Raw genomic sequence first — 144,179 nt, 5'->3', positions numbered from 1 at the left:
GTTCTAATTTTCTCATTTATATCTAGACAATAATTGGATAAATAGCAAAAATTCTGTGAATTCGAGTAGTTTTTTTTCTTTGCATCGAAGAGACCCAGCTGTTCACAAAAGTTATCAGAAGAAACTGAAAATGCTTGAAAAATGTTTCATCGCGCAGAAACTCCAACAAATATTTCGCTGGAATTTCTTGAACAATTCTGCAAGAAAAATGTTTCAAAAAATCGTCATAATCACAGCAATTTGTCCCAGAACATATACAGGCTTGGCCGTAAATATATTTAAGAAACCTTTTAATGATTAATTCAGAAATGCTATAGAGGATTGCTCCATTTGTTTTTCTAATGGGTAAAGAAGTTTCTTGTAGCAATTATTGCAGATAGTTTCCCATGATTTTCATTACAGATATTCGCAATCGTTCTTCTCAAGAGCCAGATTTTTTAAGGGTCATGTACAAACCACGTCATACTTTACCGGGCATGAGAATACAATGAAAAACCTTACGATGTTGATCGTGTTCCTTTTGGTCTAGTGTTTTGTTTAGTTGAATTGTGGGTGGGACAATCCTTTGACTGTCCTACCCAGATGTTTTCGTGCGTAGTAGCCTTGGCGACATCTCTACGAGTGCTGAGGGTGTCCATACTGATTAAACGGTACCGGTTCTCATAAGGAGGAAGACAAAGCGGGTCATGCCAAGGCAACAGACGAAGAGAAAAACGAACAAACCGTCCTTGAATTGACTCGATTCTCAAGACTCCATTTTGGTAGTAAGGACTCCATACGGTTGAACAGTACTCCAAAGTGGACCGAACTAATGCACAGTATAGCGTCTTTAAGTAGTAAAGATCCGTAAATGATTTAGTGAGACGTAACATTAAACCAAGTGATTTGGAAGCTTTGTCCACTATATATGATACGTGTTGTTTAAATGTCAATTTAGAATCGAGATCACACCTAAATCTTTGATTTGATCTACTCTACTCAAAAGCACGCCATTGAGGGCATAACTATAGGCCATAGGGTTCTTCGAACGAGAAAACGTTATTATAGAACATTTTTCAGGATTCACAGTCATGCGATTCACATTGCACCAATTGGCAAAGGCAGTCAGCTGTTGTTGCAGAAACTTAGCATCAGCGTCAGAGTGGATTTTATAATAAAGCTTAAAATCATTCGCAAAAGAAAGTCTTGGTCCTTCGAGCACATTGTTGACATCATTAAAATACCGTCGATGGGGGTGACAATGGGTCTAGGGGGTGAGTTTGGTTCAAAACGGAAAAATATGTTTTGTGAAATATTTCAGCTAATAACGCTGATATTACTAAAATAATAAGTCATATGTTAGGGAACATATTATTACACATAATTCATAACAATATGCATTTTTAGAAATAGTAGTTTTTGTTTACTACATCAATAAACTTGCATGTTGATACTAGATAAAATTTACAACATTAAATTTCTCCTGTACAAAGTATCACGCATGTACTCTAGCCTCTATCGTTGTATTAGTAGAATGTTGAAAGTATTTTCATTACACATCACAGGTATTTTCCGGAATTTGTTTGATTTTCCCACAAAAAAAATCATTTTTTTCGGTACGATGTCTAAAACATTGAAAATGGGGGTGAGATTGGGTCAAGCAAGAACGATAGTAAATGAAATCCCAAGTCCACTTTTTTGACATTTTACGGTGCCGGGTGTTCTCTTTTTTCATTAAGATGTGTTTATTCTTTCTAAATACATCATCTCTGATACATCAAACAAGTCTACTTCAGTATTCCGTGCATTGAATAACAATACAACGCATTTTGACAACTTCTCAAACCAGCAACTGTGTTTCGTTTCGTGCAGCAACATCGTAATTTTTTATCAAAAGGGTGTTTTTTTCTAAATTTGATTATTTATCAGTGTTCCCATATTATAGAAACATCTCACGGAAGTACAAATGAGTTGGATCGCTGAAATACTGGGATTATGACGTCAACTTCTGCCTGAAATTTATTGACCGTGGAATGTCGCACCGAAATTTAACTATTTGCGAAGGTTTAAAATACAGTTGACAGCCTTTGCTCTTAGCCTACGGACGTGTTTGCTATTCGCTCTTGTGCTTCGTACGTTTTGCTCCGGCGGTAAAATGAATTGTGTTCGAAAAAACACTCTAGTAGTAGATTTTAGCGTTCTACCAGTGCGACCTGATGTCGCAAAAGTCGAGCAATTTCTGGAGAACGCAATCAAGCTTAATCTCGCGGATGTTAAGTGTATTCAATTACACAATACCCGCAATTGTGTTTACATCCAGATGAAGGATCACGACACTGCATTGCAATATGAAAACACACACAACATTAAACGTGTTTTTATGTGCAATGATAAGCCGTTCAAGATCCCCGTTTATGTAGATAGTGAGGCGGTAACAGTTCGTGTGTGTGATTTACCTCCTTCCATGCTCCACGCAACAGTCGGGGAACACATGATGAGGTATGGCGATGTCATCTCCATCCAGAACGAGCGATGGAAGAACTACTTTCCTGGCATTTACAACGGTGTGCGAGTGCTACAGATGAGGCTGAAGCAATCCATTCCGTCGTTCATAACGATCAACAACGAAATTGCTACTGTTCGCCATCCTAACCAAATTATGACGTGTAGGTGGTGCTCCAAACCTGCGCATCCTGGACAAAAATGTTTAGAAGAAAATGCTTCTAAAAACATAAGCATTTCATTAACCCCAACCACATCATCGTCAAACGAACATAAATTCAGCGACGCTGATTTTCCCCCAATCAACAACAAACAATCGACCGAGCCATCTACCAAATCAGTACCACCTAGAGACAAACGAGCGCCTGTTGAAAACGAACCTTGCACAAAAATCGTACCTACGGACCAAGAACAGCAGTTGAACTCGATCAACAATGACGACGACGACGACGATGATGTGAACGACGACAGTTCATCCTCTCCATACGAGTGCGGCGATAGTACCTACAAGCGGAGGCTGTCAACTAAGCGAGGGAAGGAGAAGAAAAAACTTTGTGCTATTCAGGGATTGCAGGGTGACTGCGATTCCAATACCTCTGTAAATATTAACAAAAAAATAAGCCCTAAAGCCTACGTGCGTTTGGGCCTGCCAAATAAATAGAATTGAAAAAAAAAAGGTTTAAAATAATCACTGTTTCAGTACACCTTTTGGGGAAACTGAATGGGTTTTATAGCAATGGGGATGAGACTTTTAAGACAATTTGGGGGAAACACCAAGAAAATTTATGTAAACTTGACGATAAATGTTGGGTTTACATATTTTTTCTCATAGCTCTTCAATTTTCAGTATAATATTTCTTTTAAGTGGGTTTATCATACTTGTGAAACATCTTAGATATCTTTTTGTCTTGTTTGCATCGTTTTTTATCAATATTTTTCAGTTGTGAATGGTTTTGAAATCATATTCTCAAAAACAAAAAATTTCAATTACAGTGACCCAATGTCACCCCCTCTATGGGGTGAGATTGGGTCATTTTTCATTCACTTGTGGTGCCGCTGTGAATAAATATTTGTCATTAATTTTTTGAACAGTTGTTAATGTACCATCAAAGTACATACACACCAAATTTGAAGTTTATTGGAGTTAAATTGCGATAGTTATTCAAAAAAAAAAATTGCACATATCCCTTTTTGACCCATTGTCACCCATTGTTGAACGTCCTGGAATAAAGCCATGCTGTCAGTGTGCATCGTACCTTCGTGCTGTGCGTACACGAATTCTATCTGCTCTTGGAAGTTTTCTTAAAAACTACCTAAAGCAATAAAACAGTACTTTTCAGTGCTACATAAACAGTACTTTTCAGTGCTAAAATTAAAAACCGTACTTTTCAGTGCTACTAAAACAGTACTTTTCAGTACTATTTTCTACTATTGATCCCTTTACGATCCTTGTTTGGACCCGTGCCTTCGATTTTTCGTTGGACCCGTTGGCGAAAGCTAGCGGTGGTGATCCTTCTTGGACACCGTCTTGGGAAAAAAACCTCTCGAAGGTCACGTCTTCTTTCGTTTATTAATTAAACATGGTATCAACAACAAACAAAAGGAAGGGTGAATCTCTGAATTCACTACTTCCTTCCAAAAAAGAGGGTTTTAAAACTGTCACTACACGTTGCAAGAATGGAAGAAAGGACGTTTCCCCGGAATGCGAACTTTCTTCCAAGGGTGAAATGAATAATTGTATCGAAATGAGCAATCAGTTCGATGCTCTAGACAAATTTTCCGAACACCAAATCGAAGCAGCCTCTAGCCCAGGCTCTTCGTTTCAAGTGAGGAAGCAAAGAGTGCCGCCTATCGTGGTCAGTTGTTCCGAATTTGGGGGATTTAGGCAGGAGATCTTGAACTCCATTAGGGGAATCAAGGTTTCCTTCCAAATCGCAAAGAAAGGAGACTGTCGCGTTTTGACGGAAACTCTTAAAGATCGCGAACTTCTTCTCAGACATCTTGAAGAGAAGAAGCACAAATTTTTTACTTATGACGACAAAACTGAACGTTTGTTCAAAGTCGTCTTGAAAGGTCTCTCAAGTGACTATAAGTCACCTGAAGAGATCAAAAATGGAATTAATGATTTACTTGGACTTTCCCCAGTCCAAGTAATCATTTTGAAAAAGAGAACTCAATCTGGCATTGGTCGGAAAGGGCTTTCTCAAGAATTTTATTTAGTTCACTTTAACAAAAAAGAACTAAATAATATTAAAGCTTTAGAAAAAGCAAAACTTTTGTTTGATGTCCGTGTGACATGGGAACATTTCCAGAAACCTGGAGGAAATTACCAGAACCCCACTCAGTGCCGTCGGTGCCAAAAGTGGGGTCATGGTACAAAAAATTGTTACATGGATTCTAAATGCATGATTTGCGGAGATTCTTATCACGCCAAGGACGTCTGTCCAGTGAAGGAAGATACCGATAAATTCTTTTGCGTCAATTGGAAATCATAAGTCCAATTATTGGTCTTGCCCTTCGCGCAATAGAGTCATTGAGGCTCGTGCCAGGCAGATGAAAGATAATATCCGTTACGATAACGGTCGTTTCCGGAATTTCCCTGGTAGAGTATCGAACAATACTCATTTTTCAGTTAACTATCGCTTGATCATAAATCATACCCATCAGGAAGATCATAATCATGCTCATTCACAAACTAATTTTAATCCGTCGGGTAGCCGTTCGAATCTTTCAATTTCGAATGTTTCTACCCACGGAAAATCCTTTGCCGTTATCGTAGCAGGAAATTTGAACTCCTCCCCTGTTCGTTCCATGAGTACCCATTCTACTTGTTTCAAATCAAATGGAAAAAACCCTACCGCCACAGGTAACTCCGCTTCTTCGTCTACCGGAAATTCTAATGGGAAATCACATGACATGTCTGCCTCTGATTTTAATTTTCTAACTGAACAATTGAAGCAGTCCAAGTTGGTGTAAAATTTACAAATCAAATTGTTATTGGATTACGTTTTTCTAATGGATCCAAATAATAATTTAAATATTTTAAATTGGAATGCTCGTTCTCTGAATGGTAAAGAGGATGAGCTGTTTAATTTTCTTACAGTTAATAACGTGTATATAGCAATTATTACCGAAACGTATTTAAAACCTGGATCTAAACTCAAAAGAGATCCTAACTTTTTTGTTTATCGTAATGATCGACTTGATGGTGCTTGAGGGGGAGTTGCAATCATCATTCATAGGCGTATAAAACATCAACTGTTTTCGTCATTTGAAACTAAAGTTTTTGAAACTTTAGGTGTTTCTGTTGAAACACAGTTTGGTAAATATACTTTCATAGCTGCCTATTTGCCTTTTCAATGCTCTGGACAGCAAGTTAATTTGCTCAAAACTGACTTGCGAAAATTGACTCGCAATAAGTCAAAATTTTTTGTCATTGGTGACTTTAATGCCAAACATCGGTCATGGAATAATTCTCAAAGTAATTCCAACGGCAGAATTTTATTTGATGAGTTCTCTTCAGGATATTTCTCAATTCAATACCCTGATAGCCCACATGTTTTTCCTCTTCTAGAAATCCATCTACGATTGATTTGGTCTTAACTGACTCTAGTCATCTTTGTAGCCAACTGATTACTCATGCTGATTTTGATTCTGATCATGTCCCTGTTACATTTCAAATATCCCAAGAAGCGATTCTCAATCCTATCAGCTCCACTTTCAATTATTTTCGAGCCGACTGGAATATATATGAAACATTTATTGACTCTAATCTTGATGTTAATATTCCCTTACAAACAAAACTTGATATTGACAATGCTCTTGAAACTTTAACAAATTCCATTGTTGAAGCCAGGAGCATTGCAATTCCAAAATGTGAAGTAAAATTTGAATCCGTGATTATAGACGATGATCTTAAACTCTTGATCCGTCTTAAAAACGTGAGGAGAAGGCAATTTCAACGCACTCGCGATCCTGCTATGAAAATTATATGGCAGGATTTGCAGAAAGAAATCAAGAAACGTTTTGCGCAATTAAGAAACAAAAATTTCGAAAATAACATTTCTCAATTGGACCCTGGCTCTAAGCCCTTTTGGAAATTATCTAAAATTTTGAAAAAACCTCAGAAGCCAATACCGGCATTGAAAGAGGAAATTATTACTAACTATTTGCGAAAACGCTCAAAAACTTGCTATGCACTTTGAAAGTGCGCTTAATTTTAATTTAGGACTTACTAGTCCAATTGAAAATCAAGTTACTCAGGACTTAGAAAATATTCTCAATCAAGAGAACGTTTTCGAAAATGCCTGGGAGACTGATTTGGAAGAAGTGAGAACTATTATTAAAAAAAATCAAAAATATGAAAGCTCCTGGCGATGAGGGAATTTTCTACATCCTCATCAAGAAACTTCCAGAAAGTAGCTTATCGTTTCTAGTTGATATATTTAACAAATGTTTTCAATTAGCATATTTTCCTGACAAATGGAAAAATGCTAAGGTTGTTCCAATTTTAAAACCAGACAAAAATCCAGCAGAAGCTTCTAGCTATCGTCCAATCAGTTTGCTATCCTCCATCAGTAAACTTTTTGAAAATGTTATTTTGAACAGAATGATGGCCACATCAACGAAAATTCAATTTTTGCCAATGAACAGTTCGGATTCCGCCATGGACATTCGACCACTCATCAACTTTTACGTGTAACAAATTTGATCCGTTTCAACAAATCTGAAGGCTCTTCTACTGGTCTTGCTCTTCTTGACATAGAAAAAGCATTCGACAGTGTTTGGCATGAAGGTTGGATGTAAAATTAAAAAACTTTAATTTTCCAACATACATTGTTAGAATAATTCAAAGTTATCTGTCCAATCGTACACTTCAGGTTAATTATCAGAACTCCAGATCTGAAAGACTTCCTGTAAGACCTGGTGTTCCCCAAGGCAGCATTTTGGGACCAATATTATACAATATATTCACATCTGACTTACCTGAGTTACCTCAGGGATGTCAAAAATCTTTGTTGCGGATGACACAGGCCTCTCCGCCAAAGGACGAAGCCTGCGTGTCATCTGTAGTCGATTGCAAAAAAGTTTGGATATTTTTTGTTCATACTTGCAAAAATGGAAGATTTCTCCTAATGCTTCTAAAACTCAACTAATAATATTCCCACATAAACCAAAAGCTCTTTATTTGAAACCTTCAAGTAGACATGTTGTCACGATAAGAGGGGTTCCAACAAATTGGTCAGATGAAGTTAAGTATCTAGGGCTCATGCTAGATAAGAATTTAACTTTCAAAAATCACATTGAGGGCATTCAAGCCAAATGTAATAAATATGTAAAATGTCTCTATCCCCTTATTAATAGAAAATCAAAGCTTTGTCTTAAGAACAAGCTTTTGATATTCAAGAAATTTTTCAGGCCAGCCATGTTGTATGCTGTACCAATATGGACTAGCTGTTGCAATACCAGGAAGAAAGCTCTGCAGAGAATTCAAAATAAAATTTTGAAAATGATTCTGATGCTTCCTCCCTGGTATAGTAGCAATGAGTTACATAGAATATCCAATGTTGAAACATTGGAACAAATGTCAAATAAAATAATCAATAACTTCAGGCAAAAATCGTTACAATCTTCTATTGCCACGATTAATGCGTTATATGTTTAGGTTAAGTTAGGTTAGGTATATTAAAACCTTTTTTTTTCTTTTATAAGCAGGTGAAATCAACTCACCTGTAAAAAATCTGAACTGCGACGGCAAATGAAATGTAATATGTTGTTAACAAAATGTTAATTAAATCTTAAATTTGTTTTACCTAATTAGGATGATAGTGTTGTCTAATAACACAGAACACCTAGATATAAGAAATGAATGTAATGTTTGGAATGATACTAATAAAGAATTAAAAAAAAAACCCATGCTGGTGTGCAATGGAAATAGACCCGATCCGTAACGACAAGCTAAAAGAGTTTAGGGACTGCACATAACGCAGAAATTCCGCGGTAGTTATCGATGTCCTTCCTATCACCTTTTTTGTTTACAGGAAACATATAGGCGCTCTTCCAGCAGGATGGAAATACTCCGGTCGAAAGTGACAGATTGAAAATCCTTTGCAGGGGTACAAGCAAGCTGTCTATGCAGTTTTTCAAAAAGACCGACGGAATTCCATAAGGTCCTGATTTTAACTATGCTTTCAAACATTCAGGTTCTCTCACTGGCCGCCGAGCGGCGACACTGATGTTTGTATTCTACTCACTGATCGCGCTAGGCTGGATTCTCAAATTTTTCATACTTCCAACACAATCTTATTGCAGAATGGTAGTCGAGAGCTGTCAAAACGTATGGAAAATAATGAAAAACGTAAATTACAAGCAATTAGGAAACTGGATCGAAAAAGTAGTGATTAGAATCAAGCGTAATGTGAATAGATAATTTTTTGTGTTTAGTTCATCTGCCATGGTGCTTTCTTTGCTTCAGAATTTCGTTTTTGCTACCACTGAAAAAAAAAACATCTATTGCCTTTTCAGTTTTGAATATCGCCCTATTCTGAAAGTGACGATGGATTCAGTAACCCCGAATTTATTGGAGACACATACATTGATCTTTATGACAGACACGCGAAAAGGTTAATTTGGTTCCGCTGTGTAATCATCAGCAACTTATCAGAGTTTAAGTTTATAAAACACAATTGTGTTAGCCAGCGTGAGTACATACCTTAACCTTTGAGTTAATGATTGTTTGTTTGACGTAAAAATTTGAGTGGTACCGTAAATATACTGCTGCAATATGCTGCAGGTCGAAAATTAGCAAAAGTATGGGTCAAAAAATGAAACAATGGGTCGAAATATAGCACAAAAAGATAAAGCCAGCCATTTATCCCGAAAAATACAAAATATATAATGAAATATCACCTGAAAGAAGCTATACATGAACAAACAATATGTGTTTTTATTCAGCTGTCAAATTTAAATATTAATAAAGGCATTTTTGCAGGTTTCATAGGAGTTTTCATCACATTTGCTGGTTTCATGGGTCGAAATATAGTGCTTTTACCCTAGTATGATCCACATTATAAGGCTATTCGAAGTCTTAACAGTAACTTTACAAAATTTCCCAAATTTGTACTTTTTTGTGGTTTTAAATCGTGTCGAAAAGTTAATTAGAAAATGGGGGTGGTTCAAAATGACCGAATGGATGGGGTAGACTGTCATTTAGTATGGGGAACGAAGGATCAGCAACCAGGCTTCTCCATGAGGTTGGTCTATGGCATGGAAACAGTTATTCATTTATAAAATCATTGGACAACCTTACGGCATAGGCAAAAAAGTGATAAATTGTTGAATTTCAGCAGGAAATTAAAGGAACATCTATAATTTTATGTCTATGGGTTGTAGCGTATATTCAGTGATCCAAGATCTGTACTACGTAAGTATTCCATCAGACAATAAAATCTGTTATTACCATTTTCTTTGATCGTATTTTAATATTAGCAAAGTATATCTTTTCCTTTCAAATGCCTCAGATTACCAAACAAAATTCAAAAATAATCCAATCAACAGTTATTGGCTCACGACAGTCAGTTGTCACAATTAGTTTGTGCAATTGCCCATAATATTAAAATGGGAAAGAAAAGCATCAACTACGGTAGCAAAACACTGATGAGAAAAATAAATAAATTCATCATTATCACTAAAGAAAGAACCCACCGCAAACCACTTTCAACTTTTGTTGTCAGCCAGCTCTAGGCAGAAAGCCTACCGTCTGTGGATTAACGGTGAAACGTTTGCTGCAATATTTCCTCCACTGAAGCATGCCGGGACTAATTATCCTGTTGATGAAAAGGCGATTTTAAACTCGCAAGGCTTTTCGTCGTTGATAGGCAAAAACCAGTGCTATCTATCCTTTCACAGGATGGGGAAAGGAGTTTTGCTGCTTCCGCTAAAGCTAAACGAGCGACGGGTTGAAGGGTTATTGGATAATCAAAACTGGAGAACGAGTTTTTTGAGGGTTCAGTGGGAGGGAGGTTGCTTGGCGTTTATTATGGATAATGGTAGATCTGATGGGAAAAGATTGCCAAAATGATACTAGATTTCCAAAATGGCGAAATGATCCAAGTTTTTTTTTTGCTTCTTTGTCTTCTTCTTGGCATGACGTCCTCATTGGGACAGAGCCTGATTCTCAGCTTAGTGTTCTTATGAACACTTCCACAGCTATTAACCGAGAGCTTTCTTTGCCAAAGTTGCCTTTTTCGCATTCGTATATCGTGTGGCAGGTACGATGATACTCTATACCCAGGGAAGTCAAGGAAGTTTCCATTACGAAAGGATCTTGGGCTGACCGGGAATCGAACCCAGACACCTTCAGCATGGCTAAGGAAAATCATTTTTTTGGCTACATCGAATATTCTAATTGTAACTTCTCGAATAGCACATTTTCCCCAAAAAGTTATTCTGAACGTGCGTTCTAAATTCAAAATTTTGATGCATCGGTATATTGTACAGATGGAATGTTTAATCAATCCGGATTAAAAAAATCTTATTTGCATTTCAAAACACAAAACATGAACTGAAAGCAGAGCTACGAGTTCAATTTTCAAATGATAGTTTAACTAAAATTTTAGCAGAATAGCTGATATCGGCATCCAGTATTGTAAAGGTAAACTTTCATAAACTGAAACCTGAAATACAAAACTGCAAGCGGCGTACAGAGGAAACAGCCCGACGATAAGAATATAACTAACAATGGAACAACAAAGTTCCATTCGATTCATCGGCCCGCCAAACAAGTATAAACTTTGTATAGTAATTGTGTTAACTTCCCTCATTGAAACACTACGATACAATGCATCAACGAAGTCAACACGCCGCCGTCGTCACGTGCCCATCGCTGGGGAAATAAAAACATTGCCACCGCAATTGAAAGGATTTTTCTCGGGTTGGATTTTTAAATTACTTGTCGTACACAATGGAATGGATGGAGAGCGCGCGTTTCCGCGACCCAGGCGTCAATTTTCCGGTTGTTTTTCACCTCGACGCCCGCACCAGTTCGTATGTTCCTAGGGAAAGAGTACCAGCTATGGCCAAAGTGGTTCTCTATTTAGTCATAGGTAGGGCAAACGCTCCCTTAGTGGAGGTAGCTCCAATAGTGGAGGTAGTGTGTTTTGGCATGTTTCGCGCTAATAAATGATTATGTGATATTTTTGTATTATGTACGATGCCAAAATGATACAAGTAATCGAATAATATTCATGAAATTTAACCGTAAAACTATTTAAAACAATTATTTTGCTTAATTTTTTTGCTCCTTTGCACCTATAGTGGTGCATCAGTACCCATAGTGGAGGGTCCCATAAGAAATCAATGGATTGCGCCACTAAAGGAACCATCCTTAAAATATACCTCCACTAAAGGAACAGTGTTCCTATTATTGGTGCAAGGCTTTTTGCAGGGAAATTTCAAATAAATCGTGATTTTTATACATTTGAATGATAGAAGGATTTGAGATCTATCGAATGATACGTTAAAATCATATATTTCATGATCTCAACACCGTGTTTTAGCAGTTTTCCCTTAGGTGCACCACTAATGGTACACTTGCCCTAATATTTCGATAACTCTCATATTTTTTTTGAAAGTTTTAACATCTACTAAAACATTCCAAACCTTTCGAAATGTGGAAACATTCAAATGATTACGATGCATGCCTTTTTAAAAAAGTACAAAAGATTGAAAATTTCAAAAAAATTGACGTATTGCCTTAATTTTGAGTCTATTTAGTAATTATTTTGAATATGAAAAAATACTTTGGATCACGCAAGCATATTCGAACATAATCCTAATTTGATAGTATGAATGTATTTTGTACCATAATTGGACTAAATGTGGACAAATTACAATTTTGTTTAAGCACCTCCTGTCCCCCAGTTTCGGACAGCCTGATTTGTTATATGATATTTTTGTAATTATTGCACGAGTGTCTCAAAATACATTCATTTTTCATGGATTCCGTCGATCATGGTATCAAACATGCTATAAAATTAAGAAAAATGAACATTCAGAACAAAATCGTAAAATGTGCTATTTTTCATCATATAAGAAAGAGGTTTTTGATGGACATCTTGCAAACTATGATATACTCAAATTGTTCTTGTAAATGTTGCAAATGCATTGAAATGGCAATTATATACTATTCCTAAAGTAAACACATTCAATGATGTTCACATTTACAGTATTCGAGGCATTTCCAGATTGTGTCCGGTATTGAGTGCCACCTTTCAAGATCGATCAATTTGGTACTAAAATACATCATCCAAATGCAATGTCAAAATTCATACTTATATTTTCAAATTTATTTTTGTACACTATAAAAATGATAATATTTATCATAAATGGGTAACACGAGCACATAAAACCAATATTTTCGAATCATGAATTTAGTGGCTTAAGTGTCCGGTACTGGGGATCTCCCCCTATAGTGCAATAGAGGACCATAATGGTTATATCTAGATGTATCAGATATAACCATTATGGTGTCTACCCGCCGACACGACCGTTTTTGACGAGGGGGTGCTGCAGCAGACAACGAGGTGACACAGTCATCAGCATGATTACTCGTGTTGGTCTGTTCGGTCAGTAGCAGCTCTCACAAAGTCAAAGTTTTGATTGCGTGAGATATGACTTTTCGGCTTCGGAATTGCCGGTATTGGGGATGTGAAGGGTATGGTAGTCTTCCAGAAAAAGAATTTCACGTGTAAGAAAGTATAATCTCCTTTAGGAATTGGAAATGCAGCAACACTACTTGTGTAGTACTCAATCAGTGGAGTACAACAAAATAATATCTTAATTATATCAAAATTTGTTACTAACAACAATTATAACATGTTTGAGACAATATTTCTCATGACAACAAAAGCTGTTCCATTTTTTTTAATAAACAACAAGAGTTGATCATTTTTGAGGTTCGTTCAATCGACAAAACACCACAGGGGTTATATTTTTTAACATTGGAATTGTTCCAATCTAAAATTAAAGAAGGGACAGAGAAAACAAAATTCATCCAACATTTGAGTTTAAGCCAGGGGTCTGACAAAATCTCAAAATAGGCTTATCAATCTGAATAAGCTTTTATACAGCTACTAATGCATCAAATTTTCAAGAACACAAATCTAGGGAACCAGACAAACGTTTGTGCTGAAAATTTAACTCAATGGTCATTCGCTGGTGATCAATCGATCAAATTTTTAATTCGAACGGTTGTCAGATTTTCTGGATTTGTGCTCTTGAACATTCGAAGTTTGGCTTCGGTGCATCTTCACCTTAAAATGGGTATTGTATGTCATACAGTTCACAGATACACAAATGTCCATGTATCTGACAATACTGTTCCACGAAATTGGAAAAAAAAAACTAATATACCAAATGCTTGACAAATTTAAAATTTTATTCTATTTTTCGTGTACAATTCTTCATAGTTTAGTAGTTGGCAATCCTGTTCAATAAAAACCGACAATGTTACGGATCCTCAGCAAGATGCTCAAGTCGAAGTTGGCGTTAAATTTCAGTCATAGTATTATAAACAATTGTTTTTGGCGTATCGACATTTTTTGGTAGCACTGCTTATGATCTGTCCATTAATTACGTAAGACAATTTTCGGGACTTTTCAACCCCTCCTGGTAAGACTATGACGCGTAAGAAATATCAAACCCTCCTATATAAAACTCTAGTGGAATTAAATGGTATAGTACTAAATTCGGGTTTTTAATCTGCTTAGGGATCATGCACAAATTACGTCACGCTCCAAGGGGGGGGGGTCGAGCCAAGCGTGACATGCCTTACAAAATTTTCGCAGGACTCATACAAAAAGTGTTGCAAAGGGGGGGGGGGGGGGTTCGAAAAAGTTGAAATTTAGCGTGACATAATTTGTGTACCATCCCTTATAGGTATTCTACTAAACAGCTCGAAGATTTATTATCAGTCCCAATATGTTTTCAAAACTTTCTTTGTGGTTGCTTACAGCATTTGCTTTCGTCTTCGTTTAAGCGTGTAATCAGTGATATTTCAGAGGTTCATGAACAAGGATGACTCATAACCTCATTCAACTATATTGTACTAAATAAATGAAAAGCCGAGTTTAGTACTATACCATTTAACTCCACTAGATTTTGTATTCTGTGACAGATACGCGTATTTCGACCGCGTATTTCAGTGCAAAGTTATTTAAAAAAAATGAAATACAGGTTATCAGATCTACAAACATAACAAATGATCTTTCAGAACTTTTTTGACAGAGGGTAATATTCATACAGATTCATTTGTTGACCTCTACGATGTTTTGAGTTAAACATCCAATTAATGTTATCCAATAACTCCTTTGAGTAGAGGAGATCTGAAGTACAAACGTAGCCAGTAATTTATTAGTGATTTATGATATACATATAAAGATAAATTGAAGAGCTAATACTAATACTAAAAAATAGAGACCAATACTGAACCTTCAATACTTGTTGTACTTATGGGTATCAACCTTGTTCACAATCCTCCGAAAGATAACCGTTTGCGCTTGTAGATCCAAAGTCCAGTACTCAATGGAGTTCTTGTGTAACCCTAGTCCACCGTTGGAGTCAAGACGCCGTGTTCATAGGCGTAGGATCAGGGGGAGTCAGGGGGCCAGCCCCCAGAATGATCCAGCTCCCTCACCAGAATTCTGAATGATAGTAAATATAATTCTAAATCAATTAACATGACTCTTATAATTGACGAAAATACTCTACAGTATTTGTGTTCTTTTATTTTGTACAACAATAGTGGGGAAATCTCGCTGGTCGTACACAGCATCAGCGTGGCGATTTTGAAAGTGGATTGCTCGACAGCCGAAAGATTAACCGTCCGGATGCCGCTCGATTGATTACAGCTAGAATCATCTTGTTGTGTGCGATTAGCGCAATTTTTCAATATCTCTGTTGTAAAATATACCATGATACGAAAAACGTTAATTTCCGGGAAATTTGACTACCAGATTCGTATTTTTTGAACAATGCAACCAATGCTGTTTTAAATGTTTTAACATAAAGCAGCATATTCACTGATGATTTTCCATGTATATTAAGGATGATGATTATATCACTTATGATAATTCACTACAGTGCGAGTTTTAGTTGATGTATTCAATCATCAACTAAAACTCGCACGATGAACGACATTTTTTTTTTTTGAAACGATAGACCAAATTACTAAAGAAATTTCTCAGATTTAACGATAGCGGTAATTTTTGGCGAAAAAAATAAGGCTAAATAACAGATCTTTTCTATGAGTTTCAACTTCTTCTTCTTCTTCTTTCTGGCGCTACGTCCCCACTGGGACTGAGCCTGCTACTTAGCTTAGTGTTCTTATGAGCACTTCCACAGTTATTAACTGAGAGCTTACTATGTCAATGACCATTTTTGCATGCGTATATCGTGTGGCAGGTACGAAGATACTCTATGCTCTGGGAAGTCGAGAAAATTTCCAACCCGAAAAGATCCTCGAACGGTGGGATTCGAACCCACGACCCTCAGCTTGGTCTTGCTGAATGGCTGCGCGTTTACTGCTACGGTTATCTGGGCTCCCAAACCTGGCTAAGTTTTCTTTAGAAAATTTAACCTGGTGTGAAAATCTCCAGCAAAACTGACCGTAGTTCATTATTTCAGCAATAAATTTTTCTTTGATATTGTTTTTTTTAAATAAATTTCGCGAGAAGAAAATGATTGCTTAGGCTCTAAACTACATTTTTCCTAGAAAATTCATTATGTTTAAAATTCTTAAGAATTCCTAGAATATATGGACTTATTTATAACAACTTTGTAGCAAAATTCGATATTACTTGAAGAATTCTAGTATAACCAACATGTTATTAATTTTGTCTTATTTTATACTAAGATATTTCTACTAGAAATTCCTCTGCGAATTGTTTAAAATAATGTTCTCAAAAATAATCTTACATTTTTTCACGTAGTTCATCAAAAGTCCTCCAGAGAATGAGTTACAAATTCTTCTATTTTTGTCTTGAAATTCTGTTTCAAATCTTCGAATTATATAAGAATATTACCGAAAAGGTTTTTTTCCTCGAATCTTCAGAAGAAATTTGTTAATTACATTATTTAATTAATTAATTACACCCCTAAGAATACTTTTGCTTCCGAAATAAGCATAGCGTAGTAACATTTAAAAAAATGGCTGGTTAAGAGGAAAGGATTTTTTAAGGATATTTATTAAGAAATTGACAAGGAACTTCCTTACAACATTTTTTTGGAAATACTTTCGTCAATTATTGGCACTTATCTTTCGTAGTTTCATTGTCCAACTTTTGATTCTATCTGCTTCAACATATTGTTGTTTTTCCTTCCTTCGCATGACGCTTTCTTGAGGAATTTCGTACACATTTTGTTTTCATTTTCCAAAAAGCAACATAATAATAATCCATAATTCCACAACAAAGTAATTCAAAAATTTCCTCTGAATTTTAAATTAAGTTTAATTTTATACTACGCCAATATATTCACATCAATCTTTTACAGTTCTATCGCAATAATTGAAAATAATCCCTTCAAATACGATTGTTTGAAATTTCTGCAAGTAGGGAGAAATTTGTTTCTACATCAATTCGTTCGCCATAGAATAATGGAACTTCGGAGCTCATGCTAAACATTTTCTTATATGTTAGATACAAACACCTTCAGTAAAAATTCCATCCGCTTCAAAATCAACCTTTGTTCATTATAGAAAACGAAGAAAAAGGAACAAGATTTTTTTTAACAAAAAAACAGCTTTTCTGTGAAGTATATTGTTAGGAATTTTAACAAAAGTATTCCAAAATCATGCGGTGCTTTCTTGAATCTAGAAATCTGGAGTGACTCGTGGAGTAATTTTTGAAGAAACTTCTTGAAAAATATTTATGTAAAATAGTTTTTCAACTAAAAATGGAGAGTGGATAGATTTTTAGATGTAATTTATGAAAAAAAATCCAGATTTACATTCGGAAAATATTATGGAGAAGCTTCTCGGAACCTAAATGGAACGCGGAATTGCTTCGATTTTTTTTGAATATTTTAACCCTTCAGTCGTCGCGCGGTTTTCCACCGTCAGAACCACCACGCTAATGCTGTGCACGATAAGCGAGGTTTTTTCACCACTGTTGTACAAAATACAACAGCGCGACGACTGAAGTGTTAAAATCTTCTTTGCTCTGCATTTCTGAAGATATTTTCAAACATAATTTTCGAAAGAATTTTGGAGAAATGCGGTAAGCTACATCACATTGTTTTTTTTAGAGAAATACTTAAAGAATTTTCTATGAATAAAGCAGATAGATCTGCGGAAAACTTCTCTGAGAACTTGCTGATTTTTTTCCCAATTGAATCCTGTTTGATTGATTCTGACAATCTTGTAAAATATAAGAAGGAATTCTTAAAGTAACACCCGGAAGAATCATTTAATGTTTTTTTTTTCTTGCAGGAAGTCCTGGAAAATTATTACTTTGAATTTTTCAAACAATATTTATGGAGTTTTTGAAAGTTTTTCGAAAGATTTGTTGAAGGAATCTTAAAAAAACTTCAGGAAGAAGTTCAAAGTTGAAAAATCTGTTGGTGCGCTCTTTGAAGAACTTGAGGAATGAATCTTGATGGTCTTGAATACAATTCTGGTGAAACTCGTATTTTTTTACTGCTTCTTGGTGAAGTCCCTAATAATTTCAGGCGGATAAGTTCGATAAGTTTTCCGGTGAGATCAGAAAGCATAAAGAAAATTTAAGGAATAATCTGTTGAATAATAACTACAAATAACTGATTTTCCGTTGGAATCCCTGGAGAAATTCATTGAATACCGTCAAACGGGGTAACTTGCAACATGTAACCTAATTGACGTTTATTGACTATAGGTATAAAACATAAGACGGCGTGGATTTGGGTATTGTTTCTTTTTTGGTTGGATTGCTGGAGGTGAAAATCAAAGCACACATTTGATACACATAAAAAAATCGGAAACGTGTTTGACTTCCCTTGTGGGGTAACTTGCAACATGAAATCCCAAAATTGAACATATAATATTGAACATACATATTTGTACCTCAACCAATTAATTACACGTTTGGTACAATATAGAATCTTCATAGACCCTGTACTTAATTTTGAAAATCTGTAAAAAAATACACTCAATAGACCAAAACAGATCATTTCAGCATGCATATCAATATGTGATAAGTTGCTTTGATTGTAATATGTATGAAAAATAAGTTGTGTGAAGCGTAACCGAAAATAACATTGTATTTGTAGACAAAGTTGCACTGTTGGTTTTCAATAACTGTTAAAACTTATTATTTGTTACCATTTATCCGTTTTCAGCAATTTATTTCTCAATCATATAGCTTAAATACTCATTATTCAATCAATAATAGTTAGTTTTCAAAGATTATGGCAAAAAAACACGGTATTGGTTCAATTTTTGATAGTCATTTAACATAGCATGCGTGACCACGTGTCTCCTGATTCCAGATAACCAAATATTGATAACATAAATACCGCGTGGTATTTTTTACATGACGATTATGATAGTTTTTGGCTCAATATCCTTAAATTTTTCATCCATATAGCTTTGAAGTTGAAAAGTAAGTAATTGAATTAGTAATTGAAATCTACAAATATCACTCAAGTACCATGAGTGCGCCAGTATCCGCTCATGTTCCAGTAGCCCGCTCACGTGTTTGAAAAGTAAGGTAATTTGAGTAAATACACAAAAAATGTCCCCAGTATGATCCAATTTGTCGATTTGAACCGTGTAGCGGCTATAGTTTAAAATTTACTTTGTGCAAACTTATCTTTTTTCAGTGTGAGCGGGCTACTGGAACATGAGCGGGTACTGGTGCACTGATGGTACAGTAATATGAGACAAAACACAAACAAACAATGCAAGTCTATGCAAAATACGAAATTTGTGAAAAACGTGATTATTACAACCGATATTACTTCTATATAATTATAATTGGCTAGGCCTCTCCTAGGCCCCTCCAGAAAAAAATCCTTGCTGCGCCAATGGGCCTGTAAAGATGCCAACCTTACTCATTAAAGTAATTTAGGTTTACTTGTAATTACTGTAAATATGAAAGCCTATTTTCAATACAATTCTTTGATAACCTTATATGGGCGTTGGACTCAAAGCTTCATAGATCACAGATTTTTGATTCTTCGTGAGTTACAATTCCCGAGCAGAAGAAAATAACTTATGAATACCAAATTAAGGTATTCCATAACAGATAATTTCCAATACTTACAACCTGAATGATGTATGAATGAGCCCTGCATAAGAGGTAAAATACCTTAAATAATATCTCAAGCATATTCTACGAACACCGAACTGATAACTAGATCAGATATTGTAATACCTCAATAATACTTGGTGGATTTTCATATAAAAGTTAAATTTTTCAATAGTAGTTCAATACCTTCAGTAGCTGTCTAATACCTCAATGAAGTATTTTTAATTGTTCTAAATATTTTTTTCAATACCATTATAATACCAAATTGAGGTATTGACAACTGAATAATACCTAATTACGGTATGATACCAAAATATGGTATGCATAAGTTATTGGGAGTTATTTGTTCCTCCTCGGGTTGCAATGATAATGCTTCCGGTTATAACTGGTTATCCTTATAAATTGGAAGACCTAGCCTCCAAAGAGTTCGTGAGTTTTAAGACTCATATAGATAGATATATTTATTTATGAGATTTGCAGCCTGCGGCTGGCTCATCACTTTAGAGAACACAGATCGTCATGAAGGTCACATCAATAAGCAAGTTTCAATATTCCAATTTAATGAGCAAGAATTGATACAGAGCAACCGAAGGGTGGATTAATCATCTGATTTCATTTTTTTTCTTCGTTTCGTGGTGGGCGGAATCGTGAGTCATTGGTCTAATAATCCAACCTGTCATTGCAGGAAACGAGGCATTTTTTGGCCACCGTGGTTTTCGTTTAGGAGAGGGTCGTTGGAGAACTGGGGGCGGCTACAATGTTGTTGTTTGGTGTCTGAATCAATTATGAACTTGGAAGCAGAGGGTAAAACGTTTCTGAAATGACCTCATTGCGTGTTGGGGTTCGCCGGAATGTCGATTGAACCCTCCCTCGCCAACAGCAGTCCACGAGTAACATCGCATGACAGTCAGTGGTTCAACGATCGGATTCACACAATTACGCAATCGGTTGCTTGACGTAACGGACCGACTTCAAATGTCAACCGAAAGCCTTCCCGCTCACGGTGTTCACGGCATTTCTCTACTAATGTATCGTAATGGCTCTGGCAGTTTCTAGTGTTGAAAGGCTTTTAATTGCATCGATCTTGATGAATGAAGCTTAACCCATTCTCGCCGCTCGTACACAGTAGTTCTACTTTGCGCACAATAGCCAGTTTGAAGCGTCTTCGACAATTGATGTGAATGTGAAATTCGATTAAGAAACTAACGATGGAAATTTCGCTACAAAACATCTTCTGACCAATTCTAATTACTAAATTATTGCTGTATATTTTTTTTGTTTTCATTTTCTTTTTCGATCATCTAAACTATGTCTTTCCGATTTTGAATTGAGGAAAAATTCGATTGCTTGCCTAATTGTTTCACTGAAATGTGTTTTGTGTAAAAAGTTTAATTTTCCGACTTACGCTTGCATAAGGCGCTATCACTAAAGGGAACTTAAAACGAATGGGGTTTTCTGTTGTTCTTTTTTTTTTAGATTATGCCTATGAATCTCTTGATGTTTACGTTTTGGTTTTTTACTACTGTTGGGCTGCTGGGCGACGACACTACACTAGTTTGGCGATTGGGATTATGTGCTGTTTTCATGTCGATCCATTTCGGTTAAAAAACAAATGAGCGAAATTATCGAAAGCTAATGGTGGTAATCCTTCTTAGACACCATCTTGGGAAAAATCCTCTTAGAAGATCACTTCTTTATTTTCACTGAATACGGTTGCATCCACCAAAAATAAAGAAAGGTGCATCTATGAATTCACAACTGTCACTAGGGTAAATGTTCCAATAGTGGAGGTACTAAGCACGATTCAACTTCGTTTAACCGCTTAAAACCCAAGAAGCTCAATGATTGTATATATTTTTGTTGAAACGGGAAGCAAAGGGCATATCGAGCAAAATCATTTCATCATAGTAACCAAAGGCATTTGGTGAAATATATGGTATATTTTTAATTTGTGTTCCTATAGTTGCGGTATCGGTTCTTTTCAGATTCTCCATTATAGGAACACTTTATTGCAACTATTGGTACAAGCGAAAATAGGGTAAGTACATTTGCTGGTATTTCATCAATTTTGAAGGAATTTCAACGGTATTTTCAACTGTTTCAGGTATTAACAAGCCAACATATCGATTGACAGTGCACATGCAGCACCGGATATTTATCAAATTTAATGAAACCAGCTTTAAAGTCATTACCGCAACTATAGCAACACCCACAGCTATTGGATCACTTACCCTAAACGTGGCAAATGTGGAAGAAAGGACGTATGCGCGCTTCCAATGGTGAAATGGTTAATGTTGATAATTGGGTTAGGTGACAAAATGTCGAAAGACAAAATGTCGAATGCCAAAACGTCGAATGCCAAAACGTCGAAAGGACAAAACGCCGAAGGGACAAAACGTCGAAGAGAATAAAAAAGCGATAATATATGACAAAACGTCGACAATAAGGAATACGAAGAAATCGATAAAATGTAACGTCAAATTAAACAATGGTTTGAACAGTTAAAATTGTCATGATGGTACCGTAATTTTAAGCTGGTCTTGAAGATAATAAAAAATCATATTGAAAATACTTTGAACTTGTCGGAATTGCTTAAGATTTTGTCTCTCACCAATTTCACAAAATCGCATCAAGTTTAAGTCAAACATTCAAAAAAGAGATGGGAGGGTTGTGCTTTGACATAAAACTTTCAGTTGATAGTATCAACTTGATACTTGTATTGTTTTAACTATTTAGTGTTTAAACGATAAAACTGTATACATTTTCAACACACACAAAAAATCAATGTTTAGAAGACTATTCGAAAGTACGTATTAAAAACATTGTAAATATATTTATTCCAAAAAGCAAATCAAAAAATCAATTTATTTGTACGTATTTAATAAAAGAATAGGTAAGTTTTTTAAGAATAAAAAATATACTAGTTGCCAAAATTTGATTGAATTGTTATCACTATTTTGTTTAAAGAATGAGTGTATTTTATAAGAATAAATAATACACTATTTTTCAACAGTAAATTCAATTCACCTATACAAAATTTTTACATCGATTTTCGAGAAGTAGCTAATTGAGGTAAATAGATCTTATTTTAAATAAGGAAAAATGTCGATGATCGATTTCTCTCATTCTGATACGTATTGCTTCGGTGCATAAGAAATTTTGTTGAACCACGAGTACCTAGTAGAAAAAGAGTTATTGAGCACTGTTATTTGGGCCCATTCTACGAGTTGCGTGAGGTGAGGATATTCGGTCTCGTAATGTGAGGTGACAATTTTCGATTCGAGTGAAGTGACTCGCCGTGTAAATCAAATGGAGATTCACTTCATTCATGTCGGTAATTGTCACCTCGCTATACGTGTCGATCTCGTATTCTCACCTCACACTACTAGCGTTGGGCAAATATGGCCATAACATCGATGTTAATGAATCGATTCAAATTTAATATGTCGAATCGATTCACCGATTTAATCGAATCATTTGAATCGATGTTTTTGAATCGATTCAAATATCAAGCTCATATGAAAATTTACAAAAAAAAGTTTTAAAAATAAGACCAAACGAAATTGCATATGATTGTTAAATTTCTCGGATTGAATAACGTTTGAAATTAAAAATTATATATTAAACTCTTCAAGGTTGATTCAAAACTATGTCAACTCATTAAAAAATTCTAATCAATTACATCATTCTGAATCGAAACAAAAAATCGAATGGAGAAAATCGATTCATTCGATTGTGAATGCTCCTAACATCGATTTAAAAAATCGATTAATCGGAACAAAAAAATCGATTTTCGGAACATCGATTCAAAATCGCCCATCGCTACACACTACTAGTAGAAAAAAAACAATTGATATTCCCTTCATCTGCTGTTGCGTGACTCCAGAGGCTTCTTGTCTTCATAACATCTGATGCAGTCATCACAGTTCAGGCTTCAGTTTCAATTTGCTTCTTGAAGTGCTGCACTGCTGCTTCTCCAATCAGGAAAGGATGTTAGATTAACATTTTTCTGAAAATTTGTTCGATGCTTAGGGTAGATGTACCAATAGTGGAGGTACTAAGCGCGATTGAACTTCATTTAACCGCCTTAATTCAAGAAGCGCAATTAATGCACATGTTGATGTTGTAACGGGAAGTAACGGCCATTCACTTAATGAGAAAAATGATTTCATCGTAGTAATCCAAGGCATGTCAGTGAAAAATAATACCTCCACTATTGGTACACTGTTCCTTTGGTTGCGGTATATTTTTAATTTGCGTTCCTATAGTTGTGGTATCCGTTGTTTTCTTATGGGATCCGCCACTATAGGAACACTTTACCGCAACTATTTGTACAAGCAAGAACAGTTTTAGCAAACTTAGTGAGTTTTCATCAGTTTTCAAGCAATTTGGGCGCTCTTTTCAACTATTCCGTGTATCAACAAGCCAATACGTCGATTGGCAGTGTAGGTTCTGTGGCTAATGGAATAAAATCAGTGAAAACGGCACTACCGCAACTATAGGAACACCCACAACTAAGGGAACACTTACCCTACTTCGATGAAAATTGAAAATTTTGCCACGCCTTTCGCATCGCAACCATTTATTACTTAGTAACGCTAGTTATCTTCAATAACAAAAAACCTCCGCTAGAAAAATAAAAAAATCATTGCTTTTGACGTTTTGTCTTTCGACATTTTGTCCCTGAACCTGATAATTGCAACGGAATGAGAAATTAATACGGTGCGTCAGACAAATTTTCCGTTTGATGTTCGAGGCAGCCTGAAGTTCTCAAGGGAGGAAACAAAGGGTGCCGCCAATCGTGGTCAGTTGTTCCGAATTTGGAGGATTTAGGCAGTAAATCTTTAACTCCATTAGGGGAATCAAGGTTTCCTTCAAAATCGCTAACAAGGGAAGGTCACGATGGTGTTACACGGGGTTTTCAACCGGACTATTTTTCTTAGATTCTACATGTCGAAATATGAAAAACCCCAAAGCCTTTCGGGTGATGGACCAGTGGTCTAGCCAGGAGGGGCTCTAAAAGGGGCAATTTTGTACATACATTGTATTATTAAGCTAATTGTAAATTTGACAACAATATTTTTTTAGTAATTATTGTGATGGTAGATAGCAGAATTGACATTAATGGACGTTTAAAATGTATTTTTTTCCATGATCTGGATGGGTTTCTTCTTGGTTTACTATTCTAATAAAACCAAATTTGTTTTGGTGTTCATATTCCATGTTAGTTATGACAATGGCATAAAAATTCATTATAAACATATATAAATGTCAATTCTGTTCATTGCTATCGTAATAAATACTAACAAAAATCTTTTTGACAAATTTTCAATTGGCTCAATAATATAATATTCGTTCAAAATAGACCCTTTCAGACCCCTCCTGGCTACACCACTGGTCCATCACTCGAAAAGCTTTGGAGTTTTTCATATTTCGACAATTTGAATCTAACTAAAAAAGTCCGGTTAAAAACCCCTTGTAACACCATCGTGACCTTCCCTTGTAAGAAAGGAGACTGCTGCGTTTTGCTGGAAACTCTTAAAGATTATAAACTTCTTCTCGAATATATTGTAGAGAAGAAGCACTTTAACAAAAATGATCTAAACAATAAAAAGCTTTAAAAAGAACAAGACTTGTGTTCAATGCTCGAATGACATGGGAATATTTTCAGAAAACTTGTGGAAATTTCCAGAACCCCACTTGGTGCCATCGGTTCCAAAAGTGGGGTCATGGTACCAAACATTGTCACATGGATACTAAATATATGATTTGCGTAGGTTCGTCTTATGCAAAGGACGTATGTCATGTGAAGGAAGATGTCAAGAAGTTTGTATGAGCTGATTGCGAGGGTAACCATTGTGTTTCGCGCTAACGAATCGTTGAGGCTCGCATTAGGTAGAAGAACGGCAATTTTTTTCGTAGCAAGAATCTCTCGAATAATTCTCAGTTTTCAGTTAACGATCGCTTGCTTGCGAATCATACCCATCAGATATCAGAAGGCCGGCTCCAAAGGCACGTTCCCCGCCAGTTGGGAGATTTGTGCCATCGCCATATTTGAGCCTATTTCATCATCTACCCGATGGGAGAGAAAGGGAAGGGAAAGATGGGAGGAAATAGGAGTGGGGTCCCTTGAAGAGGGAAGATCGCATAAGCGAAATGAGAGCATGTAGCTCCATACCACAATGGGTCCGAAGAGCGCACTAAAAAGGGCACTGCAAAACGCATGAGCGTAAAGAGAGCCTATAGCTCATTATCACAGCGGGTCCTGAAAATTCAGGCTTCAGAATTCAGTTTCACTTAATAAGTGTTTACCAAGTAATTGGAATCGCATTTGCGCGAAAACTGGACAGTTACATATCAGGTGATACGAAGTTCCATAATCGGAGTCACAACTATCACACATACACGAGTCAGCACGCTGAATATTTGCCTTGTGATAGTTGAGTCGGCACTGACCTGTCAACACTCTGACCAAGAGACTGCAATTCTGCTCTGACAGATTTGTTAAATACTTCGCCACCCTTGGAGATGGCTCAGTAATGTACAATTCTGTTTGACGACACGACTTCAAACTATTCTAACTAGGTGGAATGCCAAGCGATGGAGTTGCTGTACCGTTCTCAAGAAACGCGGAAGTTCTATCAGATGCTCAACACATCAAGGCTTCGTGCCGCGAGTTTAGATGTACCGGGATAAGCATGGGAGCATATTGACGGACGGACGCGAGGTGATCGAAAGGTGGAGGCAGCACTACGATGAACACCTGAATGGCGCAGAGAACATAGGCACAGTCTATCAGGACAGCAAAAGCGATGGCTACGTCAGCACAGCGGACAATGCACAGTGGTCCAGGAATCAGTTTTACGCGGAAAGATGCATTTTGAGCTTTAGAATGAAATATTAGACAAAAAATGTCTTCTACAAAGTTGTTTGTATTAGTTAAGCCCTTTGTTTGGATTTATTGAAAATTGGGGTGGACCACATTTTCATAGAAATTGTGTAACTAACTTTCTTATGTGTAGAAATTATATTATACATGCTTCAGCAAAGTTATAGACCATTCAATTTCAAGCAACTTTGCCAAAAAAGTTTTTTTGTACCTCTTAAATTGACCGATTTAGAGCTTTTTTCCTGCAGTGACATAGGGTGGTCCGAACAAAACTGGTTTTCTGGCTCTAAAGTTTTCAATTCAAATTTCTCATCAAAGTAGTCTATGTAACACTTTTAGAGCTTTGAAAAATGCGTAATTTGGTGAGTGAAGAAACTCGCTATTTCCTTCCGTTTAGGAGTTATTGTTGTTTTTCTCTCAAAAACATGCCTATTTTGATTGTGAATATCTCTGATTGGGGCAAACACAAAAAATATTTTTTGACGGCATTCAAAAGACAAAATAAAATTGTATATTATATCAAAAAATTACAGATGTGTTATTTTTGTACCTCTAATAAAATGCCTTAAAAAACAAAGGATTTTAAGCAGAAAAACTTTAATAACTTTTGAACTAAAATAGATATCATCAATATTTTTGCACGAAAATTTGCGTTTTGTTAAGTTCTTAAAGTCGCTCATAAACCGCTTTGACGAGAAATCTGAAATAAGAAAGATAGGGCTCTAAAACTGTTTTGAAGATTTTCATAGTATGTATTTCTTTATTATTTTGCATTTTGAGCATGAAAATGAAATTTTAGACAAAAATGATCTTCTACAAAATTGTTTCTAAAAATGTAAGCTTTCATACTGTGTCATTTGAAACTAGGGTGGTCCATAATATCACACATATCATGTAATCAACTTTTTTATTTGCAAAAATACTGGTATATGCTCTTCGGAAAAGCGGTAGAACTTGAAATTTTGATCAATTTTGCCAAAAAAAGTTTTTCTGTAGCTTAAAATTTGACCAATCTAGGGCATTTTTTCCTAGTCATCGCAGGGTGGTCCAACAAAAAATAAGTTTTTCAACTCTAGTTTTTTTAATATTATTTTCTCGTCAAAGTCGTCTATGAACGACTTTTAGAACTTAACAAAACGCCAATTTTCATGCAAAAAGATTGTTGATATCTATTTTAGTTCAAAAGTTATTAAAGTTTTTGTGATAAAAAATATTTGATTTTCAAGACGTTTTATTAGAGTTACAAAAATAACACATCTGTAATTTTTTGATATAATATACAATTTTATTTTGTCTTTCTAATGCTGTCAAAAGATATATTTTATGTTTGCCCCAATCAGAACCAGACAACCAGATTGTACGTATATTGAAATCACCTTTTGCGTTATGTGATGCTTATATGCGCAAAGTTTCACGTATAAGATGATGCGAAAAGGCCTTATACGTACAAAAGTGGAGGCGCTATACGTGCATATTTTGTATGATGAAAAATAACATGCTTATGCGATTTAATTTATCACAACAAAATTGATTTGACAGCTGCTACGGATCCATCCGACTTACTTTGTACGAGTATACGGGGCGAAACGAAATGTTCATATGAACTCAGAAAAAAGCGTTTTATGCGAGGAAACTCATCGATCAAACGATATCATCCACCATGTAGTACGGGAGTGATGAAATTTGTGCAAATAAACGACTTTGTTCGTAAACTGTTATGCGACTTCTGGTTGTCTGGGAAAGGACGATTATCTGTAGTAGATTGCAAAAAAGTTTGGATATTTTTTCTCCATATTTGCAAAAAATGGAAGATTTCTCCTAATGCTTTTAAAACTCAATTTTTAATATTCCCACATAAACCAAAAGCTCTTCATTTGAAACCTTCAAGTAGACATGTTGCCACGACGAGAGTAGAATATCTCTATCCACTTATTAAATTTAAAAAATTGGAATTGTTAACGCTTGGAAGAATTGTTACAATACTGTGTCAGTGCTACTGATGATTACTGATTACCTGGAAGGTTTTCTTTATCTTTAGTCGTTTCCCAATTAGATTGACCAGAAAAGACATCAATCTCAGTTGTCAAATCTGTGCGAAGAATAGATATGCAGTAAGAGAAATCGATTGCTAAAATGATTAATTACATCGAGACTGTCAGACTAATTGATCTGATCAGGAAAAGCCGTACATTTACTAAGCCGTAAACATTTTTTGACCAGTGATAACACGACCTATGTGCGTGATAGTCCTTGATAATACCAATTAAATGGGTTCGAACTGCAAAAACAACATTTTTTTCAGAAACAAGAAACTTCTCATATTGAAAGAAATCTTATTTTGCGCCATTCTACTTAGGTACTGCACGACAAACGATTCAACACCCAAAACTGTTCACACATCATCCCATTCGCCGTTCCTAGCACTCCTAGTGTGTGTCCAACGCCACAGCCAGCCTAATCAATTTGTGTAATCTCTAATCCTACGGTTTACCTTGTTTAATCCTACTTAAGACTAAATTCCTCTCCTCGGTTAAACTGCTATTTGCTACGGAATTATGCTGCTTCTTGCTTCAGTTCACACACATCATTCCCAAACTCGTCTCGGTGCAAGTCTGGCTTTGTTGTATGTATGTGAGATTGGTTTCTCCGTATGTGTGTTTACGGTACGTGTGTGGGTGTATGTATATGTATAGCGTTACCTTACATGTGATTTCACTTAGTGTTGCTACTTAAATTATAGCTCTGTTTATGTCTTCCTATATATCCTTTTTTTGTTTAGTCAATTGGTTTTAATCCTATTAGATCGATTTGCTGCTTAATTTGACACCCAGAAGAGACAGTTTCTTTTTGGTTTTGTAGAATTGCTACTGCTGCTGTTACACATTTTGCTATGTTCGACGCCCGTGAATCTCGGATACTTCAAGCTAACATCGGTTGTGAGCTGTTTTGGGTCATGCTGCCACAGTGGTAGAGGGTCCTCGATGACGGTTTTCGTTTATATAACTTTTTTGAGCAACTGGCTGTTTTAGTGTTCATTCCTTATCTAAAAATCTTCCTGTTTCTCATACCCCCGGCGAAATGAAAATGGCATCATCTTGCTTTCTACTGTTACATAAAAAAACTATTTGACTGTAGAATTAGCGCATATTAGGTTCACATATACTAGATGATATATTTAATTGTACTATAAACATTTCAGCAAAGATTCATAAAAATTCAGTTCTATTTTATTATTTTCGCCAAATATTCTATTTTTTCGTATCAATGTATTAGATTGCGTCAACATTGAAAGAATTTTATGCTGAATAGGGCAAATAGGATTTTTGTTATGAATTTTTTTTCTTATGCTAATGAAGTCATTTTTTGTGTAAATTGTAGTCTGTCATCCATATTAGATATGTAAGCCAGTCGATTTAAGCCAAATTTTGTACCAAGAAATATGTTGAAAATTAAAAATGTCAGTCATTTTACTCAAAACTAGCAAAACAATACTTTTTCGATTCAAATAGGTTAGTCTTTAGCCTTAGGTTAGTCTTTGGCCTTGGTTTGTCTTCAAATTTGGTTGTTGTATGTACGAATAATAACATGAAACCCTATTAAATTATACCAAGAAGTTTTTTTTTATTGAATAATAGGGAAGTAAGAATTTGAAATTCAAATGTAATCAAAATTTCAATTTCACATAAGTCACACATCTGTTTAAGGATGTATAGATAAAAAATGTTAAAATTAACTTGAGTTTGTATTGCATTCATTTTTTCATGAATCTTCGCTGAAATGTACATGGTCTTCAAAAGAAACCTCACATACGCTCAAATCCAAGTATGCTTTATGTACGCTCACACCATAGTTGGCGTCAGAGAAATAGGTTAAATATATTATAAAGCAGCAGATAATCAAGGTGGTACTATTTTGATTTCGCTGAGTACAGCCCAAGGACATGCCCTCAGTGCAAACCTATATCAACAGAAAACCGTCACTGCCATTACCGACACCACTCATATTGTTGCTCTCCTCGCCGGAGCAACATCAACAATTATTTATAACAACAACACCGAGAAAGGATACTCTTAGGTCAGAAAGAACGGAACTATCATCGTCCTGCGATGACATCCGTCGTGCCGGGGCTCCCAACCAGTAGCAGCATGATCCCTACGAGTGAGCACTAGGGTGGTTCAAATAACGAGGAAGTTTGAAAATACCATCTTCATATCTCCCTTACAGTGCTTATGGTAAATAAATATAGAGTTTGGTTCAATTTCCAGCCATTCCGGTGGTTATTTAAAGTTGAGATTTTCAAACTTTTGTTGTACGAATCACCCTAATGAGTACTCTGCTTCTAATTTATGACCCTAACGTATGTCTAGTTGTAGGTATACCCCTTTAGGCTAGTGGCACATAAATGATTTTACCACCCTTTTTGTGTCGGGAAAACTTACCACCGATGCTGCCGATTGATTCACCTGATGAAGCACAGACTGGTCCATCCATCGGAAACGTTACGTTCGATGTTACGGTACGCGCACATGTTGACGATGCTTCTTTTTTTTTGGGGCGGTGCTGTATGTAAGGGGTGGGGAAGAACCTCGCTAGACTAGTTCAGGCAACAGTGGCGTACCGCCAGCAACAGTGCACCTCGTCATAGATCGCTACTGGTCGATGGATTGCCGAGGTTGCTCTCCAGGGTGTCGTCCTTGTGTCAGAGGGGTGGCTTGTAGACTTCGATCGCGGGCGTTAGCATATCCACCCGGGTCGATATCGATGAATCACTACAAGTGAGAGATAAGGAATTTTCATTAGAATCTTAAGATTTTATTATGCAGCTATGTTTTTATTATAATATATTCATATTAACTTCATAATTGAATGTACAAACTATAGGTAGTGTCTCTAAAATCTGTCTCACATATTTTTTTTTAGGTGTTGACCATAAATTGGGAATAATTAATAAAAACTGTTAATCCTTAAATTGGTGGTGAAAAGTTTGAAGTGGTGGAAGAATTTGTGTATCTTGGAACACTAGTGACATGCGATAATGATGTTACCCGCGAGGTGAAAAGACGTATTGCAGCTGCGAGTCGGGCTTTCTACGGGCTCCGTAACCAGCTGAAGGCCCGTAGCCTGCAAACGAGAGCAAAACTCGCGTTATACAAGACACTGATCCTTCCGGTTGCCCTTTATGGCCATGAATCATGGACATTGAAGGAAGTCGATCGGAGAGCTTTCGGAGTGTTTGAACGTAAAGTGCTGCGAACAATACTCGGCGGTAAACTAGAAAACGGCATCTGGCGGCGTCGCATGAATCACGAGATGTACCAAGTGTATAAAGAGGTGGATATTGTCAAGCGCATAAAACACAGCAGGCTGCGTTGTGCTGGTCACGTTGCCCGTAAGCCGGAAGAACGACAAACAAAGATAATATTCAACAGAGAACCCGGACGAGGCCGCCGACTTCGTGGTAGGCCGCGCACACGATGGCTTTTTGCAGTTGAGGAGGACTTAAGGGCACTTAACGTTCAGGGCGACTGGAAGCGATTGGCCCAGGACCGAGCCCAGTGGAGAAGACTCATCTATTCGGCGCAGATTCATCGTAGCGAATTGTAGCCCATCAAGTATAAGTAAGAAATCCTTAAATTTGTTGAAAAATGTGACTCTAATTCGTCTCACTACAGTAGTTATCATGGGCGTAAATCACCATCAGACTTGAGGGGGGCCACGGCTCCTTCTAATGAGAGATAAAAGTCGTAAAGGATTTAGATAACTTAACAATGCTTGTTTCGATAATATTTGTGAACCGATTATAGTTGCGCACTTTCATACAGAGGTAGATCAAAACCTAAAAATCGTCCAAAACCGACTGATCAACTTTCTTAGATACCAAATGTTAAAAATTTATTTAAAAATTTATGTTTTAGTTTTATATTGTCAAGTTGACGTATTCAACCCAATCATATTCCGAACACCTTGATTCAAATTCCGAACAGCACGAATAAATAGTATTAAAATGAATAATTTCCCAAATAAATTTATCTGAGCTTGCTCTACTGGTGTCAAACTAGAGAATCAGCACTTCTCCCGCGGTATAAATTATATTGGAGACGTTCAAATTGAATTGCAATTGACTACCATTTCCTTATTATTCGGTGACATATTTCAGCGAAACATTTCAATTAAATCGCCATACAAAAACTGAGTGTTCGGAATATGAGTCTGTTCGGAATTTGAGATAGAACGGTAGATCTCGAATAGAATACAAGGATTTAAAAGCAGATTATAATTAGGATCTACCTTTCCAATTCGATTTGAACTAGATGTTTGCAAAATTATAAAACAAGATAAAGATTTAAATGTATCACCCAAGCCTTCGAAGAAAAAAATGCTTGCTAGTTTGAAAATATGAATTATTGTTGCTCAGCATTTCTGTAGCAAACAATTCATTTCTCTAAACCTCTCGAAACCAAGATTTGTACATAGGTTTGAATAATACCTTTTTTGTTAGAGTTAAAAACTTTAAATCTTAAAGCTGCTTGGCTAACATCATATTGAAGGATTGAAGTTTTATTGTACACTCTCCGAAAAAATCATGTGATTTTATGTCTTTTGGATGCACATAAAAGAAGCGAAACGAATGACGTGAATTTATGTCACATTTCAAATACCATAACGTCTGATTCGGGAAATGCCGACCATAGTGTCATCGTTTTCCTGTCCATTAACATGTAAAGTTACATGTTTTGTTCAATACATCTACAAGAACACATTTTTGTGTCGTTTTATCATTTACATCATGTGTCATTCAGTCATACTGCGGTCATACTATGAATTACGTCCACAGTAATTTCCATTATCTTTAAGAGTGTATTCAAATAAAGCTGTTGTCAGCAAATTCGTAAGATAACAGTTGTTTGAAGAAAACAGGATGGAAGGTATTTTGCTCATGGATATTTTAATATCCAATCATGGTAAGGCAGAGCAAAAGTTCGACCTTAGTGGTATAATCAAATTTTTTATAAAAACAATAGCAGTTGAAAATAAATACCATACAGTGAACCTTTAACATATTAGCTTTCTTCACTTTTACGACAGACATACTTTATATAAACTTATGTTTACAGATAAATACACTCTAATTTGCCCAGATAGCCGTAGCGGTAAACGCGCAGCTATTCAGCAAGACCAAGCTGAGGTTCGTGGGTTCGAATCCCACCGGTCGAGGATCTTTTCGGGTTGGAAATTTTCTCGACATCCCAGGGCATAAAGTATCATTGTACCTGCCACACGATATACGCATGCAAAAATGGTCATTGGCATAGTAAGATCTCAGTTAATAACTGCAGAAGTGCTCATAAGAACACTAAGCTGAGAAGCAGGCTCTGTCCCAGTAGAGAAGTAACGCCATAAAGAAGAAGAACACTCTAATTTTTCATCAAAAATTGCCTAAAGCCCCAAAAAACGTTTTTCGCAAAACTAGGTGAACATGTGAAATGTTGGTGACTTTTTTCGCACGATCAGGCAAATTTCGCTAAACTTGGGTACCCCCGTTGGTTTGACCACTTTTCAATCTGTACCCCACTAATTTGCACATCGTTCCGATTAAAAATAGTTCAAACGTTGTTCAGCTCATGGAACGGAGTTAAGTGAAATGGAACGCTGTTGAACGGAACGCAGAATCAAAACAAAACAGTGAAATATGTAGGTAACCAGAAACACGTTTTTAGGGTGACTAGATGTTCAAATTAAAAATGAACCCCGATGGTTTGTATGAGGTACCGTTCAAATTAGCGGGGATGCACGGTATGTGAATTTGGAGTAATTTGTAAATTTCTCTGCTAGATTATATGGGTCGAACTTTTAATCCGCTGATTTGAACTTTTGCCACCCTATGGGCCAAAAATTGATTCCAAGCAATAATGTAGTAACTAATACACCTCAAAGCATCCTTATGATGCATAAAAACGCCCTTACATAAAAAACAAAGAAGATTTTATCCTTATTTATTTCCATGCAATGAAAGTTTGATAAAAAGTTATAATGTTTACGTCAAAAAACAACAAATAGCCATTATTTTTCCAAATCTCAATCCATTCTTATGATATTTGTAGTAAAAGTGTCTTACTTGAACACTATGACCTTTATTAGCTTTGATTTGATTTGAGCTAGAAATCCTAAACATTCGATATCATATCATCAATATAGAAATAAGTTTTATCTATTTTTCTTACAAATAACGCAACGTCTCTGAACCGAATTGATGTGGTGACGGATTTGGTGTAGAACACACGTCGAAGACCTGCGATCGAATCCCATTCTGGAGGTAGTCACTTATGACTCAAAAAGTTTTAGTGTTGACTTCATTTGGAAGGGAAGTGAAGCTGTTGGTCTCGAAATGAACTAGCACAGCGTTAAAAATCTCGTTAACAAAGACAAACAAAAATTTGATGCGTCTAGTATCATAAGTGTTTGATACTTAAAACTAGTTTTTACTGTATTTTTATTTCTTCTTCATTTTGGGGGAGGGGGGCAAGCCCATGGTTCGGGGGGGCCAGGCCCTGGCCCCTCCCTATTTACGCCAATGGTAGTTATTCAGTCGGATTAATGGCAATGCTCTCCAAAACGTTTTTCAATGGTCGTATTTAAAATTTCCATGTATTAGCACAAATCTGGTCATAAAATCTTCATAATGAAAGCAAAACAAGATTTGACCTTCAGTTTCGATTTTCGGGATAGTCAGTAACTGTGCTACAACCGGTGCAATGATTTCTTTTGCAAATTACTGCTATAAAGATCATGCCCTCATTGCTGAAAAATATATTTAACCCAAGAACTGTTGCGCCCTCCACTTTGTCATCAGCACTTCACTTGTGCTTTGTAGAGTAAGCGTACTTTTTTCCAGCCACGTGAACACGAATATTCTTAGGAACAACACAAATGAAGAGCGATTGAATGGTATCATGCTAATCTATTGTTATTTTGTTTGATCAATTTTGCAATAAAAAATATTTTCTCAAAAAACCTAAAGTTTACAATCTTCCCTCTCACGCCAGAAGCAAATCCTGGTTGCGCTAATGGTCTCAACTACGCCATGTGTTGCGATTTGAAAACGGTCTTCAGCAAAGTTGTAGCTGATTAATGTATATAATAGTATCAGTATAGCTCGAACCTTCAAGAGTACGTGAACAAACACGATTGAATCAAGCGTGTGCTAGAATAAGGGCGTAAGTCGCATGATCGATTTCTCTTCATCGATCCTCTCTTCCATTAATAAAGATGACAAGACGCAAGTTTGTCAGCAGTTTTTTACCTCAGGAGGCAAGATTGCATTACTGCCTAGCGTCCTGAAGTGAAAAAATGCCAACAAACCCGCATCTTGTACCCTTTATTTACAGAAGAGAGGATCGACGAAAAGAAATCGATCATGCGACTTACGGCCTTAATCTAGCACACACTTGGAATGATTAGCTTGCTCTTTCCATAGTAGTTTCTATACAAACTTTGAAGGGCTTGTGCAGTCCCAATTTCCATCCAAATAAGCTCAAATTTTGTGAGCATTCTCACAATTTGACCTTGAATCGAATGAGCGGTGTGGAGTAAAAACTATTTTTTGAACCACTCTAATATATGTGTTTCTGGCCTAACCTTAAACATTTGATACACAAGTTGGAATAGAGTTTAAGGGCCCTATTGAAGATATAATAATATTTTTATACATATTAGTAAAGTATACGCTGGCTGGTTAAGGGCTCTCTCCTCGTACATACAGTATCGGACATATAAAATGCACCAAAGCCGTTTTCCCATACAAAATGGTCAACTTCAGAGAGCTACATTTCCACCGTTTCGTGCATGTATTGTCAAAAAAACATTCACACAAAGAAGAAATCAACGATGACGGGTCCTACTGAGCGTCGGCGTTGTTGACCGTATATTGAAAAATGCAGACACTGTTAAGAGTATTTATACATAATAAGTATTCCGTTTCTTAACCAACGGAAAATTACTGATAGATACCAAAGCAGTAACGAATAACTCGCAACTATCTGTGCATACCATATTTTGTTTTCATACCTTAATTGGGTATTGTTCTGTAGTCTAGGTATTACTACGGTAATATATTTTAATGATTTTTTTTTAATAATTAAAAATACCTTATTGAGGTATTCGAGCTATTGAGGACTAGCATTGGGTAAATTTGACCAGAACATCGATGTTACTGAATCGATTGAAAATCGTTATGTCGAATCGACTCACCGATTTAATCGAATCATTTGATTTTCAAGCTCATAAGAACATAAACAAAAACAAGCTATCAAATAAGACCAAATGCTGCTGTATTTAATTTTTAAATTCCTTCAATTAAAAAACGTTTAGGCTTGTTCAAAACTACACACTTAAAATGAATCGCAGTATCCTGTGAAATAAATCACCGAAATTGAACTGTAAACAACAAAATTACAGATTTTCCTGTAAAATCTACTCTTTTACCGACAAAATCCGTGAAATCAACTATTTTACCGAAGAAAATTCGTGAAATCTATTATTTAACCGGAAAAAATCCGTGAAACAAACAATTTTACTGTAACCCTGTGACATACTAACGAACAGTTCGGTAACAGCATTATTTCCACCGAACTTCTGTGAAATCGAGTGACATTTGCTCTGGCAGGCATGAGCTTCCTTTTGTTGCAGATTTTGCACATCACTCACAAGCAGTGTAAGCTGGCTTAGTGGTAGCAATCCTACTTCCTGATCGGTAGGTCGGGAGTTCGATCCCCGGTCTGAGCTATTTTCTTATTTTTCTTTATGATCTCGTTCAAAGATTTTACAGATTGTTCGGTGATTTTTCACCGAAGCTTCAGCTGTTGAGATTACGGTGGAATTTCACCGTAATCCGTATTTTTTTTTTAAGTGTGTAGGTGTATGGTTCATTAACTCATTAAAAAAAATCTATTGAAATTCGTCCTCTTGAATCGAAACAAAAATCAAATGAAGAAAATCGATTTACTCGATTTTAAGTGATTCTAACATCGATTCCAAAATCGACTGATCGGAACCAGTGAATAAATTGTCATCCAACACCCAACAACAAAGACATTATCATCTTCTATTCTTGTTGCAACAATTTTATTCCGCAACATGAGTTTATCATCACTTGAACAGAATATGACAAAGATCGATCACCACGTGCGCAGCAATTTTCTCGGCTTCGCATTGCAATTTTCGAGAACTTTCTCTGTGTTGATAAACATTGGCGCACTACCGCACAGCATGCATAAAACAAAATTGGTTTTGTGTTTAATATAACTGATTAATCGCGAGTTGAAAAGGTTGCAACAATGTTGTGCCCTGTGATTGTCATGACAATTTTGCTTCTGATTGTATCCCAATCCGTAAAAGTATGGATAAACGGGTTGTGAGCGACTTGCTTTGTTGTTTGTTTTTCGTCTCCTTTAATGACAATTTGATTAACTGATCGGAACTAAAAAATCGATCAAAAAATGCACCGTTTTTATCCGTGCGTAACTTGTTTGGCTGTGAGTAAAATATGATGAAAATCTGGGTATAAATAGATTGGAGTGTATTGTTTACATGTGCAAAATTTCATATCAATCAGTTCAGTGATTAATGAGAATCTCCGGAGAATTTTGCGCGCCATCATGGAAAGTCCGACTGCGAGCATGAAATGAATCGTAAGACAACTGGGAATGACCCGTGCAACTGTCTCTCGGGTGGTAAAATCTTTTAAGGAGTCCCAGACGACCGAGCGACGGACTGGAAGTGGAAGAAAATCGAAGACAGCTGACCCAGAAGGTGTTGGGTTATTTCAGGCGTAATCCGAACCTTTCGATTCGCAACGCGGATCTGAAGGCCAATTTTTCTACCTGGTTCGTTCAGCACACCATGAAACGAGCTGGGCTTCGTGTCTTCAAGATCCGGAAGGCACCGAAATGTCGTGATCAACAAAACACGGCGGCAAAATCTCGTGCAAGGAAGCTGTATCGAGAGTGGTTTACGAAACCGAAATGTGTGGTTATGGATGACGAAACGTACATCAAGGTAGACGCAAAGCAGATACCGGGGCTGGAGTTCTACGTTGCCAAATCACTGTTTGATGTTCCGGAACTTGCTCTGCCAATGCGGTAAACTGAGTAAACCGTACGTTACAACGGGTACCATTAACAGGGAAATATTGTGGGTTGGCATTTTGTACCAAAAACCCCCAACCCCGTCAATTTATCAGAAATTCGTCCGGTGGAAAGACTTTGGGCTATAGGATGAAGGCCAAAGTTCTAAAATCGTCAAAGGTGTTTAAAAACGAGCTGGAATTGAATGAAGCATGAAAGTGGCCAAAAAGGTTAACTCCACCATTGCACAAAATGTAATGAGGGGTCTTAAGGGAAATGTGCGGGCTTTCAGCTTCGGAAATTGGATAAAGTAGTTATGGCGAAACATAATCCATATGTATTAGTTCATTCCCTGAAAGTTTCAAGAAAACCGACTTAAAATAAATTTTTGGCGAACACTTTTGTCTGGTGCATTTTTTTTTTCGAGCACAAGCCTTATATCGCCCCCTGACTCATCTTGTCCCTTCTTACCCTACTAGAAAACAATCATAACGTAACACAATTTGCATTGTATGAGAAAGAGATATTGCAATGCTAGAAGCATACAAGAACATGTAGCGTTTCCAAGAAGGCATATATGTCTAATTATCAAGAACGTCTAAATGAGAAATGTCCCACCCCGTAAAATTCGACTCTATTATTATAAACGATGCTAATAAATTCGTGAGAAGAAAGCAAATTCATTGTACTCGTTTTTCTGATTTTTTTTTCTGAATTGAGATAAACATATTAAAAAAAACCTGGCACTAAAATTATCAAAAAAAAAAAAAATAAAAAAATAAAAAAAGGACAGATTCCTGTGTTAAAAGAGAAAAAAATATTATTTAATAGTGAAAAAGTGTAAAAACATGCCCTCAGCCTATCGCTTATGAAATTTTTAACATCCTCATCTTGAACCTCCCAAAGAGAAGTTTATCGTTCGTTTATGGTTAGTATACATAACAAATGTTTTTAATTCCAAGGGGCCCATACATAAATTTCATATCAATCCACCACTATAACAGTGTAGTAATACAACACCACAATCTCACCCGCTTCATATTTCTACGAAGCACATACTCATAAATTAAACACTTCCTCTATTTGACACAGCAACAACCTAAAATCTGACCACCCATATTTGACCTACTGGGAAAGTCTCAGCAGGCCAAGTTTACACAAACTGTATTTTGCCTTCCTTATTATGATACCTCCAAATTGTTACCATATGTGCACAACAAGCACTGTCCGCATTTACGACATCTGTTTATCAAATATACCAAGCGTTGTGCTCACTCCTCGTTCAACCATTCTTTACCACATTAGGTTACCACTTAAGCCTTCTCCGAAATAAAGATTCATTCGTTAACCATCACTCAGTTAGTTAAGTCAAGTCTAATATCCGAAGTCCGGTAACCTATTACAACAGCTTCTCTTTTTCCAATCCGTTCAATTCGATTTTAATGATGCTTCAGTATTTTATTTGAACTCATTTCCATCGTATTGTTTCAACTCATTACCGGATCAGATATCGAAAGGTTGAAATGTTTATTTCACACCCGATCCACCAGGCGTAACCAGTAAAGTTTTGCACTCGCTGGTTGCCATTATGCAGCGAAGCAGTCGCTCGCGCTTAATGATTCAATATTTATCGAAAATCCCATTAGTATTCAAATGGGATTCAGTTGCACTGCAGGGACGACTAGCATATTTCTGGGACCCTGAACCCTGCGCGTTAGGGTAGTTTAAATAACAAAAACGTTTAGATCTCATTTCTCTTAGATTTTTTCACCATCTTTTTGACGAAAAAAGAGTTCTGCCAAATGTGCATCCATTTTAGTGAGGAGATAATTATAATGAGAGCACCAGTTGCTATTGATCCTGATAATTGTATGTGGGTTTTAGCCACATTCAATTCTGCATATCGCAGTAGCAACTGCGGGTGATCAAGCATGCTTATATTCATCTTCTATTTCTTATTGACATTACGTCCTCACTGAGACAGAGCCTGCTTCTCAGCTTAGTTTTCAATGAGCAACTAAACTAAACTTGCAATTTTCGCATTCGTATATAACTTTTTTGTAATCTGAACCGCCCTATTTCCCCAATTACTACGTGTCACCATAGATCAACGAGATGTGTCATACGGGATCGTCATTAACGGTTTAATCGTGGTTATAAATTTCCACCGTTTAATCTCCATTAGGATTTTAAATTTAAACTCATTGCTTCCATCCTCTGCTCGTTTTTTTCAGGACTCGACCATCCTTTCGCATCTTCCGTAGCGAAGCAGCCTTTATCGAATATTGCTTTCGTCAAGATTTTCGCCTAACGACTACAGTGGTTACACTATCATGGGTCACCCACTATTATGGGTCATTTGCATTTGAATTGCATGTGGAACAGAGTGACTAATAATCGTGACAAGGTGACCCATAATAGTGTGAGCAGTGTACACCATTATCGTATTTCTTATCGTGCCTCTTCCAGTAGTTGTTGAAGGCTGGGCGTTTTGCGTGCGGTGGGTAGCAATGAGAGGTTATGGTGTGGTGTGGGATTTCCTTTCCGCTGTTTCTTATCAAGCCAAAACGTTCGACCTCACTGCCTGGTCGGAACCGGGACTCAGTTCAGCAGAGCATCTACTCTCTATGTCCGCTTTCATAACTTTTGATCATAAAATTGATGACGACAGATTCGACCCATTACTCAAACATCGAGAGCTTACCAACGATAGGGCAAACAGTCAACTGGGACGATGAAGACTGATTCAAGACAAGGGTTTTGCAGTAGAGATCTTTAAATTATATTGATGTTAGGCTTAGCGCTGCTGTTTAAGGGAATGGGCTATCATTGCAAAATTAATGCGTTCAAAATAGCTGGAGCGAACGGAAATTAAATGGGGCTGAGTAAAAAGTATGATAGCTAACTCAGGGACTATCTTTCTAATTTTTTGGGAGAAAAAAATCCTGAAATGGCAATATCGAAAAGACATGAGTGGCTTCGTTCATACTAACTAGGAGTACATATTAACACTAACCGTTTTTTTTCAGGAAATACTAACAAAAAAATCTTTTAATCGAATGAACACATTGGAAATCAACCTAGAAAAAACTCATTTTTAAAATGGTATGACCAACTGCAAAAGTTGAGATGTGGGAAGATGACTAACGAAATCGCAATTTCAACTTCTTCAAAATGTTCTAACTTCGAAAACTGATCAACTTCATAGTGAGAAATCTAGTTCAAATATTTTATTTTATATTTGAACTAGATTTCCCACTATAAAGTTAATTGTCTGTCAACTTTTCTGAACTCGATGATTCATATCTCAATATTGAGTAAGAGAACCATAATAAAATTAGATTTTCATTGCTGCCTCGATTGTTCCTTGGAACGCAGTTTCACTGGTTTTGTGTTCCACATGATGCCTCCCTAACTCAATGGTCCCTTCAATATCAACTTACCTTATGACCTTACTTGCACATTGTATAAATTTGGAAAGAGCATTAAATATTATAAAAACAGTGTTGCCGGGAAAATATTTCTTTTTTGCAAAACTGGCAAAAAAACTACATAAAACACAACATTAATATAAATTACGAACAAATTTTAGCAAAAAAAAAAGTCATGTAAAAAGCTTTTAGCCAGATATATTTAAGAATAAGGTGACAAATTTTTACCCGGAAGTGTAAGCATTGTTGTAACAATTCAGAACATTTATGTTATATTTCAACGTCCTTGCTACTAGCACAAACTGGAATCAAGTGATCCGCGACAACTCGTTTGTACATTCAAACGAGTTACACATGTACATCCTACAATCAGAATATCGGTAAAAGGTCGTAAAAAACGCAAGTATCAGCCGGGGAAACGTTTTTCAAAACAGCGAAAAATGCTCTGGGGACTTCATTCGGGTGAAGTAGAGGGTAAAATCCTTCTCCCCACCCACTTCCTGCCTCGAACTTCCCAGCGCCACAAACGTGGAGAAAGGCAATATCGAATGAAGCTTCATTAGGAATTCTACTGACGACGACGACGTCGACTACAACAACGACGTTTGGGATGCTATAATCGTCGAATACATAAACACCAAATATACCGACCGATAGACCGACCAACCAAGCAAGGAAAAGCAGCTGCCGCGCGCGCCTTGCTTCCAGGCTTCGTTCGTTACTGGGAAAACTTGTAGAACAGTGATTCTCAAAGTGGGCATATTCAATCTTCTGGAGCGGCTTTTAGGTCAAGTGGGATGAATAATTGTAAAACTGCTAGAAAAATGGCTAAAATTAGGGAAAGCAGGTGAATGTGCTAGTATGCAAGAATTTCAATGCCAGATTGTACCCTAATATGTATATTTCAAGAATAATTTACTCCACACCCAAAAACTATACCTTTATTTAATTGTAGATACTTTTAAGAATGTTTAATATTATGATGAAAAAAGCAACATGATTGTGGTATGCATTCGGATTAGTTTTACGTCATTTGAACTTCGAAACATGATTCGACAACTCAGATTCCTAAAAAAAATCTGAATAATTTATTGGAAATATTTTCTAATAACAAAATATGTGAGAACTATAAGATTTTGCTCAAATTCATTTGATTATTATTTTGTAGTTTCTTGTAAGAGAAAATTATAATTAGGTAGTTCATGTTTTTATTGTTGTGATCCGTCTTCTGAAAAACAACGGTGCAAATAATTGTAAAGATAAATTTCAAAAATTTGTAAGGTACAATCCGTACCAGTATTCAACACAAAAAAAAATAAAAGGAGATCAAATCCCATCCCCGAGACAGACACTTTTAATCTTGAGGTTATAGCGACGACATCTTTCGGAAGGAAAGTAAAGCCAGTACTTGAAGTTTCACAATTTTTCGTACCTTGCAATTATTCTTGTAACACGTTTGAAATTAGTATGGAAATCACTTTTGAATCAACCCTCGGTTAGTTTTACTACGGGACGAGCTGTCATTGAAATGTCATTGAGAATACTGGTGGAAATCGTAATCAATATCAAAATTAAGGATTCTTTAACACTAACCCGAACGCAATTATCCGGAATGGGTCATTACCCCGAAAGCTTAACATCAATAGATTGGTAGGAATTGGAAGTTGGAAAGACATTATAATATTTGTTTGGTTTCTTGTGCGAAATGAGTATTGAATTGCTTCATGATGCATCTCTTCAATGTTTTATTTAAACTTTCAATCATTCTTTCTAGAATTAAGCATTAGAATCGAGTCTACATCAATTACGCCTTTCTAATTTGAACGTGCATAACTGCAATACATTGAAGAACTGCATTTTTAAATAAATAAGTAAATTTAATATGTAAACTATAAAATGCTCAAAAGCACTTTGACATCAGGTCTCTTATAAGACACTCTCTTTCCCACAATTCTTTAGTTGTCTTTTTACCGACATGTTTTTTTTTCAGTGACGTAAATAGTCACTGCAAACTCTGTTCTATAAGACGATGTAGAACAGTAATCCGTCAAAAATCTAATCACTGATGTATAGAAACGCTGGTAACTTGAACAGGCCTCGCCTCAGAGATAAAATCAGAGCGACCATTTATAAACAATACAACGAAACTGCAATGGTTTGCGGATTCTCCAAAAGATTACTTCTGTTCTGGGTCCCAAAAAAGGATCTTACGAAAGCTAAATATGATATGATAATTTATATTGCGCGAGTAAATTTTAGATATCATTTTAAGATCTTTTATATCTTACATCTATCAAGTTAATATCACTTTTAGATACCCATATCAAAATTTGCTATTACTAAGCTTATTTCACCTGCTCGGTAGGGTGCGGCTTATTTTTCAATTTCAAAAGTTCTCAAAACCAAAATTCGTATGCTCTACTGAATTCAAATCACATTAAAAGAGAACCCGCAAAATTTGAGCTAAAAATATTAATATTCATTGGTGGCGCAAGCGTCTTGGAGGTGAATTTTCAAGTTATAAAAAATGACCTTTAGTGAAGTAAACATTACTTTGTTATTTTTCAATCAATTTTCAAACTTTTAGCACCATTATCTTTAATATTAAATTTATGAAAACTTTGTAGAACATTAAATTTGTCTAAAATCAAAACTAGTCTTGATTAAAAATACTTGTATCCAATTTTCTCCTCATTTTACTAAAAAAAAAAGTTTTTGTTTGTTGATTCCGAATCTTTTGAAGCAAACTTATTTGTTTTCAAACTGTTCATACAACACATTTTTCCAAAAAATTGTTTTGACTTAGTTAGTCAACAAAAAACTACCCAAAAACAAGATTTTAATGAAAAAATCAAATTTCTTTATATTATTTAAGTGTTTTCGGAATTGGATTTTTCATATAAAACTTAAATTTATAAAGCATCTTGCTTTAATTATGAGTTGAATAGTGCATATATTTTTTAACATATGCAAACATATTTTTGTTTCAAAATTATTCAAACATTGGTACATTGGTTTAAACATTGTTGTTATGGTCAAACAAAGTTGAAATTTGTAGTAAAATAAGAAAAAAATTGGAATAAATTGCTTTTAACTAAAACTTGTTTTGACTTTTTACAAATTTGGTGTTTTACAAAGTTTTCATGAATTTTATTGTGAAGGTATTGATTTACTTCACTAAAGGTCATTTTTTATACCCTAAAAATTCACCTTCAAGACGATTGCGCCACCTCTAAATGTTGATATTTTTGGCTCAGATTTTGAGGTTTCTCTTTTAATGTGATTTGAATTCAGTAGAGTTTTTGGTTATGAGAACTTATGAAAAAAAGCCGCACCCTACCCGCTCAGGTAGGGACGAAATGTTAGGAAGACAGTGGGGATTCTATCTTGGGATAAAACTAGTAAACTGTCTTATAAGAAACTTGACTGATAACATAAGTCAAACGAACAGCCTATTTTTAATATGAAGGAAAACTCATGATATAAATTATTACAGCTTTAATATCAAATAAAACCAAACTCGGAAAAGCAGCCTAACAAATAAATATTAGCACAACATGACTCTTGGAGACCATTAAGTTTTGAAAACGAATCAACGATATCGTAAGGAGGTATAATTGGTATTCACAAGGTATAAGCATAACCTGTATTCACATATAAGGAAAGATAACATATGGAAGAAAGGAAAATCTCAAGAAGCATATTGCTGTTTGCGTTTGACATGCAAATGCAGTCTAAATGGGCTTCAAATGCGGCAACACAAAGTAATTAAAGGATACTTAGCAATCATGATCAATATCACCGCCAACGCAGCATAGAAAATCAAACTTTGACTTCGCCTTCCTTGGTGAAAATCTTACCGCGTTTGGTGTTCCCGCATTTGATATTTGCATTTCAAACGCACACTGCAATACATACGAGCAGTGAATCAAATCGTCATCGAAACAGACGCAAAACAAACAACAAAGCAAGCGCGTTTACAAACGCTTGTGGCTGCGAATTACGATACAATCTCAAGAAAAATGGTCATGACAAACACATGGTGTTTTATTGTTGTTATTCGATAATGTGACAATGTTTACCAGCACGGAGAAAGTTCTCGAAAATTGCAATGCAAAGCCTAGAAAATCGCTAAACAAGCAATGCGCGATCATTGTCCATGAATGAGATTGTTGCAATGAGACAAATAATGACAGTGACAATGTCTTTGTTGCTGTGACAATTGATTCGCTGCATACGAGCCGTCCCATAAAGTATGTTCCACTTGCTGAAGGTGTCTGGGTTCGATTCCCGGTAGCTTGATTGTCTATTCACTGCACTTAAACTTTTCCCCTATCGATAATTTAACTATTCAAAAAACGCAAATTTGTAGAATTACCGAAGACGAAACTTCCACAAACTTTTTTTTTACCAAAGTGATGGGCGCATCTGAAATCAAAATCAGTACACGGCGACATTAAAGGCGACACTGCAAACAAGGCGTACATGGTGGGCTTAATTGAAACCAGAATGTAAACACGGCGCAAAAGGAATGGACGACACTGAAAACAATATCGATTACAGGCTCATAACATTGGACGATACTGGGATTCTCGAGTGCGGTTTTCTTTTCGGTTAAATTCGTGTTTATTTTTCTCATTTTGTTTTGGTATTACAAATTTCATAGCTTACATGGTCGGCCAAGGGTCTTTCAATCTTGTTGATAATTTTTGATAATGGATATAGTTTACTGTTAGTTAATTCACATTTTGGCTCTTCTGGATCACCTCTAGTTTTTTCGAGTGCGTTTAAGGCGAAACCTTATAATATTTTTTTGAGTACGAAATAGCAAGGGAAATTATAGGAGATGTGTGTGGTATTGATGAGGATTTTAAAACTAGGTTTATGAAATGTGTATTAAAGTGAAAAGGTTTAAATTTGAGTATATTTTCTCCAATCGGGATTAAAAATTGTACATGAGAATTTGATTGGTATTTTCTCATTGTTATTGATTTGTCAGATAGGCCCTTATCGCAAATCCCTCTCGAATTACACACATGATGTGTTGGTCCAGAAGAACTCGATTTTGGGCGAATTGGACTCAATTTTGTGTAATTTTGTTTTTGCCTGTATGTAAACTGCAACCTGGCATACAAATCATCAAGATAAAAAACAAAATTCAGGAGTAAATAGACAAAATAACAGGATAACATAAAAACAAAATTAAAAAAAAAATCGAATCGAATTCACACAATAAAAAACATTTGCTATGTAAATAGTGTTTCAATTTTTCACAAATTATAGAAAGTTGTTGGTAGCATCACAATACAATCGAATCGTCATATTCCATTAACATTTGTGCTAGTCCGATATTTGAAGTTATAGTTTTAAAAAGGAAATTGATCAAACGTTAATTTTTATTGCTTTCATTTTGTTTTACAGTGTTAGTTGTATATTTTGTAGCTTAGAGAATATTTAAAAAAATACTATTCGTAAAAGTAAATGAATAAAAAATGTGTTTCAATACACATCAGCAACAAGTATAACAAATAATATGATAAAATCTATAATTCAGTTATATTATACATGAGTCTGTACTGCCCTAAGGGGTGCGGTCTCGAACACTGATCATTCAATTTGATCACTATATTTTCCACCAGTGCTACCCGTTGTTAGTTTGCTTGTCTCGCAGGAAACCATTTTAAAGGTTCACACTTAAAATACTTTACACAAACCTGGTGCAGATTGATGTTGACAATAAGTTTAATAAATCGATTGTATCGGTTGGATTCTAACCGAATGTTAGTAAGAAATATATTTTACAACAGATAAAAAATATAGCGCATATATAATATAACGTTTCTTCAACAGTTGGCAGATGTTTGTGTTACATAAAATGTATGTATAACCTATTTTAGCGAGACGAAGTGATGATCGCACACTCCTAGGCACACTCAAATCATTTTTATGAATATTTAAGCTTGACAGCAGCCTGGTTGCTTGTTGATATTCAATTCGCATCCCCCAGGTACTGCCAATAACTGCATATTTGTCAAATTTGATTTTGAGTTAATACTGTTGAACATCAATAAATCATAAATACATTTGACCAGCATAATAAAATCTGTGGGATTGTTATATAAATTTCGAAAAAATTCAAGTTTGTCAAATTGGTAAATATAATCGTATAACAGTCAAATTGAAATTATACATGTAATAATGGTAATAATAGAATTTCTATCAGATTTACTTTCTGTCTATTCACCCAATATGCTATAGGAGCTGTACAAAATGTCAGCTTCAAATAAGAATTGCTGAGCTCTCGGTAATTTGAAAAAAAAAGTTACTTCCCAAGTAACACAGCTAGTTATATATGAGTAAATAATTCAGGTTTTGAACATATTCCGTTGTATTTTTTCAGCAGTATTTACTTTATATCTAACACTTGTAAAGCTAAAACAGCGCAAAAAATGGCGGCTTATATAACATCTTATAGGTCTGACAACTATTAATGATAACATACAATTGACGATTTATAAACATATTCTCAACATAATAAAGATGAGTTTATGAGCTGTGATGATCATTTGTTCTAATTAGGCTATTTTTCAGCACAAAATACTCACAAATCAAGTGTATATAGCGACATATTTCATTTGTTGTAATTAAGCTATTTTAAAGTGAAAACCAAATATATATGGCACAATATGATCAGTTAATAATGCAGGCAAATGTTTTGGTTGTTATGACGTTATTTGTACGTTATATAACTTGAAAGACACACTTGTATCACAAAATATCTGATCAGAATGTCCAATGTCTAAATACATGCAAAACAAAGGAACTAACAGAAAAATAAAAACAAAATTGTCTTAAAAAACATGGCTATCAGAACCTGAAGAATGTAAAGAAATAAATGAAATTTGATTATCATCAAGATGAAGAAAAATGAAAATGGATCATATCCAGTGGCATATGGGAAGTTTAAAATGCGATTCAAAATTTATAGTGAAACTTTCATTTTCACTCATCAATTTTTCATGGGCTTTTATAATAATCAATGTTTGTAATACAAATCCTTCAAAACTGTGCTGTTTTGTGGAATTCGCTCCAATTCTCGCTAGAAAAATATTATGGCTGATTGTTAGTTGAGCCTACAGCACCGTCCGAAAATATTCGAACGATTCAATTATGTTTTCAATATTTATTATTGATCTGGTCACATTGCTCACACTCCAAATTGTTACTCAATTTTGATATACCTCATGTCAAGATTGCGCAATTAATGAAATTGAATCTTGATTTCTAACCAAATTAATCTGGTTAATATGATCGATATGCGGCTATATGCTAAGGTGATTCAAATTTTCGACCGGTAATGTAATCTGGATTAGTGATTTGACAAAATGTGAATTGTCTTTGTTTTGATTCGTAAATAAGTTTAAATAACGTTGTAATAATGTCTAAAGTGCATCTTAACTACAGGTTCTTGATTATCTTCTAATAACGTTTGAATTACATCTTGAGAACATATTTTCAACATACTCTAAAAAATCCTTTTGTTTTTGTTATTTCGATAATAGTTGTAACACCCAAATAACTTAAATATAGCTTATTGCTAAGTGGATAGATTTTCATCTGTCAAACGTTAAACATCGGTTTACGAATGTCAACAAGTATAATTAGCAGTAATGGTGACGGACATAACTCGCGCTGTAGTATTTTTTTATTCAGACAATATTCATAAATTTGTGACGGGGTTGGTGGTCTGATGGCTACCGCTTCTGCTTCATATGCAGAAGGTCATGGGTTCAATCCCAGGCCCGTCCCTTTCCTCGTACTTTGTAGTTGTATATCTCTCACTTGCTTCTATCTTCCATTCTAAATATATCACACTCAAACTATTCGTTCATAGCATACGCTAGAACCAGAGACGGACAAGAAACCGTTTCCCTAACGCTTCCTACTTCCACGCGCACGCCTTTCTTACGCCTGATACATAGGCAGTCTGCTAACCACAAAAGCAAACCTCTCTGCCATGCCTTTTCCCAATCCATACACTCCCGCATGAACTGACGTGGATGCAGTGGAATATACGGTCTACGTGGGAGTCAGTTCAATGCATCATCAATTCCTCCCCCTTCCCCTCATTGGTCTGCATTCTGACGTGGCAGGTGCCATTGTTGCCTAAAAATAGAAGATCACCAGCACTTATACACTGAGGATGCCTGTTAGTCCCAAGCAGTCATTCGGTTGGTTCCTTGTATAAGTGCAGCTGATCTGGCGATACTGGAGTGCATCCACGGGCGGCCAATCAAGCTCAAGCTCAAGCTCAAGCTCAGACAATATTCATAAATTTGAGGCATATTCGACTACAATAATTGTAGCTTATATAGAGGAAAAAGTTGCTTTATGAGCATGAGCATAAGCATAGATGACCGCACAATTCGTAGTTGCTACTCCGTGATTGACCAGAGCAATCGTAGTTGCACAGGAATTAAATGAATGGGGCTTGGGATTAGCTTACCATTCCTCAATGTGCACAAATCGAGAGCTCAAATTTACAAAGAAAAAAGTAGCTTTATATTATTAAATACTAGTGAAAAATTTATCATTGGGATATTGTGTTTCCAGCTACAAGCGCAAGTTTGAAATTATGTTGATTCCGATAACAAACAGGTGCCCGTTGTATACAATACGCTCGGAACTATGTGATGTGTCAATCACGGGAAGTGACAGTTATGGCGTATATTTTTCTAGACAAATGTAGCAAAATTCATAAATTATATCTCTAAAACATCCAATCCTAGTAGAAGAGGCAAACGAAGCTGGCAGAATTTGAGTTCACCGTGAAACATATTTATTTTGCCTATTCGCTGTACTCTTTGCGACCACATCTCTTTCACTCTTTGAAGGGTTTTCGTTCTGTTTTTAGCAGTTTCTGAGTGTTATACCCTTACCGTTGATATTATCAAACTGATTGATTTTGTTTGTCATTATAAAGTTATATATATGTTTGTAGAGCGTTCAATTAACCAGGGCCGGTTGTCACTTTTGGATTAACTGTTTTAAGGTGATTTGTTTTCCGATAGCTATTTTTAAGCTTTTATATAGCACAAGATGTTATGATTTCACCATTTTAACACTTATATGACAGTATCTGCTATCTTTTATACGAAAAGATGTTTTTGGTGTTACTTGGGTTCCCATACTGGCAAAAAAATGCAGAATGTTACAACTATGCAGTTATAGACAGTATAGTACCGCTGAAAACAAATTTAATAATTAACTATTTAATTATCGCAATACCTGGTAGCTACATTGTTCGTTCATGTCAACTAAAACAATCAACCATTGGTGGTTGAGAGTTCAATTTAATAGAAAAGTTTGAAATTTTGAATTGAATGAATGAATTTTCTTTATTAGAGAGACTTTCAGTCCTTGGCTGGTTCGTTTCTCATTTGAAATTTTGTTCTACAAACTAAAAATTATGAAGAATTTTAGTTTAGTTGAAAAGTGTGTATTTTTTTAGCTTTAATATTCTCCTAATTATGTTTATCAATTAAAAACGTTTAGAAATGTCACAATGGATAAATATCTATAAAATCATTAAAAATACGAGGAAAAATTGAGTGAACTCCGTGGCCGTGCAGTTAGTGTCGTCAGGCATTAAGCCGCATCGTGTCGTTTTCCTGGTTGACGTAATTAACAGCACTATTATTGCTGGAAAAATGCCAGTTTCATTCTAGCATCTGTTAACAATGTAAATCAAATAATCTGAGCATTTGCTAAAGATTGAAATTCAATAGTTGATTGGGAGAGATTTTTGAGATCATGTCGTGACGAAAGTAAAAAAGTTTGGGAAGCACTGCTGTAGAACGACAAGACGCTTGTTAGCAGTACACTGAAAGCGCTTGAATGAATGACCGACCTTAAAGCGACTCCGGGACCAATCCTGTATCTGTTCGGCCAGATGTATAGGTAACTGACTGGTCTTACCCTTTCGCATCCCATCGCCATTGAAGTAAACAAAGCGCAAAATTTAAATGCTGGCTTTTTCCACACCCAGTACCCGAGATGGAGAAAATGATAACACGACATTGGGAGCGCCAGCCAAGAAGTCAGGCAGCTTGGCGTGTGCCGTGCAATCTGTTGCGGTGTCGAATTGCCAACTTGAAGCGTTTACTACGCCTTGGGAATACTTGATTTCGGAGGCTGTGCCGACCCGGATATAAATTTAATTAATTCTGCTGTTAACTTTTACTTTGTGCTCGAAATTGATGGAAGAGATGTTACAAACAATTTGTGGATTATGAAAACTGTTGGTGTGAGTAGTATCCATTTTAAACGAATGATAAACATTTTAATAGTATTAGAACAAAGCGAATAATGCTAAAGTATGCTATTCCGTGATTGATTGAAACTGGTAGGAAGTGCATTTCGATCCAAATGAATAAGGGATGGGACTTTTCGCTTATTTTTGAAGTGCAAAATTTAGCAGAACTCATATTATTCAACAATATCGGCGCCGGCTAAATCCTTACAGTCAGTTGGGATGGGGAAGGAATGTTAATGTGTAATGATTGTTGCTTCTAGAGACCGAGAATACCTCTGCATCTCCACAATCACCACGGGAAGGCTGTTGATTAGTGAGGGAGGAACAAGATCTGGAAGTCACCTTTGGTCGGTGATGCGATCCATAGATAAGGAGGAAAAATACGACTCTTACTTGAAACTAGTTTTGCATTTTTGCCTCGTGTTTGAAGGTTATTTTTTGCGCATTTAGATGTTATTTCTGCAATAGCTTTAAAAATGTTTGTGTATATTAAAATTATATGAAACAACATAAGGGTTTATGTCGACTTGTAGTGGCAAACCATCCATAGTTTGTTTGAGAATAATATAAACATAACGTTGTCACGATTAAACTGTATTATAATTATCATGGAGCGAGCTCACCAATTGGCAGTCCATCCTCGACTGAACATGAAGAATATCTTTTTGCACTCTTCGCACAATCTGTACATGTGGGAAAGTATAATAAAACATCATTGAATATTCCAAAACCTGCATTTGGTAAGTGGCGCTAGTGAGCGAGTTAAATTTCTAAGCCAGCTCTATTGCGTGATCCTGACTAGATATAAAGTTCAAGTCTTCAAAAAAGTAATGAAGAAGGTCAAGCTATGATGATACTGTGGACAGGGCATGCCGCAAGATTAGCGGACAACATCCACAAAAAAATGATGTTCGGGAGTGGATAAGTGCACAATGGCTTGCATCCGATAATGGAGACATGCGGTCAAGAATAGAGTATTGTGACATGACATTATTGATTCAATGTTATCTGTTTAGATGTTACCTAAATAAATTAAAAATTGATTTATATAACCAAAGTTCGTAACTACATTGCCTTATCGTTGACTACCTCATACCCCTATCAGGAAATGGATGTAAATTATTGCTTCTCTGCAACACATTTTGTGACAACACAAAATATGACTGTCCTCATTCCCCTTGGCATCACAAAGCCAGATATCATTTTCACTGGCATCAACGAAAACAGCAGGATGGATCATAATCTGTTGTGTTTTATAGTTCAGTTCCTGGGTCTACTGCAAAAGCCTTCGTCAAAACTATATGAGCAAAACTTTGTTGTTGCACCATCTACTGGATGATGGCTACGCTGTCACAACCAAACGGAACCCGATAAGCACCACAGTAGCTTCCTCGGTCCCCTCTGTAGAGGGAGGGTGGGATTGTGATATAGGTCAGGTCACAACAATCTATAATGTGATACGATGTCACACCCATTCGGTGCCTCCCGTTTTGCCTGTGTGTGCATCGACGACCAAGACGAAATTCAATAGCAAAATCAGTGCCCTGACCTCGCGATCCAGTTCAGTGGCAAGAGCATGACGCTGAATCAGGGTTGCCAGGCCCGAGTCAACAAACTTCTCCTACATCTGTCCGTGATATCCTTGAAAGTAAATTTCATCCTACTTTGAAATTATTATATAATTATTTAAATGAGATATCACACCTTCTTTGATTTTTACAGCCGTAATTTTCTTTGTTTTTATTTCAGGAATAAAATTTGAACCTTTTTACCAAGACGGATTCTCCTTTCCCTTTTTTTGATCCAACGTTTCGATAGATCAAGATTCTGGCTCTTTTATCTGGCGTTGAATACACCCGATTCTGTTTTTGCACGGGGGATGTGTACCGTGCAAAAAAAGTTTTCAGTTCAAAATTTCAAAAACCGTGCAAAAAAAGTTACACCATTTCTCGACGTTTCATGCAAAAATAAGGTTTTGGCGGAAAAAAATGTATGGAAACTTTTTTTGCACGGCCGTGTAAAAAAATCCGTGCAAAAACAGAATCAGGTGTAATCTGATTGAGAATTCATCTGCTAGGTCACGCTACTGATAAATTTTCTTCAATCATCTGTATCTCAAGATCCTTTACAGCTGGAAGGTTGGTGTCTCCGGCGAAGCTGAAAAAATGGAGGGCTATCTGGCGGTTTAGAGTCTGATTGGAAATTCATCCGCTAGGTGATGCTAGTTATAAGAAATCTTCCAACTTCGCTACCTCAACATTCGTAACAGCTGGAAGGTTGGTGTCTTCGGTAAAGATATTATAGCCTAAAGCTGACTACCGTAAAACGGGGTAACTTTGATAGTTTTTTCGAAGAAAATCTGAATATTTAGGCATGCTGTTTCAAAGAATTATAATTCATATTTTTAAAACAAGTACTGGCATCCTAACTATCGATTGCAATTGATAGATTGCCAAAAGATTTCATGTGAATGGATATATAATTTCTCATACAATCGAAAGTCGGTTTTCCTGTTTTAGGGTAACTTTGATAATGGAGTAAAAATCGAACAAAATTAAATCAATTACGGAAGATTTATAGGGCGTTGCATACCTCTAGGCGTTTAACGCTATATGGAAATTTCTTACTTAGATTACAAAAATGGCCCCAGTTTGTAAAAATGGTTTTCGCTAAGAGATTTGAGACCGAATTCATGTTCTACTACAACTAGGCTGTCAAGAATAAGTGACTTCATCAAATAGTGATCGTAGAACAGATTGTTTGTGAGCGTTTCGAAAATGCTAAAATCTCACAAATTTTTCATATTTGCTTAATTATCCTCAAATGTATTTGATTCCAACGAAAATAGCTTTGACATGAAGTGTCATACTAATACTCTTTACTTTTGCATTCGTTTTGCTTAACTGATTAACAGAAACTTTGTTTTTTCGTTTAGTATGTTGTGGGTCTCGCACTATCAAAGCTACCCGCATTATCAAAGTTACCCCGTTTTACGGTACTTAAAAAGCTGATAAAGACCTTAAGATACAGACAGTTGAAAAAAATTCGTTACTAACGCCACCTAGCGGATAAATTCGCTTTCAGACTCTTTACTGCCAGAGAGAACTTTTTCTCCTGAACAGCTTTGCCAAGGACACCAACCTTCTAGCTGACGAGGATCTTGAGTTACAGATGGTTGAAGAAAATTTGTCTCTTGCACCACCTAGCGGATGAATTCTCAATCAGATTTTTCAACGCCAGATAGTTCTTGATCTGCTGAATAACTTTGCGGAAGACACCATCCTTCTGGCTCAGTTGGATGTTGAGATATTCATTTGGGATGTCTCACCGAAGGATTGTAAGACCAACTAACTGCAGTCACTTCCAAATTTATTTAAAATTAATTTATCTACTAGTCTCCGAGTTGTGACCATTTAAAATTCTAAGGTTTGTCTCGGGATTTTAGGGATAAAATAAACAGTATCTATCTCTTAACGTATTCTAAATTTAAAGTAATCGAAAGATTCTAGCTGTTTCCAGATTTTACGATACAGAAATTCTTAATTCTAGTTTTCGAGTATGTCCGTAAGGAGGAAGGAAGCGATAGGGCCCCATAATCAATGTACAGTGTATGACCAGGAAGTTGATGTTTCGAGAAATCTGGAAATTCGACAGGGAAACAGGAATGTATCTAGAGATTACTTCGAGAATTTTTTCCACGGTTTTTCAAAAATTTCCTAATATTCAGAAATTCAAACAGTATTTATTTTATGGATATTTCCTAAGATTTCTACCATTATTCTAACAGAATTTCTCTTGACATTATACGGAGGATTCTTAGAGAGATTTCTTCACAAAATAATTCATTATATCAACAAATTTTGAATTTTTCAATATATTTCTCAAGGAGTTCCAACAGATTTCCCCAGGGTTTCAATCAAGAATCCTTAGGAATTTTTTTTTTCATCTTTTCCATGAATCCTATCTTTTTTTTCATGGATTCTTCAGTGTAAATTGTCATATCATAGTAGGTGGCTAATTCTAGTTGTGTGTCTAATAAAACGAACAGGGTATACACCGTTTGCACTTACACAATAAAATGCGATATCCTGAAAAAACAAGCAATAAAAATTGATATGACAAAAGAGTGCAAAACTAAAAGCATCATACGATAGACGGTTCAATTTTATATCCCATAAGAAAGGCATAGTTAGCTTGGCAAGTTAAACAAATATTACTCTTTGTAATGTACCGTGAGACTAAAAAGCTAGTAATCATACAGGATTCTTAATTGGGAATTTTTATGGAAAAATATCTGAAAGAATTTCTGGAGAAATCCTTGGAAAAATATATATAAAAGAGTAATAATTCTTAGGATTCTCTGAAGAGGTTCTCATGAGAAATCTTCGGATTCAATCGTGAAGTGTTTTTTTTTTTTGGGTATTATAGGAAATCTTTTCGTAGTTCGTAGATAACTCAAACAATTTGCATGATTTTTCTAGAGAAGCTTACCGTTGCCTAGTTTTATTTTATTTGTCGATAAATAAATTGACTTCAAAAAAAATGGCGGCCAAGATCATTGTATATGAGGTATCTCGGTCCCCCAAGGAACATCGAAATAAACAAACTTCCGAAAACATTCCAAAAGCTTTTTTTTAATATTTTAATAATTCCCACAGCAGGATGAATGTATTAAAAAAGAATAACATAGAAATTGTCCGGTGATACTTTTGAGGAGGCCCGAAAATTTGGTAATATATACTAAAAGAACTTAATGGAGGTTATGTATTTTAGATTTATTGAGAATTCTTTTGACCAACTATGTCATTTTCTATAAAAACAACAGTGATCAAAAAAAAAAGTATTGCGTCTTCTCAAATTTTATGGACATATCTAAAGTAATCCAAATTTCAATAAGACTACTTTAAGAATAATATATTAAAGGGAAATTTTCCAATAGTAGTTCAATACCTCCAGCAGTCCTCAATAGCTATCGAATACCAAAATGAAGTATTATTAATTGTGTTAAACATTTTTTTCAAATACCATTATAATACCAAAATGAGGTATTGATAACCTAATTATGGTACGATACCAAAATATGGTATGCATAAGTTATTGACGAGTTATTCTTTCCTCCTCGGGATCCTAACAGGATCCTGATCAATATCCTGAAACGATTTTTAAGAGAATCCTGGAGGAATTCCGATCATAATCCTGATTGAACCGCAAAGCGAATCATGGATCGATTAGGATTGGAATTCAAGAACTTTGAAATTGAAAATCCTGGTTTCTGATGAGAATTCAGGAAGGGTTTCGACAAAAATTTTGGAAAGATTTTGATGGGAGTTCTGGAAGGATATCGATGAGAATCCTAGAAGGATACAGAGAATCTTTGAAAGATTTTGATGAGAATTTTGAAAGGATTCTGATGAGAGTCCTGGAAGTAATCTTATGATGATCTTAAAACGTTTCTGATGAGAATTCTGAAAGGATTCTGATGATAATCCTGGGAAGATTCTTATGGCAACCCTGGAATGATTGTGATGAGAATTAAAGAGTATTCGGATGAGTATACCGAGAGAACTCTGATGAGAATTCTGAGAGCATTCTGAGAGCAATCCGAATCCGAAAATTATATTGCTGATAAACCTAAGAAGATTCAAATGAGACTCATAGAACAAATCTGTTAAGAGTCCTGGAAAGATTCTGATGAGCATTTGAGAGGATTCTTATGATAAATTTGATAGAATTCTTATGAAAACCCAGGAATAATTCTGATGAGAACTCTGAAAGGATTTTGATAAAGTATCTGGAAGATTTTGATGAGAGTCTGGAGCCAATTTGAATAAAGATTCCCAGAAGATTTCGATAAGAATCCCGAAAGGGTTCCAATGAGATATCTGAGAGGATTCCGATGTGAATCCTAAAAGGTTTATGATAAGTAGCCAGAGATAATTCTGATAAGAACCCATAGACGATTCTGATGAGATTTGTGTGAGCATTATGATGTGAAAAAACGAAATCTTAATGAAAATATTCAGAAAATTTCGATTAAATGGCGCACACGAAATTATTGCGACACACTAAACAGAGCATAACTTTTCTACCATTGGGTAAAAATCAACCAAATTTTGCACCCTTTCTCATTGATGTGTATTGTTTACATGCTGTCAAACTCGAAGTCGTGTTTTTCGATTCAACGAAAATGGAGATGAACCAACCGGAGTCGAGAGAACAAATTCTTTCCAAACACCTAGAATTTCCTGACCTGTCGCACCGGCAGTTGGGAAAATGTTGAACATTCACCATTCAACCATCTCCAGAGTGTTGAAGCGGTTCCAGGAGCGGTTGACGTTGGACCACGGCAAAGGAGCTGGAAGAAAACCGGGACCGGAGAACAAAAAGACGGAGGGAAAGGTGAAGCGGATGATTAAAGCAAATCTCAACGTCTCAATCCGTGATTTGGTTAAAAAGATCGGTATGTCGCAGAGCTACAACCAGAATGCAAAGAAGAGAGCTGGACTACATACAAACAAGGTACAGAACTTCCCAAACCGCGATGAGCGGCAACAATCGACGGCTAAAACTCGGGCACGGAAGCTCTACAAGCAGATGCTGACAAAATATGGCAGCTGTGTGATTGACGACGAAACGTATATAAAAGTCGATTTAAAGCAAATTCCGGGGCGGAGTTTTTGCCGGTAAGAGCAATTTCGATGTGGACGACAAATTTAGGAAGAAGAAAATGTCAAAGTTCTCCTCTAAATATCTCATTTGGCAGGCCATCTGCTCTTGCGGACTGAGGAGTGAGCCTTTCGTGACAAAGGGAACAGTAAATGGCGAGATCTACAAATCTGAGTGCCTCGAGAAGCGCCTTTTGCCGTTCTTGCAGCAGCACGCTAAAGCTCCGCTATTTTGCCAGATTCGGCATCATGCCACTATTCTTAAAGTGTCCTGGAGTGGTATGAGGCCAATTCTGTCCATTATATTCCAAAGGACATGAATCCGCCAAACTGTCCAGAGCTGCGCCCGGTGGAGCAACAATGAAGCGGGAACTTCGGAAGAGCAGAAGACAGTCAAAGACGAGAAGGACATGTTAAGAAAATGGAGAAAAAAAAACTGAGAAACTGGTACCGGATGACACTGTGAAGACTTTGATGGAGGGCATCAAGTGAAAATGCCTTCAATTTTACACTCAAGGCTCCATCGATTAACTTTTCTTTTGATTTTTGAAGTAAATATATGTATAAAACTACCCTAAAATTTTGGTTTGATTATAAACATTATAAGAAAATTGGCATGACAATTTCCTGTGTCGCAATAATTTCGTGTTCGCCCTTTAGAGAGTATTCTGATGATCCAGGATTCTAATTAGAGTAACAAGTCCAAAAACAATACATTTATCTTCCAAAATACTAAAAATATTTAAAATGCTTTCAAAATTAATTTGAATTCCTGGATTAACTACAGGAGTAACGTGCGACTACGAAAAAAAAACCTATAAAGAGTTCGGAATGTCCTTTTCCTCCAATAGTTTAAACTTGCTGAAATAGCAATGTTTAGTGTTTCTCATAACAGGTGCTTTTCAATGATAAAACTTTGCCATTTCTATATCTGAACATGCCAAATGATCAAGTAATTGTTGTGGCTCAAAAATGTTCCACATGAGATCGCATACATTTTTTTTTTCTTTCTGTTCGGATGCGCCACTGCGACCAGTATTTAGATCTATTGTGGCATTACCCGTATCCTTAGTGTATAGTGCATGTCGCATTACTCCATTTCCATTGATAGGTAATGAAGCATCGATTTCTGTACAGTTCTTGTTTTGATTCCTCAGATATTGATACAAATCGGCAATGATGAAAAGGTCCCGCTATTTACACCCTTCATAGAAATTTACATTTCAGCGAAGGCGCGCCCCTTAGCAAACATAATCGATTAAATTTCTGAAAAACCAATTCGGTACTACTGATATTTGGCCATGCAACGGAACTCTAGTCCCATCCTTGTTTCGCTTTTAGTTTAGTCCCAGAAAAATACTAGAAAAAAGGGGCTTTATGCTAGCAGCAAAACCGAATCAAGCTAAAAAATTTGTTTAGTAATCAGAATTCACGTGAGTCCTTGAATTACCAGTACTTACAGTCCTTGTTGGGTTAATACTCATGATTGTTATTCTGGCTTCAAGTGTAGTCTCGGGACTGACCAACTCCGAGTCTTTAACCATCTGCTAGGTAAATAGATTAATTTCAGAAACTGTTGCCAGTAACAAGGACTTTGTACCGCGAATCCTTGAATTACCAAAACATATTACCCTAGCCCGACAAACAAGATGAGACTAGGGTTCAAATTGGTAGATCTTACCCCGTAACGCACCACGAAACGGTGATCTACCCGCGTTACGGGCAAACATACATACTGTACTTCACTGTAAATTCTGTTGGAAATATATTGAAATTTAACGAAGAATACCTATTACAACAGGAGATGTCACTACATTTTAGGCTGTGTATCTGGATTGACACACCGGTATTCTAATATCTGTGAATGCAATCAATCCCCTACACAAAACCGTTTAAATTTTGAGAATTGGGCTATTTAGTCAAAAGATATGAGTCATAAATAGGGTTAATCAAATCTACCAATAACGTAATAAAAAACCTGGTCACCCTGCGCTGAACGAACTTCGGAACAATCTTCGAGGACAATGTCACGTGTAAATCAAAGAAAGATGACTCCAGTTTAGGAACAAACGCTACTTCCGTCTTCAATATCGGAAAACAGGAATCAGCTCCATCTCTATGTTGGTTTAATCGCTTTAGTCGTAACAAACTTCAACAATGAATCCCCCATTTAGCCTCGAGCCATTCCGAAACGCATGCAACAACGTCCATTGAGGGACCGCTATCGTCATCGTCGTGGTTGTTGATGTTGCCGTCGACCAGACAGACGACTTTTATCTACATGTGCATTGGGTATATGTTCCATATAATATGTGCGCTCGGTATGAGAAGGACACATAAGTGCATTTCTGGTGCAGACTTTGCCATTGCCGTAGCTAGGATTTTTTTTCTAGAGAGGGATTACAGTGTTCTGATATCACGGATTCGTCACAATAATCATGGTTTTCACGAATGTTGAAGTTTTCGTGGATTTTTAGTCAATGTTCCAAATTCAAAGTAGTTTCTTGTAAGAGTTTGGATTTCATCTTCGGCTTCTTAAATTTAGAAGATATACATAAAAATTGATCAATGTTACCCTGGATTATCATTTTTATTCCAAATTCAATAACTTGAAAAGAGTGGAAGGAAGGGGTTGCCCACCCATGTTCCATACTTCAGTGGACTTTGCACAATGTACATGGATTTTGATGAGCTGTATTGTTATCAAGCGTCCCATATTGCAGCGGATCCACCGAGAAACGAATGAACGGAACAACAACAAAGTGCACCACCGCACATCATCGGGAAATGCCAACGTTGCAATATAAAGTATGACACGTGCGAGGGAGGGGGTGGAAGCACATTGCTATTGCTGATAAATTTGATTGCTGAAACATTTATTGTATTTTGATGCTTCATTAAATTTTCCATTCCGCTGGGAAATGGCCATGGCAGTCCATTGTAGTGACACAATTTGAATCATTGTCTTCTGGCGTTCTGTGGGTTGAGTTCCAATGGGATGTATGGCTGAGACAAACGAAATGTATCGGAACTAAAGCTGATTGTTTGATAAGAGATTTCGTTTGATGCTGCGGAGAATGCTTTAATTATTATGAAATTATATTATATAATACTTCATATTCCAACTATGTTGATGCAATCAACCGTGAGGAGATGTTCTTAATCTATTGGAACTTGTGAGGTGTAATCATAAATGTTAACTAGATTTCCGATCAGCCTAGGTAGTAGTGTAGTGTCGGTTGTAGTTATTTCATTTGATTCAATACTATGGATCCACGGGTTGAATTCTGAGAAAATTGATAGTATCTCTCTTATCGCTCTCAGTAACAATCTTGATCCGCAACACATCACGACAGTCTGTTTATCGGCTACTGCTACAGCTCTGGTTATATCGGAGGGATAACAGAACCCATCTAAGCAAGCTTCAAATCATGAGAACACAATTGCTATCAGATGTTCGGAGATTGGTCATCATGCTAGTAAAGTAAAACACCTATCCCCATTGGTAAATACGCAAGAAAAATTGGTTTTATCATTGCTCTCTCTCCAGTAGCGTAGGGGGTGCGGCAGATGCGGTCCGCACCGGGTCCCGGGTTCCTAGGGGCCCCAAAATCAAGGTGAATAGTTCATATAGCAGTAGAAATTCATTTTTTTGCAAACTAAAATGTGTACAAATAGGAAAAATCAAGTTTGAAGGTTCCTGTAGCATCCAGTTATATTGATAATAAACGTTTATTTTAACCATATGGAACAGTAGTTTTTAACAGAACGTCGTGTTTTTTTTATTCAATAATACATCATTCTGTTATTCAAAACATAACCGGGGGCCCTCTATAAGTTGAGCTCGAGGAATCCAGGAACTGCGTTGGAAATATTTCTATAGTGAGCCATATTCTAAACGAAGCCGGTCTCCAAATCTTTCAAAATGAATGAGCGGGTATTCCATGGGTTTACAAATTCATCAGGAACTCTTCTAGTGATTTGTCTAGAACCTTTTCTTCAGGAAAACATATAAAGATTCCGCCAAAAACTTTGAATGATTTCTCAATTTGAATTGAACAATTTTAAAAACTTTAAATGTTTTCACCAGTCCAAAAATTTGATTACTATTCATCAGTCCAACAATGCCTTTTTTCAGTATCGCTTCATGTCATTTATTTTACATTAACTAGATTCAACCGGGTATTCCTCATACATTTCTCCAGACATTTTCAAGTTCTTACAAATATTTATTGAATAATTTGTGAAGAAATTTCTCAAAAGATTCTTAAAATTGATAGCTCATTTAGGGTATAAGACAACAAAATACAACAGCAACTATTTCTGTAATTCCTTCAAGAGTACCACTCGAGAATTTCCAGGGATTTCCACTGGAACATCCTACAGGAAATTATACAGGGTTTCGTTTGATTAATTTTTCAATAATTACTTCAACAGTTTCTCAAGATGCTTCAAGACTTTCCCAAGAGTCTAGAAGAAATTCGGAGATTTTGAAACAGCTTCTCCCTTGTAGGAATGTATCATATATTTTATCACAATCAATGATATATCTAGGATTAAGTTTAGAAATATTCACCGGTTTTTTTTTTCAGTTATCCCCTCCAATTATTTCTGAAAAATTTCCTTAGCATATTTTTGGAAGCGTTTTAAGAAAAATCCTGGATCCTATTCCTTTGTTTTGGAAAATCTTGGAAAAGCTCGATGAAGATTTTTTTAGTAAAATCTCTCAAGGTAGTTTTGATAAATTTCTAGTAGCAATATTAAAGAAACTATGAACGAAAATAGAAGAAATAAAAAAAAATCCCGAAAGAAATTCAGAAGTAATTTCTGAATTCTATGGGAGAACCGCTGGATTATTTCCAAGAGAGACAAATTTTTTGAGAAATTGATCTTTCAAAAAATCCTTACAGTAATGTCAGAGGGTTTCTTTGAATAAAAAAAAAACCCTGAACACTTAACACTTAACCCTGAACACGAACGTACATCTTGAGTGAATTCCCTGTGAAATTTATTAAGCAATCGCATAATGTACTTTTAAATAAATCTTCGAGTTTTTAACTGTTTGTTTAAACACCTGAATTTCATTCTCAGGAAATTATTAAATTTATGTAGTAATGTTTGGCGTAACGTCACTAGAAATTCCCATCAGATTTTTTATAAAGACCCACTAAGAGATGACTGGTTGGATTCTCTGAGAAATCCTTATTGAAACGTGGTTCTTGATCAGTCTCTTTTTATCACGTTTTCCAGGCATAAGGTCTCTAGATTCATATTTCAAGATATTTAGCCACTACCTGCCCTGTTGACTAGTCACATATTGGATTTCTGAAGGAATTCTTGGCGAAATCCTTTGATAAATTTCTGGAAGAAACTTCTAAAGGAAATTTAGTGGGAATCCTTGAAAAAATGTTTAGAATTCTTGGCAAAATCCCTTGATAAATTTGTAAAGCGAACCCCTAAAGTATTCTTGAAGGAATCCCTTGAAGAAGAACCAAAGAAAACACTGTAGGCGTTCCTGGAAAAATCCTAGAGAAATTTTTGGGGAGATCCTTGGAGAAATCTCTGGAATTTTTTTTAGAAGTATCACTGGAGAAATTATTCTAGGAACTATTGGAGAAACCCACTTGAGCAATTCTTTAAGGGAATCAATAAGATATTCCTGAAAAAAAATCCTTATGTGTGTATCTGGAGAAAACCCTGAAAGATTTCTTCGAGGATTTTTGAAGAAGCTTTTGGATAAATTTTGGAGAAAACACAAAGATATTTTTTCAACAATTCATGGAGAATTTTCTCGAGAAATATGGGACAACTGAATGAATATCTGAAAAAATCTTTAAATTATTTCCTGTGGAGATTTTGCAGGAACTTTTGGGAGATTTATTCCTTGTAAAATCCTGGGAGAAATCGTGGATAAAACTCTGAAAGAAACCCTAGAGTAATTCTAGGTCAAATTCATGCAGGAAGCTATGCAAAATTGATAGAGGATTTTTTATGAGAATTCTTTGAGAAATCACTGAAGGAATTATAAGAGGAAACTGTCCTGTTCGTTGAAAAATCTTGGAGGAAATTTAGTAATAAAATCCCTGAATAAACTTTTTAAGAAATTTCTGGCCAAATCTTTGGAGTAATTCTGGAGGAATTTCGGAAAGAATCCTTGGAGGATTCTCTCGAAAAACCCCTAAAGGAATCCCAAGTGAAATTTTTCTCCATGTGAAGTTCCAGGAGAAATCCCTGAATATTTTTTTCTGCGAAATCCCTGGAAAATATCAGATGGAATACTGGAGGAATCCTTGAAAGAATTCTTTGAGAAATTTGTGCGCCTAAAGGGGGGGTCCTTGAAGAAATTATTGAAGGAATCTTTTGAAAAATTAAGAAGTTTCTGAGAAATCAGATTTTAAAGAACCTACTCAGAATCTTCAAAGGATTCTCCTCAGAATCCTTAAAGGATTCTCCTCAGAATCTTTGAATGATCCTTCCCTAGAATCCATTGATGATTCTTCTCAGAATCCTCTGAGGATTCTCCTCAGAATCCTTTATGGGTTCTCCTCAGAATTATTTGAGGATTCTTCTCAAAATCTTTTGAGGGTTCTCTTCAGAACCTTTTGAGGGTTGTCCACAGAATCCTTCAAGGATTATCCTTAGAATACTTCGAGGATTCTCCTCAGGATCCTTTGAGTATTCTCTTCAAAATCCTTTGACGATTCTCCTCAGAATCTTTTGAGCATTCTTCTCAGAATCCTTAAAGAATTCTCCTCAGAATGTAATGATTGAAGGAATTCCTGGAGGAATCTGGAAGTATCTGGAGGAATCCGTGGACGAACATTTGGAGAGATATTTATAAAAATCTCTGAATTATTTCTTGACAGAATCTTTCGAGGTATTTCTGGAGAAATTTTTCAACAAGACACTGGAGAAATTCTTTGAAGAATTATATGAATCCCTGAAGGAATCCTTGGAAGAATTCCTGAAGAAAACACTCAAAGGAATTCTTTGAGGTATCCCTGAAATCTCTCAAGAAATAACTGTAGGAAGTCCTGGGGTAATTGCTCTAGAAATCTGTATGGAAATTACTAAAAGTATCCCTAGACGAATTCCTGGTGAGCTTGCTAAATGCACGAAACCCATATCCTAATCACGCCGAATTAAAGATGTTCACGGTTAATATTTATTCTGAAATATCTTGAAGGAAAGCCTGTCAGCATTGGATAACATAGTAAAAGCTGGCGTTCTGATAGTAATCCAAATGAACAGTCATGATCGCAGAAAAAAAAACTCCTAGAAAACATTCAAAACAAGATTTTCTTTTAGTTAATTCTTGCAATAATCTGTAGAATTACTTGCTAAGATATTTCTAGAGGATCACTGCTGAGATTCTTGGATTTTTAGTTTTCAGGTTCTGCATTCAGAAATTTTGAGAAAGAATCCCTACTAAACCATTTGGAAAAAAATCTCATTGGGAACTTTAGGAGGAACTCTGAAGCAAACTTTCAACAATTTATAGAGGATTTTTAGAAAAATTTCTGGAGAAAATCCTAAAGAAGTGCAAAATTCCCAAATGAAATCCTAGAAGGCTTTCTAGATAATTTTTAAAGAATTTCTTGACGAATCCGTTGAGAAACCTCTTAAAAAATCATGCGAGTACTACAGAATTAATCCTTGTATGAATTTATGGAGAAATCCCTAGAAGAATCCAAATAAAATCTCAGTGGAATTTAGTACTGAAACTGCAGTGACCCCTCGATGAAATGCTGCCACAAAAGTTTATGGTAAAAATCTTTTTAAGTAGAGCCAAAGCGGTAAACGCTCAGCTATTCAGCAAGACCATAGTGAGGGTCACGAGTTTGCACCGGTCAAGTCCACGTTTCAAGTTGGAAATATGCTCGACCTCTGGACAAAGGGCAATTGAACTAAGAAAATGTAACATAATTTCATGTTGATGGTTCAATCCCATTAGGCTAAACGCCGTTAGGCCGAATGTCGTTAGGCCGAAGGCCATTAGGCCGAATGCCGTTAGATCGGAAGGTCTAATGAACTGTAAAGTCGAATGGATAACTAATATGGATAGGACCCAGACTATCCTTTGTGAAATATAACTAGAAAGAAGAGCCTTTGATTAAAAGAAGGAAAAAAACCACTGATGAATGTGTTAGCCATATGAAATAGTAGTAAAGGATCAAATATAATTTAGGCCTAACGGCCCTTTCGGCCTAACGGCTATTTCAGCCTAACGGCGTTCGGCCCAACAACCTGCACCCTTTTTTCATTTGAGAGACTTGAGCTCTTTGACTTAGTTCATACGCTAACGCAAAGCAAACACAGTTGTTGAAACATAGCTTGGTAAATATACTTTCATAGCTGCCTATTTGCCTTTTAAGGACATATAGGAAGGAATCCCTATCATGGCAGTGAAAATGGCTTCCTCACATATACAAACACATTTCTGGAAGTCCACATTATTTCTCAAAATATTTCACTTACCTACACTACGTTCACTCCCAAATTGCTAACGAGACATCAGAACACTATTGCCTCACGATTTCCGTAGTTTTAACACTAGTAGCTGGTGGAAATTTCATGAGCCGTGCTAATTTCCAACGCGGACGTTTAACTTTGCTACAATTGTTTACACTTATCCGCCTGCGAACGAAGAACACTTTTCGCCGAATTTTACCACTTTCACTAAACGTAGAACCTCCAACACAGTTTACTTTCACTACTTGTTAATAAAAGAACGATTACTGGTTGATTTCTGATGAAAACAACTTAAAATTTCACCAAACCGTGCTAAAAACAATCACTTGATCACAGCATTTCGCTTTTTTTATTTTTCTAATTTTACGCCGGCTGCTCGCTTGCAGGGCTGTCAGATACGTTGATGGTTACGTACGACATCAAGCAATCTTATTTAGTCGAAGAAGAAAAGACTCAAATTGAAGAAGCGATTACTGGCAACAATATCTTATCAATTGTTATTTTCTCTATTACCAACAAATAGGAGAATATTTTTTTTGTACCACTACTTTTATACAGCTATTAGTGGATTCAAAGGAGATTCACCTTAAGGTGATTATAAAACGAAGCCACACCTTCAATTTTCAAGAGCACAAGACTTGAGAACCAAACAGCGCTCCGCGTTGAAAATCTATCCCATTGGTCACCACCAGCAAGCAAGCAATTTGATTGGTTTTTTAACGCGAACTGTTGTCAGATTCTATCGTCTTGTGCACTTGAAAATTCAAAGTGTGGCTTCGTTTTATAATCACCTTAAATGTACTGGGCAACAAGTTCATTTAAACGGCAGAATTTTTATTTGATGAGTGTTCTTCAGGATATTTCTTAATTCAATACCTTGATAGCCCTACTTGTTTTTTCTCTCCTAGGAACTCTTCTACGATTGATTTGGTCTAAATAGATTCTAGTCACCCTTGTAGCCAACTGATTACTGACGCTGATTTTGATTCTGATCATGTCCCTGTTATATTTAAAAAATCCCATAAAGCGGTTCTCAGTCCAATCAGCTCCACTTTCAATTATTTACTAGCCGACCGGAATACATATGAAACATAATTTGATGTTGACATTTTTTTTTTGCAAATAAAACTTTGTATTGACAATGCTCTCGAAACTTTTGAAAATTCAATTTTTATAGCAAGGAACATTGCAATTTTAAAATGTTCAATTCCAAATTCAAATCCGTGTTTATAGACGATGGCACTCTTGATCCGTCTAAAAACGTGAGGAGAAAGCAATTTCAACACCCTCGCGATCCTGTTATGAAAATTATATGCCAGGATGTGCAAAAAGAAATAAAACCCGTTTTTCTCAATCGTACAGTTACTATAATTTACTAATATGGAAATTTTCAACCAAGAAACATGTATACCTTTCAAAAAAATATATATGAGTGAAAGATACATAGTACCAAAACCGGGCAAATTAGGTTTCGTTAGGATCCTCCCAGCAACTGCCAGAAAATGTGAGTAAAAACTAAGCAAATCAACTTCAATTTCACGGAAGGTACCATTTTTATACCATCCATCACATGTCTGTCAGCTATTGGCAATATGTAGGCAGGCCACCTATCCGACCGACAGCAAAACAACGTTTATCGAACGTCACCTAAATCACACATGAAAACGTCGAAAAAAAAACCATAGGCACCTTTTGGCGTCACCAGTCGCACCACATCGCACAAAGTAAGAGGATGACGACTACTGCGGCATCAGACCGAAATACATCGCAATCACAACATTAATCGTAATGAAATAACAAATATTCCTCCATTGTTCATTTGTGGCGGCTTATAGAGGGAAGTCACGCGAAACACGCTGACAGCGGGCGTTACCGGTCGTCCTTGTCGTCGTCGTCGATTCTGTCGGGATTGGATCTACACGGCCAGTAAGGTGGGCCATTTTTATGTGAAAAAATTAAACTGTAACTTTGACAAAGAAAGCTCTTAGTTAAAAACTGCGAAAATGCTCATCGAACACTAAGCTGAGAAGTAAGCTTTATCCCAGTGAGAAACTAATGCCGAAAAGAAGGATATGGAAAAATATGTTTGAATTAAATTTTTTACCATAGATGACGCTGTAGTCAATGAATTTCTTTCGTTATTGATTAATTCTTTTCAATATTGCAATTCCGAAGTAAATCCGTATTTTATGTAATCTAGGTTCAAAAATGTAATTAGAACGGTTTTTCCATATATTTGGCTGATTTTTTCTATACAAACTTCAAGTTCGTTAAACGTTGACGGATTCCGCTTCAAACATTTACATTAACTTCAGGGGTTCAAATAAGCAAATTTGGGGGATATAACTTAATTTTTTATAGTCTGATCATTATGGACCACCCTGACGTCCAGCTTATAGTCGCTCTAGTCGCAGGTGAAAAAGAACCACACTCGTGTCAGCCTAACCAACCGAGATGAAGCGAAAGTAAAACATTTCGGCAAACCAGCTATCGACTGACTGACTGTCAAGCCACTCTGTGAATCCGGAAGACTGATGATGACGACCGACGACTGTGGTGTCAAACTAGGCGGGGATTTGTGGCCTTGTTTTCTTTTAGGGCTATTAGTACACCTTTAGGTGAGGGTGGGGAATAATAGTTCGTAGCAATACGGAAGGCGTGTTTCCATTCTGCACTGCAAGCCAATGGAATGTCATCGAGATCGTACCAAATATTATTAGAATCTTGTCGAAAGTCCTCGTAGTGCCATTAGTGTCAAGCCCGAATTAAGGGGGGGGGGGTCTGCCAAGGGGGAAAATACCTCGAGCCCCAAAAATTCCTTGACCCAATTATGGATGACCAGGATCTCGTAAGGAACATTTTGATTATTTAATGTGTCCCGCATCTAAAATCCATAGTCTGGCCTGAGTAACACTGGTATAAAATGTTGGATTGTTATTTAAAAATGTAACGTCATACAAAGTCTCTTATCGATTTCATCACACGCTTTTATGACCTTATTGAGAATAAAGTGTAGTTTAGATAACATATGATCCAAAACTTTAAAAATATCTAGAGAGAACTTACTTGAAATACTCAATTTATTTTGTGAAATTCATTAAAAAGTTAAAAGACACAACTTTTTCTTCGTTTGCTTCTATTATTATGGTGTGCTTTTACACACACAGATAAAAATATTTAAATTTCAATGTAGCGTAAACAGAAAAAGATAGTAAAAATAAACCAAATTCATTTATTGTACAGCATCACGTTTGATTTTCAACTAAAGATACTTGAATGTTACACAATTGTGTAAATTCAAAGTGTATTCGATTGAAAAATAAGCGGTTTGTCGTTGACATTTCAGTTTATTTTGATGCTCCTAATATGTGCATGGAAATAAACTGAAATTTAAAACATATTTTTAGCTGTGTACGCTACATGCATGCATTCCACAACAAAAAGAACATAAAACTGAAGAAGCGAAACGAACTTTATGATAGAAACTCGGTTGGACCCATAGACTTGTTGTTGCTCTTGAATCAATGCTTGTGCTTTGTTCAAACGAGCTGTTCCAAATCTAAAAATAAGAGATTTTATTACGTGTATCACTTACCAGCATACTCAAGTGTGCTGGTCATACAGCGTGAATGCTTAAGAAAAAAAAAGTTGAAACTCCAGTTGAGGTACTCATAGAGATAAATTACTTCATAAAACGTTGCGAACACACGACCATATAGAAATGAATAAGCACATACGAGACTTCTAGCAGTTGGTGTGATTTGGGGGAATATCGACGATAATTGAGCTCTGGAATGCGGTAAGCCTGAAGCTGGCTTGCTTTCCAAATTACTAAAACAAAATACACAATGATATTTACAAAACATTAAAAAATTTTATGGTTTTAATGTTGACAAAAACGGATCCATTTTGTTGCCAAAACCGGGGGTGCCAAAAATGGAGCATGCCAAAAACGGAATCCCACTCTATTAAGGGACCCCTTTATGAGCTCTGACCCGGGCCCCCCGAAGCCCAAATCCGGCACTGATCAGTGTCACATTGAATATTATTTTTAAAATACTATCAAAATACCATATAGTTTAATCGACATTCCAAACAATATTATTGTAATATGAAAAATCTAAATCGAGGTCACACAGAATATAATTCCACGGAATCCCATGGAATACTTTCAAAATTCTACATAACTTGAAGATAATGCCATTGAGTCCAAAATTGAAATCTTACAGAACCCCATCAGAATCCTAGAAATATTTTCAAGTTGTACCCAATACTTTCGATATCTAGAGAATTAGAAACGAACATCTATATAATGGTGTAAAATGGTGTAAAATGGTGTTTCGCATAATTTAAACCCGTATGGGCCTGAATGTAGCTCATGATTTAAACCCAAGGCTCCCTTATATGAAAATTTTAACAAAATTAAGACTTTGTGAAGCCTGTAGAGTGAGTAGAGGTGTTTGCAACTCTAATGAATATATATAACCAATAATACTTTTTTTTTGTTTAAACTCCAGCTCAAGAAGTGATTAAAGTAGATCTCACTTCTCTAATGTCTTGTCTTTATATTCGAAAGCCATGTTATAGTTCAACCATCAATTGCGCCTTGGTGTATTGTGTCCTCTCAAATCAAGCGGTCTGTTCTTGGCCATGTTTGCTAATGATTAATTGCGATTCCTTATCCTTAATATTTTCCAGAAGCCAAATATCCTTCTTTGTAAACTTACAGAAAACGCAACATTATCTTCTTTTCCTACACGAAAACTTATCCACAGCTAGGCGAGCCTTGTCTCATTCGGCTCCACCTGTATTTTGTCTTGGACGCATTCATCTCCAGTCAAATTTTTGCTGCCTCGCATTTCATGCGGGTGTACAGCTCTGCCACCTTTTCAAATGTGCGGCCGACGATGTCCATATTATCCGAGAAGCAAACAAATTGACTGGATCTCGTGAAAATCGTACCTCGGCAGTTAGGCTCGACTCTCCGCATAACAACTTCTAGCGCAATATTGAACAACAGGCACGAAAATCCATCATCTTGTCGTAGTCCTCGACGGGATTCAAACGACATTCCAGTCGCCTGAAACCTTCACAAAATTTTGCACACATTTCATCAATGCTCTTATCAGTCTCGTGAGCTTCCCGTGAAAGCTGTTCTCGTCCATGATTTTGCGCTATCGTATGCTGCCTTGAAATCGATGAAAAGGTGATACGTTGGGACCTGGTACTCACGAAGTTTTTGAAGGATTTACCGTACAGTAAAGATCTGGTCCGTTGTCGATCGGCCGTCAACGAAGCCGGCTTGATAACTTCCCAAGAACTCGTTTACTACATGTGACAGACGACAGAAGATAATCTAGGATAATACTTTGTAGGCCGCATTTAGAATGGTGATCGCTCGAAAGTTCTCACAATCTAACTTGTCGCCTTTCTTGTAGATGGGGCATATTACCCCTTCCTTCCTACTTTGTGGGAGTTCATCAAGGATTACTTTCAAACTAAATCGAGTTTCATCAGATGTTACTTTGAGATTGCCTTCTGAAATATCTCCCGGATTTTTTAAAAACTTCACCAATAATTTCTGAAAAAATGCTTGATCTTCCGGATATTTTTCTGAAATGAAAATGACTGGGGAAATTCTTTGAAGACATCATTGGGAAATTTCCCTATAATTTCTAGAATAATCCCTGAAGGAATCTTAGCAACAATCACTGGAGAAATTCTTGAAAGAATTCTCCGATTGAAATCTGAACACTAATTTTGAAGTAAATTCTAGAAAATCCCTCGAGAAATTCATAGTAATCTCGAAGATGTTGTAAACAAGAATCTTGATGGAAGTTTAAAAAAAGGTGATTAAATCATTGGATACTTATGATTTTCATGAAAAATTTCTGAAAGTATCTTTGAAGGGATTCCTGATGAAATCTCTGAGGCATTTATTTCATCAAGAATATTATAAAAAATCTCGACTCAAAATCACAAAATTGAGGATATGTCCAACCTTCCTCAGAATACTTAATTAAAGCTGCAATGAATCATTGCTATTCAGCGCTATTTTGCCAGCTAATATTTCCACTTCCATGTTTAAGAATTAAAAAGAGAAGAACTGTAGGCTGATCAATTGACATTTTTGCCATTAAACTACTAGTCCCTTTACGTCACTGTGGTCTTCGCCAATTGTCCCGGTTCGTATTCTCTCATTAATTATTCGTTGCTTAATTTTTATGGCTGGCTTGCAGGGCCTGACACCAACCCCCTAGATTTCCGAAAGACCATTACCCCCAACTGTTTGGAGGGCCATCGTGCACTGTTCAGCTTAGAGTCCTTCTCTGGCACTCGGACGATGATCAGCAGCCCCTGACATGGGGAACAAACGCTGTTGGGAGCCGCTCCTAAAATGGAGTACAGACACTCCAGGTTTGCAAAAATAATGAGTCTTTTTGGATCTTCAGGTAACCTACGAAAGCCTCTCAAAAACCCCAGGGAAATCCTTGAGAAACCGTGGAGATTTTCAAATACTCATGGGAACCTTGGGATCGTTTGGCAGGAAACTTTGAGGAATGTTCTGGATCCCCGAAACATCTGTGAAACATTCGGCGTACTATAAAGTACGTAACTATATAAGTGATATAAATAAACCTCTTGGGAACCTGTTACACTATAACAGTATTAGGGGTCGTCCATAAATGACGTAGCTTTTTAGGGGGGAGGGGGGTCTTCACGAATTTGCGACGAAGTGTGACGAGGGGGAGGGAGGGGTCCTAGCTAGTGGACGTAGCATTTAGAATCAAGTCCGTAAAAACTCAAACTTTTTTTTTATTTATAAACTTGGGTTATGAAATTATGATTAAGCTTCAAAACATTCATATGACAAGATGGAAAAAATAACTATGAAACTTTAGATTTTCTTGATAAATGCAATCAAACAGATGTTTTGAAGCTTTAAATAATTATGTGAATATTATATTATATTCGTAATTATAAATAAACAAAATAAAAGTTTAATAAATTGATTAAAAAACAATGCTTTAACTACTTGGAGTATATTGTTTTGCCATTTGTTAACATGACATAAAGTCAGCCGTTTTAGTTTTATCCATATTTTCTGTTGGGGTTTTATTTCTTCAAGAAAATAAAATATGCTTTTCTTGGCAAATATTACATTTAAAACAAGATGGAAACAGTTATTGGATGAATTATGCGTTCAATGTTGCAGGAGATCTCCACCCGATCAACTCATCATTTGTTTTGATATATCAATGCTCTTGATAAACGATGATTCATTTCAAATTAATATATTTTCTTGATCATCTTCATTGATCTATTTTCTAACAACGAATAATTAAACAAATAATCCTCTAATATAACCAAATTTTTGTTCAATATATTATAAAATATATTGCACTCTAACTCGACAGTAACGAGCTTCTATAGTAAACTTGTTTTTCATGGTAACAACAGCAAAAGTAATATAATTTAGCCTATATGAAACTGGAAACCAAAATCAAGGAAAATGTTTATTTAAAACTGTTTCCCAAATTACTTTTGAGCGCTAATGTATATAAAACTGATAGATTAGATGATCTTTACATTTCAGTCAGTTATTATTATCAAACTTTGTATTGAACTTCTCAATTCCAATTTTTTGTTTCAACCCAGTCACTACGGAAAACAAATAGAAAAAATATAGAGGGGGGGGAGGTGTTTGATATACTACGTATTTTCCAGGGGGGAGTACCAGTATTTGTGACGAAATGCTACGAGGGGGGAGGGGGGTGTAAAAAATCTGTGAAAAAATGCTACGTCATTTATGGACAGCCCCTTATAGTCTTTCAAAGCTACTGGTGAATTCCTTCAGAAATTCCTGGAATGCCCCAAGGCCGAAGAAAAATCCATCGTCATTGTGAACTTACAGAAAAAAAAACAAAGTAGATCACAATTATATCAAGATTTATTACATATGACATATTTTGTTTCATTTTTGTTAGAAGCATTCTAAGGTGATAACGAAAACTATTAAAAAATTAAAACAAAATCAGTTAAAATAAAGGAGGCAGTTTCAAATTGGTTTTATTTAGAACATGAATATGAAACAATTTGTTATTCAAAATTTGAGAGCAATTTTTCATACTTTTTCGGTTTTAATTCATGTGAATAAAATAACAAATTTTGAAATAAGTCAGTTATGAAAAATAACAAAACGAGTTGTATTTTTGTACGATTTGAAACATAATGAATTGCATTAATTATTTAAATTTGCTTACAATTTGCTCTACGCTAATCAAAAATGAAATCAAAATATGTTATAATTTTGTGCCCATATTGTTTAGCGTAGATCAAATTGTGTAATAGTTTTTGTTGTGTTTACTACTAATCAGCCATAATTATAACATATTTTGTTTGGAAAGACATGCTATCTCAGTAACAAATTCTGTTACAACCCGGGATCCCTATTAGAAGCTCTTTAAGAATGTTTTGGATGTCTCTAATAGAGTAAAGTGGGGCAAAAGTTCGAACGGGGCAAGAGCTTCTTTTCAAGATATCTAACTCAAATCAAAACAAAACTTATAAATGTTATTAGTGGTTCAAATGCTATTCAAGCAAGTGACTTCCACTCCAAATATTACTGAAATCTATTGATATTTGCAAAAGTTATAGCTATTTGTTGATTTTCAACGTGAATATTGAAATTTTTGGTCAATCTTTCGTTGCATGGAAACAATTTTTGGATGCTTGGAAACAATTTTTGGCCCATAGTGGGGCAACAATTCGAATCAGCGGGGCAAAAGTTCGACCCATGTATAAACTCACGGAATAATTTGGAAATTACCTAAACTCCACATTTTATCTTGAAATTTAGTGGAATTTGCCTGACCGTGCGAAAAATGTCACCAAAATTTTACATTTTCACTTAGTTTTGCGAAAAACTGCTATTTTTGTGTATATTACAACTAACCCAGTTTTGGATAATTTTTTGATGAAAATTTGGTGTGTATTTTTCGGCAAACATAAGTTTACGGCTAGTATAAAGTATGCCTGTCATAAAAGTATCAATATTTTGTGTTTTTGCCAGCGAACTTTTGCCCCATACTAGATTCGAACTCTTGCCCCACCGGTGGGGCAAAATTTCGTTTAAGACAATCAATTTTGAAACTGTTATAACTAAAAGTGGGTAATTATTCTGACACAAGTTTGTTCAACAAAATTATAGTCAATATGTTGAAGGTTCACTGTATGGTATTTAATTTTTTTCAACTGCTATTGTTTGTCTGGAAACTTTGGTTATATCACTAAGGTCGAACTTTTGCCCCACCTTACTCTACCCTTTGGCATACCTGACAAAGGAGTGTAGGTATACACAAATTATGTCACACTAAATTTCAACTTTTTCGACATCCTCTTTCAATTTGTCACGCTTTTTGTATGGACCCTCCCCCTTTTCGAGGGTGACCTGATTTGTGCAATATCCCTAGCATTTAGGAACCCCTTGGAAGCTTTTTCTCTAGGGTACATTATTATTTTGGATGAACCTGTTGCATCAGAAGGCTAAACCTTGTTTTAAGATTCAAACGTTTTCTAATGTGACAAGTATTACAAGCCAATCCATTTGACGAACCCCATCTGATTTCGTGAATTGAGGTATCAAGGTACCAAGTCTGTGTGCTTCATTTAGATCAGCTTCTGGTGATGCTTAGCTATTTCCTTCCCACGTAAAAATCAAGCGATTGCTTTACTCCAGTTTGCCCTACACGTGACTATACGTTCATTTAATTTTTTTTTTCGTAACGCATTTCCGCAATCTCAGAAATGAACAACGCTCTATGCCTAACAGTGTCTCATCCACTCACCTCGCACTGATAAAATGTGTGTCGGAGCATAACCGTAGCGATAATCTATTCCACTAACAGTATAACTGTTTGTAGCAGGACAGAAGCTTTTTGGGTCAAGATTCCAGGAGTCCCCCCGATCCATGAAAGTTTTTCGCGTGCAGACGTGAGTATCCCTCGTGGTGAAACCAATATCATAGGCATGTGTAGCTATCTACACATCGCACGGGTAAAGGCCTAAGACAAGGCCTCTAAAATCAGCTTCAGGAAAACAAAAAGGGAAAAAACGTGGCGATGGCGTGGCAGTGCATAATTTTGCTTCATCCGTTAGCCGCACCGGCGCACTAAGGGATGGTTTGCGATTCTGGCTGTCCAAAAGTCATTTTCAAAATTTGTTCACATTTTGAAATAATGCTCTGCAGGTGAAACATGAAACATGAATAGTTGTGAAATGATGCCTCATTATCAAGTTTTCTCGATTTAGCTACATAAAAGTACATAAGTTAACATGTTTTTGCTTGCGAGACCTTTCAAGAAGACCTCGAACAAACGTTCAGTTTTGTGAAATAAGTAAAAAAATGTGCACTTCAAGATGTTTTAGTAGAAGTTCACGATCTATAAGCCTTTCCGGTAAAACGCAGTCTCCTTCCTTTGCGATTTGGAAGGAAACCTTGATTTCAAAGAGCCTAGGCTTCGACTTGATGTTCGGAATATTTGTTTAAAGCATCGAACTGATTGCTCATTTCGATGCAATTTTCAAAAAAGGTTACACAAATGTTTGTGATTCTTTTGCATTTACTGAATTTTCTATGAATTAACAACAGTTCCGTTGGGCACTTTTGTGTTATGCAGAATAATCTGTAAAATCATATATCACGAATTTCATTTATTCAACGGAATTCTAAGTTCTATCACTTTTGGCCCGCTAGATTGTTAAAACACCCCTTAGTGCGGCGCGATGTGATGGGATGGCATGCCAGTCGGTACCTTACGTCCTGAGACCTTACGCCAAAGGTAGGTACACTTGGCCTAAGTAAGTGGGGTTGAAAATTATGCGTTGTCAGTGGGAGCAAACTTTCGAAGGTTGATGAAATGGTGCGGATATGTATCCGGAGTGAGTGGTGGCTGCAGTTGTATGTGTGTTTATTTGTAGGGTCTTGCACTCCAAGAAGGAGCAACCGAGAGTGAGGCTTAAAAGTTTCGTGCTCAAGTGCGGCTTTGGTGTGAAGGCATAGGTCGCTATTGAGCGATGGATGTTTGTCAAGGAATGACGTGGTCGATGCATGGTGGATAAACATCGCTGCTCGAATCCATAACCCTTCGTAATTGACGTGTATTTACCGCACGCAAGTAAACGGAATTGGTGGCTTTTCATTAACACGCGGAAAAGTTGAATCAAAATAGTAGTTATCATGGATGAAGGTGGTAGATGTTTGTTAATATTGCTTCTAAAAGGAAATTATAATCCTACAGCCATTGTTATATGAAATGTCCAAGACACATCCGTGCCCAGTAAAACTCCTACCGGATAGGAATTTAACACATTTTAGTTGTTTTCAAAAAAAGCTCCAAAGCTGTTTCAAAGTGGTTTGAATTATTGAGATAAACACTTTTCCTAAATACGATTCCGTCTCAGAATCATCCGAACATGACACATTAGAGTGATGCAAATTTTGAAATTTTGGCTCGCCTATGCTCAAACGATTTTTATTATGGTAAATTGCATCCTTCCAAAGCTTGAAGTCCTTTTGTGTTCAGCCTTCTATCTCGTCGTCAGAGTATTTAACGGAAAAGTGAACAAACTCTACTCATGTGAAACCTTTTTAGCTACAACTTTGCCGAAGACCACATTTCAATTGGACATCAGAATAAATTGCTATTCATAATCATAAAGTGGATTTGCATTGTGCATGCTTAACCAACTGCTCGGCGGGCAACAGTGGTGCTTCTGGCGGGTTTTTGTTTTTTTTTGTTTTTTACAAGGGGGAAATCTGCAAACAGATCCCCTGAGAAGATAACTCAGGGAATGCGGGGATGACGCACCAACGACGACCCGCTAAAACCAGCCTATGCACTGTGCATGAGCAATTCATTTAGAATTGCTCAAGTGGTGAACAGTGCATCGACATGACCCTTGGACTCAGACCCTCATCTCCCCGGAACCACCTTACGGTATTTCTTCGGGAAGGGACCAGTGCATATAGCACAACACGTGTAGCAGAAGTAGCCTAGGCAAACTGCTTCTCCTAGCCGACTTAAACAATGTTACAAGGGACCAGCCTCGGCAGGGCTAATCCTCTGCAGCCAACTCTTGGTCGGCGCGCCATAGACGCTGCAATTCTAACATAATGTGAGTGACAGCCGTAGTTACTGCATTCCAGCACTCAGCATCCGCACACATTCTCTCTATAATATTGTCGGGGGACGTGTCCCCTCCGCATGTAGTGAGCATGCGACCTCTCACAACAATGAAACGGGGGCAATCGAACACGGCATGCTCCGCTGTTTCCTCTACACCAGCACAATTGGGGCACGCAGGAGATTCTGAGTGCCCGAACCTATGCAGGTACTGTCTATAGCAACCATGTCCTGACAGAAACTGCGTCAGGTGGAAGTTCACTTCCCCATGGCTTCTACCATACCAATCTGACACATTTGGTATTAGTCGATGGGTCCATCTACCCTTAGTGGAGTTATCCCATTCCTGCTGCCAGCTTCTGAGCGTTTCCTCTTTACACGTGTCGCGGACTCCTCTGGTACCCCTTTGGTTGAAGCATTGAACATCTTCCTTGATGATGGGCGTCGGCCCATGGGCGTCATCCCGGCTATGATGCACACGGCCTCTTTAGATACCGTCCGGTATGCACTTGCTACTCTTAAGCACATTATCCTGTACGTGCTTTCCAACCGCTTTAGGTTTCTGTTCGTTCTAAGCGCTTTTGACCAGATTGGTCCTCCATACCTTAGTATGGATAGCGCCACGCTTGCCAGCAGCTTGCGTTTGCTGGCAATTACAGCAGAGCTGTTAGACATCATCCTCGAAAGCGCCGCTATAGCCGTAGATGCCCTTTTACAGGCATATTCAACGTGGCTAGCGAAGCTCAGCTTGTCATCGATCATTACCCCAAGATGCCTAAGGGATCGCTTGGACTCTATGGTGCAATCACCTACCGAGATAAGCGCCCGTTGCTCGGACTTGCGGTTGTTGACCACCACCACCTCAGTCTTGTGACGGGCCAGTCCTAGTTTCCTAGACTTCATCCATTCCTCAACCAGGGAAATAGAGTGCGCTGCTGTCAACTCTACTTCCTCCATCGATTCACCATAGACCACTAGGGTGATATCGTCGACGAAGCCAACAATCTTAACACCCGTCGGAAGGGGCAGCCTCAGTACGTCATCGTACATCGCATTCCATAACAGCGGGCCCAGGATTGAACCTTTTCTGCCCCTCCTCTGTGTCATACAGTAGAATCCTACCATCAAAATAGCTTTCTAGAAGCTTACACAACTGCACCGGTACCTTGAGGCGGTGAAGCGCGTGTGGTATTGCTTCCCAGCTTGCGCTGTTGAACGCATTCTTCACATCCAGAGTGACAACCGCGCAGTAACGGATGCCGCTCCTTTTATGCTCAATTGCCACCTCAGCTGTTTGAACGACCGACTGGATGGCGTCCAGAGTAGATTTACCTTTTCTGAATCCAAACTGGTTGTTGGACAGGCCGTCCGCACTCTCCGTATACGGTACTAGTCTGTTGAGAATCAACCTCTCCAATAACTTGCCCGTCGTATCTAGTAGACAGATAGGTCTATACGCCGACGGGTCACCTGGTGGTTTCCCCGCCTTTGGTAGTAGCACCAATTTTTGTCGCTTCCATACATCCGGGAAGATTCCTTGATCAATGCAGCGTTGCATCGTGGTTCTGAACATGTCCGGATCCGTGTTCACTGCCGCTTTCAAGGCAACATTCGGGATACCATCGGGTCCCGGTGCCTTGTTTGACGCGAATGATTTCACGACTTCTGCCAGCTCTTCGTTCGTCACTCTCGCCACTTCTTCTCCTTCATCTGCCGCATACGGCGCTGGGGGCCATGGGCTTATGGGATGGTGCGGGAAGAGTACATCGATTATCGATCGCAGCAACTCGGGCGATTTCTCTTGGGGCGCTATGGCTCCTTTGGTCTTAGCCATTACCACTCTGTAGGCGTCACCCCATGGACTAGAATTGGCACTCTCGCATAGACTTTCAAAGCATGCCCGTTTTCGACTCTTGATTTCCTTTTTGAGAGCCAACTTTGCCTCTCTGAATGCTGCACCGCGTTCCTCTCTTTGTGCTTCTGTGCGTGCGCGTTGCATTCTTCGTCTAGCCCGAAGGCAGATTGCTCGAAGATTTGCAATTGATTCGCACCACCAATACACTGGCGGCCTGTTCTCTCTAGGAGGGGCTTTTCTCGGCATGGAAGCATCACACGCTCGTGATATCATAGCAACTAGCTCTTCACCGTTTAGGTCCAGAGTGTTTCGTTCGCGCCTCAGGGCTTCAGTGAATACTTCGCCGTCGAAGCGCGCTGTTTTCCATCCTCGGGCTTGGGTCGAGTTACATCGCGCTGCCTTCTGCCCGCCTGATATTATACTATAGCGAATCGATTGATGATCGCTATGAGTATAACCGTCATCAACGCGCCAGTTCATGGTACCTAAAAGGTTAGGACTACAAAACGTCACGTCGATGATCGATTCTGCACCATTTCTGCGGAAGGTACTCACTGTACCCACATTTGCCAGCTCTACATTTAATGCGGCCAGGGATTCCAACAATAGCTGGCCTCTTTGATTGGTGCAGCGGCTACCCCACTCCACTGCCCATGCATTAAAGTCGCCAGCTATCACTACTGGCTGCCGATTAGCTAGTTCGGCCATCATCCTGTCAACCATGTGGGAAAATTCCTCAATCGACCACCTTGGGGGCGCGTAACAACTGCAATAGAACACGCCGTTGATTTTTGCTATCGCAAAACCGTCATTTGAGCTAGAGACTACTTCTTGGATTGGGTATCGTCCTGTCGTCCCTATAGCTGCTAGCTGTTGAGACCTATCCGCCACCCAGTTCCCGTTGTTGGCTGGTATGCGGTATGGGTCCGATAATAACACCACGTCAGTCTTGGTTTCCGAGACTGACTGCCAAAGCAGCTGCTGGGCTGCATCACAGTGGTTTAAATTTAACTGTGTTACTTCCGTTTTGGCTGCTTTGATACTCCGCTTGTGCCCGGACATTTGGGTCCGCCCGTTAAGTGTCCGTTATCTGCTCTGTCGACACATATTAGGCACTTAGCGATTTGCTTACAATCGCTTGCCCTATGGCCTTCAGCGCCGCATTTTCTGCACATCTTACTTCTGTCGGGACCATTGCAATTCCATGACTTATGGCCCTTCCCGAAACACTTGAAGCAAACTTCAGGAGGCTGTTGTATGCTCAGCCGGCAAACCGACCAGCCTACCTTGAGTATGCCCAAGTTCTTCGCTTTGTTGGCCTCTGCGACCGGCAGCCTGATCGCCGCCACCTGGGTGCCCTGCGGGCCCTTTCTAAGGTGGATGGCCTTACTGGCTACGTCAATGTCACACTGCTCTTTGAGGGCAGCCGAGACCTCCGCTGCATCGGTGACCTCATCCAGATTTTTACACTGGAGAGTCGCTTCAGCAGTAAGGGATCTTACATCAACCTCGTCACCAAGTACTTCTTGTGCCAGTTGCTTATAGACTGCACCCTTTTCCTTGGCGTCCTTCTTTAAGACTAGGATCGTTTCACCAATCCTAGTTCGCCTTATGCTTCGCACGTCTGCGCCCAATGGCGATAGCTTCTCTGTGCTTCGCATCGCCTTCAGAACCTCGGCGTATTTTGCTTCCTCCGTTTTGATAACGAGGGCTTCGCCTAAATTCCTACCTTTCGCTGTTTTCGGTTTAGCGCTCTCCTTGGGCTCCGTTTTCGGTTTCCTCTGTTTTTTCTTATTTCCAACTCGTATCCACGGGTTGCTGTTGCCTTGCGCCCGTGGTTCCTGTGGATGCACTGCCTGGTTTCGGTTAACCCGTGGCTCCTTTTTCTTGGCTTTCTTGGCCTTAGGATTGGTGTTGGCCTCTCCTTTGTTGCCATGTCCTCTTGATCGCGGGGCTTGGCTCGTGCCAGCTTTTCCGCTTTGGAGGACGGCCGCGTAGGTCACTTTTCCCTTAGCAACCATACGTCTTTTCGCCACGTATTCATCCCCGGAAGCTTCCCTCTTCCGCATCGCGTATCGAATAATATCATCAGATATATTCGCGTTGCCTGTGAAGGAAAACACTTCGGTCTGACACGACCTAGTGTCTTTTTGGCCTTCTACCTTGCCCAGTTGTTCCTTGGCTTTCTCGTAGTCCTGCTTTGCAGCTAGGACTGATTGTCGCAATTTCAGTAGACTTGTTTTCAAGTCTTTGCTGATATTTGTTTTGCTTTTAACATATTCGATGATGACATCAAGTTGCTCAGCAGCTACCTGCATTTTAGGGAGGTACTCCCTATTGCGATCCATGGCCTCGATTAGTCCCGGGCCATCGGTCACCACACATGTTGCACTGGAGCAGCCAGTGCCTGCCGTCGTCACAGTATCTAGGCTTTTGCCCACACTGTTTTCAATAAAGTTGGTCGCCTCCTTCCTTGGCGGGAACCTTAGCCGGTTACTGATAGGTCCAGAAGCCTCTCCTTCACATTCCGCTAGTTGTTTGTTTTGGTTGATCATCTCTTATGGGTCCCCCTAAGAGCCGCTATCCATCTCCGCTGGAATAGTCGCCTTTATAATCCCATGGTTATCTATGCAAGCAGGGAGGCCATGCTAGGGTTGACATAGTCCTTTATGGGGTACTATGTTCAGAGCCGGATCGGCGCAGGTCAGGTAATGGCATCTGAGCCTACTCCCGCCCAGTTGGAACAACCAGGCGACGGATTTGGAACGTACTCTAAGGCCTGCCACGGTTTTACGGGACGGGGGCAGCCTGCGCCATTAACCCACTCGCCGTTTCGGGCCAGTGTCACCCGACCCTACTGAGGGAGTAGAATGTCGCCGCTGTCAGCCTCAAAGCATATTATCCAGTACATATACCGTTACTTGTCCTTTGTCGTGCGCTGCCAGTATACATAATTGGGGCCGTACTGGCGTTGGTCCCAATGTGCTCGAAGCACTCCTACTCGTAATTCCATGCCTTGTCCGTTTGTATCGCGACCAGTATGCCATAATCAGGATCTCACTGGTATCAATCCTGATGTGCCGGTTGGCACTCCTGTTAGTTTGGGCTAGGGTACTTTAAGCGGCACCGGTCGCTGTGACAGAGTTGCATTCGGATTTTTGTGGTTTTTATGAAGGTTCATCAGAGCCCACTGCGAACTTCACCACATCCTGGGCAACTCCCCAACTCGCAGAGGTCCTGGGGGGGGGTCCGTTAAGCCCCTGGACTGTCGTCCCTGCTGCCCCAATGCTTCAATGCTTCTGGCGGGTAGAATAGATCAAAGTAATCCAGGCTACTATGTTCTACAACAAAAAAGCAGTGTTGCTCTGAAAATAATTGAATGATCATCTCAGCATGGCTTAGACTTTGGAATCAACAATAACAAATTATCCTTACGTCTTATCAAAATGTGGTCTTCGGAAAAGTTGTAGCTGAGAAAATTTCACATGAGAAGAGTATGCATAGATTATTATTACGAGCAGTTAGAGGACTGAACACAAAAGGATTGCCTTTTCCATAGTAATTTCCATGTAATCTTCAAATGGCGTGTGCACAACCAAATTTCTTTCAAATCACTTCAAATTTTGGGAGAATGATTTTTATCATAATTGACATCGTTTAAGCATAGGGGAGCAAAAACTTCAAAATTTGCATCAGTCTAATGACACATATTCCGAACATATGTCCTTTTCTTGCGGTTTTTCAAGAAAACCACTCACGTACATTGCTTCACACGACGATCAATTCTTCTATGATTCAAGTCCTCTGCATTAAAGTGGAACAGTTTGGAATCAACTTCTAAGATTGCACTAAAACTTCAAAGGCACAAATCTCGCGAAGAAAGCATCCCACAACAGTGCACTTCTTATTTTGGATTTGTGCGCTAGCAGAAAGCTTAAAATAAGAAGATCAGGAACGTTTGCCAACTATTTCTCCAGTTTTGTGCCTTTGAAAACGTGAGTAGGGGGAGAAGTCGGCCATTGTGCCGGCCATCTTTGGATTCCGAGATGTTTCAAAGTATAATTTTTGCCTTCTAAACCGCCACTGTTCAGCATTTGAGACATACCGGTAATACGTGTTCTGGAACCTTCTGTTGCAATTTTGAAATCCTTTCACAGTGACTTAGAACTACAGTCACCCCACAGTTGTTGATCAACATAGCGTCTTTCTTCAGATGAAATATAATTAAAAACCATGGGGACGGTATTAAACAGATTGACTACAGAAAATACTTTTAAATTATTTGAATTATAAGCCTATTTTATTAACTCAAGACTTTCCGAAATTTGTTTCAAGCAGCACGCTCATAGGCAGAACCAATATCAAACGGCAGTCATCAAATGTGCGATTTATTTATATTTTTCATATTTAATCATATTTAATCATATTTAATGTCTGTTTGAAACACAAAATGATTTGATTGAAGATTGTTTTGTCAATTTTCTGATTTTCACTATTTTAATCCATCCAACCATTAAAGTGCAAATATGACTTCATCAAATAAGCTATTCTACGTCAGTCTTATACTACCAAAATAAATAATATTATCCCACACTGACTAAAGTTATACCAATTAAAAGAAAATGTGTAAAAAAAAGTGGATGAGAATATATTGACCACGGTGAACAAAACAAAATTACCTCCCTGGTACTGCACAATATAGTTGTTTTCGGGAATACACCTCAAAGTTGTTAATTTCACAGTTAGAGTGGACGATCCATGTTATGGATCAAATCGACTCATATTATAGATCACAGCAGTATAACAGAAAGTTATCTGCGAGTTGAGCGAGTGGTACACACTAAGGAAAAACTAATACACTGTAACCTCAATTTAAAAACTAGATCTGATGACTTGTAAATTGATTTGGTTCGTAGATTGAATCAGTGCATCATAGAACGACAGTTCGTAAAAGGAGGGTTTTCCTTTTAAAGTCTACTTGTGAGAAATTGATTTTTATTGTTGAGAAATTATGCTCTTTTAGTATCATTAACATACAATTGATATATTTGGTTCACAATCAGGTTAGAATGTGAGCAAGTTAAGGTCTTCCAAGAATGTTTGGAGCTTGGGCATATTTCTACATGAGTTATTGGAGATCTTCTTCTTCTTTCTGGCGTTACGTCCCAACTGGGACAAAGCCTGCTTCTCAGATTAGTGTTCTTATGAGCACGTCCACAGCTATTAACTGAGAGCTTTCTTTGCCGATTGACCATTTTTGCATGTGTATATCGTGTGGCAGGTACGAAGATACTCTATGCCCAGGGTATCGAGAAAATTTCCATCACGAAAAGATCCTCGACCAGCGGGATTCGAACCCACAACCCTCAGCAAGGTCATGCTGAATAGCTGCGCGTTTAGCGCTACGGCTATCTGGGCCCCCAGATCCATGGAGATCCATTTATCATTTATATGTAGAAGAATATCTCACAATAGTGGACCCTAGAAGATTGTTATATTTTGAAGAATCATTTGTATTGTCAGATTCGAGTTTAAGCAACTAAGTGAGTAGAACAGGTGTTTCAGTTCAACCAAAAACTTCCACAGGCCCTTATCTATCCATAGCAGTGAAATGAGTATTGTTATAATTTGTACCGATGTCCTAGGTCCTCCAAGGACTTCATAAAATACAGGCCTTAGAATCTACAATCTTGATTGATGATTTATCGAAAGTCTTTCAATATCGTGCACCCCCACTAATTTGAACGGTAACTCATGCAAACCATCGGGGTTCATTTTTAATTTGAACTTCTAGTCACCCTAGAACCGTGTGTCTGGTTTACCTCTTCCACTGTTTTGTTTTGATTCTGCGTTCCATTTCACAGCGTTGCATTTCACTTTACTCCGTTCCATGAGCTAAATGACGTTTGAACCATTTTTAATCTAAACGATGTGCAAATTAGCGGGGTACAAATTAAAAAGTGTTCAGATTAAATGTGGTCAAACCAACGGGGGTACCCGGTATGACACAGTCTCTTGACTATGCATTTAAGTCATCAGCATATTTGATTGGTCTGTAGGGATTTTTTGGTCCTCCAAGAGCTTCATTTAATATAAGAAGATCAGGAACGTTTGCCAACTATTTCTCCAGTTTTGTGCCTTTGAAAACGTGAGTAGGGGGAGAAGTCGGCCATTGTGCCGGCCATCTTTGGATTCCGAGATGTTTCAAAGTATAATTTTTGCCTTCTAAACCGCCACTGTTCAGCATTTGAGACATACCGGTAATACGTGTTCTGGAACCTTCTGTTGCAATTTTGAAATCCTTTCACAGTGACTTAGAACTACAGTCACCCCACAGTTGTTGATCAACATAGCGTCTTTCTTCAGATGAAATATAATTAAAAACCATGGGGACGGTATTAAACAGATTGACTACAGAAAATACTTTTAAATTATTTGAATTATAAGCCTATTTTATTAACTCAAGACTTTCCGAAATTTGTTTCAAGCAGCACGCTCATAGGCAGAACCAATATCAAACGGCAGTCATCAAATGTGCGATTTATTTATATTTTTCATATTTAATCATATTTAATCATATTTAATGTCTGTTTGAAACACAAAATGATTTGATTGAAGATTGTTTTGTCAATTTTCTGATTTTCACTATTTTAATCCATCCAACCATTAAAGTGCAAATATGACTTCATCAAATAAGCTATTCTACGTCAGTCTTATACTACCAAAATAAATAATATTATCCCACACTGACTAAAGTTATACCAATTAAAAGAAAATGTGTAAAAAAAAGTGGATGAGAATATATTGACCACGGTGAACAAAACAAAATTACCTCCCTGGTACTGCACAATATAGTTGTTTTCGGGAATACACCTCAAAGTTGTTAATTTCACAGTTAGAGTGGACGATCCATGTTATGGATCAAATCGACTCATATTATAGATCACAGCAGTATAACAGAAAGTTATCTGCGAGTTGAGCGAGTGGTACACACTAAGGAAAAACTAATACACTGTAACCTCAATTTAAAAACTAGATCTGATGACTTGTAAATTGATTTGGTTCGTAGATTGAATCAGTGCATCATAGAACGACAGTTCGTAAAAGGAGGGTTTTCCTTTTAAAGTCTACTTGTGAGAAATTGATTTTTATTGTTGAGAAATTATGCTCTTTTAGTATCATTAACATACAATTGATATATTTGGTTCACAATCAGGTTAGAATGTGAGCAAGTTAAGGTCTTCCAAGAATGTTTGGAGCTTGGGCATATTTCTACATGAGTTATTGGAGATCTTCTTCTTCTTTCTGGCGTTACGTCCCAACTGGGACAAAGCCTGCTTCTCAGATTAGTGTTCTTATGAGCACGTCCACAGCTATTAACTGAGAGCTTTCTTTGCCGATTGACCATTTTTGCATGTGTATATCGTGTGGCAGGTACGAAGATACTCTATGCCCAGGGTATCGAGAAAATTTCCATCACGAAAAGATCCTCGACCAGCGGGATTCGAACCCACAACCCTCAGCAAGGTCATGCTGAATAGCTGCGCGTTTAGCGCTACGGCTATCTGGGCCCCCAGATCCATGGAGATCCATTTATCATTTATATGTAGAAGAATATCTCACAATAGTGGACCCTAGAAGATTGTTATATTTTGAAGAATCATTTGTATTGTCAGATTCGAGTTTAAGCAACTAAGTGAGTAGAACAGGTGTTTCAGTTCAACCAAAAACTTCCACAGGCCCTTATCTATCCATAGCAGTGAAATGAGTATTGTTATAATTTGTACCGATGTCCTAGGTCCTCCAAGGACTTCATAAAATACAGGCCTTAGAATCTACAATCTTGATTGATGATTTATCGAAAGTCTTTCAATATCGTGCACCCCCACTAATTTGAACGGTAACTCATGCAAACCATCGGGGTTCATTTTTAATTTGAACTTCTAGTCACCCTAGAACCGTGTGTCTGGTTTACCTCTTCCACTGTTTTGTTTTGATTCTGCGTTCCATTTCACAGCGTTGCATTTCACTTTACTCCGTTCCATGAGCTAAATGACGTTTGAACCATTTTTAATCTAAACGATGTGCAAATTAGCGGGGTACAAATTAAAAAGTGTTCAGATTAAATGTGGTCAAACCAACGGGGGTACCCGGTATGACACAGTCTCTTGACTATGCATTTAAGTCATCAGCATATTTGATTGGTCTGTAGGGATTTTTTGGTCCTCCAAGAGCTTCATTTAATATAGGCTTGGCAGTGGCGTAGCTAGAGTTTTGAAGGCCCGGTGCGGAGGTAGATTTGGGGGCCCCTCAAATAGAGGTTTGCAAAATATGCCTTTTATCACCAAATTCACACGAAACTTCAACATTTTTTCGAAAACGTTTAACATTTGAAAGAAAATGTTGTGATTTAAGGATATTAAACATATTCTGCCGATAAAAATCTACCCAAACGAGGGCGTAGCCAGAACTATCGCCAGGAAATAGTTTTTGATATAACGTTTTATGGAATCGAAAAATATAAATGGCACAATTGCTTCAGAAGATTCTATATGTTTCTGTTTAATGGATCTTCTTGGATTTTGATTCGTGTTTTTGAAATACTTTCTGTACTGTAAGAAGCGAAAGCTGAAAACCTATATAAAATCAAGAAACAAAAAAAAACTTTCTGTTTGTTGTACGGTATCTAGTAGTAAACTTACGATTATTCCGAGTGTAACTCTTTGAAACCTCTTGAAAAATATTGTGGAACGATTCATCAGATATTTTGGTGCTATCGCAGGACATATTCTTAAAATCCATGTATTGCGAAAATATGTTGTTAAGGTTTTCGATGCAAATCAAAGATAAAATGTTTAATTTCATAATAAATATTATTTTATGAGGAATTCCCAGTGAATTCAAAGAGGTATCCTTAGAGAAAGTTTTAGAACATACCTTGACAAAAAAACATGCCGAGATTCTTCAAAAAATATCTTGAAGCTTCGTCAAAATTCCTTAAAATCTTGGATTTTTTGGGTTACTTCTTATAAAAGAAGTATTAGAAGAATTTTTGAATAAACTGGTAGAATTTCTAAGGAGTTTCTGCTTTTATTACTGGAAGAACTTTTTGTAATAATGGACGATTCCAAGAAGGACGTATTCAAAAGTATTTCCTATTATCTGAGGAATTAAATTTCCTAAGATCAATTTCAGAAAAAAAAATCCTCAGGTAAATCTCAAGAGGTATATTTAAATTAAGTCAAACCACGGGATTTCTCTTCAGGGTTCAGGGGAAAATGCTCAGAGGTCTCCTCAATGGAATTCTTAGTTGAAACCTTGATAAATTCCAAGAACGATTCCTGTACGGATTCTTGAAGAATTCTAGAAAAAATCCTGGTAGAAGTTTTCGGAATCCATGTGGCAATTTCACTGAAAATCCCTTCTCCATATAAAAACCCCACATAGATTTCTACTAACAATATTATAGTGGTTATATGCCCGAAGCATTTTTTTAAATTACTTAAAAATGCTGGTGGCGTTGCTCTAAATATTCTGTACTGTTTCTATATGAAACTGCTGAAAAAAGTTCCCTAGATTTGAATGTTTATTCTGAAGCAGGGCCGTCCATTTTCATTTCATTGAAAGCATTTTCAGTCCCCAACTGACTGACTCAAGCTTCCCTTTCAAATGAAACTCTACTGTTTCGTTTCAATCCAACAAACCTTTCCTTTCATCGCAGCAAGCGTAGTCTTTCATTTCTTTCGTTCCGCTTGTGCATCGCGCGTCATAAATCAGAGGCTCACCTCAGCGAGCTGGTCTTTCAATTGGTAGTCTCTAACTTTAGGAGCTGATTAATTCCAATAAACGACGTGGTGGCCCGCAGAGTTTCTCTATCTTAATTTATTCTAACAAATTACATACATTAATATTGCAAAAAATAGATAAAATTCAATATGAAACATTTTGGTATATTTCAATGAAATCAAATGAAACGATGTTCTTACTCTTTCATTTCATCTTTCTTGTTCGCTACCTTCAATCAGGTAACGAAACGAATGAGTGTGAAAAGAAGAACGAAGCGACGCAGTTGTTCGTCACCATCGAGACGACACAACCAAGCCTTCGTGATTCACAAAATGCTTTCGAAAATGCACAGCCCTGTTCTGAAGAGATCTTGTTAGAATTTCCGAACAAAATCTAAAATGAATTCTTGGAAATATGGTCTCATGCTTATCAACGAAATCTTAGATGAATCTCTGGATACGTTTAATAAAAACTTGATGATCTTGGACAAAAAAGAAACCTAATATTTGCATCAGTCTGAATAGTAAATAAAAAATCAAAATCATTCTTAAAATTCATTATCTCAAAGGTTGTAATTTAACAAAAATGTACACCCTTGGTCTTTAACTTACGTATATACTATTGAGAAAGTCTCTTTTTCATTTCTAATGACAATGAGAATGGTTCAGATAGTAAGAAAATGTGTGCAAATGAAAAATTCACCAATGCTTCAGTTTTTTGGAGGCCTACAAACTGTAGTTGTTTTGATTAGACATCAAAATTCATAAAGTATTATATAAATTTGAATTTTCATGAATTTAACATCAATTCTCAATAATCAACATCTTCAAAATAGATATCAGTGCCTACTTAAGGGGGCAGGATCCGTAATTGATTTCGGAACTTTCAGCAGTTTTTTCGTTCGAAATCAAGAAAATCTATAGAATTCACTGTATTCTATTCTCCAGCCGAAACACAGTGAACACATTTTCATGGAATAATTTTTAGTTATGAACAGAAAAACTGCTTTTGATGTTTCGATGATGACGATGATTACGATGACGGAGCGTTGAACGTTAAGAGACTAAGGCTTCTGATTACTAAACGCAGCCCTGATGTAGAGGCCACGTTTAGCTATTAGAAGGCTTAGTTCTCTCATGCATGCAATCGATAGAACAACATAAAGGAAAATAACTTACAAAACAAATATTTGTGTAGGTCCCTGAAATGTGGGGGCTCAAAGCCACGGTTCACTCGGGGCCCTCAGCTCACGCTAAACCTAAGCCATAATATTGAAAATAAGGGATAATCAAAGGGCCCCTGTACATCGCATCGCTTATCCAAGTCTCCTTCAAAACTTATGCTTGCCATACTCATTTTCTTGGGATCTTACAAATTGTCAGTTTCCTACAAACATTGTACTGTATTGTGCGGATGTTCTTGGTCCTCCAAGATCTCTATCGAATATAGGCCTTAGGTTCTACAAGAGTAACGAATTATCAATAGATAGTACGAAGGCCCCTAACTATTCACATTAGTAAACTGCACACTCAATCTTTCGGTAGAAATAACTGGTTTTTTGAACTACCGAAAAAGTCTAAACACGAAATATGCTTGAAAAGGGCCTATTTTTCTTTTTTTATTTGAAAATTTTATATAAATATGAGTATATCTCGAAATTGATGCAACCTAGAAAAAATTTACTTAAGTACTTTTCGATTGCAATTTTTCTGTACTTTCAAATAATCACATAAAAAATATTGTTTTCCTCTATTTCAATTTATTTCCAAAATCTGTAACTCTTTAAAAAAATCATAAGTTTTTTTGTCCATAATTCTTCCATTTTGAAACATTGTGCAATGAATCACATAAGTTGTCCCCTAAAACATATCCAAAAATAAAAAAGAAATCAAAACTGCGTTTTTGAAGAAAATCGATTTTAAAATTTTGTTTTTGAAATAAAAAATAATCTGTAACTTGTTTTACCGTGCATATTTTTCTCCATATAGTCCTATGCAATACCTACAACTTTGTAGAAGATCTCAAATCGATCGGACAAACCGTTTTCGAGTTACAGTTTTTTAAAGATTTGCCATGCATTTTCCGATACGCCCTTCTCAAAAATAAGGCGAGGTTCAAAATGGCGGTCTGAAGGTGCAAAATGGCATTTTTGATCATAAAGAATCTGTATGCAAATTTTCAGGCGATTCAAAAAATACAAAAATAATCGGGTTTGCGAAACGGCGTGGAACCGCTCATATGGAAAACGCCAATCTTTTGTGTTCAGCCCTCTATCTCTTCGTCATAATATTTTATGGAAAAGTGAACAAATTCTTCTAATGTGAAATCCTCCCAGCTACAACTTTGCCGAAGACCACTTTTTGATTGGACGTCTGGATAAATTGTTATTAATCATCATAAAGTGGGTTTGCATTTTACATGCTCTACCAACTGTTCGGCAGGCAACAGTGGTTCTTCTGGCGGGAAGAATAGATCAAAGTAATCCAGGCTACTATGTTCTACAGCAAAAAAGCAGTGTTGCTCTGAGAGTAATTGAATGATCATCTCAGCATGATTTAGACTTTGTTATCAATGATAACAAATTATCCTTACGTCCTATCAAAATGTGGTCTTCAGTAAAGTTGTTGCTTGGAAAATTTCACATGAGTAGAGTTTGTTCACTTTTCCATAGATTATTATAACGAGCAGTTAGAGGACTGAACACAAAAGGATTGCCTTTTCCATAGTAATTTCCATATAATCTTCAAATAGCGTGTGTACAGTCAAGTTTCTTCCAAATCCCTTCTAATTTTGGGAGGATCATTTTCATCATAATTGACATCGTTTAAGCATAGGGGAGCAAAAACTCCAAAATTAGCATCAGTCTAATGGCGTACCCTGTATATTTTAGGAAGCTCTTGGATGACAGTGATTGTCCACAGCCATTTTATTAAAGGAACTCTATAAGCCATGTTACGAAGCCTGGTCAAATGACAGGAGACCTGGGATTTTTCAATCATCGGCGTCAGTTTTCGCGATGATGATGGTTGATGACTGTGCGCATTTCTAGCGTAGCTTTTCATCCAGGCGAAAACTTAAATGGAGAAAAATTATTAAAATATTTCTGATCACAAAAGTGCTTTTTTATGTGCAATATGGGTAACAAAGAGGTAGCTGATACAATAACTAGGTGTAATGTTGCAGTAACGAACATTTTTGGATCTCATTTTTGTCATTTTCTCCATGTCCTCGTTTAGTAAGATGAGGCGTTATTGAAAATCACGCTGGATTTAATCCCAGGTCTCCTGTCAATTGATGCCGTTGCGGCGATCAACTGTTCCGAAACGTCTCGTAAAATGGCTCATTGAGATTTATTGAACATATTCCAATTACTTTTTCCACTAGAAGCGGTGATATAACTGATATAAGTCAAAGTCACGTGAAATTCAAGGCATTTAACAACCCAAAAATTTTATGTTCACTAGCGTCACCTGGTAGAAAAAAAATAACAGTGCTTTGCTTACATATAAAATATTCCCGTATACGTCATTTTATTGTTTTCAAAAGCCTAAGATATCTGCGAAATAAAAATGTGAAGCTCACTAGATCTTCAGTCTCATGGCTCAAACAAAGATTTCTCTTGACTTTCTGACCTTCGCCGTGAACGCCATGTTTCTAAGTGAATAGGGTCCCGGTCAACAAGTCAGTGATTTTCGATAGTGATCGAAAAAGAAGTTTATAACACTAATTAATCTGGTTAATTTCCAGAGTCACTAGTGCCGTCTAATGGTATAATTTCAAATTTCATGCCCAGAATAATGACAAACCTATGAGCTACTCAACAACTTTGCCGAAGACCCCATGTTTTTAGGCGGTCAGCATTCTGAGATATCCGTAAAATAAAGATTCATACTCACTAGTGTCACCCTGTTGGCAAAACTTCGAATCTCTTTGGTAGAATAATGAACGCCCTTTTGCAATAATGAACCATTTTGCAACTATATAAATTTTCACAGGATCCAGAGATATTAAAAAAAAGTTTCATGCTCACTAGCGCCACGTGATGGCAAAATCTAGAATCTTTTGCCTCCAATAATGATAGCCCTTGTGCTACTGAACAATTACGCCGAAGATGTCATACTACCAAATGGTCAGGATTCTGAGATATCTGCGAAACAAAAGTTTCAAGCCACCTGGTTGCGGAATTCCGTATTTCAATGGCCATTGCATGTTAGCCCTTTATCTACCGAAAAACTTTGCGGAACTTCATGACTTTCTAATTTGATGTAATAAGTCATATTGATCATTTATTAGAACGGTCGTTCATCTGAATTTCCGGAAATGTTGCTTGACGACTGTATGTTGCAGCTATGAAACATGGTGTTTTCGGTCATTGCAGTCTTTGAGAGCAGCAATAACAGCTTTGCTTTAATATCCAACAGTTTCGGTAGGGTAAACAGGTATAATACGCCCCCCTTAGGAAAAACTGCTCTATCGCAGTAGCAGATGCATTACCTCTATAGTTGTTGGTGTCATAGTGTTATTTACTTGGTTGGTCATGCTTAGAAATCCTTTATAAGAGAGATTCGCGGAAGCTGACATTTCTGTCAAAGTGTGAGCCAATCGAGCAGCGAGAGCTGTCAAAGTGTGAGCCAAACGAACATGCGTTATGTTTGTTTTGAACTTTTCTTCAGGAGTAATGTAATCCGCTTGAAATTATTAGCTTAGCTTAGCTTAGACTGACTACACATATCAATGGTTGCTATTCCGTGATTGACCGAAGTCAGTGAAAATGCACAAAGAATCAACTAGAAGTTTGGCTGGGATTGGCCATAATCTTCTTCAATGTGCATAATTCAGTGCCTCTATTTATACAGGGTCAATAACGGCGCCGGCCACGTCCTTGCAGTCAGGTGGGATTGGGGGAAGGAATGTTAGTGTGTAACCTTTGCTATTTGGAGACCGTGTTTGCCTCTGCATCCCCACAAAGGTTACTGGGAGGGATGTTTGTTAATGGGAAGGATCGTTGGGTCACAGGATTCACTTTGATAAGCGATTAGACCATGATAAATAATGATTTGTGAGATATATACATGCTTGTTTGTAAATATAATATTTTCATTTGATATGAACAATTTCTATGTAGAGGAAAATTATGCCGACACTTGAGGTGACGAACCATTCAAAGTTTGTTGAACAAATACCTAAATGTAACATTCCTACAGCTGTCAGGACGAAAGCATGTGTTATTATATTTTACTTATTTGAAAAGAAACAAAAAACTTGATTGGTTGGAACATCATAGAACACTCTTATTCTTATGCCGACACTTACAGTGGCGAACCATCCAAAGTTTGTTGAATAAAGTGAACCTTTCGCAAGTCTACACTTGTAGTGTCGAACCATTCAAAGTTTTTTTTTTAATTACAAAAATAAAGGTAAAAAGGGGTGTTCTGAAAATAAAAAAAAGTGAAACATAAATAATTCATGAATCAGAGTTTGTGTCGACACTCACAGTGACGAACAATTCATAGTTTGTTGAAAATTCATATTTACGTCCCACAATTGTAACGATTAAATGTGCAGTCATACATATTTTATAGATAAGAAATAGTAGCATGAAACGAGCTCACCAATTGATCCTTTATCCTCCACTATGCAGCCACAATCCACTCTCAGCCTCACTCGTTTGCTCGGCTATATAAAAGCACTCAGAAAAAAATAATAGGCGCGCGACCCGAAAAAGAAAAAAAAAACTTGGCTTTCTTGACGCACTGCCCAGCAGCAAGCGTCAAGGTCAAAGGATCAAAAAGAACTAACCGATCACGCCACTTTTTCACTTACTAGACCGACGCGCGACATGTTTGATCCTGCCCTCGTCGCTGGCCCCCGTAGGAGCAAGCGTCAAGGACGAAAGATCAGACAGAACTAACCGATCGTGGCACTTTTCATTTACACTAAACGAACTAACCGATCACGCCACTTTTTCACTTACTAGACCGACGCGCGACATGTTTGATCCTGCCCTCGTCGCTCGCCCCCGTAGGAGCAAGTGTCAAGGTCAAAGGATCAAAAAGAACTCTAATGTAATCCGCTTGAAATTATTTCGGTAAAAGTAATTTTGCATGAAGCAAAAAAATTAAACGTTTTACTTTTTTGAATTTATGTCAATGCGATTTTTAGTTTTTGATTATTTCGGCTGTTTATTAGATTTGATATGTAGCTCAAAGATCTATAACGAAACAAAATACACTTTATAGCAATGAGGAAGTCATGTCCGTGTTACAATATTATTCTCGACGCCGAGCAAAATCAGCACTGCTGGTCTGTCGCCAAATCATTGTATTTTACTTCCGCTTATCTCTCTATAAAGGATCACTAGTCATGCTCTGCATGCAAATTTCTCTTGCCAGGTAGCTGCTAAAAAGAGTACAAGACGTTCTCTGTGAACGGTCCAAATCTTGACGTATCAAAACAAACCGTGTAATATGCCCCTCCCGTAGAAAAAAGTTCCGCAGCGTTGTAGAAATGTTTCCAAGGAGAATTCCACCACTCGCTATGCTTCAAAGGGTCCATTAGCTGTCGCCTTCCGGTAAAAGTTTTTGTAATAAGTACAATACTGCCCATAACTGCAAAACAGTCACATTCGACATTTTTGATAAATTGGAGTTAATACCATGGAGAGTCATCACATGACAAATACATTCGATCAACTTACTAATTGATTGATTGATTGATGATTAAGTTGATCGAAAGTATTTGTCATTTGATGACTCTCCATGGTATTAACTCCAATTTTTCAAAAATGTCGATTGTGACTGTTTTGCAGTTATGAGCAGAATAATAAAGGATGGGTTTCATTTACAACGAGGCTTGCCTATCGGACCCAAAATTTTACGCCAAAAAGCTAGTGTACGATATTTTTGGTAGTTCTATTGGTTGTTTATACTTCTCAAAGATCTAACATGCGTAACATCATTTTTTCGCGGATATTGAAGATATGTTATTTAAGTGTTAAAGGAGCCTTAATCCCTTGAAAATTTAGGGAGCGTATTGCCCGGTTGGGACGCATCATACCGATTTACCCTAATTAATTTAACCTTTTTCAATTATTAGAAACTAAGTTCTCTTGAACATATATGGGTGCTCTACATTCCATACATGGAATTGGAACTTCATGTTTCACATCTGAATTACGGTCGTAGAAAATTGATTGTAAAAAAAACCGTCGTAAAAAAAACGGTCCTAAAAGTCGTTTGAGTGTATTATCTTTTAATACCAGCGTACATGATTTTCATTAAAATAGACGTCTAGTCTTAGTTTCATCAATCTTACCCTAAAACACAGAATAACCACTCACCTTAAATTCTCTATCCTAGGCCGCCGGTGTCGATGCCGTCGTCGTCGTTCCTTCTTACATCTACAATCACAGTGCATTACGCAGAGAAACACCGACGAGACGACCGTGATGATGAATGGAACCACGAAAAAGTGTATGATCGTCTGCACCTGTTCCTCCCGGTTGTAGGAGGTCATCACGACCGTTTTATTCTGCTTCGAGTAGTAACACGGAAAGACTGCGCCCTCGAAGCCGTACAGATCGGTGAAATTTTTGCACTTGACCGTCGGCGGGTAGCCGCAGCCTTTGATGTTCACCAGCAGGATCGCTTCCTCCGACCGCTCGATATCGGTCAGATTGAACAGCTCCGAGGGCGTCGCATTGAAAGGGAACGTAAAGTTCAGATCGTCGATGAACGTCACATAGATATGAGTGCACTTGAACACATCCGAGGTGCAACCTTCGCGACACGAACTCCACGAGCAGTTGAACAACCCAGTCATATCTTCGCGCCGCGTCGTAACACACATTGTGGGCCGTTCGACAAAGTCGCCGACTAGCGTCGAGATTGCCGGATCGACATAGAGAGGAACCAGAAACAGTAGCGATGCCCCGGCTGTCACCGAAAGGAACGCCAAACTGGAAGTCGTGTAGAAGCTGGCATTTTCGCGCAGCGTTCGCTTGGGTGCTGGACCATTCTTCGCCTTCTTGGCAGCCGCTAGCTCTAGCAGCTTTTTCTTCCGTAGCTCTTCTGCTTGTTGCTCGAGCAGAAGTTCTGAGCTACCACTCCTCATTGTTGGTACAGCGGCCACTCAGCAGATTACAGCACTTCCACTTTGCTGGCGCTGTCTGTAAACGGTTTGGAGACAACGACAACGACGACAACGGCTAGGACGATGGACCACCTCATCCCCATCCACACTTTACGTATTCTTCGTCTGCTGCTGCTTCTTCTCCCTCTTCTTCTTATCCTTACCCTTCTCTACCACTTTACCGACTTCTTCACCTTCGTCTCACTAACACACCTTGATTTCGATTCCGTTTTACTATTGAATCACTGTTTGAAAAATGTAATACTTTTAACCCTTTTCTTTTATGCACAAACTGCTTCTTCTGCTTTTCTCAACCTTTCACGAACCCCAGAAACTAAAAGAACAATCGGTTGCTCTAAAATATTTACGTGGCACTTAGCTCGACTGGGGGAGACCCTTTTCGCTGGGAATCGCCTGTTGTGCCCCTTCTCGGTAAGTATTTATGTCAAAGCCGAAAGCTGTATGTTATGTTCTCTTTATCTCCCACACTTTTTGCGCTCCCTTTGTGCACTCCTTATCTTCTTATTTCTTCAGCTTCTTCGTCACCACCCGTCGCCAAAACTCTGTTCCAACTTCTCTATGGCCACACAAACACAACAAATCTACTACGGGGCACAATGGAAGGATCCGACCGCGGCTACGATGGATTGTTGTCAGGCGGGTGGTATCCACCACCCACTATCCTGTGGATGCTCTCCCAGTCTCTCACTCTTGTTCGGCTCTCAAGCTCTTCGTCAACCGAAATTGCTCCTCTTCAGAGCGGAATGGAAGAAAGCTTTCGCTCGCTCTGTAAACAAACACAAAGAGATACGTTTCAATCAATTAAATTGGTCGTGAAATTTATCATTTTGCATGCTTAGGCACTCTCTTTTTCGCTCTCGGCGAATGCAAGGATCTCAAAGCTTCGCTCTTAGAGAACCACGACAACGCGAAGAGAGCAATATGTACACGCGGTTTATGTTGGATAGTGACTTTGTGGGAGAAGATCACATCTCGGACTTACCCCCACGAGCTTTATGGGTATGCGTGTGTGACGAAATGTTTGTCCCGATCCTTGCATGCAAAGAGAACGCTACTTTTCTCATCTGAACAGATCTGAACACCATAGAATAAGGACATCGAGAGGAGAGAAAATATCAAGCTAAAGGTGTTTTCCGTTTTTATGATGTGTTTTCTCTGGTTAGTCTAGAAGTGGATATAAGACGTCTGGATGCAATTTTGTGGGTGGATTGTTTTTTTGCTAAGCGATATCTCTATAAAATATGTAGTAATGTGCCTTTTCTCGTGGTATGGATTTAATATAAGGAAGACGATGGTCGAGTAGATTCAACAAGTTCTGAATATATTCTTTTCGAGAAAAAATAATCAAATTTAACTACAATTTTAAACGATCTTCAAAAGAACGAATAAGTTTGTACAGTAATCCCACACATGTATGATCCTATCATCTACTAATGAATGCGGAAAATCACATGATAGGGTCAATTATTCCAGAATGCATTTCCCTCCCCCTACGTTTTCTTTTGTCCATATAAAAATAAGAAGAATAGGGGTAGTCGGGGCGGTTTGGCCAATGGGGTGGAATGAGCACCCCTTGAAAACTGCATAAATTCTTGAAATTTCATCTGATATAACATGCAACCCCAAAGCTAACAAGGAAATGTAGCAATAGACATGCTACAAGTCAGTGTTCTAAACTCAAAGAAAAATAAATAAATGAAGTTTTAAGAAACTGCTCATATTGCCCCGAATGGCTCTTTCAAAGTTTATAATTTTAGAATGATGAAATTTGACTTTTAGAATGATTTTAATAATTTAATCTTTTCGCACGGAGTGTTCATAAATACTAATAACTTTCAAGTGTAGTGAAAAAAATAGCTGATTTTTTAGATTATATGAGATAATTTTACAACCATAAATAGGGTGCTCATTTCACCCCATCGATAAAAAATCGACCCAAAAAATTACAAATTTAAAAAAAATACAATTTATTCGGGAATTTTATAAGACAACGGAAATCATACAGATCTAGTGTATTGATCTAAAAATTTTTGAGAAAGCACGCAAAAGCCCTAAATTTCCATTATATTTTTAGCACTTTTATCGACTTTTCCTTAAGGTGGCCAAACTGTCCCACTTTCCCCTAATTGTTGCACAGCTGAAGTGTTCACGATCAAATAATAAAGAACAAGAATAAACAACCATGCGTCTCCATTGGTTGGCAATGAACCTCAATTTATCAGCTAGATCGGCGCTAAAGGTATGTCTATACGATACAAAACGATACACGGAAATTCTCACATCGTTCTTCTTCTTCTTGACATTACCTTCTCAGCTTCGTTCTTTTGAGCATTTCCATAGTTATTAACTGATAGCTTTCTTTGCCAAAGTTGCCAGTTGCATTCATGTGGCAGGTACAATGATACTCTATGGCAGGGGTTTTCAGCCTTTTTGGCTCGCGGAGCACTTTTTGAAATAAAATTGTTGCGCGGAGCACTTGTTTTTCAACATAAATCCGTTTGAAATTTCGATTTTTTTACACACCTAAATCGACCATATAATTCCTACGAAAATTGTTAATTTTAATTCTAATCTAAAGAGATTTGTTTTATTTGATTGAGCACACTTTTTTATTACAAGATCAAACTATGGACAATTCGGCATATAAATAAAACTGTATTAGGATTTTCGTCAAATATATCAAAATTCGTGGCTTGAAGACAAATTTCTTCAAATATTCCAATGAGCAGATAAGTTTTGGTTTGGGAAATTGTCGTCAATTCGAACAACTGAGCGGGTTTCTGTAGCGTAATATTTTTAAATCCTTTATTTATGTCTAAATGGATTAACCACAACTTCAGTTCTTACGAAAATATTCATGATTTTGATGAAACTCGTGAAATATCCCTAATTTTGTATCACGGTGTCAAAATTTCGAAGTTGCATGCACCTTCGATATTTTTTTTGACAAAAATAAATGTCTCAACAAAACCTTAACACCCAGAAAATTACAAAATATTCTGTCGGGGAACATTGGATTACTTAAACTTTAAGGGTTCTTTTTCATATTAAATTCAAGAAAACCCTGTTCTGAAGCTAAAGAAGTCCCATACAAAATGTATAGGAAAACATTCACCGTCAGAGTATTTGTATCCTTCTAGTTGCAAAATAGTCCAAATGCTAAAAGTTTCGGTACACTTCAATAATGATCGAGAAACTGACGTGAATCAGTCCCTTCTGCATTTTTGTAAATATTGAGTTCATCTTAGTTTTTATAATATAACTTATGATTTCGCCCTAGAAGCCATTAGTAACCGATCGTGTAGCTTGTTGTTTTTTAGCAAATTAATGGACCAAAATAAAAACTATCACTGTGAGACAAAGGACGATTTCCCCTTTATCGTAGTATTGAGCTTGAGCCGTGGTTGCTATTCCAGTATCGCCAGATCAGCTGCACTTACACAAGGAACCAACCGAAGTGCTGGTGATTTTCTATTTTTAGGCAACAATGGTGCCTACCACGTCAGAATGCAGACCAATGAGGGAAAGGGGAGGAATTGATGACGCATTCAACTGGCTCCCACGTAAACCGTATATACCACTGCGTTCACGCCAGTTCATGCGGGAGTGTATGGGTTGGTTCTAGCGTTTGCTATAAACGAGTAGGGTGTGAGTGGACGATAGAAGTAAGTGAAAGATACAAGTACAAAGTACGAGGAAAGGGACGGGCCTGGAATTGAACCCATGACCTTCTGCATATGAATCAGAAACGGTAGCCATTAGACCACCAACCCCGTCTGATTTTCCCTTTATCGTAGTATGATTGACAAACGTGTAAATTCATACGTTTGCTCAGTAACAATAAGTTACATACTTGGTTGCCAACGGCTCTAAGGTTGAGATCATGAATTAAGCAAGATATCTTCCAACGATCTTTCAGCTGCACTAATGAGACAACATGGTTTGTAACGAAAACAGAAAACAAAACCAAGTAAAATTGTCCTATAATTCCAATTGCAGATTAGATTGCTGGAATTTTTTGAATATTCGTTTGGAAAATAGTTTTGGAAACTTACCTGCTAATTTTCCCAAAACTTTTTACAAATGGTAATGACTTGCGATTCACTCGTCAATGCTGTGTTTCGTCATCCACCATAAAATCGAAAATATCTCAAGGTGAAGATGAATTTCAACCATCTTTAAATTTTCAAGAGTACAAATCTAGATAACAAAACAGCGGTCTAAGATGAATATTCGTTTGATTGATAGCAACCAACGACTTACTAATCGATCTATTTTGTTCTTAAAATTTATACTCTTGAAAATTCGAAGGTATATTTTAAAACAGTTGAGATATTTCAAGGAATGGTTAAAAATTTTCTAAACTATCGCGGAGCACCTGCCAAGCATTCGCGGAGCACGATCAGAAAACCGCTACTCTATGGCCAGGGAAGTCAAGGAAATTTCCATTACGAAAAGATCCTGGGCTGGAAATCGAACCCAGACACCTTCAGCATGACTTTGCTTTGTAGCCGTAGACTCTAACCACTCGGCTAAGGAAGGCCCTTAAGGTAATCATAAATATTTTAGAACTTTCATGTCAACTCCCATGGTTAATAGATAGAGTAATGTCTGTCAAAAAAGCAAGATGCAAAGTCTTCTCGACTGATTTTTTTTATCGATAAAATTAAAAGAATAATTTAAATCAAATTTTTGCCAACAATTAGGTTCTAAAATGTTTAATGAATTTTAGTTTTTATTTAATAATACCAAAGAACATGTTCTTGCAACTACTTTAGCAATTTTTCAAGCTCAAGTAAGGACAATAACATATTTGAACTTTAATTTTAAAAATGGTTCCAAATATGAACATTGACGCTTTTGATCATGTTTGACTTTCACTTTGTCGAAAATATGTCACAGAGCTTTGAGAGTGTGTCGAGAACGCCCGAGAAATCGTCATTATTTTTCCCTCTCGGGTGACGCGTTCTTTTCGGCCGGGCAGTGCGTCGAGAACGCCCGAGAAATTGTCAGTTTTTTTTTTCTCGGGTTGCCATTTCTTTGGAGTGCATGGAGAAAGCCCGAGTAATTTTAGTTTGTTTTTCCTCGGGTGGCGCGCCCTTTTTTCTGAGTGCTTTTATATGGCCGAGCAAACGAGTGAAGCTGAAAGTGGATTGTGGCTGCTCAATCAAGAATGAAGGATCTATTGGTGAGCTCGTTTCATTCTTTTTTTAAATTCTGTAATATATGTATGACCGCACATTTAATCGTTATATAAATATGATTTTTCAACAAGCTATGAATGGATCGTCACTGTAGGTGTCGGCATAAACTCTTATTCATAACTTTTTAGTTCTATATTTTTTATATAAAATCCCTTACCTTTATTTTTATAAAAAAAAGCTTTGAATAGTTCGGTCTGTTTGTCTGTGCTAGAAGTGTACACTTGCAAAACGTTCATTTTATTCAAAAGACTTTGAATGGTTCGCCACTGTAAGTGTAGGAATATTATGTGATAGTCCAGCCAATCGTTTTTTTTTTTTTTTCAATTCGAGTAAAATATCCTAACAGCTGTAGGAATGTTGCTTATAGCAATTTGTTCAACAAACTTTGAATGGTTCGTCACTTCTTATTTTCTCATATTTGAAAATCTTTCATGTCAATTGAAAATTTATATTCCTAAGTATTTTATCTCACAAATAATCGTTTATCATGGTCTAATCGCTTATCAAAGTGAATCCTGTGACCCAAAGATCCTCCCCATTAACAACCATCCCTCCCAGTAACCTTTGTGGAGATGCAGAGGCAAACACGGTCTCCGAATAGCAAAGGTTACACACTAACATTCCTCCCTTCAATCCCCCTGACTGCAAGGACGTGGCAGGCACCGTTATTGACCATGTATAAATAGAGGCACTGAAGAAGATTATGGCCAATCCCAGACGAACTTCTAGTTGATTCTTTGTGCATATTCACTGACTTCGGTCAATCGCGGAATAGCAACCATTGATATGTGTAGTCAGTCTAAGCTAAGCTACGCTAAGCTAAAAATGCCACAGGGCTTTTAGTTTTAACACTGGGGTTGTTCCTATCTGACACTTGGGAAGGGACACGGAAAACAAAATATACACACAATTTGAATTTAAACCAAGGGATGTGACAAAATCTCAAAAAACGCGAAAAATGTATTTTCGACATGAACCAATTTAAATCATTTAAAAATTAAGTAAACATGCGTTACTGGCCTAAAGTTCAGTGTTTGGTACTAAAATTGGGACATGGCTTTAGGACCCTATTCAATTCAACGTTTCGCGAGATTACGTTATATTCCATTTGTTAGCGAAAATTTCGGACGGATTTTTTTCAAGTTGACGAAACGAAACAAAATCAGATAATAAAAATTTCGCTTCATTGGATTTCCTAGAATCTCGCGGTATTTTGTTTCGAACAGTATTTCACGGAGTCATAAAAAATACCACATACCGTAATTCGGGGTGTAGTTGATCAGTGGGGAGAAGTTGATCATTCCCGTACCCACATGTATGAACTGCCAAGAGAGCTATTATCCGTTTTCAATTATCACAAGTTGTGTCATATCGTATTACTTGATAGCTGCTCTTGATGTTTCTGAATTCGGTTCGTCGTTCAATATAGTTATGCCATGGAAAAACAGATTTTTAAGGAAATGTTCGATGAACTGCTAAAGGGTTCTACCCCAAACATACGTCTATTGCCAAGGCTATATAAAGACACCATTTAAATAAACTGTTTCGTACATTCCATATATGTTCTGTGAACCCAGTTTTATATTTGCATTGAGGATAAAAAATCATTTTCAGAGATAAAAATGTTCTTTTTGTGAGCGAGTTGCCAATTTCAAAGAAAATTGCATACCTTTAGGCGTTTTATTTGGTGTATTCTGGATTTCACAACATTCAGTTCTAAAATTGACCGATTTATCAACAACTTGTAAGATTTTTGAGACTTGATTCGGGATCAGTGATCCCAAATTTAGTAATTAGCATGTCTCTTTATTTTAGGAAACATGTCACAGTAATTGATCAACTTCACCCCGGAATCAAAAATTCCACTTTTTGATTTCTAAAAAATATTTTTGTTATTATGATAACAATTTGTAAAAAAATCGTTTCTATAATTCGATAAACATCCAACCAGTACAGGTTTTAAAAATATTTGGATGAGAATACATGCATCCTACTAGGAATTATAGAACAGAATCGCTCGAAAGTGATCAACTTCACCCCATTTTACGGTACCACATAATCGGAGCCCAGTGGGAAAATATGGACCCAAATCGGCACCTAATTCCGGCTGATTACGTTTCTCAAATACCTTCATATTCCATGAAAAAAAACCGAAAAGAATCGGTGACTGAAAAATCTATTTTGCCACATTTTGCCCTATTTTCTGGAATAAGGAACAGTTGTAATAGATTGAGAGCGACTAAATATTTTTGTCTGAAAAGGAAATGAACTGGACAATACTATGGAGTACATTCATGTTCAATAGCTTATCGCATCGAAGCCAAACCTCGAATTTTCAATCAATTGGTCACCCACTGGTGGCAGTCAATTAACTGAGCGCGAACAATTGGCTAGTTCTCTAAATTTGTGCTATTCAAAATTCGAGGTTTGGCTTAGATCCAGGCCCATGAGAACCGTATATCGATACACAGTGTTCTTCGTAGCCAGGATGTCCCGGGCGATAAGTGAACATCGCCCACTGTCAGTTGTAAGAACTGTGAAAATAAAGACCATTGTTTTGTTCAATTGTTTGCTATGGTTTGATTATCAATTTTTGATATTGTTAAATCAGCTTATTATGTGCCAAAAAGTTGAAGCACATTCAACATTTCGATGGTTTTGGAAGGAGAGCAAACATTAAAAGGCATCCTGCAAGCCTCCAAGCAAGCAATCAGTGATTTGATTGCGACACTTGCTCGAGTATGGATCATAAACATTAAACAAAACTTCGCATTCTGATTGCACTCTCGATTCAAATTACCCGAAAATGAGTAAACATATGGAGATGTTGACTACGTTAAAAGTCGTCCCGTGCCATGGGCCTGCTTAGATCCATTTGCACCTTGAAGGACCTGTTTGTCCCAGTTTGACTATAATCTATGTTATGTTTTATTTTTAAGTTGCATTAGATTGCGTCTGCTCTTAAATACAAAAAAGGACAAGGCATTGTCACTAAAAGAAGTGTGTTTCAAATTACTTGATTAGGGTAAAGTGTCACTAATAAACTATAATAATAATATTCAGAATCGTTACTCGTTTTGTGGCGTAGTTGGTTAATGCGCCCAGTTTAGCGTATTGGGAGTCGTGGGATCGGAGCCCACCAGAACGATCCGTTTATTTTTTACAATGTTACATCTTACAGAGTTGACTTTTGTGTCGAACTGCAATTTTTTTTTTCGCAACACCGTCGGCTGGTTTAAACCGTAATAGACATGACAACGCTAGTTGCGTAAAAATAATAATGTTGCTAAAATTATTTCAAGAAAAATATATTGCGTTTGCCGCAATTGGCTACAACTGTTCTTAACTCCAGAAAAAAATAGAGGTGGCTAAAGTCCCTTAGAACAAAATTAGAATTTATTGGGCATTGTCTGCCCTGCTCCAGATATTTCTCCAGTTATTTCTTCAGAATATTCTCTGGTAGTCTTCTCTAGATTTTTCTACGAAATATTCCTGAGATTTCCCCCGGGATTGCTCCAGAAATTCTCCTGAAGAAATTCATCTAGGGACTCTTCGAGAAATTGTTTGTTTGTTTGTTTGTTTATTAGAGACCTTTTAACCGCTTGGTCATTCAGGTCTTGGGTATAAGATTACCGAGTTTATTTACTTAATGGATAGTATAGTATAGTAATCTGGTCCGTCCTTCATACAGGGCTGATTGCGGCCCTGGCTGCCTTGGTCGCCTGCTTCTGCAGCTGGTTTTTGATTAGCCTGGATTGACTGTTTCATCGGTTTCCTCTGAGTCTGAATGGATATACTCTATTTGATCACACGGTGTCATTTCGGTGATTCCTTGCTTCTTCCTGGGGGGTGATTGTATGGTGTTTTCTTGGCTCCTCGTATATTTAGGGGCTCCCTTATAACCGTAAAGTTTCAGCATTTGCTCCAGTTTGATGCAGTTCTCCTTAAGTTTTTCAACTTCTTTTTCAGCCTGCTTTCTTCGGTGTTTTTCTTCTTTGTACGAAGTTGCGAGGTGTTCGCATCTTTTCTGTAGTGCTAGCATATTTTCCTCCATTTGTTCCATTTTCTTAACTTTTTCTTGAATGGAGTTATTCAGCTCCTCTTTATATTGGTTCAGTTTTGCGTCAAATTGTAGTTCCAGTTCATTTTTCAGGGTCTCAGCGTATGTCTTTTTTTCTTCGTTTAACTCATCGATTTTTGCACTTTGAGCACTGTTTTCTTCTGTAAGCCTTTTCACTTCTTCGTCGATCGAAGCTTTGACGGTGTTTGAGTACTTGGTTTTGAGTCCTTCTTCAACAATATTCCTGGCTTCCCAAAAGGTAATGTTCCTGTCGATTTTTAGCTTTGTGATTTGTTTTTCCTTAGCAAGCACTGGACACTCCTTGGCGAAAGCGCCATGCTCATTTTTACAGTTCACACATTTGGCTTCGTTGTTGCATTCATCGTGGAATGCTTCACCACACTTGTTACATTTTTTTTCACTATTGCAGTCCTTGCTAGTGTGTCCGAACTTGAGGCACTTGAAGCACCTTAGCGGGTTCGGGTACCATGGCCGGGTCTCCAGTAACAGATATCCTAGTTTTATTGGGAGGACAGATTCCCTTCACGGTCAATATGAATATGCCGGTGGGGGTTTTGTTGTCCTCCGGGCCCTTCATAATTTGTTTTACTTCCGTTATTCTTTGTTCTTTTACGATTGTTAAAATAGCGGCGTCTGTATCATTTTTCACATCACGGCAAAAGACGACGACTTTGCACGAGTTCAGTGATTTGTGCTCGTATACCTTAACCGTTATTTCATCAGCTAGTTTGCTTATTTTAGCCAAGTTTTTGGCTTGGCTCTCGTTCCGCACTGTTACGAAGATTTTTCCATCCTTGGTCTTCTTTGCAGCAATGACTCTTCCACAATAACTTTGGATGGTCTTCTCCACTAGCACTGGAGACACGCCATGAAGATTTTTGCCTTCCTCTTGTCTTTCAATCACCATAATTTTTTCTCTGGAACCTCCGCCAGAGGTTTCCCCCAAACGGGGGAAACTAAGGTTGTTCATCTGGCTCGGTTATCGCCAGCTGATTTTAATTTAATTTGCACTCGCATATGCTATTCACTAAGGTTGTTCACTTTGTCCGTTTGCCTAGTAATCGTTTTCGCCGGTAGGCCGGGAGCGTAATATGACACCTTTTTAATTAATAACCGCGAGCACCGATTGCGCCGATGCGACTTAACACGACCCGGGTTGCACTCGAACTGCTTCGAGAAATATCTTCATGAATTCCTATAGGGACTCCAAAAACTCCTCCGGGGAATTCTACAAGAATTTCTCTAGAAATTCCTACATGAATTTCTTTCATGAGATTTTATCAAAATAAATAAGAATTCATCTAGAATTTTATCATCATTCATTTTTTAGAGATACCTCTAGGAACTCCTTTCCTATAGAAGTTTTAAGAAAAACTAGTTAAGCTCCTTAAGAGATTCCTGGAGACAACTACACATAAATGCTTCCAGTGGACGATTTGTCCTTTCAAAGAAGCACCACACCAGACAATGGACTACCATGCAACGCCCAATTTCCCAGTCGACACACGTTCCTGACGAAAAATTTTTCGAACTGAAGCGGGAATCGAACCCGCACTCCTTAGTCGATGCGGCTAAATACTTTTTCATTCTAGAAAAAAAAAATCCAGAGTAACCCCTTGAGGAATCCCCGGTTAAATTCCTGGAAACATCTCTGAAGTAATTCCTACAGGAGCCTATCGAGGGATTCCTGATGAAATCTCTGGAGGAATTCATGAAAATATCCCTGGAACATTAAATATGCGTTTCGGCCACGCTGTTTTTTTTTCAACTGCTTTTTTTCATAATAAAAACTGCGTAGATGAAAAGCATATTTCATTAATAAATGCAGTTGATTGTCTACCAGCTCATCGCTGGACAACTCATAGATCATTTAAAGATTTTTTTGAAGCAATCCTTTGTGATATTCCTGATGAAAGAGATGAAAATCCCTGGATGAGCCTCTGAAGAAACTTCTGTGGGAAATTCTGAAGAATCCTTGAAGGTATTTGACGAAAAATCACTGTAGAGAATTTACTACTAGAATTTGTTGAGAAATCCCTGGAATAATTCTTGGAGAAATCCCGGCCAAAATCTCTGGAGGATTTTATTTTTCAAAGGGATTTAATGTAGAGCATTTACTAGAGGAATTTTTGTAGTGATTTTCCTAAAAAATTCCCTGAAGTAGTTCTTAGGATAATTTCTGAACAAATTTCTGCTGGAATTCATAGGAGAATCACTGAAAGAATTTCAAGAAGGCCTCTTGGAGGAATCCCCGAAGAATTCGTAGGAGGCTCAGAACGAGCCCCTGCAGAAATTCTTGGGGAATGCCTGGAGGATTATTTGGAGAAATCATTAAAATAACACTGTTCGACAAAAAAAAGTCGATATGAATGCACAGAGACCGGACACCCCGGGCTTGAAAGTATAAAAATAAAAAAAATAATGGCGTTTTCAGAATGTTCGTGTCTGCCCCAGGTCATTTTTAAAATATACTTGAACTTTTTGCATTTTTTATTTAAAAATCTAATCTAATCAATAAACCGACACAGTGTTTTATATTCAAGACAGGGGAATTCATGTGCCATATAATGTTTTCAACTTTAAATACAATATGAAGAGTTGTAATAAGATTTGCAGGGAGCCCTCCCCCTTTTTTGTACCCTCCCCATTCTTAAAGTATCGCAAATGATGGAATATTTGATATACAGGGGGTTGTCAAAATAACTGGGACTTTGTAACTTTGACAAAAATTGACCGATTTCAATTCTTTAAGAAGTAATGGACGGGTCAACTAATCTAGTTTTGAGGTGCATCCACGGATATGAACTATGACCACCGGATACCGGTGATAATCCGGATTTCCGGAAGCATGTCTTAGTAAAATTATGATGTGTTTTTAGCAAAGGTCTCGGCTAAAAAATCAAAATTTTACTACACATGAAGATAGAAGATCTAATTCTGAAGCGATTGGTGCGCCAAGTATTAATATTGGTCCAGAAACAACCAATATATGGCCATTTGCCCGGAATCGGTGCCGGTAGTGGATCCGAATTGGGATCAAACAATTTATTCACTCAAAATATGTCGCGCAATATTGTTTTCTCCCTAGCTTATCATAAAATACCCTATTATAAGTTGAAAATGAGTCTTGTACAGATTTGGCCACTCATGGCGCCGCCCAGTGCCCCGGGGGAACCTTGCATAGGGGACATTTCGATTTTGACACCAAAGCATATCATGCGACGGCTCATTCTTCATGTCTTGTCGTAAATAGGGCAACTGTAGACTCAAAATGGATAGTTGACTACAGTGACTACTTCCGGGACCACCGGATGTCCCCGAGGGAACCTATAATTAGGGACAATTGAAATTGAACTCCAATACATATCGTACGACAGTTCATTTTTCATGTCTCGTGCTGAATAGGGCTATTGTAGACCTAAAATGGATAATTGGCTACAGTGGCCAATTTTGGGACTACCGGAATTTCCCGGAGGAACTTGTCATTGGGGACATTTCTGTTTTTACACCAAAACATATCATGCGACGGCTCTTTCTTCATGCCTTGTCGTAAATAAAATAACTGTAGACTCAAAATGGGAATTTAATTGAATTGGCCACTTTTGGGACTACCGGGTGTCTCCTAGGGAATCTAAGATTAGAGACAATTGGAATTGAGCTCCAATACTCATCGTGCAACGGCTCATTCTTCATGTTTAGTCATGAATAGGTCAACTTTAGACCGAAAATGGATATTTAACTTTGGGGACCTCCTATAGTTCCCTATGGAACCTATCACTTTTGGGACCACCGGAATTCCCCGGAGGAATCTGTCATTGAAGACATCACAGCCTCCCTCAGGGATATCCGGTGGTCACAAAAGTGGCCACTGTAGTCAAATATCCACTTAAGGTCTACAATAGCCCTATTTAGCACGAGACATGAAAAATGAACTGTCGCACGATATGTATTGGAGTTCAATATCAATTGTCCCTAATTACAGGTTCCCTCTGGAACATCCGGTGGTCCCGGAAGTAGTCACTGTAGTCAACTATCCATTTTGAGTCTACAGTTGCCCTATTTACGACAAGACATGAAGAATGAACCGTCGCATGATATGCTTTGGTGTCAAAATCGAAATGTCCCCTATGCAAGGTTCCCCCGGGGCACTGGGCGGCGCCATGAGTGGCCAAATCTGTACAAGACTCATTTTCAACTTATAATAGGGTATTTTATGATAAGCTAGGGAGAAAACAATATTGCGTGACATATTTTGAGTGAATAAATTGTTTGATCCCAATTCGGATCCACTACCGGCACCGATTCCGGGGAAATGGCCATATATTGGTTGTTTCTGGACCAATATTAATACTTGGCGCACCAATCGCTTCAAAATTAGATCTTCTATCTTCATGTGTAGTAAAATTTTGATTTTTTAGCCGAGACCTTTGCTAAAAACACGTCATAATTTTACTGCATAAGACATGCTTCCGGAAATCCGGATTATCACCGGTATCCGCTGGTCATAGTTCATCTCCGTGGATGCACCTCAAAACTAGATTAGTTGACCCGTCCATTACTTCTTAAAGAATTGAAATCGGTCAATTTTTGTCAAAGTTACAAAGTCCCAGTTATTTTGACAACCCCCTGTATATCAAATATTTCATCATTTGCGATACTTTAAGAATGGGGAGGGTACAAAAAAGGGGGGAGGGCTCCCTGCAAATCTTATTACAACTCTTCATATTGTATTTAAAGTTGAAAACATTATATGGCACATGAATTCCCCTGTGCTGAATATAAAACACTGTGTCGTTAAATTGATTAGATTAGATTTTTAAATAAAAAATGCAAAAAGTTCAAGTATATTTTAAAAATGACCTGGGGCAGACACGAACATTCTGAAAACGCCATTATTTTTGTTTATTTTTATACTTTCAAGCCCGGGGTGTCCGGTCTCTGTGCATTCAAATCGACTTTTTTTTGTCGAACTGTGTAATTCATATCGCGATTTTCCTTACGGTAACGCTGGGAGAATTCCCGCAAGAAATTTTTGAGAAATTTGTGAGTTGTGGAACACTTGCAGGGATTCCTGGTCTCTGGAGCGATCCGAAGAGGAATGTCGGGAGAAATTTCCAGAATAATTCCTGGAAGAATCTTGAGAGGACTACTTGGGTATATCTTTGTATGTTTCCGTGGAGGAATCCTTGGAGGAAATTACTAGATAAATATCTCGAGTAATCCTTGAAACAAATGTCCTAGTGTAACTCCTGGAGAAATTCCTGGAGGAAACCTTGAAGATATGAAAACCACTAATTTGATATTTACATACTCTAATAAAATTAAAAAAGGGTGGCCTTGAATATTCTCTGCAAGAATTTCTAGAGGAATCCCAGAAGAAATCGCTTGAAAATTCTCTGAAGTTATTTCGAAGCTGTCCTGAAAGAATTCCTGAAACAGATCTTTGGATGAATTCCTTATCGAATCCCTGGAGAAACTCCTGGGAGGAATGCTAAGATTTTCATGGAGCCCTATCGGAACTGGTCTAGAATGTATCATGAAGAACAATAGCTCTTCCTGGAGGAATCTCTGACAAAAGTCCTAGTGAAGAAATTGCTGTAAGGATGAAGGTAGAGATTATCTCTGAAGGAATCGCCAAAATAATTCCAGGAGAATTCACTGGAAGAGTATCTGGAGAAATTTAGAGAAGAATTTTTGAAGGAATCTCTGGAGGTTACCGTATTTGAGCAGGTCTCAGAATTGCGAACGATGTTAAAAGTTATAATTTGCTAGCAATAAAATGTCGTTCTACTTATCCAAACTGCTATTGATTATTTTATATTAATATCCTTTTTCATAGCAAATGACAAGAAGGTTATTTGATTTTGATCAAATTTAGTTCATCTAATCGTTCTGCATAACCGAAGAATTAAAGAAAGAAGTCAAAGAAGGCTAGAAAACATGCCAACTGTCAGTGATTTGTCTCCTCTCTCTCAGGTTTTAATGCGTTTTCAATAAAAACACAACGATTTAAAGTTGACCAATTTTTGCGCGTTCCAGTCTTAATAGACAAAACACTTTAGGTAAAACTTTTGCATGGGAGTGTAAGTATAGCAATAACTGACAAAGGCATAGTAAAAAAATAAGCACTACCACTGAGGTTTTGCTCTTGGATTTGCACTACACACTGTTAAATCTTTACCATATCAAAGGAACAGCTCTTCAAATCAACGTTGCTTGTTTTACTTTGAAATTAAAAAAAAAAGGTAAAATAAACGTTTCCGCTCGGCTCAGACTTTAACCTTCAAGCTTCGGAGTTAAAATCTTGTATTTTACCTTGACATCAACTTCCATCTGAGAGGAGGGATTAAATCAATCTCAATAACTTTATATAACAATTACTTCTCATACAAAAGGCATGGTATTCAAAATCAATAACTTTTCACTTCAGAGTCTTATGCTGTTGACAGCAGAACTCTTCAAATTATGGTGATTAGTGTTTTAAATTGAGGTAAGAAATTAATCCATTCATTCTAACGAGCTGATTTTTTTCCGTTTGTGTCTTGAAACCAAGAATGGGAAATACTATTGACCAACAAAACAACAACATCGCATGTTGACAAACTTTTGTGATGATGTTGACCGTACTTCGATTTAGACAATACTATCACCACGGTAATAGAGGTTCAAAATAGTTGCTTAACTTTCGTACACTTTATTCGTTATTCAACTAATTGTGTACCCTCAAACTGACGACCCGGTACAGGGAAATGTGTTTCATTATCACTCCCAGGTAATTCTTGGCCCATTAAACTTTATTAATACTTAACGTGACGTAGGGAAGTAGCTTTCCTCCTCGAGGACATAATCCAGATAACACCACATATACCGCCCCCATTTGCCATTGAACGAAGAGAAAGATTCTGCCCCATCACATACAACTTTCCTCCCCTTTTAAAGTAACACAAACACGAGGCTCCCCTTTTCTCACCTAATTAGTGCAATTAACGTTTGATTTTATTACAACACCGGGGCTATCTCGGACTCCGTATTGTGGTGGCACTTTTTGCTTTCCGCAGTGTAGATATAACGGCTTGCCAGCCACTTTCCTTCAACTCTCAGAAGCGTGATGAGTTCTAAACGTCCATATCGGTCGACCCCAGCCAAACAGTAACACTTCACTTGTTCACCTTTTTCACGACTTTGCTACCGCAACGAGGTTCAGCAGCACAAACGTCGATGGCACTCCCCTGCTTCTGATTATGGCAGTGAGGGACCGCCACAGATAACCCTCGAGGGTGATTTTTAATCTAATTCTGATTCAACGGTGAATTTCACGCACAGGCCATTCTGGTTGTAATTCACGCTTTTGTAAGGTAAAGATGGGCAGTCTAATGAAATGTTTAGCAAAGCACTTTCGGCTACGTCTTGTGCAAACTGTGGATGCATCAGCAAGAAGCCACGTTTATCGTAACGCTGGCGAAGGGATCCGTACAACTCTGGTGCTGGCCATTTCGCTGGCATGCGAAGGTAGTTATCCTGCATTATGTAGCATGGAGGGTGAGCTCTGGAAGATTGTTAACTTATGAGGAATTATTTGTATATATGCCTCATGTGAATTAACTAACGAAGTGTTTATAACTTTTCTACAGGACAGAATGGTCCAGAAAGTACCAATAGCATACAGTTTTGGATCAATTAGCGTTAAATCTAGCCTATTGAATTCAATGAAACAATAGAGAAACCGTAGCATGTGTTCTTCTTTTTCTTAGTATTACTTCCCAACTGGGACAGAGCCTGTTGTTCAACTCAAATTTTCTTATGAGCACTTCCATAGCTCTTAAATGAGAGCTTTCTCTGCCAATTGAGCATTTTCGTATGTGTATATCATATGGCAGGTACAAAGATATATTTATGAAAGTCGAGAGAATTTCCTTGACGAAGAGATCCTCGACCGGCGGGACCCACATAGGAAAAGAGGACAGTTCGAATTACTTTTTGTTAAGGAGGTCATTTCAAGGTTTTTTCATGATTCTTATAAATTGATAAAAGAAAAAATAATATGGTTTTTAAATTCTAATAATGGAATTATTTGTTTAATAAGGTAATTTTCAGATTTTTTTTAAGGTGTAAAATTTAATGAGGATTTTTTTTTTGTCCTGAAGAAATAGACTTGTATTCTTTCAGAAAAAAATATTGGAAAGGGATGTCGAATGTTCGAACAATTTATAATGTCAATCGTTTTAAGATGATTAGTTAAGTTTGAATTAAGGATTTTTTTCAGAACTTAACGCTATTGACTGAACAAGCGCAGTAAGATAACGAAACCAAGGTAAAGAAGGTAACCTTATTGATGCTAATCATAATTTTATCTACATAGGAAACTAATGATACTTATCCATACTTGATTTGAAAGTTTTTTTAATGAGCATGAGCATGAGCATTGATGACCGTACAATTCGTAGTTGCTACTCCGTGATTGAAAAGACTCATCGAAATTGTACAGGGAACCAACAGATGTAGCTTGGGAGTAGCATACCATCTTCAATGTACATTTTCGAGGACTCTGAAATTAGTAATGTCAATAATGGCGCCGGCCACGTCCTTACGGTCATCGGAGAAGGGAAGGAATGTTAGTGTGACATCCATTGTTACTAAAGACCGAGTATACCTCTGCATCTTCATGGTTGCCACGGGAAAGAGTTTTTTTGGTGGGAGGGTTTCAAAGCTACATGATCAGGATTCACCTTGGTAAGTGATGCGATTTATGTAACCTCTGTTTAAAAAGTTATCTATCAATGCGTCGACATCTTCAACATCGAACTATTCGAAGGTTTGAATCTCGAAATTTTATAAAACATGAATAAGCGCTTATGTCAACACTTAATGTGTCGAACTATTTATAGTTTGTTCAACAAATTCATAAAAAATACGTGATACAAATGTGTTATTACAAGCATGAAACGAGCTCATCAATTGATAATCCATCCTCGACTGAACAGTTACAATCGCAGCGTCAACACGTATAAGCAGGAATATAAAATAACACTTCGAGCGCGCGAAAAATGAATCGGACTACACTGGGCAAGCGAACGAAGCCAGCCAAAAAACACTCCGAGCGCGCGAAAATGAATCGGACTGCTTGGGTCTTCGCAAAGCACTGGGCAAACGAACGAAGCCAGCAAAAAAACACTTCGAACGCGCGAAAATGAATCGGACTGCTTAGGTCTTCGCAAAGCACTCACTTGATTTGAAAGTTTTTTTTAATGCTTAAAAAATGAAAATTCACAAACATGTAGATAATTAGCTAAATATAACATTTTGTTTGAAGTAAATGGACTTCGTGGCCAAGCAATTAGTGTTACCACCAAGCATTTAGTCGCATCAGTCCGGAAAACTTTTCGTCAGAAAAGTATTTCGACTGTACCACTGGGCGTTGCTTGCTAGTCCATTGTCTAGCGTGGTGCTTCCTTCAAAGGGTAAATCGGTCCACTGGAAGCATTCATGTGTTTGTTTTTTTAAATACTCCTTCATCCTTATTCAACAGATTCCAACAAAAGAGTAGATATGAAATTCATTCCAATACTTTAGGAAAGGATTACATTTTTAACCTAAGGAGGACGGGAGTATTATCAAAAAGAAGAAAATTCAAATTGACACTTGCGTCTAGGATTTTAACAAATAATAGATTTTGACTCTTACAGACACCCTGAAAAAGATTACGGATGTTCAATATAATACAGCATATGGTTCCATGAAAATTTTAGGTTTCAAGGACATCAACTTTGGGAGTCTTGTTCAAACTACTATTTATTGTAGCATTGTTTCTGCATTGTGTGATATTTGTTGATGATAACAATTTTCCAAGAATTAAAAACCAATCGAGAATCAACTGTCATTGGATGCTCTAGTAGGTCTTCCTCAGTGTAGCAATAACGTCCACGGCTACAAAGCAAAGCCTTGCTGCAGGTATCTGGGTTCAATTCCCGGTCGGATCAGGATTTTTTTTCGGAATTGAAATTTCTTTGCCTTCTCTGGAAATTTTGGCTGTTTTTGAATGGATGTTTTCATTCCGATTAATCGATTTTTTTAATCTAATTTTAGAACATGATTCGATTTTCTTTATTCAATTTTTTGGTTCAATTCATTATGATGATTCTTTATTCTTTATTCTTTAATACATCAACAGGCAATCAACAGCCCCAATGATGTCAACTTAATTCTAGTCTTAATACTAACAAAAGGTCAAATTAAACTTAAAGTGAACACAAGTCAATACTACACAAAACATTCAACTATCACCAGCGACGTTTGCAAAAAAAAACTTGAAAAACGTCGGCGAAGTGTGCGTCGGGGAGTGTCAAAGTCAAATTCTGAGGCTATCCGATTAAATGTTCTTTGCAGACCATTAATAGCTCCGTGCATACTATAATTGGTTCGTCTATAACGGTAAGCGGAGCATGAGGTTGTTGCGCAGTGTACGGGGTGCAACATTTATGTTGATTTGCTCCAAAATAGTGGGGCAATCAAGTCGACCTTGAAGAGAGTCAGCGATAAACAAAGCTCTGGCAGTATTGCGTCTAACGTGCAAGGGTTCAAGATCGATCAATCGGCAACGGTTCTCGTAGCTGGGGAGGCGGAAAGGGTCTCTCCACGGTAGCCTACGGAGGGCGAAGCGTAAGAATCGCCGTTGCACAGACTCGATACGCTCGACTCCATTGGAGTAGTTTGGACTCCAAACCTCCGAGCAGTATTCTAGAACAGAACGTGACAAGGAACAGTACAGTAATTTAAGACAATACACATCAGTAAAGTTTTTAGCTATCCTAAAAATGCATCCTAGAACACGTGACGCCTTACCAACCACGTAAGACACATGTTGATTAAAAGTTAAGGTCGTGTCTAAGACCATTCCCAAATCCTTCACGTGGTCGACACGTTCGATTTCAGCACCCATGAGCTGATAACTGAAATGGATTGGACTTCTCTTTCTGGAAAAAGTGATCACAGAGCACTTCGTGGGATTAACAATCATGCGATTGATAGTACACCAATCTGCAAAACTAGAGAGTTGTTGTTGGAGAAGGTCGCAATCCTCGATAGAGTGGATTTCAAGAAAAATCTTAAGATCGTCTGCATAAGACAACCGGGGGACCTTTATCTGACGGTGTACATCATTGAAGAAAAGCAGAAAAATTAAAGGCCCCAAGTGGCTTCCTTGAGGGATTCCTGACGTAGACATGAACGAAGCAGTCTGACAATCACCAATTCTTCTTCTTCTTCTTCTTCTTCTTCTTTCTGGCGTTACGTTCCCACTGGGACAGAGCCTGCTTCTCAGCTTAGTGTTCTTATGAGCACTTCCACAGTTATTAACTGAGAGCTTACTATGCCAATGACCATTTTTGCATGTGTATATCGTGTGGCAGATACGAAGATACTCTATGCCCTGGGAAGTCGAGAAAATTTCCAACCCGAAAAGATCCTCGACCGGTGGGATTCGAACTCACGACCCTCAGCTTGGTCTTGCTGAATAGCTGCGCGTTTACCGCTACGGCTATCTGGGCCCCAATGACAATCACCAATAACGACCTTCAATTCTCGACCTGTCAGATATGATCGAAACCATTGCAAAAACCTGCCATTGATTCCAAACCTGTCTAGTTTGGCGATTACTATGTCATGGTTCACCATATCAAAGGCTGCAGTTAGGTCCGTGTATATCACATCTGTTTGATAACGGCGAACCATACTATCCATTATATAGGAAGTAAGGCAAATAAGGTTGGATGCAGTTGATCGCCCTGGCATAAATCCGTGTTGATCCTCGCTCAGTTGCTGCTGACAATGAGCCTTCAGGGGTTCCATAATAACCAATTCAAACAGCTTCGAGACGGCACATAGGGATGTGATTCCACGGTAATTATTGACGTCACGTTTATCGCCCTTTTTGTACACTGGGTACATGTGAGCAATCTTCCAGCAAGATGGGAAAACACCGCTGCTAATCGATGCCCGAAAGATGAAAATAAGCGGAGTAACTAGAACGTCAATGTGCTTTTTTAGAAGAACTGAAGGAAATCCATCCGGTCCGGGGTTGAAAGATGATTTCATATGAGATGAGGCCTTGGTAATCATAGTTTCATCGATATCAAAACTTCCAATCGCATGAGATGACCGGGGAACGTTGCTAACGGCGAGCTCAACTTGATCCGCAGTTAAATCTTCTCTTGAGAACACACTTGCAAACTTTTCCGAAAACATGTCGCAAATTTCGCGGGGAGTCGTGCCTTCGATGCTGTTGAACCTCATAGCAGATGGTAGTCCCGATACTTTTCGTTGCTCATTGACGAACTTCCAGAAGCGCTTTGGGTTTGACTTCAAATTTCGCTGGATATTGTGCTGATATCTGGAGAAGCACCGCTGACTGGCATATTTATACTTATGATTGAGCCTAACATAAGCAATTCTTAGTGGAACTGTGCGGTGTTTAGTAAACCGCCGCAAGGCAGCTTTTTTAAACGTTTTTAACCGTCGCAGGGAAGTGGTTTGCCAAGGAGGTCCGGTTTTGTGCTCCTGGCTCTTTTTTGGTACGTGCCTGTCAATCGCGTACGCCAAAATAGCGGAGAAAGTCTGAGCCGCAGACTCGATATTATTAAGATCTAGAACATGTTCCCAGTCGAGAGTCGTGAACAATTCAGCGATACTGCGATGATCCGCTTTATGGAAATCGTAGGAAAAGGTGGCGGACGAATTAATGGAATCGTGCACCAAGGAGTGCTTCATCGTTACGAGTAATGGGGGATGGTGCGCAACCATTTTAACGAGAGGGCAAGGAGCCATCACTACTGATGTAGACGAATCCAAATCACTAACGAAACATAGGTCCAAATAACGGTCGTTCTCATTGGTGACGGAGTTGATCTGTTGTAAAGTGGCAGTGCTGTAGCTATCAAGAAGAGTGACCGCTCCAGGGTGGAATTGGGAGTGATTAGTGTCCGGGTAGAGGAAACCCCTGTCTGATGAAATCCACGAGATACTAGGTAGATTGAAATCTCCGAGCACAACAATCTCATCAACGGCACTAGCCGTCTCGAGAATGGCGTGTACAGATCTACAGTGGGCTTCGATATACTCGATGTCACGTGTGCGATCAGGTGGGATGTACACAGCACACACGAACAGCTTACGATCACCGAGGTTAATTGTCGTCCAAACTTGCTCAAGACATTCCCAAGATGTATTATCTATAGCCTTAGGCTTTAAATTTGAGTTGACTGCAATTAATACACCTCCACCAGTAGCTTTTCGACTGTTCTTTATGCTACGGTCACATCGAAACACCTCGTATTCAGGACCAAACACCTGGCTAGAGAGAGTGTCATCATTTAGCCAAGTTTCGATGAAAACCATAATATCGTAGCACTGATCAGATATTGCCAAACGATATTTCTCGATTGTTGAATTAATACCTCCCAGGTTTTGGTAGTACAGCAGCAGATTGTCCTGATGACGATTAGAGGTCGATATAATGCGATTCTGCTCGCTTCCGTGGGGCTCTGTAGATGGACTGAAAGCAGATGGCCGAAAGTCGTTCGATCCAATAGGTTGTTCCTGTTGTAGCGGTAACGGAACTCGTTGCTGTCCGGATCGGCTGGAAGTAGCAAATACTTCAGGGCATGTATTGTTCGGAATGCTTATATGCTTGCCTGTTTGAGAATTTTGGAATCCCAAACACAGGACCGGGACGGCTGCAGGTCGCTGGCAGGAGGGGCTCGACTGTGATGGGCGAGTTAGAGGCTTCCATAAAGCTGAGGGCAGGCTTGCGTCCCGGTGGTGCGAAAGAAGAAGACTGATGCAGATTGTGTGATGGCGATTGACTGGAAGCAGCAGGTATTTCAGAGCACGCAATGTTCATATTTGAAAGGTACTTGCCTGCATACGAATTTTGGAAGACCTCCTCCTCAATCCCAAACACAGGACCGGGACGGCTGTAGGTCGCTGGCATGAGGGGTTCGACTGTGATGGGCGGGTTAGAGGCTTCCATAAAGCTGACGGCAGGCTTGCGTCCCGGTGGTGCGAAAGAAGTAGACTGATGCAGATTGTGTGATGGCGATTGACTGGAAGCAGCAGGTATTTCAGAGCACGCAATGTTCATATTTGAAAGGTACTTGCCTGCATACGAATTTTGGAAGACCTCCTCCCCAATCCCAAACACAGGACCGGGACGGCTGTTGGTCGCTGGCAGGAGGGGCTCGACTGTGATGGGCGGGTTAGAGGCTTCCATAAAGCTGAGGGCAGGCTTGCGTCCCGGAATCCCAAATTGATTTACTGGCCGCTGTGTGGACTCTTCCCAGTGGAAACTCTTATTACTCTCCGTTGGTTTTTTGAATGATTTTCAAACTCTCGAAAATAGACGTTTTCTGGCCAAGTATCTTTGGATAAAGCTACATCCTTAAGCGATTTATTTACACCGATCTTGAATGTGACAAAGCTCAAGGTTGAAAGATCTTTGTCCTTGGGGACCAACTTCACAGCCTTTGGTTCCACATCCGCTGTGAGCTCCATACAATTCTTGACGAATTCAACCATGTCGTTTTCGGACGTATTGGGATCAAACGCTGACAGGTAAACCCAGAATAATTCCTCAGGTGGTGCAACGGTTTTGATCATTTCGGACGCTGGTTTGGTACCCCGAGAGTTAGATGGTTTTTCTCTAGAAAACCCATCGTCGCGCACACGCTTCGGCGTATTCAGAACCGTATTATGCCTTATCTTACTATTCGTACCAGGCCATGGCACGGATAATAGAGGAGTAGTCGGTTGTGCATCGACTTTGGAAGAAAGAGTGCTAACAATTTCTTTCAATCCTGCGATGTCATCTTTGAGCGATTTAATAGATGTTTCATCAGGTACATTTTCCATCGTGCAACGAGAAGACATTTTCCGGAAGTAGTCACTGGAGAACAATTCTGCACAATCGTCACACATCCAAAGCAGATTTTTATCGTGATCTTTCAGTATGCCACGAAGCGAATAATCCAGCTTAACGCAGATCATGTGGAACGAATTACCACAATATCCACGACAAACGATATGATCAGAATCATTGGTTACTTTCTGACACTTGTTACAAGCCATTTATGTGGTCAATGGAAGACGTGAAAGTGGAGTACAGACTGTGTCGCCAACGAACAAGCTGTCGCCTTTCGGTAGACAACGTGCAGCGCTTCAATGTGTTGTAGTGAATTGGATCGAATGTAGCATACAACCGTTCATTCAATTTATGCCCGCAAGGATAGAGCAAAGAATGTTTATGTTTTCTTCACAACAGATCCAGTTTAAACATCCACAAATTCACAAAAAATCACAGTTTTCACTGAACCGAACAGCAACACAACATAACCACGAGAAAGCAAAAACACATCACTCTCGATAGATCAGGGAATCGTGATTTTAAAACTGTTGAAAATGTATACAAAGAAACATAAAATAACCGTTTAGTGATAAACACGACTGAACGTATGGGCTGTTATGTATGGAATTTGATTTAAATGATTTAATGCAAAATAAACTTAGTTTCAACCTATCCTTGAAATGTTCAATCTGTTCTATTGGATTTCAATAGTATTTTAATGGAAAGATATTGAAAACCGCTTAAAAATGCATTTTCTCTCATTTTTACATTTTTTTTTTTTTGTAATAACTAATTACAGAGGCGTCCGATTTGAAAATGGTCTTTGAAAAAAATGTAGCTTATAAATGTATCTAACAGTATCATACCACTATTATCGATTGATCGCTTGCTTTTCTCATAGTAATATCTATACAAACTTTGAAGGATTTGTGCAGCCTCAGTCCAAATCCAAACGAGCTCAAATTTTGGGAGGACACTCATAATTTGATCTAGAATTGAATGAGCGGTGTGGAGTAAAAATATTTTTAACATCCTAATAAGCATTGCATTTGGAAAATGAAGATAGGAGATCGTTGCAGAAATTCATAGAAGAGTTACCCTAAATATTTTTTCACAAGCTTTTTCAGATTCTGCTCAGATTTCATAAAATGTCCTAGAGTTGCTGGAGGAATTTTTTGGTACAAAACTAAAAAAAACTTGGTATAATTTGTACAAGAATTCAGGAGTAATTTGAAAATTGAGGGAATCTTCAGTGCAATTCCTCTCGATATTGACTTCCAGAAAATCGACCGCTAAAACGGACCATTATGAACAATAACTGTTTGGATCAGTTCTTGAAAAAGAATGGCCACAACAGCGCTGATGCTCAACAGCAGCTTGAAAATAAATGTACATAATTAAATAATTTTCCAATATTGTTAACTGAGATCTTTCTTACCATTTTTCGTTTTCGTGTATCGTCAGGCAGGTATGATTATTAAGGTGATTATAAAACAAAGCCACAGTTGCTTGCAAACGATCAAATTTTCAGTGCAGATCGCTTTGTGGCTCTTTAGATTGCTTCGTTTTATTATCATCTTAAGTTAAGAAAATTTCCGAAAAGAACCTAGACCGACGGGAATCAATAGTCATATGACTGTAAATTGCACCAACCCGATTGGACATTTAAAAAACAATAGCTTTTGATTGAAAGAATATTCGCCTCCGATTTTTGCAAATGTAAGCTGATTTTTGCATATTTTATTGAAAGCTTTATTTTTCACTAGTTGTCCCGACAAACTTCGTCTTCCCATCAAGCAGGCTGTTGAAAAACACTATATCCCATACACAATGACAGTTCCGTTCACTCTCGTTTTTCTGACTTTCCGGTAAATATCCTGGGATTTTCATACACGTCGAAACTCTTGACGAACAAAAAAGAGAAAGAATCATGTAAATCGATTGACCCGTTCGTAAGCGTGATATACAAACACCACTCCATTTTTATTTATATAGAAGATAGATAGATAGATAATGCAAAAACTTTTAAAATAGATGGATGCGAATACCATGAAAATTCAGGTTTTCTGATAAAATCCAATGTGGTGACCATATTAGATATGACCGCCAAATCATATAGGGCCACCAAATATATTTGCAAATGAAGCTCCTAAGCTTTTTCTTTCCAAAACCATGTTATTGTGATCGGGTTGCCTAAGAAATTTCTGAGTTATGGCAATTTTAGTGAGCTAAGAATTTTTCAAAATGCAGGAGTCCTCAAAAACGGTTTCAATTATAACTACCGAGGGGTCCATCAATTTGACCATCCAAATGCAGTTTCTTTTCTTACTAGAATTTTTTCAGTCATATAACATTTTCAAATATGTTGTTTCAACGAATTCAGTTTTTTTCATTGAAAACATTAAAACATGTTTATTCGTAAAAAAAATAATATTTGAGAAGGGACCCTAAGGGTTCATTCAAATATTACGTAACGCAAAATTTGCCAATTTTAGACCCCCTTTCTCCCCCACGTAACAGCTTTTGTATGGAAAATTTTAAATTTTTCTATGGACCGTAACACTATGCTAGACCCCCTCCCTCCCCCTGTTGCGTTACGTAATATTTGAACGATCCCTAATCAGCCGTACGACGCAACTTAGTCGCGATGCTCTCACAAGAGAGCTGGACGGCAATGACGTCCATCTTCCGGATACAATTCCGGATCCTCGTGGTAAACTGCTTCGTATCCTTGGCCCGCCATTTATTTTTTTTTTTTTGAACGAGTATAAATTTGAACATTTAAAAAGATCAAGTATAAATAGTGAGCCGGTCCCAGCAAAAATTACCTACGCCGAAATTAAAACTGAAGATCATTTCAAACTTCACCGCCATATTGAATTTGACCATAAAACTTGTATTTTCGCCATAAGAGCAACACTTTTTTTAAATTCTGAAGTCTTTATCAGAAAGCTAAGAAAAAGCAACTACAAAAACTACACAGTGAAAAATTCTCAAATTTACATGGCACGTAATTTTTTATGGTAATCATGTAAAACGAATTATAACTGAATATTCAACGATAAATAATGTAAACTGTCTCATTGCATCCGAAAATGCTTGCAATCTTGAGTGAAACTGAAACATTTCATGATCTTACATCCAACATTCGCCAATGCTGCATGCTTTCTTGAATCTTGAAAATGAAGTTGCTAACAAGAATGCTCGGTTTACGTGATTCTACGCTGAATATTCTGTCAAACATAATGCACATGGATGGATCGACGGCTTGTCACGTCATGTGCCTTATTTATGATTGAATTTTGAGCGTGAAAATCATGTAAACCGAGTCGTTTTTCATGCAACATTCTTTGAGAGAAGACGTTTCGCGTTCAATATTAAGAATTTTGGCAACAATGTTGGATTGAATAGATGTATTTGAGGGTTTTATCATTGAATATTACATGAGAAATGGCTTTGCGAGATTGAGGCTAAGGTTACGTTACGTGTAAATCTAAGATTTTTTTGGTGTGTAGGTTAGCAATGGTAATTATCAATATGCAGGTAAAAGTAAAACGATGCAAAATCTAAAAACTAAACATTTTTATTCGATAAACTTCTTTATCTTTGTAGAAGAACAAATGTACATATTTTGAATTTCCTAATGAAAAATATTTCATAATAGAAACATTTAATTAACAAATAAACTTTCAGGGATGGTAAACCTGGAACTTCTATTGGCATCATATTCAAAACTTTCTATTTAATCTTGCTTTACCAATCTTAACTTGCCCGTTTAACGTTTAAATTTTACTATTTTTTTCGGAGTGGGATATTAGCGATAACTCAAATGTATATTTCTTGAAAGCTGTGATTTTTCTACTGTGTGAATCTGCAAGCGCCGGTTAAATTTTGAAGGGCAATTGGAGCAGTAGAACCTATGCAATTCGTCATAAGTGCGAACTCGCTAAAAGAAGTATTGTAACACTCAGTTGAAATCAAAATATGCTAAATCTCGAAATCCAGATTATTTGCGAAGAAGCGATCTTCAGCAAACTTGTTCCAAAGCTCGAGGACATCTGATCTGGAAGGCAAACAGGTAAGTTTTTCCGCTAGTGGGTATGTAAAATTGACAATAGAGCATTGAGCATTGAGACAGAAAGTTCAAATCTTAGGCAAAGTTAGCTTTAGCAAAGTCAGAGATTTGAGACTAATCCTTGACGCTTAGATAAGATTGACGCATCCTCCAACAGTCGAGAACTGTTCTGGCCACGTCCTTGCGAATGCTGAGGGATGGGAAGGAATGATTAATTGAACACCTACTTTGGAAAGATGCAGAGAACTCTACGACCTCTCATAGGCTTTACGGGATATTGTGGAATAAACGGGATGGGATAGGCCATAGGATACGATTGAAAGACGTTCTGGCAAATGTATTTGGATATTCTCAACAGATTGGAACAAACTCTCCGAATTCCGCCTTCGGAACTCCTCAGCAAATCATAGTTTAATCCACAGAAAACAAAAACTTTTGCGTACTGTCCAGAACACCACGTACCTGAATAAAAAAAAAGTAAATGAAAAACCGAATTTAGTACTATACCATTTAATTCGACTAGAAAACTTCACTTTGAGCCGTTGTAGCGAGCTCGCTGGCTTAGTACACTAACAAAAGTACTGTTCCAAAACTCATGACTTAAATTTGAGATAAATCAGACCTGAACCACTTAAATATGAAATGATTTAGACCAGTATTACTTGAATATGATATGAACCAGACCAGTATCACTTGAATTTGAAGTGAATCTGACCAGAATGAAGTATAACAGACCTGAAACACATGAATGTGAAGCGAATCAGTCTCGAATATGCATAAAACACAAGCTGATTTATTTGAAAAATAAAAGCATCAGGCCTGAGTCACTTAAACACAAATTAAAACATAATAAAATTCCTTCAAAATCATGTAAATAAGACCAGAATAACTTCAAAAAGAAATAAATCTGTCGTGAATTTCTAAAATGTGAAGCAAATAAAACTTGAGTCACGAGAAAATGAATTGAATCAATCTTGAAACACTTGTTCTTAGATTTACTGTCCACGTGCTGTAGCCTTCGGTGCAGGAACCTCATTGCTTACAAGCGCACGGGCGCCCTGTAGGGAAAGGGGTGGTAAAATGAACACCTTAAGGAAATCATCTTGTTTCTGATAGAAAAAGGAGGAATTTGTATAGTTCAACCGCACAACATCAAAAATAGGTATGTAATCTATAGCAGCTACATAGATTCAGACTAAAATAGCTTAATTTTCACATATTTTCATCGTTATCAAAAAGCGATGCAAATGTTCATTTTACCTGCACTATGTGGGTAAAATGAACAGCGGTTGGTGGTAAAATGAACACCATGCAAAAAACGTGAGCAAAACAAATATTTCTAAAAATTTTCATTGCCCCACCAAAAATACATCCAATAATGGTTGTAACCCATTCAAAAAGAATTCTAAAGGTATCAGATTTGACATCATATCATAACAATATTCACCTCACTGAAAAACCTCAAAGCTTCCGAGCTAAAAGTAACGTCAGTTCTAATTTTCAAACGTGGTTTTCTAAAATCTTAGTTTTCGTTGATATTTTCACTTCAATTGACCTCCGTATCAACTCGAACACTCAGATTTATGCTCTAAATCGTCTGTGCGTGATAAAAAATCATCGTAGTTTGTTTTTTCACGGTAAAAGGCACGATGTTATTTTACCACCACTTCCTCTACATTGTGAGACCTTTTTTCGGTGCGTCTCAATTTTCTTGAGATGTGTGTCAATGCGGTCTCATGCGCTCTGTGACATGTGCTGTTTAAAATTTAGCGCAATAATTGAAGTGATGACAATCTTTTTCAACAAGGATTGAAATTGTAGCTATCGGATCGCAGGCCTTCGACCATTTAGACATCAGTAATTGTTTCACAACTTGAAGTAGGGGAACAAAATCCGTACAAGCTCAAAATCCGTAGGGGAAGGGATGTTAAAATGAACACCTTATGGAAATCATCTTGTTTCTGATAGAAAAACGAAGAATTTTTATAGTTCTATTCCACAACATCAAAAACAGGGATGTTATCTAAAGCAGTGACACAAATTCATACTAAAATAGCTGAATTTTAACATATTTTTGTCGCTAGAAAAACGATGTAAATGTTCATTTTACCTGCACTATGTGGGTAAAATGAACAGCTGTTGGTGGTAAAAAGAACATCATGCAAAAATCGTGAGCAAAACAAATATTTCTAAAAAATTTATTGCCTTACCGAAAAAATATCGATTGTAACTCATTCAAAAAAATCTAAAGGTATCAGATTTGACCGCATATCATAACGATATTCACCATGCTGAAAAACCTCAAGTCTTCCTAGCTAAAAGTTACGTCAGTTCTAATTTTCAAACGTAGTTTTATAAAATCTTAGTTTTCGTTGAGATTTTTACTTCAATTGACCTAAGTATCAACTCGAACACTCTGATTTATGCTATAAATCGTCCTACCGTGATAAAAAAATTCATCGAAATTTGTTTTTTCTCGGTAAAAGGCAAGGTGTTCATTTTACCACCACTTCCCCTACACTTCATACAAATAGTAGGCGTTTACAAACAGCGCCGAGCAAAGCATGAGACGTCTTAGCATGAGACGAGTCTCTCCGGGTGCACATCACCTAGCACGCGCTTTCAGAATTTTCGTGAGACTCCAGCTAGCGCATCACACTAGGATACCGATTAGCTGAGAAACAGTTTGGGTGTCTCCAGCCAGTCAGTACATTTATGTGCTCCCTAGAAATATGTAACTCCACGGTGTACTATATTGAGAAGGTGATATACTGCGAAAACTGACAGCTACTTGACGACGTCATTCCTATCCATCTCTAACAAATTTGTGAAAAAAATGATCTAGTGGTCCGGATATTATATGGTACGACGTCACATGTTTACAACCAAACTCGTTGTATACACCAGTATCCGGAGACTCGATTATCCGGGGACTCGATTATCCGGGATTCGATTATCCGGAATTTGTTTTTTGATGTATCTGAGATAATTTGGTATTGCAATATACAATATTAATGGTTTTGCAGCTTAGAAGGAATTTAAGAAAAGGGGTGTTTGAAAAAGTGTTTTTTTATGTATGTTGGTCAAATTTTGTGTTCTTGTTAGGATCCCTACTGTTCCTAGAAAAAAGTTCTGGCTACCCCACCGCATCATATAAATAAAATAACGAAAAAAAAGATAATATTTAAGTTCTTTTGTTAAAGATATAAATTTTTCTTAGTGATTCGATTATCCGGAGTGAAAAAAAAATCGATACTCCGGATAATCGAGTCTGACCTGTACTTGTTTATGAAGATAATCAGGCATGAATCACTTAAAAATTAAGTAAATCAGACCTGAATCTCTTAAAAAGTAAATCAGTCCCGAATTCCTAAAATATAAAAACATTCAGATCTGAATCACTAGAAAATGAAGTGGATCGTACCTGAACCATCAATATAACGTAAATCAGATATTAATCACTTGAAAACACAGTGAATCAGTCCTAAACTGCTTTAATATTATGGAATCAGACCTGAATCACTGGAAAATGTAGTGAAACAAAACTTAATTACTTAAACTCGAGGTGAAACAGACCTGAACCACTTGAGTATGAAATAATTTAGATTGGAAATAGGGAAAGTTATGGCCATAGCGATTCCCTATTTGAGCAATTCTCGCTGAAACCAGGCCGCCATCGGCACCCATCGTTAGAATTCCAATTTTATGTCACTGATCGCTAGCTTTCGATAAAACTTAAGGGTGGTCCTTTTTGTTTTCTCAAATTGGTGGACCCCTCGTACGCCAGCTAGCTAAACAGTTTGCAAAAAAGCCCATTTTTTGATAAATCTTGGGTATTTCTTCACGTGATATGTCTCATATTTCCCTTGGAACACATACCAAACTTAATGCCATCGTATAGAGAAAGGATATAGCTTTCATTTGAAGTTAAAAAAAATCCAGCGGCCATTTTGAATTTGGCCGCCATTTTGAATTTTATTAGAAAAATCGTTTTTTCACCATTAGCGCACCGCTCGATTTGAATTCTGAGATCACCATCAGAAAGCTGAGAAAAAATTGCGTAAGATAGGCTACAGAAACTAGGTGTGCAATGGTATTTACCCTATGAAATGAACGATTTTCTAAAACATGTTCCACGATTTTGACGTATATGGCGAGTGCAATCAATGCAAACATCATTTTTTGTACAACAAAGATACAAGTTTTCAATAGTTGATGTATTTTTCGAGTCAGATGAAGAATAGGAGTATTATTTTGAGTGATAAAATCTGGCGGCCATCTTGGATTTTGACGCCATCTTGATTTTGACTAGTAGAATGAATTTTTCACCTTGATAGCACTCAGCATGTCGAATTTAGAGGTTACCAATAAAAACAAGGTTACGTATACTCTTCTTCTTATTATTCTTCATTTTCCTGACGTTACGTCCCTAGTGGAACCGAGCCTGATACTCAGCTTTATTAGTTATAAATACAGGTTATTAAATAGGAATTTTCTTTTATAATACGATTTTTAATAACAGAATATTTCTTCGACATATCTTTGAATTCAGTTATTATGAATAAATAAATTTAATGAATAAAAACCGTCCAAAAACATTGATTGAAATAAACAAATTTATTTTTTTTACCATATGCTTTTTTTGTCATCGAATGAAGTTTATAAATTGTTTATAAATCTTGGATTTCGACGCCATCTTAGTTTTTAGCAGTATAATGATTTTTTACCATCTCAGCGCTCTTTATGTTTAATTAATTAAAGATCTCTGTTAAAAAACAAACAGATTCTTTATTTCTTATCTTATATTAGCTGTTCAACAGATTGTTCATTTCTATCAATGGTTTTAGACCAAATAAATGAAAGAATTAATGCTATTTTTCAACTCGCAGATATGCAGAACAATCATCATAGGAATTTTCTTTTATAATACGATTTTTAATAACAGAATATTTCTTCGACATATCTTTGAATTCAGTTATTATGAATAAATAAATTTAATGAATAAAAACCGTCCAAAAACATTGATTGAAATAAACAAATTTATTTTTTTTACCATATGCTTTTTTTGTCATCGAATGAAGTTTATAAATTGTGCGTTGAGACATTAGTAAGTTTTGTGGTAATATCTGTAGTTTTAACGTAAAACATTTCCAAAAGTGCATTAATTAAGAATGGAAATCTTAAATTTTTAAGCAAAAAAAATCCTTGATTTTCTGAATCATAAAGTATTGTTTTTACTAACACCCAACATGCATGTGAAAAATAGCGAAATTGAAAGGTGAGAAGCAGGCTTTGTTCTAATGTGGACGTAATGCTTAAACTCAGGTGAATCATTTTGAGTTTGGAAAATCTGGTGGCCATCTTGGATTTCGACGCCATCTTAGTTTTTAGCAGTATAATGATTTTTTACCATCTCAGCGCTCTTTATGTTTAATTAATTAAAGATCTCTGTTAAAAAACAAACAGATTCTTTATTTCTTATCTTATATTAGCTGTTCAACAGATTGTTCATTTCTATCAATGGTTTTAGACCAAATAAATGAAAGAATTTATGCTATTTTTCAACTCGCAGATATGCAGAACAATCATTCAGGTGGCAAATAAGCGTTAAAAAATTCTACTTTTTAATTTATTTTTGAAGCTTAGGGGCTGGCTCTATTCCAGTAGGGACGTAACGTCAGGAAAAAGAAGAACAAGAAGAATAGTAAGTGTAACGGTGGCATTAAAATTCAACATGTTGAGTGTTATCAAGGTGAAAACTCATTCTACTACTTAAAACCAAGATGGCGTCAAAATCCAAGATGGCCGCCAGATTTTTTCACTCAAAATAATACTCCTATTCTTCATCTGACTCGAAAAATATACCAACTATTGAAAACTTGTATCTTTGTTGTACAAAAAATGATGTTTGCATTGATTGCACTCGCCATATACGTCAAAATCGTGGAACATGTTTTAGAAAATCGTTCATTTCATAGGGTAAATACCATTGCACACCTAGTTTCTGTAGCCTATCTTACGCAATTTTTCCTCAGCTTTCTGATGATGATCTCAGAATTCAAAACGAGCGGTGCGCTAATGGTGAAAAAACGATTTTTCTAACAAAATTCAAGATGGCGGCCAAATTCAAAATGGCCGCCGGATTTTTTTTAACTTCAAATGAAAGCTATATCCTTTCTCTATACGATGCCAATAAGTTTGGTATGTGTTCCAAGGGAAATATGAGACATATCACGTGAAGAAATACCCAAGATTTATCAAAAAATGGGCTTTTTTGCAAACTGTTTAGCTAGCTGGCGTACGAGGGGTCCACCAATTTGAGAAAACAAAAAGGACCACCCTTAAGTTTTATCGAAAGCTAGCGATCAGAGACATAAAATTGGAATTCTAACGATGGGTGCCGATGGCGGCCTGGTTTCAGCGAGAATTGCTCATTTGGCCATTTGTGCAATTTGGCAACTTTCACATTTTACATCTTTTTGAATGTTTTAACATCAAAATATACCTTAAATCTAACTTCTACAATACACAAAAATTTTCACTAGGATCTGCGTAGTCTTAACGGGCTAGCCCTTCAACAGACCGCACCTTCATAGATAATCATCAATTTGAAATAAGCCTAATGAATGTTGCTGTTGTGAGGTGATGCAAAACTATTCGAGTTGATTCAATATTCAGCTGGGTGTTGCAATAATTTTTCATGCGAGTCCTTACTTATGATCAGTGTTGCTCAGACTCATTTCCCCGAAAATAACATTTTCCGAACTACGAAGCCACGAACTACTACAACCATGATCTATCCTCCTAAGATAGAAAAGCAGATGGTTAAGCTTGAGTACTACACACAAAATCGATCAATTTTGATCCCAGAGAGCCACAATTCAAGTTTCGGTGAAATGAAATGAATGAGTGAGTGAGTGCGAATCATTTCACCGAAACTTGAATTGCGGCCCACCGAGATCGAAACTGTCGGATCTCATGTGCAACACTCAAGCCCAACCACCTCCCCCTCCATCTCAGGAATACACCGCACAGTTATAACAGTTCATGGCTTCACAATTCGAATTTCGGGGAAATGAGTCTGGTCAACACTGCTTATGATAACTATGTATTGTAAATTCAATCCTCAATATGTTACTATTTTATGTGAAAAATGATCATTTGGTTTTTTTTATGTACCATATTGAGAACATTTTTCAGATAAAGTATAAATTTTTCATTAGAGGCTAATTATGCCAGAAAGTTGGTATAGATTTTGTAAACTTTATATTAGTCTTATAGTTATTAAATATATTCTCACTAGAACTTACATAGGACAAATACGCCTAAAACCTCAGCTCAATCTGCAGTTCAATTCGTCTTTCGTCCATCGGTCACTTGACTACCGTGTTGAGGTAGCCGGAGAACACAGAAAAAAAAACACTGACCTCTGCCACCGAGCAGCAGCCACCCTCAACCTCTGCCGATGTTTTTCCAAGCGGGCACACAAACACACACACCCACACACACGCTAAGGACCAGTTCCACACCACCAGTATATAGAGAGGGAGGCCTCACTTTTATGATTATTTTATTGATTTTATGATGTTCTCACGGCTCTTCTGTGGCAAAACACCGAGCACACTTTCTCACTGTAGATACGCCGCCTATAGATGTAGACAGAAACGCTTTGGGGAGGAAGCCAAAGAGCCACAATGTTGTTTTTCACGATTTTCTTCCTTCGGAGTTCCCAGAGCAGAGCACATCACAAACAACACACGCGGACAACCGAAGCTGAGCCCTGAGACCAAGACGGAAGGACTTCAGGACCGGCAAGGGGGAGGCAAGTTTGGCTTCTTCTCTGATATGCGGATGTTTTCCTGTTCTCTTCTTCCTAGCGTTCAGAAGGTGGCGCCTCTCTGGTAGCACTCGAAGGGCCTGGTCGGAGACCAGCTTCTACGCCAGTTTGCAGGTTGACCGTGGCATACATTCTGCCCCCCAACTTCCAAGCTTTCGCAATGAATTGCCACTACACTACAGTTGTTGCTAGTGGTGTTGTCCAAGTTCTACTTCTGTCCACTAATCGGATCTCTTCTCTTCTTCAACAGTGCTCTGGAAGTATAGCAAGCAGGGTATTGCAGCAGCAGTAACGCACATTTTTTCCTTGGTCCGCCGTTGACCGAAATCCACCCGGCAAGGCAACAATACGGAGTGCGGGGGTGTGCAGTGGGCCTGTAAATAAATAATAAGATTTGCTCTCATTAGCCAGACATATGGACGCGCGGAACGGCGAAGTCACTATTTGGAAAGAGGCGAGCAACGGGTGACGACGATAGCTAGAGGAACTAGTGGGGATAGGAAATCAGTGACGATAGCGATTTCTTGTTGTACTAAGGTGGTTTGATGATGTAAGAAGTCAGGATGACGATCAACCTCAGTAACGGATAGCAAAAATGAAAGAATTACGTGGGGCCCAGATAGCCGTAGCGGTAAACGCGTAGTTATTTAGCAAGTCCAAGCTGAGGGTCGTGGGTTCGAATCCCACCGGTTGAGGATCTTTTCGGGTTGGAAATTTTCTCGACTTCCCTGGGCATAGAGTATCATCGTACCTGCCACACGATATACGCATGCAAAAATGGTCAATCGGCATAGAAAGCTCTCAGTTAATAACTGTGGAAGTGCTCATAAGAACACTAAGCTGATGAGTAGGCTCTGTCCCAGTTGGGATGTAACGCCAGAAAGAAGGAGAACGTAGGTGAAACGAGTTCGACAGTGAATTTCTTGTTGGAAAATGTATATGGCTTTGAAAATATCAGCATGAGATTCAGGCATTTTAGTGGAGCTAATGCACAGAAATTTTAAAAGTTTTGAGGTTTGATACATATAAGTCTAGCAAGAAATAATTTGATGTTCAAAACTTTACTAAATTTAAGAAGGAGCATTAAATTTTAATCTCAACATATATTACAGCACAATTTCCTAAATTTTTGTGAAACTTTTATTGGGAATAATCAAATGAACCTCACATTAGAATTAGATATGCTGATTTCAGATAAAAATGCTCTGTGGAAAAGTTGCAGTGAACCGTTTGGACTACAAAAAAAGAAACACACTGAAAAAAATATATTTTTTAAAAATTCAAAAATAAAACTTACGTTTTGATTAATTTAATTAAATTTTTATATTTTCACTATAGAATAACTAACTAACAAAATGGGCTATTTTATTATTTTAATTAAATTTTGAATTAAATTTGAAATAATTTCGAAAGGACTACTTATGGAGAGGTGATCATGATACATAATTATTTTGGTTTAGTTCAATATTCATATTTTATCACCTAACGTATTTATTTTGCAAAAAAAAAATGAAAATCCACCTCAAGTTGTTCGTTGTATTGCCAGGCTAAACCTTGCGAGAACCCCTGTCAAAATGTTAGATTTGAGGGATTCCACGGAGGCATGCAAGTCGATTCTGATCGACCATTTCAAAAATATCTGAAACTTTGCACAGTTTTTCAGTTCCATCTAAATCGTCATTTTCCGATATCAAATCTTCAAGTTGAGTCACGACTAACTTTTCAAAAGGGTGTATGTGAAAATGGTTCAAAAATATTCAAAAAACTGCACAGCAAAAACGGTTCGTTCGATTGTTAGAAAACTAAAGAAACAAAGTTAGACAACTAAATAAAGATTTCAAAAAAAATACACACAGTAAAAAAAAAAATTTTTGCATTAAAAAACATCATTTTTGTCACAAAAACTATCTCAAAACCCTATCGGAATACCAACGTAATTTTTTGAGGGAAAACGGTCCATTATATTAGCTATCTACCATAAAAATTTGGTGATGGTAAGCCAATAAACAAAAAAGTTATGACATTTCAAATATTTCACAAATTTGACACTTAGTGAAATTTTTTTTTTTTTCATTGTTAATTTTTTTTTAGGACCGCAGTTTGTTGCTGAATTTTTTGTTAAGGGTACCACATGAGGTTAACAAGTTGTTTTCATGATATTTTATTTAATTATTCATAACTATGATAGCATCTATTAGAAAGTTAGACGCGATCCAGTGTTGTGATCTAAAGTCTTGATAGTGTCATATTTTTTATTGTACGTAACTGAAGAAAAATTCTCTCAATAGTGTTGAAACCTTTTGATAAAAGAAACCTATAAGAAATCTAATATTGAAGACAAAAGCTACAAAAAAAGTTTTCTATACAGGTATACGACTAGTTTACCTGCAAAAAGTTTACCTCGTAGAGAACAAGGCGGGTCTATACCCAGGTGATCTAGTATACGTAAAGCAGGTCGGTTTTCTCGGCGCTGGTTTTCTCCACAAAGTTAAAATCTGATTACACCTGGGTATAGACCCGCCTTGGTAGAGAATAGACTTTGTTAATCATATTTGGGAGAAAGCGAGTAACTTCAACAACATCAAAAACATGATAGGTACATACCATGAACATACTCACGAAAAAGCTAAAAATATACTACCACTATGGTTATAAAAGATTTAATTGTAAATTTTTTCTTCAGTCAAGCAAACGACACCAAACTAGTCAGTAAAAACTTAAAAGTGATTTTGTTTATTAAAATCTAACGAGCAACATGAGTAGTCGCTTTCTCAACTGTTGCAGGCCGTTTGCAGAAAAAAAAGTGTTCGAAAGAGCTACGAAATCTCACCGAAAGCACCATAAATAAACTGAAAGCGTCTGGTTATGCTCCAATGTCTACATTGAATACAAATTTACGCATTTGTACGTCCTGCCGTTTAAACGTTGACAAACGGGCAATCTGTACATCATCGGTGGATCAGGTTGCAGGAAGTTCGAAAACAACAACAACTGAGGAATTACTAGATGCACCGACAACAACTGAGGAGTTACCAGAAGTACCAAGTGCAGATAGTCTTGCCACGGTACCATCAGCGACATCTGTTTCAACAAATCAATCAGAAGATGAGTGCATCCAGAAGGTCAACATCGAACGCTTCAACGAAGGGATAGCTGGAATAAAAGTGACTCCGATTAAATGGACGAAGATGGGTTACGTCAATTATCCCGAGAAAAAATACCGTGAAATCAACGAAGCTGTACAAAGAAACCTCTTCAAATTAGGACCTGAGGATGTGGAAAATACAGACTACGATGAGGTAATTAAGAATATGAAGGAAAGGTTCTCGAATCTAGCCACGACAAGGAAAGAAAAATTATTGATTTTGTCGATGCTGCCAAGCTCGTGGTCTATTCAAGACGCCATTGATGAGTTCAAAACCAATAGAAATACAGCAAAAGAGGCAAAACAATTCAAAAATAACTGTCTTGCAACCAAAAATGCTAGTTCGAGTACTTCATTAACAGATGAGACAAAAGAAAAAATAATTCAATATTTTGAAGACGATGAAGTAAGTAGAGCTATGCCTGGCCAAAAAGATTATGTATCTGTAAAAAAAGATGGAAAGCGTCAAGCAATCCAAAAACGATTAATGATGACTACTTTGAAAGAAGCGTATACACGCTTCAAGGAAATTAACGAAAATATTAAGGTAGGTTTTTCCTCATTTGCAAGCCTTCGTCCAAGGCAATGCAAGCTTCTATCCAATTCAGGAACACATAATGTTTGTGTGTGCACAACACACGAAAATATTAACCTAATCTTACATAGTTTGAAAAGAATCAATTTATCAAAGGATATTAAAATGTTAACTGGTAGTCTTTTGTGTGAAAATACAACATCAAATTGCTATCTACGATCTTGTTCGAATTGTCCAGATTCTTCATCATTGGAAAATACTTTATTCGCTGAGTTTGAAGAAAATTATATTGATCCTTTATCATTTGAGCAATGGGTGACCACGGATAGGTGTGACCTAGAAACTATTGTAAAACCTGTAGATGAGTTTGTGTCATTTTTTTTGCTTGAAATTAGAAAGTTTAATTCCTCCCGACTTTATTAAAACAGAGCAATCCCGCTTTTTAAAAAATATGAAAAATACATTACAAGATGGTGAATTTTTAGTCATTTGTGATTTTTCTGAAAACTATAGCTTTGTATTGCAAGATGAAGTGCAGTCCCATCACTGGAACGTACAACAAGCTACAATTCATCCATTCGTTATTTATTTCAATGGAAGTACGCAAATTGAACATTTTAGTTTTATTGTAATTTCCGAAGATTTAAGACACGACTCAGTATCTGTAAATTTGTTCATTGCCAAAATGATTAACTTTTTACGCGTTGATAAGGATAAAGAAATCAGAAAGATATATTTCATGTCTGATGGAGCAGCATCGCAGTACAAAAACCGTAAGAATTTTTCGAGCCTATGTCAATTTAAATCAAAGTCCGGATTTGCTGCAGAATGGCTACGTCACATGGCAAAGGTCCTTGTGATGCTATTGGAAGAACCATAAATCGCATGGCCACAAGAGCAAGTTTAGCCAAAGAACGTGAGCATCCAATTAAAACTGCAAAAGAACTATTTGATTGGGCGAATCGCAGAAAAGAAGAAGATTTAACAAAATTATCATTTTGTTTTACTACTACTGATGAGTACGAATTAACGGCATCAGAGCTCAGCGAGCAATATAATAACGCGAAAACGATCCAAGGAACCCAAAAATTTCACTGTTTCATTCCATTGTCAGAAATTAAAATTAAAGCAAAACTATACTCGAACTGTACTGATAATGATGCAAAAGTGTTCGATATTGTAAAAAAATTGAATAACACTAAATAAATAAATAAGTATTAATAAAATGTTTTCATGATCTCATAACGCATACCCAAATCCAAAACTTTTAAAGTTTATATGTAACATTTAGAAACTCATCGATCATACTCTAAAAAAAAATATCCTGGTAAAAAAAATTATTTTCGTGTAATCTGTTAATTCATTTTAATTTATACATATATACATATACATATAATATTTATACATATAATATACATAATACTAATGAATACATGAAAACGACTTGTTTAATTCACGCAAGGCCCTTAACAATAAAATCAGCAACAAACTGCGGTTCCCGTAATAATTTACACCGAAAAAAAAAATTTTTTTTCTACTAAATGTGAAAATTGTGACATGTTTGAAATGTCATAACTTTTTTGTTTATTGGTTTACCATCACCAAATTTTTATGGTAGATAGCTAATATAATGGACGTTAGTATTCCGATAGGGTTTTGAGATATTTGACTTTTTGTGTCAAAAATTATGTTTTTTAATGCAAAAAAAATTTTTTTTTTACTGTGTGTATTTTTTTTTGAATCTTTATTTAGTTGTCTAACTTTGTTTCTTTAGTTTTCTAACAATCGAACGAAGTGTTTTTGCTGTGCAGCTTTTTGAATATTTTTGAACCATTTTCACATACACCCTTTTGAATAGTTAGTCGTGACTCAACTTGAAGATTTGATATCGGAAAATGATGATTTAGATGGAACTGGAAAACTGTGCAAAGTTTCAGCTCAATAGAAAAAAATGAATTAAAAAATTTACCAAATTTTGGTGCTGTTGCTTGGAATCACTCAATTTGAAAATATTCTAACGAGGGAATCAAAAGTTATCGTGATTTGAAAGTTTTGAGCTGATTTGGAAATTCACATGCTTCAAAATATTTCACAACGGTGCATCATTATTAACTTGTAAACCAGCAAAATTATCACCAGCTTTGCTTTAAGCTCTCAACTTCATCGGAAGTACTCGCATACTCTCCGATGTACTGAAGACCCGCGGTTTCGGCATCGTAGCGCTGCTGGAGGTGTGCTGAACAGGAGCAATGGTGCGAACGATAAGATCATACCATCTACCAGAGCTGCAGCAACACACGTGAGCTTTCATATTGATGAGTGATATGCAAAGGCGCGTGATCGGGTGGTGGCCGATCAATCAACGAATGTGCAAGTTAAAAATCTAAGGCCGTTTCTTTAACTTCAGCATAATCAACTTGCATAGCCCACACTGCGGAAGCACTGATGATGACAAGGACGCATTTTACACGAAGCTCGAACGCGAGTACGACCGCTGCCCAAGCCACGACGTCAAGATCATCATAGTTGACTCGTTCGTCAGCCGGTGGGCGCTGAACTTTTCAATCGTCGGTCTGAATTCCTCCTCCTGGCCAATCTAAGCGTTCAATTAGATTGGCCAGAAGGAGGAATTCAGACCGACGATTGAAAAGTTCAGCGCCCACCGGCTGACGAGCGAGAACGGCCTACGAATGATAGATTTTGCACCTCCAAGAACATGATCATTCGCAATACCTACTTTCAGCATAGCCTCCCGTATCGGTACACCTAGAGATCACCACAGCAGATGGAATCACAAATGGATCACGTTTTGATCGATAAACGGCACTTCTCCGATATAACCGACGTCAGAACCTATCGTGGCACTAACATTGACTCTGATCACTATCTAGTGATGGTGAAACTGCACCCAAAACTATTCGTCATCAACAATGTACGGTATCGACGCCCGCCTCGGTATAACCTAGCGCGACTGGCCAACCGAACGTCGCCGTTGCCGGAAGAGGGCGAGCTTGACCATAAAGGTAGCCATCAACAACGCAGCCATGCCCTCGGGTACGTGGAAAGGAGGATGTAACGATTGGCTCGACGAAGAATGCAGGCAGGTTTTGGTGGAGAAGGATGCAGCACGGGCTGCAATGCTGCAGCAAGGAACGCGGTAAAACGTGGCGCGATGTAACGCAGCAAACCGCCTATTCCGGGACAAAAATCGTCACCTGGAAGTTCACAAGAAACCCGAAAGTTCTACAAGAAGCTTAACGCATCCCAAAAAGGCTTCATGCCGCGAGACGAGATGTGTAGGAATAAGGATGCAAGCATCTTGACGGACGGACGTGAGGTGATTGAAAGGTGGAAGCAGCACTACGATGAACACCTGAATGACATGGAGAGCAAAGGCGCAAAGGATCACGACAGCGGAGGAAGTGATTACGTCAGCACGGTGGATCAACCTGTTCCCACTTTGAGGAAAGTTAAGAATGCCATCTACCAGCTGAAGAAAAACGAGACAGCTGGCCGCCTGTTTGCACCGGCTGATTGTCAGAATCTGGGAAACGGGACAGCTACCGGAGGAGTGGAAGCAAAGGATCATATGCCCAATCTACAAGAAGAGCGACAAACTGGAATGTGAAAACTATCGTGCGATAACTATCCTGAATGCCGCCTACAAAGTGCTATTCCATATTATCTACCGTCGTCTATCACCACTAGCAAATGCGTTTGTGGGACGTTATCCAACTGGTTTCATCAACGGCTGCTTGACAACGGTCCAAATCTTCACTGTACGGCAAACCCTTCAGAAACGCCGTGAATACCAAGTTCCAACCCATCACCTGTTCATCGATTTTAAATCGGCTTATGATAGCATCGAACGCAAAGAGCTATGGAAAATTATGGCCGAGTACAGCTTTCACAAAGCATGGGAAACACTCGCTCAGTTATTGCGAGGAGCGAGACTGCCGTTTTTTTTTAAACCAGTGCCCATTAGACTGATGCAAATTTTGAAGTTTTTGCTCCCCTATGCTTAAACGATGTCAATTATGATAAATCAGTTTTATCTGTATCTTCCTTACCGATACAGTTCTATTTTTAGCTAATCTATATTTACATCTGCTTTCACTCTCTTCTGCTCTTTTGCTCTCACACCGAGCAGGTAGGAGAGTGCTCTGCTGTTGGTCCAATCGATTTCCATAAGCCATAGTCAATTGCTCTTGCGGTGGTTCGTTTTGCCGTGTTCCTGAGTCGTTTGAGGCTAGCTGCCTGCGAAGTGGGTCAGTTTGTCTCAGTCACCATCTGATACTGACGGAGGATGGATGTGTTCCCCTAAGCACGGTCCTCCGTGCGACGTCTTCTGGTGGCTGGACGGGTTATTTTTTTGGAGGGGCTGGGAATTGAATCCATGACCTTCCGCTTATGAAGCGAAAGCGTTACCTCAAGGCTACGGACCCCCCTATCCTCCCAATATTTGAAGTGATTCGGAAGAAATTTGATTGTGCACATGCTGTTTGAAGTATATATGGAAATTACTACGGAAAAGGCAAATCTTTTGTGTTCACTCCTCTAACTGCTCGTCATAATAATCTATGGAAAAGTGAACACACTCATCACATGTGAAAACTTCCCAGCTACAACTTTGCTGAAGACCACATTTTGATGAGACGTAAGGATAATTTGTTATTATTGATAACAAAGTCTATATCATGCTGAGATGATCATTCAATTGCTTTCAGAGCAACACTGCTTTTTTGCTGTAGAACATAGTAGCCTGGATTACTTTG

General features: G+C 37.4%; 1 protein-coding gene across 1 annotated transcript; it reads right to left on the bottom strand.

Annotated features, from left to right (window-relative positions):
• Nucleotides 1-30,882: 30,882 nt before the first annotated feature.
• LOC110678681 (protein tipE) lies at nucleotides 30,883-100,401 on the bottom strand. Its single transcript, XM_021851887.1, has 2 exons — nucleotides 98,823-100,401; nucleotides 30,883-31,421 (listed from the first exon to the last, which is right to left on the bottom strand). Exons 1-2 carry the CDS (start codon nucleotides 99,593-99,595, stop codon nucleotides 31,352-31,354), a joined length of 843 nt encoding a protein of 280 aa, XP_021707579.1. The 5' UTR covers nucleotides 99,596-100,401; the 3' UTR covers nucleotides 30,883-31,351.
• Between the last annotated feature and the right edge of the window lie 43,778 nt (nucleotides 100,402-144,179).

This window comes from Aedes aegypti, chromosome 3, assembly GCF_002204515.2.
Source record: "Aedes aegypti strain LVP_AGWG chromosome 3, AaegL5.0 Primary Assembly, whole genome shotgun sequence".
In the NCBI taxonomy this organism is placed as follows: Eukaryota; Metazoa; Arthropoda; class Insecta; order Diptera; family Culicidae; genus Aedes; species Aedes aegypti.
Note: the sequence above shows the minus strand (reverse complement) of the source record. Positions and strands in the feature narration are given on the sequence as shown.

What these genes read in the sequence shown, in the direction of transcription:
- LOC110678681 (XM_021851887.1), bottom strand. Translation starts at nt 99,595, where the DNA reads ATGAGGAGTGGTAGCTCAGAACTTCTGCTCGAGCAACAAGCAGAAGAG. An exon ending in CCTAGGATAGAGAATTTAAG is followed by an intron (nt 31,422 to 98,822) that starts GTGAGTGGTTAT and finishes TCTCACTTGTAG; the next exon opens with TGATTCATCGATATCGACCC.